Source organism: Vulpes lagopus, chromosome 2 (assembly GCF_018345385.1).
Source record: "Vulpes lagopus strain Blue_001 chromosome 2, ASM1834538v1, whole genome shotgun sequence".
Classification (NCBI taxonomy): domain Eukaryota; kingdom Metazoa; phylum Chordata; class Mammalia; order Carnivora; family Canidae; genus Vulpes; species Vulpes lagopus.
The window spans coordinates 83,965,796-84,109,974 of record NC_054825.1 but is presented as its reverse complement, the minus strand read 5'-3'; the positions used below and the strand labels follow the sequence as shown (position 1 = coordinate 84,109,974).

General features: G+C 40.9%; 2 protein-coding genes and 1 long non-coding RNA gene across 4 annotated transcripts; 2 read left to right on the top strand and 1 right to left on the bottom strand.

Annotated features, from left to right (window-relative positions):
- Positions 1-25,506: 25,506 nt before the first annotated feature.
- SLC2A12 (solute carrier family 2 member 12) lies at positions 25,507-79,762 on the top strand. The gene is made up of 5 exons (XM_041742614.1): positions 25,507-25,748; positions 43,621-44,952; positions 63,957-64,079; positions 67,894-68,026; positions 77,571-79,762. Exons 1-5 carry the CDS (start codon positions 25,646-25,648, stop codon positions 77,722-77,724), a joined length of 1,845 nt encoding a protein of 614 aa, XP_041598548.1. The 5' UTR covers positions 25,507-25,645; the 3' UTR covers positions 77,725-79,762.
- A 1,730-nt stretch (positions 79,763-81,492) lies between these two features.
- Positions 81,493-118,494, bottom strand: TBPL1 (TATA-box binding protein like 1). 2 transcript variants are annotated; one of them, XM_041742616.1, is made up of 7 exons: positions 118,186-118,494; positions 89,947-90,019; positions 87,511-87,593; positions 87,286-87,349; positions 84,644-84,747; positions 84,444-84,538; positions 81,493-82,034 (listed from the first exon to the last, which is right to left on the bottom strand). In XM_041742616.1, exons 1-7 carry the CDS (start codon positions 118,305-118,307, stop codon positions 81,955-81,957), a joined length of 621 nt encoding a protein of 206 aa, XP_041598550.1. In that variant the 5' UTR covers positions 118,308-118,494; the 3' UTR covers positions 81,493-81,954. The 2 variants fall into 2 exon arrangements, with proteins under 2 accessions (XP_041598550.1, XP_041598551.1); XM_041742617.1 differs by having other exon boundaries at positions 89,947-90,125; positions 118,186-118,303.
- A 58-nt stretch (positions 118,495-118,552) lies between these two features.
- On the top strand, positions 118,553-141,126 carry LOC121484022. The gene is made up of 3 exons (XR_005985913.1): positions 118,553-118,998; positions 139,202-139,335; positions 139,750-141,126. It is a non-coding gene; the product is annotated as an uncharacterized LOC121484022 (long non-coding RNA).
- The last annotated feature ends 3,053 nt before the right edge of the window (positions 141,127-144,179 follow it).

The window sequence follows — 144,179 nt, the reverse complement described above, 5'->3', positions numbered from 1 at the left end:
TATGTTCAAAGATGCTCTTAAGAAGCCAGCATCTCACGGGATCCCTGGGTGGCACAGCGGTTTGGTGCCTGCCTTTGGCCCAGGGCGCCATCCTGGAGACCCGGGATCAAATCCCACATTAGGCTCCCTGCATGGAGCCTGCTTCTCCCTCTGCCTGTGTCTCTGCCTCTCTCTCTCTCTCTCTCTGTGACTATCATTAATTAATTAATTAATTAATTAATTAATTAATAAAAAAGAAGCCAGCATCTCTCCTTTTAAATATCTTAACTACATACATCTGGCTCTGCTTTGTGGTGACAAGATGGTGGCAAAAACAGGTCACCCAGTTTCTTCATCCTTGTCCAGGGAGAAAGCCTGTCCATACTTTATTTGTAGTTCTATTTTGATGCTGGCCTTCCATCCGTTTTGAATGACATATTGACTCATGCATATCTTTCTGCAAGCAGCTGCCTTGACCACCAGAAGGTCCACTTTGAAGGGGGAACATTCAGAATTGACTATTTTGAAACCAGCCAGAGCTCCATCCTTCTAAAAAAGATTTCTTTCTGTCAACATACAATTACTGGGTCCTGGTGCTAAATCCTCAATGGTGCCTGAGAGGGAGGAAGAGTTAAACTTTGCTATCTTTCATCCCTCTTATCAGTGCTGGATTTTAAGCCAAACTGCCCAAAGTGCCTATTATTTATATAGCAAATGCAATTTTTAAAAGGTGACAAGAATAAATTTTTAGGTCAATTTCTTGCATCTTATTCTTAATTCACAGGAAAAGTGAAGAAGGATAATTATTTTTCCCCTCCTTCATCCTAAGAAACTAGATTCTCTTGTGGGCCCCATAGCTTCAGTGATACTTATATGGCAAACAGATGGTAGGAGGCACTTAGAGTTCTCCTTTCTCTGCCCCACCAACCCTTTTGTTCTGGGAAAATGGTCCATGGAGGGAGGTAGCTACTGTGGGTAGAGAGCCAGGGCTGGCCAGAGGAGGATGCAGAAGTGTTGCTTCCAGAGCCTGAGGAGGAACAAGTAGTTGGGGTTTGCAATGGGTGGGCACTTATGCCCCAAGGAGACATTAGACATCCCTTATGATGTAGCTCATAACTGATAGAGGAGCTGAAATACTGATGTCAAGGGAAGTGCACTTATTCCCTTTCTTAATGTTTCCTCCCTGTGGAGAGACCTCCATGGAAGTCAAGCACCTGGTCTCTCTCCCACAATACCTCCCAGTCTTCCCAGGGGAGGAGAAACAACTGTTTTGGTGAATGAGATGGGAGAAAGATGAGCCTGCACATCCCAACTTTTCTCAATTTTTTTTTCTGCTCTGCCTTGCTGTCTGGCTTCCAGACTCTGCCTCTGATGGAAGAGGACTACAACTGCCCAGAGCAGCCTTGGCTATGTGAGTGAGCCTGTCTAGCTGGGTGGGTGAACTAGCCAAGCTCTGGAGTTTAGTATAAGCAAACCATTTGGCCACCCTCTCTGATGGAGCTTTATCCATATCTGAAGTGGTATTTGATCTCCTTTTGCACAATTCCTGCATCTCTCAGTTGGTCCTGAACTCAAGTGGGGAGAAAAGGGGGTCCTATGTATTGCTCCCTTCAGATACCAACAGCTAAGAATTAGGGCCTTGGACGCTGAAGTTATAGAGTCTCCTGCTGACTTTAAATAGCCTTCAAGCATTCATTCACCTACTGATCAAACTTTCCTTGATATGCTGGTCTCAATTCTAATGGAGGGAAATATGGCAGCTGGGTGTCTCAGCCATGGCAATGATGTTGTGAAGACCTTTTCTAGTTTGAGGGTCCCATGTGAGTCTTCAGATCCTTAAAGCCATCCCCAAAACATAACTGGCGTATTTAATTTAGAATAAATAATACAGCCTTTCTCATATATAGGTACTGTAGACCACGTTCATAACCACTACTAATAATTTAAATTCATTTTTGAAAGGGTAGTTATTGAGACATTCAGAGGGTAGGATGGGAAGGGAAAAGATAGGGCCTTCCCTCAAGCTGTATGGCAGCTAAATGGACAATGTAAAAGTTGACTGTCTTGGGACGCTTGGGTGGCTCAGTGGTTGAGCATCTGCCTATGTCTCAGGTAATGATCCCAGGATCCCGGGATCGAGTCCCACATCAGGCTCCCTGCGAGGAGTCTGCTTCTCCCTCTGCCTGTGTCTTTGCCTCTCTATCTCTCTGTCTCCATGAATAAATAAATAAAATCTTTAAAAAAATAGTTGATCATCCTTTTGCACAAAGCTGCTCTATTGCTTGGGGGGAAAACTCCTAAACTTCAAGTAAATTCGTTTCAAAGAGAGAAATTTAAAAATTAAAAAATAATAATAAGTAAATAAAAGGCTAAATGTAGTTTTCTGTTCTCTCCATGCAAAGAAAAAATTGTTCAAATTATTGTACAGAGAAATCCAAATATGTCAATCCAATGGTTTTGCAATTTAATGTAATCTGTAAATAGCTGGATGGCCAAAATATATCTCTGAGGAGTGAATATTATTTAATGTGACAGAATAATAACGGAAAAATTATCCTTATGACCTTCAAAAAAAACATTGTAATCCTTGTACCTTGTTCATTTCAGAATCCCGAGGGAAAAAGATTCGAAGACTGAAATGCTAACAATTATTATTATTCTCACTTTTAATTCTTGTTTTTGATGCGGGCTAAATGCCACAAGCTTTTAAAATTTTTCCATTTTCTTCTCGTTCACCATGTTTGCCAAATCCAAAAGTGGCAAGTGAGAAATAGCTCTAGCTTTTTTAAGATTTTTTTTTTAATAAGTGGAAGAAAAAAGATACATCACTGTGCCAATTCCCACAATACTCTAATCACGGAAAGCTGGGTTTAATTTGCATAATAGCTGTCACAAAACTTGTTCCCTGGCAAGGAGCTCTGGCTTTCAGCAAAGTCATGAAGTGGGCAAAACCTCTTTAGGCCCATCCAGTTCAACCTTTCTATGGTCTGGGATTCCGTTGTGGCCTCCCGATTTCTCTGCTAAGAAATTCTACATTTAGGATTCGTGGCATATGAGCAGAATGAGATTATGAAGAGGCTTCCATACAATTATGCGTCTATGTCTGCAGTATGACGTCACATTGTGCCATAATTTGTTTACACGTCTGACTCTCACTAGAGTAAGAACTGTGCAGGCTCGTTCTTATTCACATCTGTATCCTACGTGCCTAGCTCAGGTCATGGCGGACAGCAGGTGATCCACTTAGTTTTAATGAATTAATAATGAATGAATGTTTTCACACTTAGACATTTTGATGACATATGAGCTGTTTCTATTCATCTAAACTGCTCCCTCTGATTCCAGTCTCATTTTTCCTCAAAAGGTACATTTGAAAGTTGGATCTAAGTGAGAAGAATGGAAATGTAATTTCTGTGGGGTGCAAGCAGAAAAAACTATTTTATTCTTTCTCCTCATTTCTCTTACCAACCTGCCCTATAAAGGGATTTCTTCTCTGCCTGTTGGATAAAATCTGAGGCAGGCCTCAAGAATCTGATAATAACTTTCAGAAAATAATAAAGATCTTCCAGTGACTATTACTTCTAATAGTAACAGCTTTATTTCAATCATCAATATATCTAGTTCCATGTGCTATAAAAATTCCAAACTTTATCGAGTAAATGCTTCCTCCTTAGCCAGCCCAGGTTGTCTTTGGGCTGGAAACCTGCAGTGAGAAAGAGGGACATGGTCAATTTCCTTTTCATTTCCTTGAGCTTCTTTCTCCTTTCCACCAACCAATTTGGGACTCTAACTTAGGATGATGAGTTATGGATGTTCCATTTTCCAAGTTGGCCTTTTCATCTTAGTGTTTCTGTGGGGTCTTCAGAGGCCCCTATGAGACCACACATTGCACAGTCCCCTGACATGGGTGATGCAATCTCTAACTGATGTGTTGTGACAACCCCTACCCTTACCACCAGAGCCTGTGTATCCCCTTGACCTGATACTGATGGAATTACCTCACTCGGTAGTTCTGTGTAGGGCTCCTTCCAGATGCATCCAGGATCAGACCCTACTATCCACTTGGTCCACAGTACACCCAAGCATCCTTAAGTGTACCACCTGCCCAACATAGCCCACTTTCTTTTCTCATCTCCATAAGTGGCTTCAGCTTAGCCTTTTAGCTTTGTTTCATAAGAATGGCTCAAATTGATTCCTAAATTCAGAAACACCCATCAAGCTTTCCAAGTGTGTCTCTGAAACCATTGTCACCAGCTTCAGTAAAAAAGAGGCTGCCCTCTCCCTTCCCCCCCCTTTTTTTGAATGTATCAAAATAAATATTAACATTGGAAGCTTTATGTACACCTTTAAAAGCAATTGTGCAGATATGAGGAATTACAAAAATCATTCATTTGGGGAATATAAATAATAGTGAAAGGGAATATAAGGGAAGGGAGAAGAAATGTGTGGGAAATATCAGAAAGGGAGACAGAACATAAAGACTCCTAACTCTGGGAAACGAACTAGGGGTGGTGGAAGGGGAGGAGGGCGGGGGGTGGGGGTGAATGGGTGACGGGCACTGGAGGGGCACTTGACGGGATGAGCACTGGGTGTTATTCTGTATGTTGGTAAATTGAACACCAATAAAAAATAAATGTATTTAAAAAATCAACCTAAAATCATTTCTCCCAAAGTATAAATGAATATTCAAGATCAGTGGTGCCACTACCATCAGAATAAAAAGATGTGTCTGAATGAATACAAGTAATTAGTTTAAATGTCACCCAGATATCCTTTACAGCTACAACTCTAAAAAATACTTATTGCTCAAAAAAATCCAGAACGCTGTGTTTTCATATCAGTAGCGGTATACAAATATATTTCCATCTTTTTTGTCCAGCCAGCAAATGAGAATCTGTACCTGACCATTTAACAAAGGACCAATGCTGGTCAGAGATAGGTGGGAGGAGAGCAGTACAATGACCCAGAAGTAGGGTTGGGAAGGGAAAAAGTCTTATTTTGCCAGCATTTTTTCAAAGAAACTCCCTCCTCAATCTCCACCTCTAATACTCTTTGGTGGATGTTAGGATGGGAGGCTCACGGAAACAGCTTTTGTTCACCAGCTTTGCAAGCCCTGCATAGGAGGTACAATACCTCACTTGGGAACGTGGGAGCATTTGCCACCTATTACCCTCTACTCAACCCTTTGAAGCTGTAGCGAAATTGAGGGCAAAAGTGTCCTATTTTAACATCTTATACAAACACGAAAGGCAGGGTTCATAGTAGCTTGTTATTTCATACCCAGATTCCTTAAAATAAAGGGCTGGGTTTTTGGTTCAAAAGTTTCGGTGAATATATGTATTATACATAAGAAACAGAGGGAAAAACAACCACAACAGGCAATGAGTGGAGTAGTGTTTTTTACTGATTTCTGGAAAATGGAAAGAAGACTGCAGTAGAGATAGCAGCTGCTCCCATTTGCAAGCTCCGGGGGGGGCGGGGGGGGTCCTACACTTAGCATTGGCAGTCTCCAAGTAGGAGTGGGAGGCCTTCATTTATTGGAAGGCCTTCTCTGGAATGGTTATGTTAGTGGCTGTCTTCCCATCTATCATCCCTCACCCCACACTTAAGTAATTGGCTGCTGTCTTTAGCCCAAGGGGGGAAAATGCCACAGAGATGTGGTAGGTAAAGAAAGGGAGTGATCTATTACACAGTTTAAGGATCCAAGAGTAGACAAAGCAAACCAAAATAAAGCCTTAGCCTTTTTGTTGACAAAATCAGCCCATGTGTTCCATGTAGGGCTTCCACCCAGAAGTAAACCCTGCCATTCAGTGCATGTGTATGCGGGCAAGACACAGACACACACGCACATACACACACCTCCCCCTGACAATATGCTGGTTTGGGGGACATTCTCATTGGGAGAACAGACTTATGCAGTAGCTCTGGAAACCATGCCAATCTCTTCCATTAATCAGTCTAGCCCTTCATGCAAAAATAGGAAAGGACAGCCAAGGATCATCAGACCATTGCCACAGAGATCTAGGCAAACACCAAAGGCTATTCATGGTGGAAGTTCAGAGGATTCTGGTGTCTGGCACCCGCTTGGGAGGCATGCTTGATCTGGGAGCAGCTGAACATATAGTGGGGCTTGTGGCAGGAAGACCCTGATTCCTCTTGCTTTGTATAAAGTGAGTATGACAATCATCTTGTATGAGAAAAATAAACATTCTGGCTTGGGGTATAAAGTTTGAGCTTGGGTGTCAATTATTTAAGAACAACCTGGAAAATGCCGGTTATTCACATCTAGAGATTTTGAGGGTGCCCATTACTGTGAAAAGTTCAATTTGGGTACCAGTCCTCCTTGTGAAGGCCCTTGATTATATAGGAAATTTCAGACTCTGCCCCTGAGAGGCATGAGCCATCGGTTACTAGCTTGTTGCCAAGTAACCAAGAACAATTTCCCAAAATTAGTCATCAAGAGAAGGACCAAGAGGAATAAACAGAATGACTAATACTGGAGAAATCAAAGTTTACCCAGGAAACCCAAAAGAAAAAAAATAAAGAAGATATTGTACCCACCACATTCCCACAATATAATCTGCCCACCTACCTGCCTTCAGAGTAGAAGGGTAGAATTGTCAGAGCAAACTCACTTGAATAACCGCTCACCCAGCATCAAACTTCACTGATAATTTGAAGACTACGGGCAAGAACTAGGTACACACGTGGCATTTCTTTCAGGAGGAGGAGCCCAAATCTGTCAGACTCAGCTTTTTAAAATATGTCTCTTTCTCCTTCATTAGAATGCATTTTGTTTTCAGATCAACAATTGTTTTCCGAACAATGTTTGTGGTACAGAATACAGTCTGCTCCCCAGCCTGCCATGCTGCTGCATAACTCTGTTAAGTCCCAGGCTTCTTTACAATAAGCCATTTTGACCTGATTCTTGTTTCTTTCTTGGATTCATTATAAGTTCTGCTGAATTATAGCTTCAATGTTCTTTTCTCAGAAGGGTAAATGGCAGAAAATATGCCGAGATACCAATGCCTTTATTCTGCCTTGATGTTGAAGTAATAGTGTGCATTGTTATATCATTCTAGGCTGTCTTAATTGACCACCTTGACATCTGGCAGCTCTCTTTCTGTATGTGTGTGTGCATGTGTGTGTGTGTGTGTGTGTGTGTGTCTCCATCTAATAGTAAAATTCATTAACATATTTATAGGAGGTCTGGTCAAGATCAACTATCCACCTGCCATGTTCCCTCAGTAGGAGGAGGTCACATTCTCGGTAACATTTCCCTTCCCAATTCTCATCCTGCCTTTTACTGTACTGTACTGTACTGCCTTTTACTGTACTGTCTACACTAGGACCAAACTTCCCACTCGTGCATCAGATCCTGCTGTCCTTTATCTATTAAAAACTATTGCCTTGCTACTGTTCCCTTTCTCTCCTGTATCCCTTTATATTTTTTCTCTGTTCTTCTAGATCACTGCCATGAGCATGTAAGCATGCAATAACTTCTCACATGTTAAATAATCTCTCTCAATCTCGCATCCTTGTCCAACTCCTGCCTCATTTTCTCAGTTTATCTTAATAGAAAAACTCCTCTCAGGACTTCTGGGTGGCTTAGTCAGTTGGCTGGTTGACCTGATTTTAGCTTAGGTGATGATCTCAGGGTCCTTGTATTGAGCCCCTAGTGGAGTAGGGCTTTGAGCTCAGCAGGGAGTCTGCTTTAGAATTCTCTCTTCCTCTGCCCCTACCTCCATTTGTTTGCTCTCTCTCTCTCTTTTCCTCTCTAAAATAAATAAATAAATCTTAAAAAAAAAAAAAAAGAAAAACAATTTCAATTGTTTGTCTCCAGTATATCAATTATTTATCAATCAAATTGGGAAAAAACTTAAAAGCAAAAAAAAAAACAAAACTACTCTATAGAGTGGTCTAGATCCTACTCTAGTTCTTTCCTTCCCATTCTCTTTTGAACCCATTGCAAATGGCTCCTACCTTTATCATTCCACCAAAATTGTTCTTGCCAAGCTCACAATGATGACATGTTGCTAAGTTCAATAGGGAAGTTATCATTTTTCTTGACTCATTAGCAAATAAAACATAGTTTTAACATTGTTGATCACTCCCTCCTTTGAATCATATCCTTTACTAGACAGCCAAGACATCATGCTATTCCTACTTCATGGGAAGTATTTGCAGGAAGAACAGGCAAATAAAAAAGAAAAAAATGAAATCTTCCAGAGTATAAATTAAGAGATGAAAAGTATTAAAAATAAAAACTGCAGGGGGAAGAAAAGGCAGATGAAGGGTGATGCACATGGGATGCAGTGGACTAATGGTAGGTGGCTCTTCCATGATCCCCACCTCCTGGTATTTACACTCTGGTATAGTCCTCTCCCCTTGAGTGTGGGTGGATCTCTAAGTTTCTCTTAGTGACTTGACTATGGCAAAGGTGATGTATGTCACTTTTGTGGCTACACTACCTTATACAAGATCTTTTCTTACTCAAAGACTGGTGCTAGGGATTCTCTCTCCCCAGCTAACTTTGAAGAAGAGAATAGCCAGCCATGTTGGGATGCCTATGTGGCAAGTATCTGAGGGCGGCCTTGGGGAGTGGAGGGGAGTGTTGAGGCAAAAACCCCAATAAGCTGGGGCCCTCAGTCCTATAGCTATAAGGAAATGAATTGTGCCAGGCTTGGAAGCAGATTCTCCCCCAGTCAAGCCTGCAGATGAGACTACAACCCAGTTTACAACTTGATTGCAGTCTTTTGAGACCCCCTGCAAAGGACTCAGCTGGACTGTGCCTTAACTCCTGACCCATGGAAACCATGAGATAGTAAATGTGTTTTGTTTTAAGCTGCTGAGCTTGTGGCACTTTGCTATAGAGTAATAGATAACCAATACATGAGAAATGAACCCAAAGTGTGGTTAAGGGGAGTTCTAGAAATAAAAAATAGAGAAAATAAAGGTAAGGAAATAACAAGTCATGCAATCCAAGAATTTCTAAAATATAAAAAAATTAACAGGGCAGCCCCCATGGCCCAGCAGTTTAGTGCCCAGGGCGTGATCCTGGAGACCTGGGATGGAGTCCCATGTCCGGCTCCCGGCATGGAGCCTGCTTCTACCTCCTCCTGTGTCTCTGCCTCTCTTTCTCTCTAAGTCTATCATAGATAAATAAATCTTAAAAAAAAAAAAGTTAGATGATCTTAGTGAAAATATGTATTTGCTTCTTTTAGGAAAATATGAGAGCAATTAGAAACAAAAAGTAAAACAAACATCCATAAGAAAATCAAAGTTCAAATATGAAGCAATAAAAAGTGTATGTCACTTTTGTGGCATACATAACTTTAAGTAATTGGTAGCGTATAAGAAAACAAATTATTTGATTTTAACATCTGGACATATTTTTTCTATTACAGCTTTTACTGACACGAGTATATTTCTGTATGTATCTCACCACATTACTTCAATTAGTTTGATAGTGAATAATGCATTTATAAGTAGCCTATTGTAAATGTGGAATGACGAATACCAGTTTTTAAAAACAATCTATAGGCAAAGTCTGAATAAATTAATTAGAGCTGAAGACACTGCAAACATAAATGCTATAAATATTAAGAATGTAAGAATTACTTTTAGAAGTTGGAAGCTACTATGGTGAGAATTGGACACATGTGGAAAAGTCCAATTGAAGAATTAAAACGACCTTAATGAACTGGTAACACAGTTTGAGATTGACAAGGTTGTCTGAGAATCCACTCTGCGCTCTGTCCATCAGCCCCTGTGTGTGAGAGGGCCAGCTGGGGCCTAATTTCCACAAGGACTGGGGCGGAGAGGAGGAGCCTCCTGGTGAACCTGGAATCCGCCCTGAGCTCCGGACAGCCCTGCTCCAAAGCGCTCAAGAGCGCGTGGATATGTTGGGACCGAGAAGGGTTGCTTCAGTGCGTGCAATCGCAAAAGCCCCATGTCCTTCCCGGTTCTGGAGGAGAGCTCTGGAGAAACATCCCTCCCTTGTAGTTGCTTGGGTCTTTTCAACCCTGAGCACTCACTCCTCTTGATCTCCCTCTTAAACAACCTAATTCCCCTCCAGCGGCCGAGGACCAGGCAGAACAAAAGCCCGGAGGGGGATGTCTTCTGGGCGCCTGGCAACCGCTACTTCCTGCAGCGCCGCACAAAGGCTCTGGTCTGGTTTGGGACACAAAGGCCTGGCGATCCTCTGGGATGGGGGAATAAACACGACCTACCAGCAAGCCCAAAACACAAACTGAACTTTTCAAAGAATGATCTCATAACATTCTTCTCTACCTCCCATCTCCTCACATAACCTTGGAGTCTCGGAAAAGAAAACATTTCCCTATTCTGTGGTCCCTCCAAGAGGACCAGATCTAGGCTCCCCAGGATATTGGCTCCCCAACTTGAAGCAGTTTATCAGTTGGTGAGGGATCTTCCTCCTGTTCTCTGGACTACTAGGCAGGGGCATCTGGGTCCCCAGCAAGAGGATCAAAAGGCAATTCCCCAATTCATTATGTGCCCGATGCACATAATTTTCTTAGGCTCTGAAGCCCCTAGTAAACCTCAAGTTTGGGGAGCAACATTTGGCTTAAAGATAGCTGGAGAGGAAGAGAGTCAATTTTTGATAAAACCAGATCAAATATCCTTAACGGGGTTGTGCCCTCTTCTTCCTCACTATTCTTTCCCCCATTTTTAGGACCTCTGTAGTGTGGAGTAAAAAGGAAAACTGAAGAAGCCAGCTAAGCCTAATTTCTTGTTGTTTGTAGTGTCTCCACTCCTTGCTGCCTACCTGATTCTCTACAATTGCTATCAACACACCCCGATTTCCTCTATTTAGCTGTACATTCATTCCTGGGTACAGTCCACCATAAGAAAAGCAAATACAAGCCCATTGTGCTTCCCTAAACCCTCAATGGCTTGCTTTGGATCTTCCTACCATGGGACCAAGCAGGGCTCCTTGTCTCCGCTGGAGCCACTGGGGGCCTACTGCATGTTTCTGTGGCTCTGCTTGGGTTCTGGGCCACTCCATCAAGGACCAAGTCAGAGCCATTTGTTGGGGTACCAGATCAGAGGATACTCTATAGGGTGCCTCAGCACTGGGCTCCCTGACCAAGTTCCCCAAAGTCTGTCAGGGAAGTCAGGGCTTTTCGTTGCTGTGCTAATTTTCCATCTACCACAGGAGGCAAGATATGGGCCACTGAAGCCTTGCTCTTGCCTTCAGGTGAGTAGCAATAGTTTCCTCACTCCTTACCTCCACCCTTTCCTTCACCCATTTCAGTGGGTAAGAGAGCACTTGGGGCCAAGATGGGGTATACAATGTCTAGTAAGGGTGAGACTGAGCAAGGTAAGACACTCTGTTTCGCACATACCCTGTTTTAAATGAGCAAATTCTGAGCTACAGGTGTCTAACTCTCCTGGGCCACCTTCTGCACCAGAAACTCTAATCTCAGTACAAATATAGACCCCGGCCTTTTTGACAGCCTTCAGATGGGTGTTCAGGAAACTGACCTGCAGTCTCCTCTGGTTTTCAGTGAATTCTAAATCCTCTTCTAAAGTTCGTAGACATTTTAATGCAGTGTCTAAAAGAAAGGTTGCTGAGAAGAGTTCTTGTTGTGCCTCTTCCCCAATTAACATATTGAAACCCTAACCCCCAGGACCTCAGAATGTGACATTCATTTTTTTTTTTAAGATTATATTTATTTACTGGGGAATCCCTGGGTGGCTCAGTGGTTTGGCACCTGCCTTTGGCCGAGGGTGTGATCCTGGAGTCCTGGGATCGAGTCCTGTGTTGGGCTCCCTGCGTGGACCCTGTTTCTCTCTCTGCTTGTGTCTCTGCCTCTCTCTCTCTCTCTCTCTCTCTCTCTCATGAGTAAATAAATATAATCTTTTTTTCTTTTTAAGTTATTTATTTATTTATTTATTTATTTATTTATTCACGAGAGACAGAGGAGAGAGAGAGAGAGAGAGAGAGAGAGAGAGGCAGAGACACAGGCAGAAGGAGAAGCAGGCTCCCTGGGGGGAGCCTGATACAGGACTTAATCCCAGGATCCTGAGATCACAACCTGAGCCAAAGGCAGATGCTCAGCCACTGAGCCACGCAGGCATCCCAGAATGTGACTTTATTGGGAACAGAGTCCTCATGGATGTAATTAGTTAAGAAGAGGTCATATTGGAGTAGAGTGGGTTCCTAATCCATTACGGCTGATGTGCTCTTTTTATAAGGAGACAGACACACACACGGGCAACACCAGATGAGGATTTGAATTATTGAAGCCACAGCCAAGGAATTTTCAGAAGTAGGCAGAAAGGTCTAAACAGAGCCTTCTTTGGTACCTCAAAGAGAACGTGGCCATACTGATGCCTTCTTCTTAGCCTTTTAGCCTCTTGAACTGTGAGAAAATAAATTTTTATTATTTAAGCCCCTCAGTTTATGGCACTTTATTATGGCAATCCTAGCAAACTAATACAGCTGGGGTATTCATGGGTGATATCCTTTCTGGCCTTGGACACCTGTCACTTTACTTAATATCCTCACTTCTGTCAGACTGGTAGCTACAGCCACTTCCTTCTGATTGTTTCCATCAAATCCACCCAAATCCTAACAGCTTAGCCTGTAACTCAGGTGGCATGGCCAGGTTGGGATACACTGGGGTGTTCTTAGAATTCATACAATATTCAAAAGTTGGTGGGGGAAAATATGCTCTTGGATGAATCTTTAGATGTGTATTTTTATATCTCCAGATATATATGAATCCCACATATCTGGTGTCATCACCCACTTATAAGGGCTCAAACTCAGAAATAAGCACCCAAAAAATGGCTTCAGCTACTCAAGAGATCTCACAAAGTAGCTGAGACTGGTTACCACCGTTTGCCATATCTGTAAACAGTGTAGACACAAAGAACAACAGCTTAAGGGCTCGGGGCTGGCTTGCTGTTAACTTTGCTGTTGTACACCTGCCTGCCTCCAGATTCAGAAGACAACTCTGCCCCTGCTGGACCTTTAGCAGGGCTTTCCTGGATCCATCCTTGCCTTTAATTCCTGAATCCTTAATCTGTAAAGCCCCAGAGAAAGATATTTCCCTTCCCACCCACCCAATCTCACCCCAGACCTCAAAGTTTTCACTTTTGGATTCTAGATCTGCCCCTTCTAGAATGATTGTGGAAATTTCCACTTTTGCTGCCTGGAATTGCATCCCCCGTTCAGAGGGGTTGGCCTTCCTCTTTGGGCCTGGCAAGATAAGAGTATCCAGACACAGCCGACCAACGTTGCCACAGTTCTCCAGGCCAGAGTAATTTAGCCTGGTACCACAGCACCCGCCAGACACTCACATATCAATTCACACTGAGCTTGGTCAAATCTAGTCCAGTTGGGGATTTTTTAAGATTTTACTTTTCACAGCAAAATTGGGCAGAGATATGAAGATTTCCTATATTCCCCTTGGCCCTACAATCACCATCCCCCACCATAATAACTGATAAACCTACAGTGACCCATCATTACCACCCAAAGTCCATAATTTACATTAGCCTTCATTCTTGGTGTCATATATTCTATATATTTTGACAAATGTATAAAGACATGTATCTAACATTACATTATCACACAGAGCAGTTTCACTGCCTTAAAATTCCTCTTTGCTCTACCTGTTCATATCTCCCTCCCCCTAGCCCCTGGCAACCACTGATCTCCACCATATTGCCTTTTCCAGAGTGTCCTATAGTTGGAATCATACAGAATGAAGCCATTTTATGTGGCTTCTTTCACTTAGTGACAAGTATTTAGAGTTATTCCATGTCTTGTCATTACTTGACAGCTCTAGTTGCTGTTTAACAATTTCTTTATTATGAGATGGATGTTGGGCCTTCCTCCTCCTCATGCAAACTTCAGGTCTCAAGTCTCAACTTGTGGCAAATCTCTTTTTCTTTCCATCTTTCATCAATCTATTTTAGAACAAGAATTTAGAAATGAGAAGACTGTCACAGAAAAATGCACACCAATGTGGTTATTTGAATTCAAAAATGAGTTTAAGTGTTTTATAGTGAAAAATAAATATTATTTGACTGTTTTGTTTGACACTGAGGCCTATCATGATAGGTGACAGGTGTTATCCACCGATTGAATCCACATGGTTCCCTGCGTTTAATGAATATATTCCAAGAGTATATATATATTATGCAGTGTCCTGGAAAATACAGACTTTACAACTGTTTAAATTCATATAGGGACGCCTGCGTAGCTCAGTGGTTGAGCATCTGCCTTTGGCTTAGGGCGTGATCTGAGGATCCTGAGATTGAGTCCCACATCGGGCTCCCTGCAGGGAGCCTGCTTCTGCCACTGCCTGTGTCTCTGCCTCTCTCTCTCTTTCTCTCTCTCTCTCTCTGTCTCTTATTAATAAATAAATAAATAAATTCATAGTAAAATATTTCGATGTCAGCTTAGAAATGTATGAAGAGGTACAGAATTTCTCAAGAATTTTTCAAATTCTTTTATGATGTACTTGAACAAAGATGTTTGAGGGTCACCAGCTAGAAGCAACTGCATGAAGGAGCAATGGTAGCTTCATATTTCTCACATCAGTTACTCTTCAGGACATCATTGCATGACAACTGAATACAGTCACTACCCAGAATAACCCAGGAAACATTTCATCTGGTTCCTACCCTATGTCAGCTAAAGCAGGGAAGTATGTAATGCATATCAGGATGATGATTCAAGTGAAATGTCTCTCAGAATGCTCATCAAAAACTTCATTCATCTAATTGGCTAGCCACTTCAAATTTGGCCATTTTTAGATTTTTTTAAAGATTTTATTTATTTGGGAAAGAGAGCATGCGAGTGCACTAGCTTGGGGAGGGGCCAAGGAAGAGGCAGAAAATCACAAGCAGACCCCCTGCCAAGCAGACCCAGAGCCCTTAGATCATGACCTGAACCCAAACCAGGAGTTGGATGCTCAACCAACCACGCCGACCCAGTGTGCCTTTTTAGATTTCTAATTGCCTTCCGTGGTATTTAAATGTTTTGAAATGTAGAGAAGGAAATTGAAAAGAAACACCTGAGAGAATAAGGACAGGGAAAGTTATATTTACTAGGGCTTGATGTGAATCTTTGTCCTGTTCCTCACCTGCCTCTTGACCTTGGATAAGACTCCCTTTTGCCAGTCCTTTGCTAGGCGTGAGACAAAAGGAGAGTTGCCTCATTCATGTTTCTAGCCCCATCGCTTTGTACTGGCTTATCACTGCTGTATTAATAAGCACACAATAAATATTTGTATGGATGGATGAATGAGCTTTTGAATGACTGCCCATATTCCAGTCACTCCAGGGCCCAAAGACACCTGGGCAGGCATAGATGCAGCACGAACAAACTGCTACAAAAACCACACACAGCAGATGACACCAACAGTCCCACAATTAGTGAGGAGCTCGGGCACCTGGGTGGCTCAGTGGTTGAGATCTGCCTTCGGCTCAGATCGTGGTCCTGGGGTCCCGGGATCGAGTCCCGCGTCGGGCTCCCTGCAGGAGCCTGCTTCTCTCTCTGCCTGTGTCTCTGCCTCTCTCTCTCTCTCTGTCTCTTATTAATAAATAAATAAATTCATAGTAAAATATTTCGATGTCAGCTTAGAAATGTATGAAGAGGTACAGAATTTCTCAAGAATTTTTCAAATTCTTTTATGATGTACTTGAACAAAGATGTTTGAGGGTCACCAGCTAGAAGCAACTGCATGAAGGAGCAATGGTAGCTTCATATTTCTCACATCAGTTACTCTTCAGGACATCATTGCATGACAACTGAATACAGTCACTACCCAGAATAACCCAGGAAACATTTCATCTGGTTCCTACCCTATGTCAGCTAAAGCAGGGAAGTATGTAATGCATATCAGGATGATGATTCAAGTGAAATGTCTCTCAGAATGCTCATCAAAACTTCATTCATCTAATTGGCTAGCCACTTCAAATTTGGCCATTTTTAGATTTTTTTAAAGATTTTATTTATTTGGGAAAGAGAGCATGCGAGTGCACTAGCTTGGGGAGGGGCCAAGGAAGAGGCAGAAAATCACAAGCAGACCCCCTGCCAAGCAGACCCAGAGCCCTTAGATCATGACCTGAACCCAAACCAGGAGTTGGATGCTCAACCAACCACGCCGACCCAGTGTGCCTTTTTAGATTTCTAATTGCCTTCCGTGGTATTTAAATGTTTTGAAATGTAGAGAAGGAAATTGAAAAGAAACACCTGAGAGAATAAGGACAGGGAAAGTTATATTTACTAGGGCTTGATGTGAATCTTTGTCCTGTTCCTCACCTGCCTCTTGACCTTGGATAAGACTCCCTTTTGCCAGTCCTTTGCTAGGCGTGAGACAAAAGGAGAGTTGCCTCATTCATGTTTCTAGCCCCATCGCTTTGTACTGGCTTATCACTGCTGTATTAATAAGCACACAATAAATATTTGTATGGATGGATGAATGAGCTTTTGAATGACTGCCCATATTCCAGTCACTCCAGGGCCCAAAGACACCTGGGCAGGCATAGATGCAGCACGAACAAACTGCTACAAAAACCACACACAGCAGATGACACCAACAGTCCCACAATTAGTGAGGAGCTCTCTCTTTCTCTCTCTGTGTCTCTATGAATAAATAAATAAATTCATAGTAAAATATTTCGATGTCAGCTTAGAAATGTATGAAGAGGTACAGAATTTCTCAAGAATTTTTCAAATTCTTTTATGATGTACTTGAACAAAGATGTTTGAGGGTCACCAGCTAGAAGCAACTGCATGAAGGAGCAATGGTAGCTTCATATTTCTCACATCAGTTACTCTTCAGGACATCATTGCATGACAACTGAATACAGTCACTACCCAGAATAACCCAGGAAACATTTCATCTGGTTCCTACCCTATGTCAGCTAAAGCAGGGAAGTATGTAATGCATATCAGGATGATGATTCAAGTGAAATGTCTCTCAGAATGCTCATCAAAACTTCATTCATCTAATTGGCTAGCCACTTCAAATTTGGCCATTTTTAGATTTTTTTAAAGATTTTATTTATTTGGGAAAGAGAGCATGCGAGTGCACTAGCTTGGGGAGGGGCCAAGGAAGAGGCAGAAAATCACAAGCAGACCCCCTGCCAAGCAGACCCAGAGCCCTTAGATCATGACCTGAACCCAAACCAGGAGTTGGATGCTCAACCAACCACGCCGACCCAGTGTGCCTTTTTAGATTTCTAATTGCCTTCCGTGGTATTTAAATGTTTTGAAATGTAGAGAAGGAAATTGAAAAGAAACACCTGAGAGAATAAGGACAGGGAAAGTTATATTTACTAGGGCTTGATGTGAATCTTTGTCCTGTTCCTCACCTGCCTCTTGACCTTGGATAAGACTCCCTGAGGCAGCACTCCAGCACTGATAATATCCTGAAGAATGCAGTGAGGGGGAAGGTTAGGATCTGACCCATGGATTTAAGCAACACATTCTTGAACTCTGGCTATGTTAGCTTCTGCGTGCTTAGAGTCTGATTTCTCAGGCCTACTTATGATTTTATAAGCTTCATTTCCCTGTGTTAAGTTCGTTCCTGCTTAAAATTCCTACACTGAGGGCAGCCCCGGTGGCGCAGCGATTAGTGCCGCCTGCAGCTGAGGATGTGATCCTGGAGACCCTGGATTGAGTCCCATGTCAGGCTCTCTGCATGGAGCCTGCTTCTCCCTCTGCCTGTGTCTCTGCCTCTCTCTCTCTCTCTCTCTCTCTCTGTGTCTCTATGAATAAATAAATAAAAATCTTTTAAGAAAAAGTTCCTACACTTAACTCTGACTAATATGACCAGTCCCTAACTTAATTCAGAGAAAGAAGATGAGAAAGAGAGGATCCTGGCCCATCCTGTTGGCAACCTGGGCAAGACCAATCTGTTCCTGGCTTAGTTATTTGTGCTGAGGTAGGACTGGAACAACCACAGAGGGGGGTGCAACAAGACCATCCAAGAGGGGATCAAGTCAAGGAGGCATGACTGGCTGGCCCACTGTAGAGTCTGAGATAGGTGGAGATTACAGAGTTCAAGTCCAGCATGGGGAGGAGATGGGTCTGGAGATGTCAGCTTGAGCCAGACTGTGCAGGGTATCTCAAGTCTCATTTAAGAAACTTAGACCAAGGGCACTTAGCGGTTGAGTGTCTGCTTTTGGCTCGGGTCATGATTCCTGAGTCTTGGGATAGAGTCCTGCAACGGGCTCCCCACAGGGAGCCTGTTTCTCCCTCTGTCTGTGTCTCTGCTTCTCTCACTGCTTCTCTCACTGTGTCTGTCACGAATAAATAAATAAAATATTAAAAAAAAAAAAAAAGAAACTTAGACCAATGCTAAAAACACTGAAGCTGTTGAAAGGTATAAAATAACTAGACCCCACATAAGGGTCTAGAAGTTATAAAAGAAATCTTGGAGCTATATAGAAATGGTCTCCGGGAACCCGCTGGAGATTCTGGCCCCCAACCCGCACGGCACAGGCAGTCAAGTGGCCTGGATTCAGCAGAGGAAGGGAGAAGGGAAGGGATCTGAGAGATGGCTATTAAGTGTGTTCATCTGGAAGGAATTCTATTCCCAAATATATTCATGAGGTCAGGTGCAAGTTTTGTGGGGCCTGAAGTTTTTAAAAATTGGGGGGCTCTTATGTTAAAAAAATAAGAATACAAAATGAAGTACGAAAGTGGATATTTATTTAGCTAAGTTATGAATACTAAAAAGCTGCCAAGCGTTACAGACATCACACAATCCAAGAACTGCCTGATACATCTCACAATGCTTTTCCCCCATCTCCTCTTCATCCACATTTTTTTGGTGACATTATTTTCTACAGGGAGAATGGAAAGAATCTAGTCTGTCCTCCAGAGTGGCGGCCCTCCACGGCCCACACACACTCATGGTGCCTGGAGCTATAGAACAGGTTCACATTGAGAGACAACCTCAGGTTCTGTCCCTTTCATCATTGTGCCACGTGAGTGACAATGTGGAATATGTGCAACATGAATTGTCATAATGGGTAGCAGGAGAATTCCTAGAAGTCCTTCTTTGACAAGGAGAGCTAGCAAGAGCGTAACTCTACACCAAAGTGGGTGTGAGCCATCTAAATGAAACCTAAACCAAGTATCTTTCCAGAGTAACTGCCCCTAAGCTGGATCCCAAATATTCCAGGGCCACTATGTCACCTGACACAAAGAAAATGTAACAAAGAGGAGGGAGGCCAGTGTCATGGTGCAAAGAGTCAGTCGTCTCAATTCATTGAAATTAAATATTTTACTTTTGCAAATTTTACAAGAATGTGAAAAATAATCAGGGACACCTTGATTGCTCAGCAGTGGAGCGTCTGCCTTTGACCCAGGTCATGATCCTGGAGTCCTGGGATCTAGACCGACATTGGGCTCCCTGCAGGAAGCCTGTTTCTCTCTCTGCCTGTGTCTCTGCCTCTCTCTCTCTCTCTCTCTCTCTCTCTCTCTGTCTCTCATGAATAAATAAACAAAATCTTAAAAAAAAACAAAAAATGTCTGATCATATGAATGCATTGCTGGAAGGGCCAATGGGAGTGAGAGGCGCTGAAGCCTAAATTTTGTTAGCTTTGTTGTCAGTCTGCCTCTGCACACATGAAGATGGACTCCACTAAGGGAATTCAGGAACCAATTCCACCTTGAGACTCTGTAGTCAAAAATAAGTACCAAAGTCCTGCTCAGAGCTGATTCGGCTGACCCTAGGCACATACCTCCAGCCTAGTATCTAATAACCCTAAAAACTGGCCCTGGCAGTCACAGCTATCATCACCATTGTTGCCTGAATGGGGCCTGAGACACTTATTACTTATTACTTCTTGCCACCAGCTCCTGAAGGAAAATCCAAAGTGTGTGATGGGCTCGGCAGAGCCTGGCCTTCTGTGTAAAGGACCCTACGTGAAAAGGGGCCTTCCTAGCTTCTATGTGCAAGGCAGTTGATTTTCTCTTCAATGCCCTCCTCGTTGACCAGCAAATGAGGAGAACTGTGAGGTAGGCAGACCAGAACTTTCAACCCGATAAAGGCTGCGGTTGTCACACAGGATTGAGCAACTTTTTCTGACATCGTGATATGAATGGAAGGATAACCTAAAGGAAAGGCTTAGTCATTGAATAAAGTTTGTGGATGCCTCCATCCAAAGACCGTGTAAGAGTACTGAGGAAGATTTAAAAATTAGAAATAATTTATATGGAAAAATAGTTGATTGAATGAAGAAGGGTGCTTATTTATATAGCTAAGCAGGACCAAAGCAGATGTAGGCTCGACTAATCAATAAGACAGTGTAATTTATTTTTATTTTTTTTTAAATATTTTATTTATTTTTTCATGAGAGACAGAGAGAGAGAGAGAGAAAGAGAGAGAGAGAGAGAGAGAGGCAAAGACACAGGCAGAGGGAGAAGCAGGCTCCATGTAGGGAGCCTGACATGGGACTGGATCCCAGGACTCCAGGATCATGCCCTAGGCCAAAGGCAGGTGCTAAACTGCTGAGCCACCCAGGGATCCCAAGACAGTGTAATTTAAAGGAAGATTATAAAGTGGATAGCCCTCATAATTGCTCAGATGCATCTTTGTGCAAATTAGAAAAAGCTGCCCCTGTCTCATGACATTTTAGTATCATTTTCTGAAAAATTTATTTTACGATTAAACAAACCAACCTGTGCTATCTGTGAATGGAAATGGTCCACCTATAGCTGTGCAATGTATAAATTGCATAATGGTATATGGTAGGTAGCTCTAAATTTGACGTTTTTCTTCAGACTTATACTCATAGCTATACAATCTAACAATGTTAAGACAACATTTTTTTTCTGAAAATGCTTTTTACACACGATTTTCACATTATTAGGATGGGTCTAAATTTCTTAATGTGGCCTAAGATGACCTTTCCAATATTATTAGTTATTTCCAATTTTTCCAAGTTCCCTTCTAGTCTCTACCAATATGTACCTGTTTTTAAAAAGTTTCATAATGGTAATCAGCATTCAATTTTCTACTCTGATTTTCCCACTTACAATAATAGCATAACATTTTTTATTGCTATATTCTTTCTTTTAATGATGTATTCTATAATTTTATATCAAGCAAATATACTATAATAAATTCAATCACACTCCTTTTGTAATTTGAGGAACTTTAATCTGTATGCTATGGTTGGTAATACTGAACACATAGGAAATAAAGTTATATTGAAAACCTTTAGATAAAGAAGTTAATTAGATAGTATAAACAGGTAAAATAACTATCCTTCGAAAAAAATCATACCAAGATGAATATTCTATTGGACTATGGTTAATGAGCTAAATTTGTATCTGGATATTTTTTGTCTAAAGATCATATTACCTCATTTGTGTTTACATGGTTGAAAATGAGCCATTTTAGGATTAAGAACTCAGGAGGTACATTCCACATAAACATAGTGCAGTGAGATACACTGCAGAGAAGCAACGTGGTGTAGTGGAAAATATGTGGGTTTTGGCATCAAATGGATTTGGACCACTGTGCTTTGAAATCTTATGTTCCACAAAAATGGCTCATACCAGAATGCTCATAACAGCTTTATTTATAACACTCCAAGCTGGAAACAGCCAGGTGTACATCAATAGGAAAATGGATAAATAAACTGTGGTATAGTTTAAACCCATGGAATACTATTTGGCAATAACGGAATGAACTTCTAACACACACAAAAAACATGAGTGAAGCTCAAAATTATGCCCAGGGGAAAGAAGGCTTACACAACACTAGATAGTTTGTGATTCCATGACCTGAAGACCTAGAACAAGTGAAGTTAACCCATGTGAAAAACAAAAAACAAAAAACCAAAAAAACAGAACATTGGTTGCTTCTAGAGGTTGAGGTGGGAATTTACTCAGAAGAGATATAAAAGAACTTTCTGGAATGACAGACATGTTCTGTAACTTAACGGGAGTTTGGATTGTACATGGGTATGTGCTTTTCTGAGATCATGTCATGACAACCTTAGGATTTGTGCACTTCATTGTATGTAAAATGTCACAAAGAAAAGAACCTAAGCAAATAATGAACTCTAGTTAATGATACACATACCTAAGTATTTCAACTTACTTTGAAATTCATAAGAATTGAGATGGATTGGTGGGTGGCTAGAAAGATTGAGGTACAGACAGGTAAAGAGCAAGCCTGCTGTAACATGTTGGTTACAGAATCTCGGTTTTCCTGTGTTATTGAAAATGTTCATGATAAAACATTGGAAAGCATTTTTTTTTTAAAAAATATTTTATTTATTTATTCATGGAGACACACACAGAGAGAGGCAGAGACACAGGCAGAGAGAGACACAAGCAGGCTCCATGCAGGGAACCTGACATGGGACTTGATCCCAAGTCTCCAGGACCATACCCCAGGCTGCAGGTGGCGCTAAACCGCTGTGCCACGGGGGCTGCCCTGGAAAGCCTTTTTTTGATCTTGGGCATTGCTCATGAACTTCTCAAATTCAATTTCTGCAAAATGGGAGTAGTATTTATTTCACAAAGTTGCGAAGTTAAAAAAAAAATGGCCACAAAGATAGGCCTGTTAAATAGTAGACATTCACGTACCTGGCGATGCAACTCGCCTTCTCTCTGGTCCCCTCTGACCCGTCTTGCCAGTTTATAATATGTAAAAGATATGTCTTAGGATGCCGCAGCACTGCCTACAACCAGGTGGTCGAAAATAGCACAATTATTGGTGTCATGGGCAATGAATGGTCTACTGCCTGGGGATGATATCTTTCTTGAGTGGACAAACAGCTTTCATGGGTAGCAGTGGCTTAGACTCCACAGAGGAGGGACAGCCTGTGGTGATACTTGTTCCAAAGAGATTATTGGAAGGGAGAGAGGAAGGACAGAGTGGATTTTGACCAGTTAAAAAACAAAATAGTTCTTTAGCTCACTAAAAGCTCCATTTGTGAGCACCCACTTATTTCAGAAATGTTTATGAAGGGCCTACAGCATGCCTGGTATTGTGCCAGGAGCTGGGGGTGTAGAGATGGACGAGGCCAAGCACAGACGTAGGTGCCTCTCCTCTTGGAGGTTACGTTCTAGCAGGGCTAAAGTTGGTTGGATGTACAGAAATCATCTGTTAGCTTACAAGTATTTATTGACTATTCACTCGGTGCCAGCACTTAGAATACCATGATGAACCAAACATGCTCACACTCTCCTAGAGCTTACCACCCAACAGAAAAGTCAAATTTGATCAATCCTCAGCAATTCACACAGTATAAATTATACATGTGCAAAAATACTATCAAGAAGTACAGGTTACTTTAGGAAATTTAGGCAGAAGACTGTTTCCCTGTCGCTTGGGTGAAAAGAATTTCCCCACTAAACTTTTCTCAGAGTTAAGAGAGTAAGGTGAGCACAGAAAGACCAAGCCAGCCGAGGCTCACAGCAGGTCAACCATGGACTGAAGAACAGAATCAGTTATACCAGGGGGCAGTATAGTCAGTCACACTGTTTGCTCGTTCCTTTCGACTTCTTGTTAGCTTATGCCTTAGGAGTTCCAGTGTAATTTGGCCACAGAAAGCCAGGTGAGAGTCGCTTCTAGCCACTCGGAGGACTTCTAGAATTAAGTTTTTCTTATGTTTGATCAAAGATGACAGCAAACGCCCTGGCACTTCCGTGGTGCCAAGCAAGCTGCTGGAGGAGACACAGGGCCTGGGATCATTCCTCAAAGCCATTATACAATTTACCTACTGCGAGAACATGACCCCACCCCCCAGCGAGGTCACTGGCTCTGGGCAGAAAAGGTGGAAGCAAAGAGAACACGGAGAGCTGATGAGAGGTCTGCATGTCACAGATTAAAAACTTCTCTCCTACAATCATAACATGTGCTGGGAACAAATAAACACTGAAGCATCACTGCACTTGAGTGGGGACAAGCTGATCTAGGGGATTCCGAAACACTCACCCCTGAATCAGGATGGGGCTGGGCTGTGTTTGAAAACCTTCCCTTTCCTAGCACGATGGGCAGACATACAGCAGGTGGACAGTAAGTGCTAATTGAATTACCACAGGTTTCTTTCCATTCACTACCTGATTTCCTGGATGGATAAGAAAAATATAGAAATATCTAGTGATGAGCAAAGACAATGGACACATGGTAAGTTCATTTAGAGTCGTCAAGAAGTCAAAAGTAAGTCCTGGGTGGTTCAGCTTCTGCCTATGGCATAGATCTGCCTCTCTGTCCAGGGAGGTGACCAGGACAAAAGGGAATATTTCCTGACAGCTTCTTAAAATCAAGAAGGGTTGAAAGTGAAGGAAGCCAAGATAATCTGAGAGGGACAAGGATGAAAAACTAGGATTTCAAAGAGCTATGGCATGAGACTGCCTGGCTCCACAGTCTCGGCTCTTCCACTAACTAACGTGCTATGAAACTTTGGGCAACCTAGCCTCCATTGTCTCTTCTGTAATATGGGTACCTGTTCACAAGCGTTGCTTTTTCTCAAAAGAATTGTCTTTTAAAAAAAAAATCATCAGAGTTAATGCCCTTAGCACAATTTCTAGCATGTAATAAATGCTCCATAAATTTTAGTTTTCACTCCTAATGATTTATTTTAAATGATCCCAATTTCCTCTCTAAGATTTTTCATTAAGCATGATCTGCTAAATATGTAACTGGAGATAAAATTATCACAATTCTGAAAGACCTTTAGTATAAATATATTCAAAAATCACGGGGGCGGGTGGGAATCCTTTTTCTCACCCCCTGATTTTTGTCCCTGATATCTATGGCCACTACCTCCACACAATGGGTCATTAGTCTGGTCTCTCTGAGTTGGAAGCACCCTCCTCCCCCAAGCAGAGGGTCACACGACTTGACTGAGGAGTCAGGGTTGGATCCTCTCTCAAAGACAACTGTGTGTGAATAAACTGGATTACTTTGCTGTGGTTCCAGCGTGCACAGGTCCAGGGGATGTGCGCGGTCTGGGTCCCTGCGGCGGGGCCTGGGGCCTGGGGCCTGGGGCCTGATTTGCCTGCCAGGCCTTGCAGAGAGAGAGTAACAGACCTACAAGCACCCAGAGCAAAACGGGGCTGACACAGTGGAGATGTTTTCTGCTCTGTTTAAATGGTGAGTGTCCCGCCTCCGGGAATAACGATCTGGCTGAGAACCGACACACGCTTTTCCTCCTGGTCTGCCTCTGCAGAAACTGTTCCGGGCGCTGCCAGATCAACGACAGCATCTGGGGGCGTTCGGGCCGTCCCTGCCCTCGTTCCTTCCGACCTGCAGGCTTCTCTTCCCTGCCTGTCTCCGAAGGAGCCGGGGCCCAAGAGCCGCCCCCCGCCCCCGCCCCCGCCCCCGCTGCGGCCACAGCCCGGTCCGAGCTCCCAGCCCCTTGCAGGCCCGCTGACCCCTCGCTCGCAGCCCGGCCCTGGAGGCCAAAACGGCCGTCGGAGCCCGGCCCGCCCCCCGCGCGTGATAGGCTGCCTGGGAGGGCTGCAGCCGTGTCACCGCGAGGGCGCAGCCTTCGGAAACAGCAGCGGAGCTGGCCACGAATCTCCCCGGCTTTGCCCAAAGCCGCGCTCCGCGGTAGCAGGCGGGCATGGGGCACCGGGCCGCCGCCGTCAGCGCGGGCCGCCGGGGGGGCGGGGAGCCGGGGCCGCGGTGACCTCGGCGCGACCATGGTGCCCGCGGGAGCCCCCGAGGGCCCGGGGCTGCGGAGCCCGCGGGACACGGCGGCGGAGGCGCAGCGCAGCGGCAGCTCGCGGCCTGCGCGGGCCCGAGGTAAAGCGGCGGCTCCGCTCGTGCGCGTGTGTGTGCGTGTGTGTGTGTGTGTGCGTGTGCGTGTGCACCTGCCAGGTGTGCACAGAGCGGGGCGAGGTGTAACGGGGAGATGCAGAAGCCGGGCCGGGCCGGGCCACCGAGGGGTGGGCAGAGCCTGTGACTCTTTCACCTGGGGCAGAGCCACTGGCAAGGGAGCCCCTGGTGCGCGCGCGCGCGCACACACACACACACACACACACACACACACACACACGCTTTTTCATTTATCGGCTCAAGTGTCCAGGGGGTCACAAGTGGACGTTTAGAACCACCAGGTAGGTTTTCAATCGGTGTTTCAAGGAGGCTTCAGAAAAGTAGTTAGGCAAGCAAGGAACACTTTTCTAAAGTTCCCAGCCGATGCCTGTCATGAATTTGCAATGAGCTTCCAGCCTAAAACCTCTGCTTGATTTGCTCCCGCTCTCTTTCCAACTGGCCTTTCAGACTCAGGTTCCTTTCATACTTCTTCCTTCCGGAGGTGAAATTTGACAAAGTTTTAATTCATTCCAGTGGTCGTTTGCTATGCCAAGTGCTGGCCTTCGCTCCCACACTCACAGCTCCCACAAACACGGCGCAAGCTCCTGGCTAACCTCTCCTACTCTGTTAGTCAGTTCCCAAAGGAATAGAAAGAATCATAATAGGAAATTAAATCAACACAGATAATTCTGTGTAAGGCTTTGCCCAGCTCTGCTCCCCTTCACCATACAGTAAGTAGATTCCCAACCATCAGTTGGAATTTCATGAATAATCCAGAACACTAAGTGACACAAAAGGCATGTACCTTCCACCTTGTCATGGCTTTATAAAGGCATGTTTGCATCCTGGGTTTGTCTGATCCGGGGCTTGAGTCCCTGACACCACCCCACCCTCCCCCCCCCCCCCCCCCCCGCCCCCCCGCGAAGGCCTGGAGAGGCTCCTCAGCAAAGAGCCTCGGTCAGCCTTCCCAGCCCTGATCCCTGCTCAGCTTTGCTCCAGCTTTCCCACTTGTGGTCAAGAATGAATGCCTGGGGTCACCCTTCAGGGTGGCCAAGTCCTGTCCTAAGCAGAGCTCCTCTTCTCCACTTCTGCTTTTTGTCTCCGAGCAGCCCAGGAAGGCTTGTATTTGAGGGTCCAGGGAGAGAGCCGCAGTGTTCCCTTCAACTTCCTGAAAGATTGAGCTGCAGAGCTTGTGGAGGTGCCCAAATCAACAAAAGGGTTCACTAAATAGTTGGTGATAATGTCACAAAGAAGAAAAGAAACTCTGTCCTGAGCGGGCCTCTACAGCAACAATGAAAAATGAACTGTTTAATTTCGATAGGGCTTTGGAAGCACTGTGTACTCCTAATAGGTTAAACTGCGCAAGTGCACAATTATCCTGAGTAGGGTCACGAGTATTTGTGTTTGGAAAGATTGCGGATATGCACAAAATGCAATTAAAGTGCAACTGTTTATGTTCTAAAGAAGTGAACAATGAATAAATACTGTAAGTTATTTTTAAATTTTTAAAATTTAATTCTAATGAAACTTCATTGCGGAGAAAAGGAAGCTGGAGTGTTTTCCCCAAATCTTAAATGAACAAAACTTTGATTTGTGCTATAGTTTATATTTAGCTGAATACAAAACATTTTAGTACTACTTGTGCAAATTTTCCTAAGTTGTCTGAGATGGACCCAAAGGTAATGTTACATATATCTGTATTGACCAAATGAATGCATAGTGCAAGCTCACTCTGTGGTTTGGGATTACACTTTAGTCTGTTTTATGAAGTTGTTGAGGCTTAATGAAATAACGCTTGTCAAATACTTCTTTTCACTTCTTTGTATTTTAAACTTTCATAGTTTCATCCAGGAAATTCAGAGTATTTAAATATGTTCAATAATTATCATACTTGCCCTGCATTTGAAGATACAGGTTTTTCTATATTCCTAGATGGGAAAATTAAAGCACAAAGAGGAAAGAGTCCTACAACTCAGGGCAAGATAATTAAATCATTTGGGATACCAAAAAAAAAAAAAACCAAATCAAAACAAGAATTTCTAAACTCCGTGATAGCACCCGTTAATGCTTTGATGTGCAATGAAAAGTGTTGGCAGATCTCATGCGGCCATCCCTGCTTAAACTGGAGAGAATGCTTTGTTCCAATGGCTAGAAGCTAAACACTTAAATTCCTTTTCAAAAAGTTATAATTCAAAGTGCATATATTTTCAGTAAATTTTTCAGTGCTTACAGACATAAACGACCTCCTAGGCAGGACTGAGCTCAATCCTGATGCCTAGAGCTGACCGCAACATAGGTGATGTTAGGAAAGTGCGGGGCTAGAACATCTCACACAAGGGAGAGAAGATGTGTGGTTGGCGCAGGTCTACTCAGTGCTGGCACAAACTCACCTCGGTGTCTCTGGCCTGGGAGGCCTGATGCCTGCTCTTCCATCTCAGGAAGTGGGTCTCTCAGGCTCTTCCAATTTCAGGTTTCAAAAGTCTGAGATTTAAGTGATGCTCACTTGTGTTAATCAGATGAATAGCCAAAGGCAGTTGTTCTCAAACTTATTTAAATCTGTGAAACTCCTTTTTACAAATGAAAAGCTGAAGAGGTGATCTATATGTAAGAGAGGTAATCTTAGCACATCTCTGGAGGACAGAGGGGAGGCAGAGCAAGGAAAATCCTGTGGCAGGTGGCTCCCTGCTCCCTTGTTTTTTAAAAATATATTTATTTATTTACTCATGAGAGACACCCTGCTCCCTTTCCATCCATGTATCCCTGAAGGCTGAGCAGGGTCCTGGGTGGGGCCACGTTAGCAAACCACAGGTCCATCACTTCTCCGCTCATGCAGGCCATGTCTTTGAGGTCAGGGCATTCTTACTATGCTCTTACTGAGTCTTGGATGCTCAGGGTTAGCCTAAAGCAGGCCCGCTTGGATTTAGCCCGGCTTAGCTTTCTCAGCCTTCTTTGGGCAGCTTGAGAGGAAGTCTACTTGTAAGAGAGCTGAGAAGACTTTTCGAAGCAAGCTTATCCCCAGGGAAGAGTAAGTCTGGCCAAACAGCTCCACCTCCTAACAGAGCTTGGTTGTGAGACAAAGGGTTCTAACAACAACGAACCAGTCATTTGGGGAACACCCGGGGCCTTAGCGATTACCTTTTTTTCCAGGCTTTCCCATCAGTGAAAGAGTGATAAATCCTGTGACAAAAAATTATTGTGTTTTAAGAACAGGCGTTATTTAATAAGTTGGTAGCTGATAACAAATTAATGTATGCAGCTTGATATTGCCATGGGAATGACAGGATTTATAGGTATGCTAATCTATGAGACACTGTAGTCTCTTATCTGGAAATAAGACCAGATTAAAAGATAACCATCTCCCTTTTCACTGTAGTCAGCTTAGCTCTGACTGTGTGTTTAATGTCACTTGGAAATTACATCAAAAGTCTAAATTTGAGGCTTTTTGTGACTGTGAGGCTCCAGCCAATGACTTCTCCAAGATCTAGAAAGAGAGAAGCCTCTAAGCAAACATGGCCATGGCGGGACCTGTTTCACCACAAACTCTGGGTGGTGTTTGGCTCACATAGCCAGGGCTCTTGTCTCCCATTGAGATCACTGTGACCTAGAGAGGGCAGGGAGATTGCCCCTTGCCACCACAGCAGCAGACATGCATTGGTGGGACCCTGCAGGTGGCAGGGCCTGGCAGACACGGATGAAGCCATTAATTAAGCAATGTGACTGACCTGCAGGGCTGAAATTAGTCAGCAGGCACCAGTGTGCCTGAGCCGGTTTTACAGCTCATGTCTCTTTGAATAGGCCAAATGCCCCTTTCCCAGTTGGTAAATATTTTTAGCATCACCCTTCTGTCTGGTAAGATTGCTAGTTGGAGCAGAGGCCTCTGAGATTCCAGGAACACACCTTGTGGTAGTCTTGAATTTACGTTGTTTGTGAATTTTCAAGGGAGTACTTTTTAGTGGGCTGGATCTTATATTAGCTGGTAAAAACAACAATAAAAAAAACAACCACAGAAATACCCTCAAAATACAATGAATTCACCCTGGAGCTACCTAAGGAAACTACAATTTGCATGTGTAAATCAAAGGTGATTCAGCCAATTTTAGAATGCTGGTTTTAATTGCTGTGGATATGTGGCATTATATTTTTCATTCAAGAATAGTTCTTTTTATTTTTAAGATATTATTTATTTATTCATGAGAGAACACACAGAGAGAGGCAGAGACCCAGGCAGAGGGAGAAGCAGGGTCTCTGCAGGAAGCCAGATGCTGAACTCCATCCCAGGACTCCAGGACCACAACCTGAGCCAAAGGCAGATGCTCAACCAATGAGCCACCCACGTGCCCCAAGAACAGTTAGTTCTTAAATACGGTTTTGGAGGTAGCTTTTTCTCAATTGTAGGAACAGAAGGCATACTTAGCCTAAGGGTGGAAAAACTTCTGAGAGCTCCTAATGGCCCTCCATTAGTGTGCAATTAGCTTGTGCTTCTAGCATTGAAATAGCTATTTACTCAGATTGTATGAGCAAATGTTGGTTGTATAGGATTCTTAAATTGGAGGGCTCCCTGGTTCAATTTTTTCTCATGGACTGTCTTCCCCAAGAAGATGAGTTATTGAAGAAAATAGGGGATGAAAGCCTTGCAAAATGATACCAAGTTATGGTGGTGAGTGAGGGGGAAAGTTGAAATGGGCTTCTTCCCATGAGACTGTTGGACCAAATACCAGATAAGGATAATTTCTCATCCATCTTCCCTCAGAAAGTACCCAATCTCTGTTAAAGGCAAAAGACTTGAAATCGCCCCAGATATTTCCCAGCTGAAACTTTGAGTCAAATATATAACCTTTATAATAAATCATAAATTCATAAGCGTTCTTTTAAATTCAATTTTGGTTTGTTTTGGCTCATTGGCATCATTTTACTTCCCATGTCACAGCAGTCTTTTATGCATCTGCCAAAAAGTTATGCCTCGATAATACACCAATTTTTCTATACAATTTAGGTAGACATAATAGTGAGACTAAAATAAATTATCATATTATTTTAATTTTAGTAGCTTTCATTCTTTTTGGACAATTACTCACTTTATACTGTTGTGCCAAAATATCAGGGAGAAAAACACAGTTCCTTTGTTTGACTTATAGGAGTATTTTTTTTTTCCCTTGGGTAAATCAAGTATAATTCATCTTTAAACTGTTAAATGGTGCTTCCCATGGAAGTAATTGTTTCTCGGCAACACAAATGACTCAGTCAGCCTGGCATAGTTAGGCTCTGGGGGTTGTTGGTCACATCCATATTATTTTCTCCAAAATGCGGTGCTCCTGCACTCACCTGCTTCCACACTTTGTGGAAGCTGGAGTTGGTAGCAATGTGCAAAGTTAACTTAGAAGCCAGCCCAAAATGGCATCTCAGCCTCAAATGTGCAGGACTTTTATGAATAGAGAGAAAAGTTGTGATTAAGATCAATTTGTAAGGTAAGAGAGCATTCCCAAGCTAATGAAATGTTTCAATTTCCACTGGGAGACAAAACTGTTGAAACCCCAAGGCAAAAATCACAGGAACAATTTTTTGTGATGTAAGCCCAATTATGTGTAGGTACCGCCCAAAACAAAGGAATTCAAGAATTTATGAAAAGGCATCATTGTTATGCTGGAAACAAGGTATCATTTTACTTCCTGCGCTATCAGTAAGGGAGACTGTTGCAGTTTTACTTCCTTGTTATGGCAATTTTATCTCACTGATTCAGACTAAACAAATCTCTGTTGAATGATTATTGTAGTGCTTCTATTACTATTATCCTTCTTATCTTTATAACAAAACTTCACAAATATTATCCCCAGTTCACAGATAAGCAAACTGAGGCTAAGAGAATTGCAGCACACATTTACTAAGGGCTTATTAGTAAGCGCAACACACTGCGCAACACACTGTTCTATCTCATGAATTCTCATAACGACTTTATGAAGTAGGTAATGTTATTATCTATATCTTAGGAATGAAAATATAGAGGAACAGAAAGGTTAAGGGACATGTCACAAGCTAGCTGGCACCTAACCAGGCACTCTGATTCCTGACTGTACCTTCACCATTAAGCCCACGCACCTCCAAGAGAGAAGCAAAGGGGCTTGCTGCAGGAAGCATGGATAGGTATTATGTGGCAGAGTCTCAGTATCCTAAGATCCACTCCAGGGGTTTGCCCACTTGACCTATAATACCATCCAGTCCTGATGTCTCTACTTCCTGCTCTGTTCTGTGATCTGATGTGGGATTTGGGGTCCCTGTTTCACTCATTTCAGAACTTTATCGCATTTTATTTTAGCTAGTTCCCTAATTTTCCATGCAACATGTCTTTGGCTTTAAGATTATAGGTTCCAAAATAAAATATATAGTCTAGTTCCTATCAGAGTTCTGAACTGACTGCAAGTACTGTGGGCTTGGAAAACCCCGTGCAGTGCATTAGAGGTAGGGACTATGCCTGACCTCTGTATTTCCATCAGGGATCACATGCAGGAGGGACAGGTAACCACCATCTTAAGCCATCAAATCCAGATGTAACGGTGACCACCTTGCTGATTGCAGTTTATCCAGATGAACCTGTCACCGTCTGTGCCCAACACATAGTATTGTTACATAGCACATGCTTAATTGTTAAATGGGGAGATGAATTAAGTGTTCAGCTGAACTAAAGAGCATTTAATTAATTAATTAATTTTAAATATTTTATTTATTTATTTGACACAGAGAGAGAGAGAGAGAGCAAAGGAGCACAAGCAGGGGGAGTGTGGCAGAGGGAGAGGGAACCCAATGTGGGGCTCCATCCCAAGACCCGGAGATCATGACCTGAGCCACAGGCGGATGCTTAACCTACTGAGCCACCCAGGCACCTCACTAAAGAACATTGTATTTATTTATTTTATTTAATATTGTATTTATTTGACAGAGAAAGAGTACAAGAACAAATAGGCAGAGGGAGAAGCAGGCTGCCCACTGAGCAGGGAGCCTGATGTGGGGCTTGATCCCAAGACCCTGGGTTCATCACCTGAGCTGAAGGCAGATGCTTAACCAACTGAGCCACCCAGGTGCCCCCTAAAAAGAACCTTTTAATTCAACAATACTTACTGAGTTGGATATTTCAGAGTGAAGAAAGACATGTAAGACATTATCCATGTCTATAGATTTTACCAACTCATGAGAAAGGTAAGAATCTAAGTAATTACAAGGTCATCTTAGGAAATGTTGAGTCTACTAAGAATCAGGCATGATACTAGATCCTGGGTCCAGCGGTGAATAAGAGACATCCATGCAAGGCAGATGATCATTGCCAACTGGTGGAGAAAGAAGGGATTGGGGAACCCAAGATGGAGGAGGTGGCCAGATAAATGACACCACGCTATGCTAGTGCCCAGGGGACAGCTCAGCCAGTTTTTAATGTGTTCTGGAAGAGAGTAGAGTGAAGCTGAGTCAAGAAGGTATAACTGAGGTCAGTGCATTTCCAGAGAGCGCTATAAGCAGAGTAAATGGCTTATATACGAGTTTTGAGAAGAGAGAATAGCACATCCAGGGATCTACAGATATTTCTGTATGACAAGAGCACAGAGTTCATCCAGGGGCCAGAGGATGACAAAGGAATCTGGAGACGTAAGCAGGGACCATATCAAGAAACCTTTGTGTGCTAAGTACCATGAGAGGAAGAATTCTTAGGAAGAGGCCGTATCAGATTAGGGAAACCAAGCAAGTTTCTGAAAGTGATCATAGTGGGAATAGAAGTAGGGAGTCCTAGAACCCTCACCTGCACCTTGAAATCCTCCAGCTTCCTTGGATCCGGCACCATTCCTTTAATATGTAAATAAACGTAGCTCCAGCCACCACAGGGTCTCCTTGCTTGCCAATCCCCTCTGCCCATCCTCAAACACACACTGTATGCCTTAGGAGGCTTGTGGTTCTTCTGATCACTTTTTCTACCAGCTTCCTGTCTCCACCAGATTCTTAACTTTCACCTCGTGCAACTAGTCTTTTCTCTCATCCTTGCTCCGATTTACGCATAGGTCATGGCCCTTCTTCCTTCACATTCTCAAATTCCATTCATACAAGCTCTCTGGATCATTACTATGATTTGAAGAGAGCTATAGTTCTATTAAATATTTGATGGGCCCATTCTTAAAATTCCCCTGTCAAATCCACCAAAGGAAATTATTGTAAACCAACTTTTCTAAAACCCACAGGCCTGTGGCCCATTTCTTTATGTGGCTCCCCCCCCCCCCCCATTTTCCCACTCCCATCCCAACTCCTCCCCTACAACTTGATAACCTGTCTGGACCTTTGCTTCCATTTCTCCCATTTCTGGGCATTCTTAGCCATTTTTAAAAAGATTTTATTTATTTATTCTTGAGAGACACACACAGAGAGAAGCAGAGACATAGGCAGAGGGAGAAGCAGGCTCGATTTGAGACTCCATCCTGGGACCCCGTGATCACGACCTGAGCCTAAGATGCTCAACCACTGAGCCACCCAGGCTCCCCCAGCCATTCTTTCTTGAACTCTTTCTCTTCCTCTCTGTCTGTCTCTCTCCCTCCCACACACAGACATCAACATTTGTCCTTTATTAGTATATAAAACACATCTTGGCTTTTTTCTTCTCTCTCTTTCCCATAGTCCACTTGTTTATTATCAGCATGGCCCATGCGGCTCTCCCTTAATACCCAGGGGACCGTCCAGGTATTAGGCTTGATAAATAAAGTGCCTTTCCTAAGAGCTTTACACCCACAGGCTTTATAGTATTATTTGTTTCTTCCCATTTTATTTCCCTCATTTAAAAAATTTAAATGCACCAAGGATGATTCGCAGTCATTTTCAAGTATGTAGATTCCTTTAACAACTCCTTCAACAACTTTAAATCCTCACATCATAATCTTCACAGGTTTGTATTTGTTGATTGGAAAATACAGGCTGATGGAAAGCTACTGTGTAATCACTGGCACTTTGAATTTTTAAAAAATGTTTTTATCCCGACTGTATACATTTGAAATATTAAGGTGCAGTTATGTATGTTACTATTTTTTCTCAACATTCACTGGTCATTGATGGGACGAGGATCCTTTTTAAAGATTTTGTTAATCCTCAAATGTCCACAGCTCCCCACAGCTCACACAAACTGAGAGCCCCATCCAGGAAGCTTCAGAGGTCTCTAGGTGAGGTAGCTGCTGGTTTGCTCTCTAGATTCATCCTGTTCCTTAACTGTCAGTTGAAAATATCTGTAAAACACATGGAAGGAGATGCAAAATTACAAATACATGAGAGCCAGATATATTCATCAATGAATTAGGATTTAACCCTAAATAAAATGCAAACATGGGCCTCATGCATAAAAGGTAGTAAAATGTCCAGCTCTCCACAAACTCTCACTGGGCATCTGTAATTGAGACCATTTTCAGGAGCCAGCTAAAGGGCAGACACCTGCATGGACCCCTGGAGCCGCTCTGGCAAGGAGTCAAAGTTTTGTTCCACAGTCCGGTCTTCCCAGCCATCCTGTTACTAAGACTTCTCTTTCTCTCTTGGGGACTACAGTTTCGATGTCAGCAACTCCGGGCAGATAGGAAAGATAGCAGCTCGCTGTGTTCCAGAACATGACATCAGTGTTAAGAAAGGACAAAGCTCGGATGAGCCACTGGAATGGTGCCTTCCAGAAGCTGTAGTTTGGCATGTACTGGTTTTGACAGGCAAAGAACTTTACTGGCCTCTTGAGATCATGCAGGAATGATATCTCTTATTCCTGCTCAGGGGACCGAAAAATGGAAGCAAAAATTCCTTCCTCAGTCCAACAGAGTCACATCAGAAAATTAACTTCCAGACATCAGAAATTTGGCCAGCAGCTGCGATGTAGTTTGGTGAGGTCCAGAGCCCACTGCCAAGAGAATTCTTGAGAAGTCTTCAGTGCAAGAAGGTGGTTGTATTATGCGCAGGGACAGGACCCATGGGCAGGAAAAGCTGCTGCCTCAGGGTTGTGATGGGTGGTGATTATATTCTTGGAAGTTGGGGGATGCAAGGGAAAGGGAGGTTTTAAGGGGCAGCTGGGTGGCTCAGCAGCTGAGCTTGTGCCTTCGGCTCAGGGCCTGATCCCGGGTCCTGGGATAGAGTCCCATATTGGGCCCCCTGCAGGGAGCCTGCTTCTCCCTCTGCCTGTGTCTCTGGCTCTCTCTCTGTATCTCTCATGAATAAATAAATAAAATCTTTAAAAGAGGGTAGGGGCTTTGAAAAGAACTTTTGTGTGCTGAAGAGGATACTGGAGGCCTTGCCTTTGTCAAGTTGTTTTGCCCTCTAGTAAAGCATCAACATGAAGATAGTTGGGAGCTCTCTTCTGGGTTAGTTGGGGTATTGATAAGAAAGCTTTTTTTCCTTGTAAATCAAGAAGACATTTTGTGAACTGAAGGAGACTCCTGTCTTGCAGGATTGTGATTTCTCTTAGTTAACCATTTGTTTTTTCCACCTTTCCCTTAGTTTTCAGGCCACCAGGAGTGCCTGAGGAATGTCACACTGGTCCCACCTGGGGGCTTGCTGGGTGTTGGCTTGTGCCTTGCCCTCAGCTTGCCTTCTGCTCCCTCATCAGCTGTACATACCTATGGGTCCTCCCGGCCTCAGAGCAGTTCCCAGCTGCCACCAGGTGGCTACAATGTGGTGTGTCAGACACTGAAAACCCGCCAGCTGCTCCAACTCCCTTCTCCTTTTCTGCCTTTCCTATCTGGGGAAACTAAAATATTCAGGTACTCATGTCTCAGCCTCTTTTGCCAAGCTTGACCATGGAACCCTCTGGTTCTGGCTAGTAAGACTTTAGGGTGAGTCTTCAGCTAGAGCTGAAGGTTACACTGGCAAAAACAGATTAGAGGAGAAAAGCATCCACATTTATTTAAGTTCTACATGACTTGGGAGCCTTCGCCAGGAAATTAAGACCGTAAGAAATGGTTAAGGCTGAGTGTTTTTATGCTCAGCTGGATGCAGAGTGGACAGCTGTGGAGCAAAGTGACAGGTCAAGCTGTTTGAGGCAAGTGTAGCAAACTAGGGGAGACTTGGCAAGGCCTGTTTGTTTGGATCCTTCGAGGCCTCTCTTCGTTTTCAGAGATGAGCTTGCTCCCTTCCTGTGGGTGTGTGTGGGGGGGTACCTCTCATGTGAGGGTTTGTTAATCTACTTCAGGGGAGATGGACAGTGGGGAGGTGAGAGGAACCTTCTGCTTCTCCCATTTTCTCAGACTCCTTCAGCTTAAAATACTCAAGAAGCCAAGGTACCACATTTTAAGGGTTGCATATCCTGAAATCCATCATCTTCTGCAGAGCTTCTGGAAAGTTCTCTCCCCCAGAAAAGGAAAAAGGCCTTTTGCCCCAAGCCTTCTTCCATTGTCACCTGCCTTTGAATTTGGTTGTGAGAGAATCGTGCCTGGAGCTGTGGCAGCCACCTTGCACATATGGTGACAAACCAGGGACAAAAGCCAACCCTCTGAAGAGGTAGGAACAAAGGATGGGTAGAGTGTGAATCCTTGGAGACACCAAACTCAGCTTGGTCTTCTCGCTAATTAAACAGTAAACAGTAAATGCCACAAAGTTTTAAACCCTTGTTTTTTAGGTTTTGGTTTCTTATAGTCAAAAATATCGTAACTGATCTGGGGGCTGGGTAAAAGGAAGGCAGCTAATCTGGCCATTGGCAAATACATTTTAAAAACAAAGACAAAGGATGCATTTTAAGATTTCTTTTTTAAGGGAGCATATATAAATTTTGGAAAGCATCCGATTTCTGTTGTCTGTAGTTTTTGTAAAAGTGGACTCTGACAAAAAGAGCTTAGGACAACATCTGACCATGATTTAAATCGAGGTGAAGACGGGCCTGAGGACAGGTGCAGACAGACCTGTCTCTAAAGCCACAGGGGCAGAATTATTATTATTATTATTATTATTATTATTATTATTATTATCTGAAATCTGTGACATGGAGGATAAATAGGAAGAGCTATTCTAGGTGCACAGAAAAAGGGCAGGGAAGATAGACATAGGAAATGAGATGAACGAATATATATAAGGAACACAAAAATAGTTATTACTAAACAAGTAGGTGGAAAACTCAAAATACTAGATGTCTTTTCTCAGTAGAAGAATTCAGGTAGTAGCAGCAAAATTTGGAAGAAACAAACATCCAGACCTATCCTGGGGACAGTCTCACACTGAAGGAAGGAAGGAAGGAAGGAAGGAAGGAAGGAAGGAAGGAAAGAAGGAAGGAAGGAAAAGAAGGAAAAGTCTTACCTGTAATCAGCAGAAGTAGAGAGTTAACAAAGCAAGATCCAGGGAAGGGCTAATAAGCCCGTGGAGTAACATGCACTCTGTGCACCTCCCTCGCCACGGAATTCGGAGAAAATTGGTTTCTGGAAAGTGTGTCTGGACAAGTGCTACTGAATCAAGCCTGAGATATGCGAAATGGAAAAGAAAGCAAAGTTCTTGTCTTTTTGTTTTAGAAGGGTCAAGGTGTAGAGGGGGCCGTATTTTCTGTTGGGCTGAGTTTCACTGTACGCTAAAGAGGATAAGGGGGCCCGGAGGGGGGTTAGATGATGGCTGGTGCCCAGTATTGACCACCCCAGGGGGCCCTACACGTGGTCTGGGGCCAAGAGGCAGCACCGGCCGGTGGCCCGGCACACCTGACTCTCCCCTAACTCTCCCGGGCCGGACTTCTCCGGCTGCGCCAGTGCCTGTCATCCACGCCACATCCACTAGTCTGTACTGAGCTCTCGGTCAAGCCCCGTGTGGGTCCCCTGATGGTGATGCTCGGGCTCTCAAGGCGCTCCCGCTCTAAGGTAGGTGACGGGCATAACTAAATATAACCCACGGTACTGTGAGGCCATGGAAGAAAAGGCAAGGGAGAGAAGAGAGATTGAAGCTCACCAAAGAGCAGCCATCTGGGAAGGTTTTGCAGGGGAGGGGAGACTCTTCAAACTGTAACTTCAGGGATGACGCAGATTTCCCTAGGCCCTAAAGTGAGGGGAGAGTCAGGCGGTGAGGAGAAGCGCAAGTCTGGGGAAGTGCCTGGCATTTTCCAGAAACAGCAAATGGTCGGGGTGAGCTGCAGAACAGGTGCCTGGAGACTGCTGTGGAGCCTGAGAACTCGAGGCCCGCAGTGGGGCTGCTAAACCCCATCTGAACGACCATGACCAAGTCTGTGCATGGGGCCGATGGGTCATAAAGTATAAATAAACGAGTGATGACGAAACGACTTGCGGTGTCTATGGTGGTGCCGTATGAACAGGCTGATAATAGAGCTGCGCGGGCTGCGGCGATGCTAATACTGCGCCGTGCAAACGCCAAGCACCTGTGTGAGCCCAGAGGTGCAGGCGCAGCTTCATGCTCGCGCGCCCTTCGCGCCGGCGGCCGCTGGGAGGAGAGGACGGTCCGGCTCCTGGGGAAGCGGCGGCTCATTCCCTCCCTCAGTCCCCCGACAAACACGTGTTGAGTGTTTACCTCATGCCAAAGGCCAGAGACGAGAATATAGACCTGAGGAAGGCAGAGCTTTTGCCACGTGGGTGAATAACTGAGCGCGGCCCAAGATGCCAGGTGCCCTAGCAACACCGTGGGGGCAGGAGGAGCACAGAGGGGTTGAGGGTGAGGCTGCAGAATAAGGCAGAGCAGGGCGGCCTTCCTGGGGGAGGCGGCACTTGAGAGGACGCCTGGAGGATGGGGGGTACGAGAGATACTCAGGGAGGACGACTGGGGCCGCCGGGCTGTGGTGGGCGCCTGGGGGAGCGGCACCGCCTGGAAGGTCATGGAAACCCGGGGACGGGGGAGCCAGGGAAGCTGCGAGCTCTGTGCAGGCCCCGGCCGTTGTGCCCTCTGGTGGGCCTCGGGCGTTCCGCGAGCCGGTCGGGGTGATTGTGCCCTCCATCAGCACTTCGACTTTCCTACCTTGTTGTAGGATCGTCTCGCACCCAGAGAGCCCTGTTGTCTTCTAGCAAAGGAGCAAGGCACAGAGGGAGGCCCCAGCCAAGGCCCGGGCCAAGGCCCCGCGGGTCCTGGCTGCAAGTCTCCAGATAGTTGCCCTGTCTGCTGTCCGCCAACGGCTGCGAATTCTCTGGGGCCCTTTTGGGGGAAAAGAATGTAAAGGAAGGGACCCCGTGAAGCAAGACCGGGGGCAAAACCGATGGAAATGCTAAATTGCTCCAAGAAAGTGAAGTGCAGTGTCTGACCCAAGGGCTGGGTGTTCTCTTGAAAAGACATTGGTTGTCGTGCCTCATCCTACTGTCTCCTCTAGCCCCTGCTGCCTCTCCCGGGGCCAACTCCCTACATAGGTGACAGATAGATGATGTGATATATAACATTTTTTAGAACCTGCAGTTTTGTAAAAATAATTTTTAGTAATTCATATGGATATACTTTTGTTTTATCTCTGAAGAATTATAGCTGCCTGGTCTCCAGAGGGACAGTGACAAACTGGGATGGTTTCCAGACCCTCTGTACACATCCCTATTTGTCAGTGTCCAGTGAACCCTGACTGAGAGAACAAGGCATATGAAGCTAAGTCCAGAAATGGACAAAGAAACTGGATCCCTCTTCTGTCAGGAGCAGGCCCCCCACGGTGTAAGAAGCAGGCTTTGTGACTTGCCTTGCCCCTTGGCCCACTCCTCCCAAACTCCCCACCTCAGACTCTGCCTGAAGGAGGAGGATAGCGTGTCAAAGGAAGGGACTCCTATATCTCAAGGGGTCTTTCTTTTGATAGGGAAACTCTAACCTAACTAACAAAGGAGGAAAACTAGGAAGGAACAGAAGACAAGGTGGCAAGGACAGTCTTCTGCTCCTCAAATAGTTCTGGCATCTGCTCTGCCATGTCCTTGACTCAGTATCCCCGTGCTGCCTGTGTCACTTATTGCTTTAATCTGAATATCAGAGACCGGTTGCCAAAGCACATGGAGCAAATCAATATGTCAAACGTAGATAAAATAAACAAGTAGAGATACGAAGCAAAACAGTATCCTTATCCAGACGTGAGAATTTGACCTGATTCTCCTTGTGGTAAAGAAATATGTTGCTGAGGATTTAAAGATCCCAATAGGGAAAAATATGTGGAAATGCAGGACATGAATGAACCTATAAGAGGGTGCTTTAAAAGTCATTTTCCAAGTAAAAATTAAGACAGTATGTAGTAAGTGATATCACCAGAATGTTAAGTTTCTTGGGGGTGAACTATATAACTACATTGGTTTCTTTTATTGCTGTAGATGTGGATCCCAGTTCCTAGGAAATACCTGCCATGCACTGGTGCTAAATATTTGTTTTCTGATTAGCTGGTTAAATTCTTGATTTAATTTCAATTTAATGGTTTGTGTTTGCTATGCTCATGAATTAATTTTATGTTGTTGTGGATTCTTGCACTTTTATTTGCCCCTCCATCTAAATATTCAATCCTTTTTAGATTTATTCTTTGAAGTCACCTATTCTCAGGATTCTTTGGATATTTCTGATGGAAGAGATTCAGACCAACTTTATTCAACATGCTTCTTTTCCTAGAGCTGAACAACATTTTTTTAAAAGATTTTATTTATATATTCATGAGAAACATACACAGAGAGAGAGACAGAGAGAGAGAGACAGAGAGAGGCAGAGACACAGGCAGAGGGAGAAGCAGGCTCCATGCAGGGAGCCTGATGTGGGACTTGATCCCTGGACTCCAGGATCAGGCCCTGAGTCGAAGGCAGGCGCTAAACCACTGAGCCACCCAGGGATCCCCTGAACAACATTTTTAAACCACACTACCTCCCCTGCAATGGCAGGGTTAAATGGCCCTCACTCCACCTCTGAAATATGTGTGCCCACACACATTTCTAGTCCTTTCTATACACATGTCATTTCTATTCTTCGTCTCCCTTGTTGTTGTCTCCTCTTCTAAATGTTGGTATTCCAAGGTTCAAGTCCTATTCCTGCTTCTCCAGCTCCTCTGTTTATCTCTTAAAGTGATCTCATTCATTTCCATGATTTTAAATACCAAATACATGCAGCCTATTCTCCAGCCTTGACTTACCTTTTAAGCTCCAAATCTGTATATTGGTCTGAATTGACATTTTTAACTGAACGTCTTATAGATAAAACAACTAAAATATTTCAGTAAACCTAAAACAAAGCTTCTGATTTCCATTCCTCCTTTTCCCCCAGCCATAACCAGTTCTCTTCTCAATCTTCCTTTGGTCAGTATATTGCCCTGAACAATATATAGGCCAATATACAAGGTTATTGAACATAATAAAATCACCCAACCAATGGCTCAAACCATGGAGCCATCTTGGGTTCTGACCCACCTCTTCACCTCCTAACTCCAGTTCATTGGCAAGTGCAGTCATTTTTACTTCCAAATTACCCTGAATCTGCCTACTTGTCCCCACGTCTCCTCTGAACATCCAAGTCTAAGCTACCATCATCTCTTGTTAACTCTAAGGCAACACACTCTTCTCTGTTACCAGTCTTGCTCCTGGAAGAACTAGTCTGTACCCAGCAGCAAGAAACTTGGTATCAGTGCCTCCATGCCATTCAGTGTGCAATGACCCCATTATACTTGGAAAACTATAAAACATTGCCACTGTGACTTCCACAGCTCTGTTTGAAATGTCCCCTCTGTCCCTATCCAAATTTAGTGGATCCTATTTACCTCCCCAAGCTGATATGCACCACATTTGATGAACTGGCTGCCCAACAATTCCAAAAACAGGCTTTCCTGTGTCACACTTTGTAAATTATTGTTTCCTGTGCCTGCAATGCACAGGTTCCCTTGGTTAGTTTTTGTTCTTTTTGTTTCTGTTTTGACAAGTTACAAATACAAAGACAACACCGACCTACCTACTTATGAAAATTAATGACTGTTAATACTTTGCTATTTTTCTTCAGTTTTTAACATTAAAATAATAAAACAATACAAAGTCCCTTTTGTTCTTCCTCCCACCCAGTGCCATTCCCTTGCCTTCTTACTCAGAGCAAATCATGGATGTTGTTGGCTCCCTCCCCAGCATCCATTTCTTTTCTTTCTTCTTTTTGGTGTGACCTTAAATTTGCAAAGGCAAACACACACACACACACCCAGTCCAGTACCCTCATGTTTCAATAAGAGCTGGCTTTGGCCAGATGTGGCCCAGGAGACACAAGGGCAGGTTTCCTGGTGACAGGGCTTTATTTTCCCCCAGGTTACACACGGGGAAGCCTCTAACTTTTTTTTTTTTTTTTTTTTTTTTTTTTTTTTTTTATGATAGGCACACAGTGAGAGAGAGAGAGGCAGAGACACAGGCAGAGGGAGAAGCAGGCTCCATGCACCGGGAGCCCGATGTGGGATTCGATCCAGGGTCTCCAGGATCGAGCCCTGGGCCAAAGGCAGGCGCGAAACCGCTGCGCCACCCAGGGATCCCGCCTCTAACATTTCTTAAGGCTCCTACGCTGTCTTCTCTGCCTCAAAGCTCTGCCTTTAGAGAATGGCCTGCAGTGGGACCTGAGGAACTGGGCTGTCTGAATTTTGGATCTGATGCCAGAGCAGGAACTAAATGGTGTTCTTGTTTGTCATTCTTCAACATCTGTCCTCTGCTCCTCTTGCATAGCTGTAGCTAGTACCTAAAAACAATGTCAGCATCACAGAAAGAAGGGAATGACTTCCTTAATGTCTCCACCCTTTCCTCCCCAAAATGAAAGAAAAAGGATATTTCCTTTTATAGCTAATCATTTTTGTTAATATGTTATTTTGCTATATTTACGTTTGTGTTTATACTCAGTGCTCTGAAAAACTTACTTATACAAGGTTAAATCTCCATTCAGACATAAAGTGTTTAAAATAACAGCACAGAAATGAACTGTCTGTCTTTCTCTCTGCCTGTAGGTTGCGGCATGTTTACTCTCCTGTCGTCCATCACTGCAGCTGTCAGTGGCCTCCTGGTGGGTTATGAACTTGGGCTCATCTCCGGGGCCCTTCTTCAGTTAAGAACTTTATTAGCCCTAACCTGCCACGAGCAGGAAATGGTTGTGAGCTCCCTCCTCATTGGGGCCTTGCTGGCCTCCCTCACTGGAGGGGTCCTGATTGACAGGTATGGAAGAAGGGCTGCCATCATCTTGTCATCCTGCCTCCTTGGACTTGGGAGCCTCATCCTGATACTCAGTTTATCTTATGAGGTCCTCATTGTAGGCCGAATTGCTATAGGGGTGTCCATTTCGCTCTCTTCAATTGCCACATGTGTTTACATCGCAGAGATTGCTCCACAACACAGAAGAGGTCTTCTTGTGTCCCTGAATGAGCTGATGATTGTCATCGGCATACTTTTCGCCTACATCTCAAACTATGCATTTGCGAATGTTTCCCATGGCTGGAAATACATGTTTGGCCTTGTTATTCCCTTCGGAGTTTTGCAAGCAATCGCAATGTATTTTCTTCCTCCAAGTCCCCGGTTTCTAGTGATGAAAGGACATGAGGAGGCTGCTAGCAAGGTTCTCAGAAAGTTGAGAGCCATCCCAGATACAACAGAGGAACTCACTGGGATAAAATCTTCCCTGAAAGATGAATATCAGTATAGTTTTTGGGATCTGTTTCGATCAAAGGACAACATGAGGACTCGGATAATGATAGGTCTAACCTTGGTGTTTTTTGTGCAAGTCACCGGTCAGCCAAACATATTATTCTATGCATCAACTGTTTTGAAATCTGTTGGTTTCCAAAGCAACGAGGCAGCCAGCCTCGCCTCCACGGGGGTTGGAGTTGTCAAGGTCATCAGCACCATCCCTGCCACTCTTCTTGTAGACCATGTTGGGAGCAAAACCTTCCTCTGTATCGGCACCTCTGTGATGGCGGCTTCATTGGTGACCATGGGCATCGTGAATCTCAACATCCCCATGAACTTCACCAATATCTGCAGAAGCCAGAGCCCTATCAACCAGTCATTGGATAAGTCTGTATTTTATGGGCCAGGAAACCTGTCAGCCAATGATGACACTCTTAGAGAACTCTTTAAGGGGATCACGGCCCACAGCCAAAACCCCTTAATGCCCACAAGAAATGACATGGATAAGAGAGGGGTGACAATCTTACCAAATGCTAGACTGAGTCCAGCTGAATACCTGATAGTCACAGACCCTGCAGATGTCCCAGCTTTCCTGAAATGGCTTTCCTTAGCCAGCTTGCTTGTTTATGTTGCTGCTTTTTCAATTGGTCTAGGACCAAGTAAGTATTTAATTTTTTTATTCCTTCCCTCTTTGCCCTTATGAATGTTAACATATTGCTTTTTACCATCAGCACATCTTGTAACTGTGGTACCTTTTACGTAACACTACTAGAAGTAAAATGGGAATGATACTGGCCACCTGATGGTTCTACTAATGTGGAAAGTATGCTTGGCTCATACCTCCTTTGTGAAATGTACAGGGCTGGTATTCAACAGAAGGATTAGTTTTCCATTATCTGTCACATGAGGATAATTTAACAGCAATTGATTGGGGATAAGCCAGATCTTGAAAGATATGTATTGCCCAAGAGGACATACTGTCTTATGAAAGCAGTTTACTGGAATATTTTCTGCCACACCATTCTTGAGTTCTTCATAAACGGAAGGAAAAAAGCATTTAGATTTCCTTAAAGACACACCAGTGAATGCATTCAGTAATAATGAAGAACAGCAAATGATGAGTTGGAAAGGAGGGTGGATTATTCGTTTAAGTACCTGTGTTTTATCACCAGAGTAACATCCCTGAGCACTTTACTCATTAAGTAGGAGAATGGTAGTCAAGTTACTCCCATTCAAAACAATAGAAACAATTTATAGGGAGATAGCTACATGGTTATTTTATTTTATATAGCTAGTCTACTCCAATGAGGAAGCTTAAACACTTCTCTTGAGCAAACTCTCTAGAGTTTTTTATAGCAGGTTGGTTCTTGCAGTTACTTGTCTTCAGCCTCGCACCCAAAGTCTAAACTAAACCTCTATTTAGGGAAGTGAAGTGTAGTCTCTCTACCAGCCTTAACTCCTGCACCTCTCTCCCTCTCTCTCTTTCCTTCTCTGTCATTGTCTCTCTCAGACCTCTCTCCCTTTCTCCTTCCTCTCTCCCACACACACAAAAATGGTTGCTGTTGTTGTTTACAAGAATCAAGGACCTAACAGTTTTGCCCAAATAAAAGGAAATAGTGAAGCATAGGAACATGAGAGGACATAGGTTACTCTGAAGGAGAAGGAATCTCATGGACAAATTTAGATTTCCGGTGCCAGGAACTGATACTGTTTCAAGAAAGAAAGTCACTTTAGGGCTTGCTCTAGTGATCTACTGTCAAGTCATTAACTCTTCATTCAGGTGATAGGTATCAAGAGGCTAATTGTTTTCAATAACAAGGAACTATGCTAGATCTTGGGGAAATAGCAATGAACAATACAGACACTGTCCCTGTCTTCAAGGAGATTATGCTCGAATTAACTGAGCTATATTCTCTGTGTCTGCTTCTTTCTGGTCAGCAACCAGCAGGCTTGGCCTGCTTAATCTCTGTTAATGAATAACTAGATTTGCACATAGCCGGTGTGGCCTCTACTGCAGCTCTGCTTCCTCACCAGCGCAGTCCACTTTCACTTCTAAGTGAGATCAGTCTCTGAATTTTGATTCTTTCAAATTCTGGAGTGAGAGAAGGAATCTCATTGACTGCTCTTTGCTCTGTGGAGTCATAAGTGGCTATTCAGGGACACCCTGGCCACATGGTCCAAACTATGGATGGATTAGAACTGGCCCTTCCTCTGGCACTAAGAGTAGACAGATTTGCTTATAATGGACTGTGCATGGATAAGTACAGTAAATACTACAATACCATCAGCCTCTGATCTCTCTGACTTGCTTCTGAACCCTGGCCCTCCTTGTTAAGACTTAACAATGATAAATATTATTAATGAACAGTTTCCTAGAAACAGGTTTCTACTATTATTTCAAGATTCAGTCAGCTTGGGTGTGTACCTGTGAGACGTTTGTCTTAGTCAGTTGGGGTTGCTATAACAAATCACCAAAGATTGGATGGTTTAGACAACAAACATTTATTTCTCCCAGTATAGAGGCTGCCAAGTCCAAAATCAAGGTGCTGGCACATTTGGTTGTTGCTCCGCTCCTGGTTTGTAGACGGCCACCATTTTCTTGGCGTGTCCTCACATGGCAGAGGGATGGACAGAGAGAGAACTAGCTAGCTTTCTCATGTTGCTTCTCACAGGGCACTAGTTCCATCACTAGCTCTCCCCGATGACCTAATTGTCTCCTGAAGGCCCTACCTCCAAATATCACATTAGGAATTAAGACTTCAGCATATGAATTGTAGGAGTGACACAAACATGCAGTCCCGGCAACACTAATAAGGTTCCTCTGATACATAAAGCTAATGAAACTGGAGAAAGCCTCTTATACTTTTATGTTTAGAAACTCTTTAAAGTCTACCAGAAGGGCAAGATACAAATGTTATTTTGTACCAAGGAACAACTTAACTTTCTTTGTGAACTTTCCTATATTAATAAGTAGAGTAAGTTTTGCTCATAGGATAAACTTCGGATGGTCTTGTCTCACTGATTTCCTTTGCCAGCACCTTTTCCCCCTTTATATTCATCATAAAACTAAAAATATTGTTCACATCATTTTTTTTTGACCCAATCTTTTCTTGTTGTTATTGTTTTTAACGGTTTTATTTATTTATTTATGAGGGACACACAGAGAGAGGCAGAGACACAAGCAGAGAGAGAAGCGGGCTCCATGCAAGGAGCCCAATGTGGGACTTGATCCCAGGATTCCAGGGTCATGCCCTGGGCTGAAGGCAGACGCTCAACTGCTGAGCCAGCCAGGCGTCCCTGACCCAATCCTTTGAAATATAAAGAATCAGCTAAGAATTTAAGGAAAACTTAGCAAAAAGAATAGGATGCTCTCTTTGTTTTAAGTCAGAGAAACTTTCAGGTTAACAGAGATTATAACATGGCACATGTTATATCAAAGACATTGCTCTTAAACTTCCAGAACCTACCGATTCTTGGTCAAAGTTATCCCAAGCTCATGTTACCTTTCTCTCTTTAGTTTCTGGGTAACTTTGAAAGTTGTAGCAAATACTGTCACTAGGATATTATTTGATACATTATTGTATTAGAACAAGAGTTCTTTTCAGGAAATTCAGTTTGATTTTGGAAAAAATTATTGGGGGCTTTTTGTTATTTACCTTTTAGAATTCATTAAATTGTATTCCATACTAATTCTTTTAAAACATATTTAGGCTTTGAATTCGACTAATATTTATTGACATTTATTGTGTCAACTACTGTACTAGGAAGGCTTTACATACTTTGGAGTATTTCATTTTACCTTCACAACAAGCCTATGAAGAAAGAGTATTCACCAAATTTTATAAACGGTGGCACTGGATCTCAGAGAGGCTGAGTGACTTGCTCAAATAGTTGAAAATGCCTTTTGTCTTCTGAAATTCACTGGTAATCTCTAGTCCAGGACAAGAATAGACAGTCTTGTGTTGGTCTTGGTAATAAATGTTAATTACTTTTAGTTCAGTCCACCATGAAGACACATTAGAAGTAAGAATGAAAAAAAAAAAAGTAAGAATGAATGAAAGTAGTGTATCACCGTCTATCACATAAGGCTATTAAATGGGCCACTCTGCATTTTATGCAAGATACTGATAACCTCTCTTTTTCTGAAGTTCTGCTTGGTAAAAGAGCACGTACGTTTCTAAGGCTGAGCTACAGAATAAGAGAGACGGAGAATAATGATCAGCTTTGATGTGCCCATACTTGAATAACTGAACTCAATTAAGATAACGTTTAATGTGTATTTGGTTAGAATTCAAGCTCAGCCATAACAAAGACCAAAATAACAGTGGCTGAAATAAGGTGGGAGTTTGTTTCTCTCTTACTGAGCAGCTGGATAGTTCTGGGTGCTGTGGAGGCTTCCAGGTACCAGAAACCAATAGATGGTGTCCCCAGACCTCCTCATAGCCAGTGCCTTAATACTGGTGTTCAGTCTATCAAGATGACTATTTAAAAATATTAAGATGCATTTTAAAATTTCCTCACCCTTTTCTGATAGCTAATGGTCCCTTGAGAATAAGTGAAAGGCACAGAGTACAGTCAAGGGCCTGGAAAATAAGGCACTGCGAGCAGTTCTGTCAGAGAGGAACCACTGTGAGTGATAGGAGACAAGGGGTTTCTTACAAGGCTTCCATTGCACACAGTTGTGGAAGACACTGAGAAAGCAAAGGCCTGGAAGGAGACAGTGAGAGGAAAAGGAGAAGGTCACTCTTCAGGGCCGCAAGGAGAAGCTGGTGAAGAAGCCTGTGGAAGCCTGTTGCCTCTGCATCTGACTGTGTCCTGCAGTCTCTGCAGATCAGCAGGGCCTGGGGAAGAAAAGCTGGACTTAAAGCCAGAGCGAACTGGAATCTGTGAGAAGAAACTGGAGCCTGCATCTGTCTCTCACTGCATCCACTCTGATGACACTGGCCACCTTCAGAAAAACAGGTGTCCTGCTCTGTAGAGCTCTGACAGTGTAACTGGTCTAGTAGTAGGAGAGGCTGGAGGAGGGGACCAGCGCACTGGCTGCTACCCTGGACTAGCAAGAAGAGACAGCAGGTCACAGCGACATGGACAAGCTGCAGTGATGTCTAGGACCCAGCATAGGGCTGATGGATGTGTCACTCTGGCATTCCAAGTCTGGTGCAAATTTATATTTCGGCCTACCCTCATACAACACTATACAGAGGAGGGAACGCTGGGAAATGTAGTTCCAGTTCAGCTAAATGGACACAGAACTGCCAAAGTAATAAACTCGGGACTAAGAAAGAATAGATGTGAATGTGGAATAAAATATTCCAGAACGTCAACCCTAAATTCTATCTTCAAATGCTGTGACAGATATTTATTTCTTTTAATTAAAGCATTAATTGTTACAATGTATGCCTAGCTTCCATTTCATCTATTTCTGAAATGAGATGAGGTCATTAAATTCATGTCTTTTGGCTCTTGTTTCTTTAGCTATAAAAAAAAAAAAACCCACTTTGCTAATGCATTGTAAAAGCTTCCACATTTATTTTCTCAGGGGCATTCATGATCTCTCCTGAACTGATGACTCTCACTTATCTCTAGTTCTCTTATGTCATACGGCTTCTAGTTCCTTTTCTCCTGATGAGTACTGGATTTCTGCACTTTAAATCTTCAGTATCAGTCCAATGCTGAATTGTTTTCTCTCTTATGCCAGGAGAATATCCCTTTCTTTTCCATGCTGTCATTCGGTCTGATGCTCTGGGGCCTTTTCTCAATCTGGTCAGTGACCAAGTGCTCTTGGATTTCCCCTCACGGATGGCTCCCGTGTTTATCTTCTCCTTCCCGTTTCTGCCACCTAGTCTACCCCTTGTGAGCTCATGCCTAGGTTCCTGGAAGTCCCTTCCTGTAGTTCTCATACCTTGCGGATCCTCGCCACGACCATCCGCCTTGCATAGGAGGGCCCCTTAAATATCAAGTTCCTCGTGTCAGCACGGCTCACCAATCTTCCCTGGCTTCCTCCTTTCTCCCAAGTCAGAGAAGTCAAATACCTTTCAAGATGAAATGAAGATTAGAAATTATCTAGTTCAACGTATAACATATTTCTTTTATAGAAAATAAAGATGTCCAAGATGATTGAGATCACACAGATTTTGGACTAGAACCCCAGGCACCGGGAGCCTCATCCCATCCTCTTTCTGCTACTAACTGACCCATCTCTGAGGGAAGGACGGTGTGATTTTCAGGGCTTCCCCATCATCTTCCCCAGCTTCGTCTGGTGCCGGCACAATTCTGGGGGTACCGTTTACCTGGTGGTCAGTGGCGTGCTGCCTGAGGCCAAGGCTCATACAGAAGTAACCTAGATCCTCCTGGCCTGCAAAAGGAGGGGGCCCCTCGCCGCCGCGCAACGGGCAGTGCGTTACCTGTCGCGCTGCCTTATGGCCCCTGCTCCACACCCTGGTCAAGAGACACAGCCCCCTTGGGGTCCTTTCCTTTCAGCTGTTTGTCATCTATGAATGTGCGTAGTAACCCTTGTTCAGTCTCACAGGGTATGGTGAGCATCAGGTGAGCTGATGCCTTCGGGAGCATTCGGGATGCTTTGAGTGTGTTGTAAGTGGAAGTCAGTATGATGACACAACTTAGTGCTTAATGATGAAGTGTATTGCTTCTGTAGGTTTTTTATTATTTTTTTATTTTATTTTTTAATTTTTATTTATTTATGATAGTCACAGAGAGAGAGAGAGAGAGAGAGGAAGAGAGGCAGAGACACAGGCAGAGGGAGAAGCAGGCTCCATGCACCGGGAGCCCGACGTGGGATTCGATCCTGGGTCTCCAGGATCGCGCCCTGGGCCAAAGGCAGGCGCTAAACTGCTGCACCACCCAGGGATCCCCTGTAGGTTTTTTTTTTAAAGATTTTATTTATTTATTCATGAGAGACACACAGAGAGAGGCAGAGACGGGGAGAGGGGAAGCAGGTTCCCTGTGGGGAGACCCATGCGGACTCGATCCCAGCACCCAGGGATCATGATCTGAGCTGAAGGCAGACGCTCAACCACTAAACCACCCAGGTGTCCCTGTTTTGGTTTATTAACCAAATATAGTTATTGAAATAAGCTCTTTGAGGGAAGAAATGACATCTCCATTTTTTGCCTCTTTCTCTTAAAGGAAGCACTGCATGAAAACCATGAAGGATTACATTTGTGTTTCTAAGAGGGAGGTTAGAGGAGAAGGAGTTTAAAAATGAGATACAAATATAAGAAAGGTCTCAAAGTGTGTTATTTTTTATTTTATTTTATTTTTTAAAAGATTTTATTTACTCATTCATGAGAGTGTGTAACACAGAGAGAAAGAGAGGCAGAGACACAGGCAGAGGGAGAAGCAGGGTCCCTGCAGGGAGCCCAATGTGGGACTCAATCCCAGGTCTCCCATCGATTCTCGATCCCCAGGACACCCTGGGCTGAAGGCGGCACTGAACCGCCGAGACACCCAGGCTGCCCTCAAAGTGTGTTTTTTACATGTGTCCAATTGTCTGGGGCAGGCAAAGTGCCACGTAAGCTGGAAATGCTAGGCTGCCACGACACTGCTGTCCCTGCCAGTGACCATTGTGAGGCTTTTTGCAGAACAATCCATCACTTTGGCATATTTTCAAAAATCTTCTGGTTTTGCCTATAAGATAAGAAGTACAGAAGTTAGGAGTGCTCAGAAATAGGTAGCAGGAGGCATTTAGGGCTTTTCTTTGTTAAGTCATGAAGAGTTATTGGGAACTTCAGACTCAGTATCTAAAAGTAGCTCTGGATTTGTCTTGGACACCTAGGCGTTTTCCTGCTGTATGGAGAACAGAGTTCCTTTTGCTAATGAGATGGAGAATCTCATGGGGTGTGGGAAAAAGAAATGACCCTTCATCTTATGGTTTCTTCAACTTATAGTTGTGGTTCCAAGGCCTGAGCTGGGTTATGTGTAAGTATGGGTTCATTTTTTTAGAAAAGGGAAAGCATGGACTTTGAAGTAGGTCGCCGCCTAGAGTCGAATCTCAACTCTGCCACTTGCCAGCTGTGCAACCCTAGGGAAGTTAGTTAACCTCTCTGTGCCTCATAGTTTATCATTTATAAATGTAGATACAATTAAGAGTTATCTCACAGCATTGTGAGGATTAAGTCAGCTCGTAATAAAGTCCTTAAAAAACGGGCCCTAAAAAGTGCCATATAAGTCCACATTGAGTAAAATACATAAGCCTGAAGAGCTGGATATTCATGCATGGGATCAGGAGGCAGTCTAAGAACCTCAGATCTTCCCCGCTAAAGAGAACAACCAATTATTTCACACCCGTAGTTTGGGGGTGTTGATTCTCCTAGAATGTTTAGGAGAGATTTGGTAATTGTCCTTGTTTTACTTGCCAAAAGTCAGTTGTTTATGCCTGTGTTTATGTTGTAGTTATTCTTTTGTAAAGAAAACATATCCTAGGAATGCCAATTCAATCACCAAAATCGTGTTCTAGAGTATTGGTATAAACTGCACAAACCAGTGGGAGTTTAGAGAACGTTTTTAACAGGAACAAGGTTTGGTTTGGTTTTTTTTTTTGTATTTTTTTACTGGAGTTCGATTTGCCAACATATAACACCCAGTGCTCATCCCGTCAAGTGCCCCCTCAGTGCCCATCACCCAGTCACCCCAACTCCCCGCCCACCTCCCCTGCCACCACCCCATGTTCATTTCCCAGAGTTAGGGGTCTCTCATGTTCTGTCTCCCTCTCTGATAGTTCCCACTCATTTTCCCTCCTTTCTTAATCAAGGTTTTCATACCAGATTTTGAATGCATTATAAAGTGTATCAATCTGATATGATTATTGCCCAGGTATTACATCTAAAGAGTTTATTGCTTGTAACAGACACAAGTCCTTTGCATAAACAGTGGTATAAAGGGAAAAGTACTTGCTTTTCTAAAGTAAAATTGAAAGTGAGACTAAAACCATTTTTATTGGGCAGCCTTGGTGGCGCAGCGGTTTAGCGCCGCCTGCAGCCCAGGGTGTAAACCCTGGAGACCTGGGATCGAGTCCCACATTGGGCTCCCTGCATGGAACCTGCTTCTCCCTCTGCCTGTGTCTCTCATGAATAAATAAATAAAATCTTAAAAAAAACATTTTTATTAAACATTCTTAAATATGAGTTGGCTTAGAACAACATTCCTTAATTGTATTAGATCACAACATAGTTTCTTCAGCCAAAAGAAAAAAAAAATTCTATTTTTAGGTTAAAGCACATGCCCTATATCATTTTACTTTCTGTTCTTCTGTTTTCCTAATTGTAAAATAACAGGGTTGCCCTAGAATCTAAGTTCAGGAGGGGTCATGAATTTGGTTGGTACCAAGTAATCTCATGTATTTTATTTTATGCATTTAAAATGTTATTCAAAAGAACCCATAGTCTTCACCAGCTTGCTGAAGGATTCGTGGCCTAAAGAGGTTAGGAGCCTCTGCCCTCCATTTTTCAGTAACTAATACAAAAACTCTTCCATCAAATGAAATCAAGATTTAGACTCCATTGCTTTTATTAGAGACCTTATTAAACATTCGACTTTCTATACCTCATTTTTCACTTCAAAAATATGTTCAAAAACTGTTTCTGGGGTGATCCTGATCATCACTTAGCTCTTTTTAATAGCTCCGTATTTGTCCATCACCATCATGGTTCAAACTTCAGGGTAGAACCAAGGATTCCTGACATTGTGAGGACTTAGAGCCACATGAAGATTTCTCTTCTACTCATGCTTCAAAAATAAAGCACTGATGAGCCCAAACCCAAGGCATGAAATTATTCTCTCATGAGTTCATTTGAGGTGATATTTGTATAGGAACCCAGCCCTTTTTAAATTAGCCACTATAACATAGAAAAATGTGTGTAGGTATTCTTTCCACAATCATTGGAGCTTTTCAAGATCCAAACATTCCTGCGTTCATAAATTAAGGAACCTCCTCTCCCATCTGATGACTAGTATCTCTTCATGAAAGCAGATGGAAGGAATTTATCCAACGTCACATGTCAAGTTCGGTAATGAGTCTGTAACGGTTATCCTTTAACTACCTCTGTATTCACTCATTCAAGCAGAACCTCACACTGTAGACTGAGTGACAGGTGCCACCAAATCAACTCCTCTAAAGCTCTTTTACCAAATAGGCAGGAGTTCCAGCAAGAAAGCAATTTGGGGTGACCAAGAGGAGAGGGGAGAGGGAGGAAGCAATGGGGATTTGTTAATTCACTCACTTAATGCTCACCCATGATATAATGGGCCCAGTGCTAGGTGTGGTTAGCTGGGGACAGGTGAGTGAGGTCCACAGCTGCCCTCATGGAGCCAGTGGTGAGGATAGGCAATGAGCAAGAACATGAATACATGTATAATACAGTGTCAGGAGGAGAGAAGTATTCAACTCTAGGTGGAGATTAGAATGGTAAAGAAACAGCAGGAAGGATAAATGAAGGAGCAGGTATGGAGGAGGTCACATGGTCACAGAAGGCCTTCCTGGGGTGGTGATGTTGGGCCAAGGCTTATATGAAGAAAGCAGTGTGAAGATCTGGGAGCAGAGAGTTTTAAGCAGGGTTGATGGCAGATCCAGTGGCCTTGAGGCGATGTGAGCTTGAAGGTTTAGTGGAATAGTAAGAAATCCTGTAGAGGCTGGAACACCAAGTGTTTAAATTCAGACAGGCTTTGGCACCCAGCTATCTGACTTCCACTCTCAGCTCCAGGGTGTAGAACTTTGGGCAAGTCAATTTCTCTCTTGAGGTTTCTTTTAGTTTCCTTATCTAGAAAATGAGGCAAATATGGTCTACTTCATAGTGGTGGGGTCAAATGAGGCAACCTGTATAAAATGTTCCTAGTTCAGTGCCTGGTGTGCAGTATGGACTCAGTACAGTTAGTTCTTAGTGTTAACAAATAACAGGTTCTGGTCTAGACATGACATGAATAGTTCTGATAATGCCAGCACTGACCTCAACAGGCATTTTGCTTAAGTCATGTCAGGACACACAGGACATGTTCCACGGCCCTATGTTGAGTTGTAATGCCACGGTCCTCCTCACCTCCCTCCCATACACCATTCCAGTTGGGTCAAGACTAAAAAGGATAGATCTATGTTTTAAAATATGGTTTAATTCTGGATTACCTACAGTGAAGAGATCTTCCTAGGGAACCAGGCAGGTTTTTCCACTGGGGTGTGAAAGGTGTGATATAGGCTGAGCAATACCCAAATGTCTACTCTTCTAAGTCGGTGTAACTAATTTAGACTTTATGTCCTATGTGAATACAAACTATGTCTTTTTCACAGTTGTTTCCTCTAGCCTAACCTAAGGTCTGGCCCACAATAGGGGCTCAATAAATATTTGTTGAGTAAGTTAAAAAACATCTCTAGAATACTCTCAGCTTCTGTGAGAGAAGGGGCAGCTCTCTCTCTCTCTAGTCTGGGGTTGATATATCCTGATCTTCTCTGGTATGTATCTGGGTCAGTACATAGGGAATCAGAAATGAATGATGGTATATGGAATTCCATGCACATCTGACCAAAAATTGTATCTGAATACAATTTGTATCTGTCCAATTGAGGACACAAGGCCATTTTCAATATTTGATGATCTAAGAAAGTTCATGTTTTAAATGTCCTAAAATTAAGGCCATTTAAAAAAGTTTATAATGCTAAACAAAATATTCATTTCCAGATTTCTAGCCTTTCCCTTGAAAATAAATATTGAGATTAACAATATCATGGGATAATTTTTCCTACTTTGGTTTAGTAATTAGATGTATTTAAACTTGACTCTTCATAAAAAGGACTTGAGACTATTCCTTCACAATTTTCCAAAAGAAATATGTGAAAATCTGATCCTGGCATTTGCGGTTTGTTTTTGCTTATTTAATTAACATTAGAGTTTACAGAAATATTTCAATGGATTATCTCAGACTTAACAGTCCCATTAAATCCCTCAAGATGTAAAGGGCAGTCCATAATTAGTAATAGTAATAAAAGATCTTTGTGGAAAAATCATACCATAGCTGTAAGTAATCAAACTCTGAAGAACTGCAAGCTGGCTAATATTTTATTCCACTTGCAAGTTAACAAGTTAGCCTTTCTCAGTTTTATGGATTTTGGAAAACAACATAAGACTTCTTGATCAGACAGGACAATTTATCACTCCCAGCAACAGCAATAGCTAGAGTATCAGCATTGCATCATTCCCTCAAGCCCCAGTACCCACAGGGCAACATGAAGAGAACCAAATGACACGAGCACATATAATTGGCCATTTTTGAGAAGAGGATCGCCAAGCCTAGGGAACCCAAATCTTTTATAATAGACAGTAAGCCAGCCTGGTTTCCTCTGTGGAAGAAGATATCTTTAATTTTTTGGGTAGTAAACAAGCCTTTCCTCCAGAGGAGACACTATCTCTGTCTTCTAAGGCTGTTTGTCATACAAAGAAAGCTCAAAACAAAAGCAGTCGGTGCTTTTGCTCATATGACACACAGAACTGCAAGAGCCCCATGAAGAATTGTCTCTCAGGTCAAGAATCCTAAAAAGGTCACTTTTCTGTTTTAAATAAGAAACTCGAAATTTTTTAAGGTTCAAAAACTGTAGAGTCTAACTTTTTGTTTGGTTTAGTTTTATGGAGTTTAGCCAGCTTTTTGGAGCATGGGTATCAGTAGGAAGCATAAGACTCATCTGCCATAACATTTAAATTTAGATTTTTATATCCAAATAACTCTAGCTCTTCAAAAAGAAATTGTTCATGTGATGTTTGCACAGCTAAAGATTTTGACATTCCAGGGATGTGAAACAGCAGGTTCTAATTTAGAAGTTTACTTAGCTGCTTTACTCCAGGAGATGCTGGGTTTAGAACAGAGAAGCTTACAAACCAGAAGTATATCCAATGTTTCAATAAAGATTCTGATAGTCTTCAGATTTCCTCCTAGATACTAGGTCTTTAATATTCAGAATCATCACAGTTAAAGGCATTTTTACTGGTCATCTTTTTTTTTTTCTCTGTCATTCTTCTTATGGGATAATCACAAAGCTTTAGAGAAAAGGCATGTTTATTAGACTTTAAACATGAGAATTTTAGTATCAACTGTAGCCATTAGTCAATCATATTCACACACTGGTTTGTGTTAAGTACAAGTTAGGTGTTAGGTATGTAAGCTTAAGATTTTTCACATTTTTTTCCTTTAGATCTCAGGTTTTAGTTATCACCGATATTCCCATCCATCCTGTTCTTTTTTTCCAATTAATGAAATTAAAGGCCATTTTAATTGATTAAAATGATGAGCTATTTGGCCCTCTGATGTTAATCATTAATATAATGCAAAATAAATAAAAATTAGTGTCTGAATAGTTTTATGCTAAGTTTGAAGCCAAGCAAGGGAGGAAAAACTTACAGACATATGTGCCCTTACCTAATTAAATCCTAAAGTCCTCTTTGGAGTCAGATGATGCAACCGACCAGAACCTGACAGAACCAGTCTAAAAACTGCATTTTTGTAGGATGAGCACAACTCAACACACAGTGAAATGACACCATCAATTCCATTACTGTGGGCAATCGTTCACATAAAACAATAGAGTTGAACTTTCCTCACAGTCCTGTGCCCTTGAGAATTGTGAATTATCAGAATAGTAAAGACATTAAAGAAACAGACTAAGGTTTTAACACTATCTTAATAAACACAAGCATTCCTTTGTTACTTTATTGTTTTCCAGAACACAATGTTAAGAATTTTTCCAGGGAACATTAATAACATGAAAGACTATAATACCTTTCTGATTAAAGTCCAAAGCATGAATCATCAAAAAAGCACAAAATAACATATTACATCTGAAGCATGACATTCCAGTTCCAGTGTAAATTTAAAAAGGTTATTTTCTTAAAACTCCTTTTCTTTTTCATTTTGAATCCTAGTTCAGTGGTCTGAAATTGGGATATTCGTACTCCTCGGGGTAGACTTTGCAGAGTACTGCTTCAGTCATGCATCAAGGAAAATCAATTTCTTGATTTTTTAGGAAAAATCTGTTGCCTAAAATTTCTTCTTTCTCATCTTCCTAGGAATAATTGTGCTTCCACTTTAAGTGGAAGAAAGTAAACCTGTTAACCCTCAGAAAACTTATTATGATGATACATGTCCCAAATTATAAAAAACCTCAGGAGCACTAATCCAAAAGATAATTGGAAATATTGGTGTAAGTGTGGTATGGAAAAATTACTCTAATGACTGGATAGTAATCCTTTCATAGGCCTACAATTGCCAACAATTTGCTTTCAACAAAATTAAAGGATGACCTACTAAGTGATCAGCTGATGTATCATTACAAATAACTTTTTTTTGTTAATTCAAAAAACTGAGTGATATTTCTATTATAAAATTTCCTCAGTTCCCCATACTTTTTCATTATTCTTGAGAACAATAAATTTCATCTAAAGAGTAGAAATGTATCATGTTATTCTAGAAATGACATTCATCCACACATACATAATTTAAAAAAAACTCCCTGTCCATTAAGAGAGATTTTTCAACAAATTTCACTTTTCATTTCTAATAGTTAATTCTAAAGATTTATAATATAGTTCTATAATTTTGATCCATTTTGTATTATTTATTGTATTAATAAGTGAAAAAAAAACACCTAAAAGCTCTTAGGGGAAATTTTAAAAAAAAGAACTAAAATTTCAGTTCAGTTTATGGTAATTTTTTTCAGAGCACTATGATGAAGTGATCAAGACTTTCAAGTTTAAAATGCATTGCAAAAGGATAAAATACTGAGTTCAAGGTGAAAAACAATATAAAACTTACCTTAAATATCTTATTCCTATATTTTTTAAATAGATGATGACGAATAACAGGTATGGTATTTCAATTCTACTGGAAATATTTAAAGAGTGAGAAGTGCTCTCTTCTATATGTTTGAATTTATAATACAATAGAAGTTGTATTCTTTGCTGGCACCTGGGTGGCTCAGTTGGTTAAGCGTCTGCCTTTAGCTCAGGTCATGATCTCAGGGTCCTGGGATTGAGCCCAAGTCTGGTACTCTGCTCAGCAGGGAGTCTGCTTCTTCTCACTCTCCTTCTGTGCTCTCCCTCTCTTTCTCAAATAAATAAATAAATAAATAGAATCTTTAAAGGAAAAAAAAAAGAAATTGCATTCTTTGCTATCATTTAAATTTACAGTGAAAAGAAAGTTTGATGTTGACTTATAAATGAAAGAAGGTACTCAGTTTTAAAAATTATTTTAAAGGGACACTGGGTGGTTCAGTGGTTGAAGGTCTGTCTTTGGCCCAGGACATGATCCCGGAGTCCTGGGATTGAGTCCAACATCAGGCTCCCTGCATGGAGCCTGCTTCTCCATCTGCCTATGTCTCTACTTCCCTCTGTCTCTCATGAATAAATAAAATTTTAAAAAAACTTTTTAAAAAATAAAATAAAAATTATTTTAAAGGCTACACAAGAAAGTTTAAAGTCTACTGCCAGTAGATTTTTTTGTGAGCAGGTATCTGCTCACAAAAGAATGTCATCATTAATTCTGGCATTTTTTTTTAAAACTGAGAGTTATTCCATTGACTTCAATTTTCCTTGAAATATGTCTAAAAAAAATCATTTCAGTTGGTGTTGACTAGAAATCATTAAGATAGAAAGATTGGGGAACATTAAGGTTTTGATTGCTTTTCTTGGTTTATTTAAGTACTAGAAGATAATATTCTTGAGTAAAATATTTGCTTTAGAAGAGGCCAGGCATGAGCAAAACTCAGAAAGATGAAGAGAAAGGGGAATATGAGAAATAAAAATAAAAACAAATGAAAGCTATTGCATCATCACTGATGTTGGAGACAGTGGCCCACAGTGGGGTGTCTTCTTTTAAAGAGCAGACCGTTCCCACTTAGGGAACTTTTGAGGCCAGGATTTAAACCTCTGGTTGGAAGGAAATAGGAGTGTTTTCCTCTCATATTCACATTCAAGGGATCTCTTGGCAGACAGAGAGCTAGGTGTGCTGTGTGCTTTTTGCATACGCAACAAAAGCCATGGGATTTGGCTTCACCTTTGCAAAGTATGGAACACGGACTCTTTGGCAAATCAAATCATTGAAAATTCTGCCTTCCGAGTTGCCAAGAATTTTCTGGCAGGAGTTTAAGATCTCCGTGAATCTTTCAAACCTGGAACTAATATGCCAGGAAGTTTAGGAAGCACTCAACAGGGCAAGGCGAGGGCTGAAGTGACAGCCTCAGTGGCTCATATGGAGGGGGCAGGGGGGGTAAGTGTGGCAGGTTATCTGTGGGAAGCCTAAGGCATCTCCATGGATTGCCCCAACTAATGCAAGTCCATGTCCTCCACGGCACACAGAGACACCGCAACATATTTGTCCTTCATGGTCTTTTCATGATGCTTTGTGCAGCCATAAACCCTGTCTGCAGATTTCATCTGGATTAGGCAAGTCCTGATGGGCAGCCCTGTTACTTAATATCATGTGAGATACAAGTGTCAATACTTGTGGGCAAAGTGTGTCCCAGCAAGTCTAAACTTTCCTGTATCCTTGCAGCACAGAGGCCTTAAAGATGTACAGACTTTGACATTAAAGGAGGCGGGATTGCTGAGGTAGTTGTGGAACGCAGGGGCAAAGGGTGGAAGAATGGAGGTCAAGGAGGATTGTTTCAGGGCCTGCCTAACAGTAGTGGTGGCACTCACTTGAGAGGAGTTCACTAGGTCTCTAATACTCTATGAATTCCTCATGAGCAAACAGCACAAATATCCCCCCCCCCCATGGGTCTATCCTCAGGGCAGGGGAGAACAAGGACACCCGGAGCAAGCCACCTCTTCTTCACTGTGGCATGTGGCATTAAATGACTTCCTCTGGTAGAGAAATGAGGCCATCCCACTAGAAAAAACATCAGTGATTTTCAGAAAACTTCTACTTGTCACTCTGAATATCAACATATTAAATCCCCCTGTGATAGTTTACATCTCTGTGCTCTTTACTTATGAACTGAAACAGAGTTACTCCATTTTTTTTTTCTACTTTGAACATTCCTAGCTCCTTTCTAGGGAACGGATTTTGGCCTGTCAGATTTTGGCATCATCTTACTCCTAAGTTGGCCGTGGAGAGAGACTCTTATTCTTTCAGTAAGTTTTATCTTGCTGCAAGGATCCTTTTCAGAACTTCATTTCACTTTCTCGATTTGAAAATCTGTGAGTTTAGGGTGCTGATATCATTGTTAAAATAATATTCTCCTCGTTTTTGACTTGACAGATTCTTATTGGGAGGTTGGATCATCCTTGTCAAAACCCTTGTCAACTGCTACATTAGATAAACCAAAGAATCGATTCTTGAATTCTTTCTATCAGATCAAGAAAGAAGTAGAAGCTTTCTGCAATGATACATTATTTTTTGGAAATATCAGGTGCAAGGCTTTCCTAACAAAGTCTCATTAGAGATGGAGGGCAGTTTCTCAATGTTCAGTCCATTGCTCACTGATTAGTTCAATGAACCTGGCTCAGGTGCATGCCTAGGACAGGCTTTCAGCGTAGACTGTGGGTCCTTCTAGGCCAGCCTTTGACAGTTCAGACTGAGTGCTCGTAACTAATGCTTTGTGAAACAGTCTCATTTTCTTGTTGGTGAGACCCACCATTTTCTGTAACGGCAGGATCAGTTCATTCTCATCTGACGCCAACATGAGTGTGATGGCCGCAGTGATGATTTACCAAAATCCCACCAAACAATTCCAAGAGGGGTCATGGTGCAAGGTGAGGAAGAGAAGAAGAGGGTTTCAGAGGTGATGAAGTAGGGATGGAGGTAGATCAAGAAAACCTCTGTGAGCTCATTTAGAAAAGAAAGAGTGACCCTTCCTCCACCTTCTTCCTCCTCATGGCTGCTAGAGCAAAAGGTGATGAGAAATCCTCCACAGCACTGTGACAAATACAGGCAGAAAGGGGAATCGGAGTCTGTGGCATAGATTATTTAACTTCAAAAACATTGGATTTACATAATTTTATCTTGTATTTGTCCAGGGGCAGGTCATTACAAAGGCTTCGCCAGAATTAATGCGACTGTCATTCTACCCAAAGCCAGATCCCCAGTCTCACAAAATTCAAGACAAGGTCACCTGAGCACTGCAGTGCTCTCATTAAGAGCCAAGTGATCTTACCAAGGAAATAATCTGCAAGAACCCAATACGGTTTTGGAAGGGGTAGGAAGTAGAGGGGACGGATACAGAATTTTAACTTTGAATTCCCTATTAATCAGAGCAATAATAAACATGTTCCTTTTGTTCCAATTATCTTCTATGCCCTAATGGTAACCCTATACGGATTCACTTGGAAGAGATCATCAAGGAAAAAAAACAAAACAAAACAAAACTGTTTCTCCAGCCCTCTTCTAGAATTCAATTTATTTTTTCTTACTTTAAAGTAAGAACATTTACTATGAGCAGATGTTTTCTGTCCGGAGCCCAATCTCCTCTTGGGAGGTGAGTTGTTAAATTAGAGACACAGCTGACGGCTTGATTCCCACATAGGCAGCCCTGGTGGTGGGCAGCATGGGGACCCCTCCCCGACTTCTTGCGTCCTCCCCGCTGCCTGCCCTAGGGTAGGCCCCCAGCTGGTCTGTATGTAACTGCTGGCTTTCCATCGCATGCTGACTTTGCCAGCAGTGAGCCAGGCCTGGGGCAGCCCCCACGTCCTTCTTTCTTCAGAATCAAATGCTCATGCTCCACATTTACTTATTCACTAATAAATATTTATTGAGCTACCACCAAGAGAGCACCGTGATTAAAAAGCATGAGTTTCTCGGACTGACTGCCAGGGCTCAGTGCCACCCCTACTGCTTCCGAGCTCTGTGACCTTGGCAAATTATTAATGCTTTGAGCCTGAGTTTTATCTCCTCTAAAGAGGGATAGTAACAGTTCCTGTCTTATGAGATTTGGGGAGGATCATTTGAGGTAAGATTCGTAAAGTACTCTGCCCTTTGCAAGAACTCGTAGCTATTTGATTGAGACAAGCCAGGTTTGATAGGCTGTGGGCAGAAGAGTGAGTTCTAGTCCCATCAGGCAGGCCCTGTAATGCTCCCTGTCACTCTCAGATAATAAAAAGTGCTCTGATTGGTTTTTGGGCCAACAAGAGTCTCCTTTCAGAAATTCAAACATGAAGTCACGTATCATAATCAAATTTGGAAGCTCTGTGTATGTCAGAGCCTCTGCCCGCTTGGCTGGCCTCTGGTCCGGAAGACCTTCCCCTGCCGTCCTGGCTCCATTTCCCACCTACTCGTTAGCTGTGATGCTGGACTTCTCTGAGTGAGGGGCCCCTCGAGCAGGTGGAGTCCTGGTGGGGCGCAGGCTTTGGGCTTGGCAGGTGCCTCTGGGTTGCTCCCCAGCAGGTGGCCCAGCCGCCGCCCCTCCCGCTGGCATTTTTCAGGCCTGGGTCACATACCAGTGCTTTTTTTTTGTCTCTGCCCCTACTTCCAGGATTATTGTCAGGCTCTGTCAGTGTTTCTCCTGAATCCTTTCTCCCTGGGCTGGAGACAGAGGAGGAAGCACATGAGGAAGGACACAGCCCGGCTCTCCAACCACAACCCGGCGGGGCTAGGGCAGGGGTCAGAGGGCTGGCCCTTGAGTTCAATGGATTTTTGATCATTTTGCTGCCCGCCCCCCATCTTCCCTTTCTTCTAGTGCCCTGGCTGCTACTGAGCGAGATTTTTCCTGGTGGAATTAGAGGACGAGCCATGGCTTTAACTTCTAGCATGAATTGGGGCATCAATCTCCTCATCTCTCTGACATTTCTGACTGTGACCGGTAAGGACTCGATGTTTTCCTCTAACACCATTGTGCTCCTAGGACACATGTTAGGGAAGCACACTCACCTAAAAGACGTCTTACTCTGGACGTGTTCAAAACATTCAGAAGTAAAAAGAATGTACCTGATGTGCTGACCACCCAATTTAAAGTTATCATTCTTGTGCTTGCTTCAGCAGCACATATAATAAAGTTATCATTCTTTTTTTTTTTTTTTCAAAACTGGTTTTAAATACTCTTCAGGGTGGCAGGAAAGGGGACTGGGGTGAGAGCTTGTTACATGTGAATTTGGGGTTGGGGTGCCCCACCCCCTGTCCTGGGACAAGGGAGCAGAGTAGAGGCCCTCTCTGGAGGGTCCCAGGGCCAACTGGGAGCCAGCCCTCCCTAATGTTATCATTCTTAATTCATTTATAATCCCATCTGTTCTGTCCCCCAATTATTTTGAATCACATTTCAAACATGATGACATTTTGTCTATAAAATTTCCATGTGGACCTCTAAAAGATAAGACATTTAAAAACTATACCTGTGATATCATTATCAAGCCAAAATATATTAGTAGTAATCCCCTGGTATCAAATATCCAGTCTGTGTTCCCGTTCCCATTCTTCCAATTGTCTGATAATTATTTTTGTAGATTTTGCTTGAATCACCATCCCAAGACATAACTTACAGTTGATTGGCATGTCTCTTATAATTTTTAGGTTTCATCTCCATTTCTCCCTCTTCCTCCACAGTTATATATGTGTGTATATATATATACATAAAATATATATTACATATAAATACAAATATATATTAAAGATTTTATTTATTTATTCATGAAAGACAGAGAGAGAGAGGTGGAGACACAGGCAGAGGGAGAAGCAGGCTCCATGCAGGGAGCCTGACGTTGGACTCCATCCCAGGTTGCCAGGATCAGGCCCTGGGCTGAAGGTGGCGCTAAACCGCTGAGCCCCCCGGGATTCGCCACAGCTTTGTATTTTTTTTTTTTTCAGCTTTGTATTTTTAACGAAGAAACTGGATTATCTGTTTCAGAGTTCGGTCCTTTGTGTGTCCAGTGAATTGCTGTTTAGACCTAGAGGCTTGAGCAGATTTAGATTTTCTCATTTGTTTGTAAACTCCTTTACAGATGATGGTGAGTCCTGCCACAGAGGCACATCATCTGTCTGTCTCCCACTTGGTAATGGAGGCTTTTTCTGAAGAACATCACCCAGATCTGTTATTTTCATTCCATTGTTCCTTCTAAATTTTGATCAAAGCTACTTCTCTAAGGAGATGTTTCTTCTCCTTAGTGATTTGCCTGCCCTCATGTGTGAATCATAAAAAAGGCAAGAGAAAAGCTTAAAACATTTTTATTTTCCAGTTTTCCAAATAATGAGATAGTTCCCCAGTATCCTCCAAAATTGACCAATAGCTGTTTCCTTTCTTTCCTTTTTCCTTCATATATGTATATGATATAAATAATACATATATTAATTTGGAAAAGTAGATATATACTCAAAAAGGCATATATCTATATATAGCACTTCTGAATCTTGTCAACCACTTTTTTTTTTTTTTTTAGTATATCTACTTTTGGAAATTAACTTTTGGAGTTATTAAGCGTGGCTTTACATAAAATTTTCAAATGTTTATGTCCCATTTTTAGAAATAGCCCAAGATTAAAGGAAATGAAAAAACTGCTCATCAGCACCAACCACACCTATTCTACTCAGATCATATGCAAGTCCTGTGCCTTTCACCTTTACAGAGACACATAGACACACACACACACACACACACACACACACACACGTTTTTCCACATGGAGAAAGAGAAATATAAAAGAAAAAAATGAAGTGATCCCAGCATAATGTATGAACTTGATGAATCACTATGTTGTACACCTGAAACCAATGTAACATTGTGTGTCAACTGTGCTTATTTTTTTTTTTAATTAAAAAATAGAACAAAGAATGGAAATGAGCAGGGTTGGAAAAAGAGGACACAAATCTCTGGGAAGGATAGCTAATGTAGAGGATGAACTAATGCACATCCAAAGGTTCTCCTGCATTTAAAACAAATGTTGGGAAAGCATATTCACTTAAAAATCCTGGAATGAACCTGTAGATGACATTGCATTGGACTAAGCTTGAAATTCTTTTTTTTTTTTTTAAAGATTTTATTTATTTATTCCTGACACACACACACACACACACAGAGAGAGAGAGAGAGAGAGAGAGAGAGAGAGAGAGAGGCAGAGACAACAGGCAGAGGGAGAAGCAGGCTCCATGCAGGGAGCCTGACTTGGGACTTGATCCTGGGTCTCCAGGATCACTCCCTGGGCGTCCTGGGCGGAAGACAGTGCTAAACTGCTGAGCCACCTGGGCTGCCCTAAGCTTGAAATTCGATACAGGTTTCTCCCACTATTTGAAACTAGAGCATCCCTAGGAAATCTTTCATAAGCCAAGATGGCTTGAAGCAGAGAAGTAGCTACCAGTTCCTAAGAGCAAAAATCCTCTTTGGATTTCTACTAACGTAGATCTTTCAGAAAAGCAAAGTGGCATAATGCAAACTTGTCCAAGAGCGGGGAAACCTGTAGTTACTTTCAAAAATCAGTTTTCCAAGTAAAAGAGGTAAGTAAGGGTCCTGCTTGGCAGCAAGCCCTTGGACACCAGCCCTTTTAGTGTGACTTCAGCAATGTCCATAAAAGCAGAGTGTTCTGGGGAAACCAATTCACTGGGCAGTGGCCGTGATACAGTTGGATCGAGCTCAGCTCTGAGTAAAGTGTTTTAAGAGGATTGCTTAAATGTTGTAAGAGGGTTGCCATGTGTCCATCATGGGAGGGCACCTGGAAGCTATGCAACCTGTGGTCTGTGCAGAACGGTTGCAAAAGTTCAACTCGGGCTGCAAGAGTTCAGGGTGTTTGGGGCAAGGAGATGCCCAGGAGAGCGGTAGGGGTGCAGGCAGGGATGTGCGCAGCTGTTGTGCTGGTATGAAGGGATGGAGAATGGACCCAGGGAGTGAGGCACTACCTCGGAGTGGAGGCTCCTGAAAGGGACACTTAGACTTCAGGACGGGTGAGGAAGGCCTCTGTGAGGGGTAAGGGCAGCCCACCACGCACTGAGAGTCTCTGAAAGGGGTGAGCTCCCCGTTACTGAAAGTACTCACACAGGACAAGTTCCATGAAATGACCTTTCGTTGTCGGGTTTTTTGTTTTTTGTTTTTATCCTCCACTCTCTATCTTCTGGGTTTCTGTCCCACAGAGGAAAGGAGGACCGTTGCTGCAAGCACATTATTAGGCACTCACCTGGGCAAAAGGCTGCCAGCCCCAAGAGAAGCACCGCGGCAGGGGCTGGAGTGAACACCGCGCTGTCGCCTGCGGTCCTCCCGCTTCTGTCAGTGGGGTCAGGCCCCAGGGCAGGCGCCAGCGCCAGGGCCCCGACTGCGGGAGCAGCCCCGGCTGCAGGTGTCGGGCGGAGAGGACAAGCCGCCGCCTTAAAGTGATTTATTTGAACCAGGGCGAGGAAGAGTGAGCTTGTTTCAAGAAAAGCGCGTCTGTGTCTCTGCCTCTTTCTCTCTGGATCTCTCATGAATAAATAAATGACATATTAAAAAGGAAGAAAAGAAAGAAAGAAAGAAAGAAAGAAAGAAAGAAAGAAAGAAAGAAAGAAAGAAAGAAGAAAGAAAGAAGAAAGAAAGAAAGAAAGAAAGAAAGAAAGAAAGAAAGAAAATCACAGGTTTTTATACATGCCCTAAGAAGCAGCTGTCCACAAATGGGGTCAAAGCAATGCAAAGCACATTTTTAATCGGTCTCTTTTGTCCTTTGTAGATCTCATTGGCTTGCCGTGGGTGTGCTTTATATATACAATCATGAGCTTAGCATCCCTGGTTTTTGTTGTTGTGTTTATACCTGAGACAAAGGGATGCTCTTTGGAACAAATATCAGTGGAGCTGGCAAAAGCGTAAGTATCATGTGCGTGCTTTCTGAACGACGCTCTGGTAAAAAAATGCAGCTTTTACATACAACTGAATAATGATCCGACATCTGAAATTTTTTCAAGATATTACCTTTGTTTAGAAACTATCTCAAAACACAAATCCAGTTTTTATGCCCCGTGTTGAATCTGGGTGACTAAGCTAAGGAATTAGAAAAACCGGTGCTTTCTAACAGGTGAACCTCTCAAAGCTCTTTTCAGTAATGTTCAAAGAACCCCTCTCGTCTCTCTAGGTTCCCCATGCAGGAGGGGTTTTTTGTTTGTTTGTTTGTTTGTTTGTTTGGGGTTGCAGGTAAGTCTTGGAATGTCTTGCACACCTTGTGCCAGAGCCATGAGCTTCTACCTCTATCACACGTGTAGGTTGTCTGTAAACCCTAAACACCAGCTAAGGCTGTGATTATCAGGAATACCCTTGGGTTTAAGTCACTGCAATTATTCCAAATATGGCATAATCAAAATGAGCTAAGGAAAAGTTTCTCCTATGGGTAGCATCTGGAAACTGGTTCAATACATTTTACACAGAGAGATTGTTTAAACAGCTTAACTTAGATGTGGGCTCTAGAAAACTCTTTCCTCTTGGTAGCAGAACTCAGAGAGCTCTAACTGCTGAACTGCGGGGAAGGAGGCGGTACACAGAGGCCGAGAATGAAGGGAAACTTGTTCTTCTTCCTAGGATTAAATCATTATGCTTGAACATGTAGGGGTGGTCGCTCTAACATTTTAATACAGTGGGAGAGTACTACTTATTCATAGTTTGTGAATTTCTTCTAAAAATACCTTCAGAAAAAAAAAATAAAAATACCTTCAATTCACTAGAGAGAAATGTATGATTGCTACAGGAACTGTGGGCACAGCGATTCTTCAGCGTTTATCTGAGGGAAGAATAAACCTGAGAGGTGATTCGATGGTAGCTATGCATGTGCATATTTATTTATAGTGGGATTTGGAAAACTTTCACTTTGTATATTTTACACACTTTTGGGTGGTTTGCAGTTTTAAAATATTTCACGTTAACAAGCAGCAAGACTTTTCTCTTAATTCAAGCTGTAAGTTAAATATCAAATTGTAGGGTAATTTTTAATTATAGATAAATCCCTGTTTCTTAAAAATACAATGAAAATGAAAATTATTTATTTACGAGGAAATATAATTGTCAGGAAGGCTGGCCATCTCCTTGGCCTGATCCGCACATTGCTTGGCTCTATGCAAGCTGAAGCCAACTGACGAGATTTCTTGGAGAGCACAGAATCTGAACGAGACTATTAATTACAGATACAGGATTCAAATAACCACAGCCTCAGGCCTTGGTGACTCTATGCATTCATCTGGAAGCTTGATTCAGCTTCAAGGCCTTTTACGGGACACAGATGCCAGGACACGGAAGACCTCCAAATCCAGTGGTCATTCTTCCTCTCTCATTCTGCCCTGTCACCTGTTTCACACTGGTTGTCTGTTTAGGTGTGACGCACCATCCCCAAACGTCATGGCTTAAAATACACTACTGCCCCCATTCCCCAGGATTCTTTGGTGACCGCGCTTGTTACCTCTGGGTGGGCTCATGCGCCTACGTGGGTGGGAGAGACAGTTGGACTGGGCAGTATGAGAGCCTCACCTGCGTGGATGAGACGGGTGCTGCTCAGTGGGGAGCTTCTCTTGTCCATGTGCTGCCTTGGCCTCCAGCAGGCTCATGTGGCTTCCTCATGTGGCAGACTCAGGGCAGCCTTCCAAGGCATGGAAGCAGGAGCTATTAGGCTCTGTAAAGTGTATGTTCTAGAAGTCACACCGCAGTACCCCCATTACTTTCTCACATCCTACAAGTACATTCTACAGCCCAGAATCAAGGGGTATACAAACTGACTTAATCTCTTGATGAGATGAAGGACACAGAATTTTTTTTTTTTAAATCACATTTAATCCATCACACCTACTCTATCTTGAAATCCTCTTTTAGCTCCTATGAAACAATTTTCTTCCCTAGAATCCCTCCTACTTCACTGGCACTTATCTCTTTATCTCTGCTTCTATTCCTACATAGAGTTATCATTGAAGATTTAACCTGACATCCTTATGCCTTAAAAGATGATGCAAATCCTCATCTTTGAAGCCCTTGAAGCATAAGCTTAGTCCTGGAAAACATTCCTTTCTCCTGGATTTTTAACATTTTCCAGTCCCATTTTCTTCTATACTGCTTAGCTAAAACCCTAGTGGTTTCACCTCCTTAACTAAATTATAAAGTTTTGGTTTCCAGGAATGGCCTCTATTATCCTTCGTATGGAACCTCTATACCATGCCTAGCATAATACTGATTCCCAGCCGGTGATTTAAAAGTATCCACTGTTTCATTTGATAACTTGTGAGCAAGGCCAATGCTGAACTCATTGTGTGTGGGGATTAGATTGCGGGTAACGGTATAAAGCACAAGTTTTGATCCATGGGTCAAAGGATGTAATTTAATTTATGGTCTAATACATCCTATGCAACGGGAGGAGGAACAGGTATGTGGTCCATAGGAGAGACATACTGGCTGTACCACTCTACTCCCTTCCTCCACTTCAGATATTATTTATTCAACTCTTGTCTGACTACCTCCTGGGCACTGGACACTGTACTAGGAAAGAACTGAGGATATAGGAGACCAAGAAAGCATAGCTTCTTTACTTTGAGAGATAGGTAAGAAAACAGACCATTGCAAATATTTACCATTGTTGGCAAACACAAAGGAAAATCTCATGTATTGGAAGATTTCATTTCTAAGATCTTCCTGAAAGAGGTAATACCATAGCAGAATCCTGAAGGAGTTATCTGGGCAGAGAGGAGTATGTGGGAGTCAGAGAAGACGCACACGTAGAGGACAGTATACTTACTCACTGGTGTGATATGAAGAGGGCAGATTCCAGGTTGGGGATTGAGAGATGAGTCCAGAGCAAAGGGCAGAGAGGGAAGGGTCTCATCCATCTTGGTAAACAGTTTGGATTTTATGCTGAGGGCAGCGGGGCATGTTTAAAACAATAGCGCAGGGGAGCAAAGTTACCCGATTTTCAAAGGAAGACTTCAGCAAAATATAGAGAGGGGAAGGGGGTGCTGCTGAATGAGGGAGACCCATGGGAGTGTATTGAAGAAATCATATAGAAGACGATGGGGCTAGGGGGATCCCTGGGTGGCTCAGTGGTTTAACGCCTGCCTTCGGCTCAGGGCGTGATCCTGGAGGCCCGGTGTCAAGTCCCGCATCAGGCTTCCTGCATGGAGCCTGCTTCTCCCTCTGCCTGTGTCTCTGCCTCTCTCTGTGTGTCTCTCAGGAATAAATAAATAAAATCCTTAAGAAAAAACAAAGGAGACTATGGGGGCTGGATGGCATGCAGGGATGGGGTGAAGCTACATGGAGCTGGACTGGAAAAGATGATTGAGGGGCAAAGGAGACAATTGGGATCTTTCTCGGGTCCACCTTGTGCATTGTATGCACTTTTAAACTATCTGTTTATTAGTTGGGGGAGTGAAATGCCTTTAAAAATAAAGGTTTGTTAAAATTCTTGTGAACAACACTAACTACAACGTGGAGGCAGGGAGAAAGCAATTATGAATGAGCTGAACAAAACTAAGGACCTACTCTGTCATTGCTCTTGAATTCTTTTTTAAAAAGCCTAACTTGAAAGTGGAATGGATAGTCTGGATGAGTTAAGGTTAAGAATCTTTTAGATCTGTTTTTCATGTGGGGCTGTCGGAATGTATCAGGTTGCAAACCAAATAAAAACTGGAGGATAAAACTTAAGAAAAGCCCATCTTTATATCTAGTAGACACCTAGAATAAGGCATTCCCTAGCAACCTATGATTTGGCTATCTAAAATGCAGCAAAATTTATTCAGAATCGGGGTGGGGAAGGCATCTGTCTAAATTAGTAAAACTCTGAGTTATGAAATGTTTTTGAGAGAATCACATTTCGTTTACTGTTGAGTCATGCACTCGTTGAAGTCATAAATCCAAACCTCAAGTTATAAACTGCAAAGTAAGGGAAGCACAAAAGCCAAAATACTGGCAACCCTAGACAGACCACATGAGTGCTGGGTTTTGAAGAACAGGAGTAGAGAGGAGGTCCAATACAGAGAAAAGATCTGTAAGGGGGCAACATAATCCTGCAGGTGTAACTCCCAGCAGCAGTGAAGGCACCTGCCAGGCGTGTTGTGAGGGCAGAGAGGAAACCTTGGCTCCTATTCCTCTAGTGCTGCAGGGCCTAGGGTTGTCTCAGCTTGAAGCAGCCAGTTGGCAAAGGCTTTTAAAATGAAAATGTGAGCAGCCTGAACGGTGTCAACTGGCCAAAGTATGTGTAGCATGTGTATGTTAAAACAAGGTTCCCCGGAGGGAAATGTCAGAGACAAAAATACACAAGAAGCTGAACGACATAGCAGTACGAGAAGTTGTCCGGGCAGCCCGGGCGGTGCCGGCGCGCAGCGGGGTGAGCTCGCTGGCCGTGTTCAGGGAAGTCTTCCCAAACGTAGAAGTTAATGAGGAGAGTGAATCCAGTTTTGTCACCAGGGAAAGAGAGTCCTGGCGAGTATATCCTAACAACTGTCTGGGGAGGGAGAAAGGGAACGATTTCTAGTGTGAAAAATCAACTTCGAAGTCGGTACTATATGCTGCTCAACATTTTCCTTTCTTTCTCACGTTTGGCGACAGGTTCTTGTACTTCCATTTCTGCAAGGCTGGGAAAACAAATATCCTTCCAAGGTTGTTAAGTTTCTTATAAAATAAACAGTGACTCAGCTGAGAGGTCAGAAAAGATTTCAGCAATAATGTAATTTGAAAGGAGTTTATTTCGAGCGTCTGCCCTGCCAGCTACAAACTCACAATGGGATGTTTGCCATATTTGCTATTTCAGCTGTGACTTGTATGCTTCTCCGTTTAAGTGGAAACAGAGAGAAAATGAACAAGTTACTGTTTTGAAAATATTTTAGTTCTGAGACTTAGTTTAGCTTTCACTTCTATGGCTTATTGTATGTGGGCATTCATTCCTTCTTTCACCCAAACTCACTTGTTCCATGGATATTTCCTGAACATCTACTATGTGCCAGGCACTCACTGTTCAAGGTCTGACATTACTCAGAGAGCAAAAATGCCTCGAGAATTAAAACACCCGATGATAAGACAGGGAGTGATTTGGGGGCTACTTTTGTGTGGGTGATCTAAGAATGTGATTCTGAGAGGTAACGCTTAAGATAAAATCCGGATGATAACAAGGAGCCAGCAAAGATAGGGAAAGGAGAATTGGGATGGAGAGAACAGCTAGTGCAAAGGCTAGTCCGAAACACACTTGACCTGTTGTTGTTCCAGGAACAGCAAGGAATCTGTGAGATTTAGTTAGGAAGTCAGTGGAGACTAGCGTGCAGAGCCCTGCAGGCCTAGAAAGTTTGGATTTCATTCTTTCTTTTTTAAGATTTTATTTATCTATTTGAGAGAGAGAGAGAGAGAGAGAGAGAGAGAGAGAGAGAGACCAAGAGACAGCAGGAAAAGGGGGAGGGCAGAGGGAAGAGCGGCAGACACTTGCCACACTAAGCCACCCAGGTGCCCCCTGGATTTCATTCTAAGTGCAATGGGAAGCAACTAAAATATCTTAGCAGGGAGTGGTGCGAGCTGATCCACATTTTGAGGTGTGCAGAGTGAGCCTCTGCAGCCACACAGTGAACGTGGCTGAGAAAGCACATAAGCACAACGTTGGGTTTTTCTCATTTTAAATCAGGATTGTTGGAGGTGCCTGCTAATGCCTGTCTCCCAGACAACTGCTCCATACCACTTTCTCTCTCTGGAAACCTACCCCCTTCCTTTGCCCTGCTCACTCCCACTGCTGGCCTTGTATCTGGCTTCGTGGAGGGAATGGACACATTTCCATAACCTTACACACCAACCCACACACTAGTGTTTGTATCTAAATACACCATCATCCCTCTGGATTCTCTCTCTTAGCTCCGTCATTCCTATGTTACGCTCTCATCAATTCTCCAACAGTTTTCTCTGCTCACCCCTGTGTCACGCACATTTTACCTAACTGGATCTCAACTTCTCCCCAGCATGGAAACCTTGTATGATTTTTCCCCCAACTAAAAAAAAAATATGGTCTTAATTCCATTTTCCTCTTTAACTTCTGCTGTTTCTCTGCTACCATTTATAGCAAAGTTCTAGAATGAATATACATGGGCATCAGTTCCTCTTTTCCCGTTCTCTCATGAACCTGCTCCAGTGAGACTTTAATGGCCACCACTCTAGTGAAATTGATCTTTCTAACATCCCACTTACTGCTATATTGCCAAACCCAGGGGTCAATGCTCATTCTTCATCTTAATGGCTAGCATGGCGACCATCTCCAGATCTGGACCGAGGTGAGCATGCCCTTCTTCCTGAAATAATTCCTTCCCTGCCTTTGGGGACCTGCCTCCTGGTTGTCTGCTATCAGCCGCTCTGTCAACATCTGCTGGTTCCATCTTGGAAAGCCACTATTTTAAAGATTTCATGCCCTAAGACTTAGTTCTCAGACCACTTCTCTATCAGCCTTACTGGCTTATTGAGCTCCAATAAAGTTATTCAACGAATGAATGAATGACTTCAGTATAAGAGTAAGGCAATGAAGTCGTTAAGATGACACTTGAATTTGTAGCTTGAGAAATTGCATGGCTGGTTAAGATAAGGCAGCCAGAAAGAGACCTAGGTTTCAGGGATGGAGAGATGTTTTAGATCCATTCATTTTGAGATGTCCATTAGGCATCAGGTAGATGTACCATGAGTCAGCCACTGGATATATAACAAGTCTGAGATGCTGGAGACCCTCAGGGATAGGGTCAGACTGTGGAGGCCATGACTTTGTAGGCAGTGTTTAGGTTGTGGAGTAGATGACATCTAGTCAGAGAGTAGAGAGAAGGGAATGAGGTCCAGGACCAAGCCCTAGGTTAATCCAACATCTGGCGATCAAGCAGAGGAGGTGACAGTGAGTTTGGAGCAAGGCCAGGAGACCATGGTATCACTGAGGCCAAAAGAAGTGTTCTAGGAAGGCGGGACCAGGTGGTGCCGAATGCTCTGGAGAGGTCAGGTACCAAGAGGGAGGTGAGCGCAGGTCTGTCAGGCACAGTCTCCGTGGAGTGAGAGGACAGAAAGATTGAGGCTTGAGGAGGGACAGGAAGTTCCTGAAGTGAGGAAGTCGGCTACCATCCACTTTGGAGTTCTGCCAGGAAGAGGAGCAAACAGGATGGTCACATCCTACATCGGCACTTCTGCTCGCCCTGGGAGCCCTCCGCTTCCCAGCTCACCCTCTCGAGTAGCTGCACTTTGGCCAGTCTTCGGCCTGGCCGAGGCCTAGAATCCGCGGAGTAGCCGTGTCCTCACTTGCTCTGCTCAGGCCCTTTACCCTGCCTTCCTGCCTCTTCATTCAGGCACAACCTAACGCCGATTAAACTGTTTCTTTGCTTATTTCTCCCCTGCATCCGAGGGGCTGAATGTGGCCGAGGAAAACACCCAACTGTGCCCACAGCCTGGCTTTCGGCTTTCGAACCTAAGCCCCCCGGAGCAGGTCTTCGGGAATGTCCCGCAGGCAAGCGGTTGCCCGGAGCTGACCTCCCTCCTCTCCGGCAGCTCCTTCTCAGCCCACCCTGCTCGAGCCCGCACCCCTCCCTCCCTTTCAGTTCCCTAACAGCAGAAGTGGAGGTAAAGCGCCCTCCTGCATGTCCCCAGCCCGTCTTACGGCAAAGGCCAGCTCTCCGTCACCGATCCTCCCCTTCCACGAGGTCATCACGCCGTCGGGGGCGCCTCCAGACCCCAGGGCCCTCCAGGTGCCGAACTCTTCCCTGCCGGCTGCTCATTCTCCACGGCCAGTCCGCTGTCCTCACCTCCTATTCTTCCTTAAACTCCAATCGGACTTTCTCATTTTCTTTCTGCTGAGGCTACTTATGACCTCCACGTTATACACCCCAGTCCCTGTTACTTGACTTCCCCGGAGCACCCGCCCAGTTCCTCACACTCCCTACTTTCAAACATTTGTTTCCACTTGTCTTCTGGAATATCACACTTCTCTGCTTTTCCTCCTACCTCATTAGTCACTCTGGTATCTTTTGCTTCCTCCTCCTCCTCTACACTAAGTACAGTAGTGCCCAGGACTCAGTCCTTAGAACTGTGCCGATATTGCCTACATTCACTTCTTAGATCTGTCCCTAAGGCATTATAAGCCAAAGTGATGATTCCCAAATGTGTACCTCTAGGTGTTGACCTTTTACCTGACTTTCCACTTTCCAGATCTGCCTATTTTACATCATTGGTAAGCATCTGTCGCTTAAAAGGACCTACGCAGAACCCTGGATTCCCCGTCCTGTTCCTCCACAGGCCTTCTGCTTGGGGGTTGTGCGAGGGGCTCCTCGGGCCAGACACCTAGGACTCATCCATGATAAAGCCCACCTCTACCCAAGTCTCGTTACATCTGTTAACAAAACATACCATGAATCTGACATTTTCAACCAGTACCATGCTCAGTCCCTACCATCTTTTACCTGAACTAGATTAACCTCTAAATTGGTCTTCCAGCCCCTGCCCTCTAGGGTCTATCCTCGATACAGCAGTTGATCTTTTAAAAAATGCCACTCTTCAGCCCCAAGTCCTGTGGTTCAAATTACATTTCGAATAAAATGCATATACTTCTACGGCCGCCAGCTACCACTCTCATCTCACTGGTCATTTATGTACGAGCCATGCTCGCTCTGTAAACACGGGGCTTCCTCCTTGTTTCCGGCCAAATGTTCCCTGAGTGATGCCAGCGGTATGATACAGTCATCTCCCACCCGACTATTTTCATTATTTTTTCCTCTGTTTACTTTTCTCACTTTTACGACTTGAAATTATATGCTTATGCACTTGTGTCCTTTATGAAGAGGTAAGCTCCTGGAAAGCAGGAGTCCACAGCCACTCTCTCAGTACCTACCGTAGTACCAGGCACACTGTGGCCACTTGAGTAACTGCTTAAATTACAGGAAAATTTTTTTGAAGGAGGAGGTTCAGAGATGACCTTACTTTGTTTTTAAATAAAAATAAAATACTAGGGCATACGTTTATGCTGATGGGAATAATGCTGTAGAAAAGAATTTGATGCAGTAGAAAGTTGATAATGGCGAAGGCAGACAACGTATGCATAAATACTGGCATATTGCTAGTTTGAGAAGAGGGAAAAATAAAATGGGCTCTGGGATATTATCTCCATTAGTTCTATGTCATCCTGTCCTTGGACTCTGCAGATAGGAATGCCTTGATGGTATTCTGCGAAGTCACCCTCCTCACCTTACGCTTTGCATGAGATTGACCAAAGTTCGGTGGTATAGTGAATTTCAGGACACATCAAGGCTTTGCAATAGAAATGTCTTTTTGGCTCAGCTAAAATATTAAGGCCTCAAAGCAATAATAAAAAAAAAAAAATAGCCTGTACCTTTTTTTTCCCCCCTAAGTACTATAAACTAAGAATGACATTTTCATTAGTGCCTCTTTCTCTTTCAGGAACTATGTGAAAAACAACATTTGTTTTATGAGTCATCATCAAGAGGAATTAGTGCCAAAACAGCTTCAGAAAAGAAAACCCCAAGAGCAGCTCTTGGAGTGTCAAAAGCTATGTGGTAGGGGGCAACCGAGGCAGCTTTCTCCAGAGACCTAGTGGCCTCAAATGTTGACAAAGTACAAGAACAATTAGAAGGGTGTCTTTGTACCGATACACATTGCCTACTCCCATGTTTTTCTCCTTAGTGTCACGAAGCTAGTTTTAAAAAGACACCCTGAAACTATAAAGACAAACTTTAACCTCCACCTCTCAAAAGGTAAACGAGGTATAAGATCCCAAGTGGTCTCTTTCTTACTCTGCGTAGGATACCAGGTGAAAAAAATACTGGCTAGTTCAACACTTTCCACCTTTTTCACAGAGCAGCCTTTGAAAAACTATGAACTAGTAACGCGATCAACTTTTGCCTTAAGGTTTGTATGTACAGAGGCCAGTTGCAGCTTTATTTTTCAGACACATACATGGCTTGAACACAAGCTTAGTTTTTTGCCCACTAAGACAGTACTTGTATTGGGCCTCTGTAAAAAAGAAATAGGACACAACATGGATAATTGCACCTGTGTTCTAGATTAGGATAGGATTCTGGCTAGGAATTCAGTGATAATTCCTAATTATAGTTCAACACGTACAAATATTATGCAGCTTATTTTATGAATTATGAACTACAGTGTAATGCAAAATACTGTTTTATGAATTATATATATATATAAAATGTTAAAAAAGAAACAATTCCGCAATAGTTGAGAAAAATAAACATTTTCCCATCCATTTAAAAAAATATGAACAGAAAGGACAATTTCCAAATCCTGGGACCATTTTTATTTAGTAGTGCCTGTTAGTAAAACATGAGAAAAGGACTCAGGCCATTAGGTTATTGATCCAAATCTCTATAATCAATTAGGTTTGAGTTACTAGGTCAAACTTCTAAAACTCTTTATAAGGCTTTCTTGATGGCTTAATGGCGATCCATTGGTTTCCTGCAATTGTTTGCACTCCTCAGGAATATCACTACCTCAGGTTACAGCATACTGGCTGTAACTGATGCTGACTTCCAGATGACTGCAGATGTAGTGAGTGACACTCAGACATCAGGACAGTTCCCTCACTATTGTTCTTCTCTATGATGAAACGGAGGTCACCAAGGGTACCAGAAACTTGGGTTTTTCCCCACACAACAATGAATTGCTCTCTTCTGCATTTCTCCAGTTGAATATTAGGACTTGGTGAGGCATTTTACCGCTTTGGATATGACAGAAAATCTACAATAAAGAATCTCAATCTACTTAAGTAGTAACCCCTTAAATTACTATTATAAGCTATGGGAGGCACACAAAAACTTACATGAACAACCTAACTTGAAAAAGAATAAAACATTATGATTGGCCTGAAGAAGAATCCTAAGAGCCAAAACTCTGTTTAGGTTGGAACCTTCCTATTGGCCCCTAATGAACTGTTCCAGTTTGATAAAAGGGTGGATGATCTAGTAATTCCCCTACAACAAAGTGGAAAGCCTATAAATCTATGTCAGGAATAGGGACAGTGTAATCGCAGAGACTCAGGAGAATGACGGAAAGTGCTGATTCTGAAATGTATTATATAATGAAAACTGGCAGGGAAAGCTACCAGGTAGGAAGATGTGAGATCGTATTTGTACCACAGCACATTTCCTATGCAAGTGAGGACAAGTTTTTCGTTTTTTATTTTGGAAGGAGAAGGAAAAGTCTGTTCTGTAGAGGATCAATTTAAGAAATTTATGATGAATCCTCAGTGGAATTATATGCCAAGGTTATTCTTTAAAAATCAAGATAGGTAATTGATACGATTTTTTTTGTCAAGCATCACAGATTGTGAGATATTTAACAAAACTGTTACAGGTTTCCTTCGAAGTTCAAACACCGTATATACACATTACCAATTTCTTGTTTTAGCCATTCATCCTAAATGGGTAGGAAACTGTTCATAACCTTTAGGAGGTTTATCACTAGTGATTTCAACTTCAGTATCTTAAACACTCTAATATTTTTCTTTTATTATCCTGAGTCTGTAACTAAATTAATTCTGTCTTCAAATTTTTACCCAGTACGCCTCTAATCAGAGCTCTTTGATTTTCAAAAATAAAAAAAAGGGGGAATACTTACAATTTGTGTGTATATATTCACAGTTTTTATTTATAAAAAAATTTACAGCACTTGTGAAGAGCCAGCAGAAGACATCAGACACGCTCATTCTTACCAGCTTTGTTAAGTTTAGAGGGTTATCCATGACACTTTGCCAGGTGATGCTCACGTGGCAGCCCTGAAACCTGAACTGGTTAGATTGTCTTTCTTCTCTTCTGAGAAAGCATTTTGATGAGCTACTGATCTACCTACTTTTCAAGTCACTTGAATACTGAAAATATTACAACATCTGGATCTGCACGTTGGCCATATAATGATGTTTTCTGACCCTTTCCTGTATTTTTTTTTTTTTTGTAAATGTTACAAAACAGGTCACTTAATACTGTTAGTTAAAGCTAAGTGGAAAAACCTCAATTTTTAAAAATAGTCTGCCCAGAACCTGTGACTTCTTTACTGAACTGTCTCCTCCTCTGTATTTTATGAGGTTTATCCTATCCTACTGGATCTTAAGATGAAACAAATAAACATAATGTAGAAAAAAAGAGTGAGTGAGAGAGAAAGAGAAGTTTGAAAACCACAATTAAATCTTTCACAAGGAAGAAAATATAAAAGTTAGCCTTTGCCCCCCTGACTTAAGTGTGAGAGGCACAATAGGGAAAGGCATTGAGAGAAAAGATAAAAATAAGTATAAAATAATGTATGTTGGTCAGTGCAGTATGTAGCTAGGTTTGGAAGACTTTATAATATGGTAAGGAAAATGAACTAGAATATGGAGGACAAGATGTCGCAATTTTTCATGAAACTTTCAAAACATTTTGGAAATCCAAGTTTTAGTGGAAGATGGTGTTGGAATCTTGTCTCTATGAAGTTACTACTAAGAAGCTAATTGGACTCTCCACTTAGCTCTATTTCTAAGTGAAATTATTGTTGCTTATGCAAAACTCCTAATCCCAAGTGGTAGCACAAGTGTAGCCTGATCGGGTATGACTGCCCCCAGGCTTGGGGGTGAGCCAGAGGGCCAAAGTTTCACAAATGCATATTTATTGTAACTTTCAGAGGAGCAATCCCAGATACTGAATAGTCACTCTTCAGCTCCATTAAATAAGACATAGCAAGGGGAAAGACACATCTTGCAAAATGGCTTTCAAGTTCAAGTTGAACTATATTATAATTATACCGTTGGCACAGAGGCAGCTTGTGGGCACTTCTTGTTAAAATAGCACAATGTATCAACTTCTGACAAAACTCTTAGGATAGCCTTCAGCACCAACCTAAGATGACTACTGTCCTACAACTAAAGTTGAGTCTTACCAGAATAACAAAAGCACATATGAGGTACAACCCATCATAGCTTCTTTCTCATATCCATCTTGTAGTAGGTACAAGGTCTTGCCTTTTAAAACTACACTTCTGTAACTTTTAAAAGATAGTTAACATTTTCTATCATATTAAATTAGCAACAGAAAACATTATGCTTAACCTATAAAGTTCTACTCTGGTTTGCTCCCTAGAATTTATATACATTTTTATTTCTAATCTGCAAGAAAAAAATTCCTATTCGATATTTGGTAACAGAGCAGTAAAAGATACTATACACATGTGGCATATATTTACAAAATACACTTCAAAAAGAAGCCAACACACTTTAGCAAAAGTCTAAGCTTGCATAGATTAAAAAGAAAAAAAAAAGAATTACGAATACAATTTTTGTTAAAATAGAAAATGGGGAATAAAAGTTGCAGAATGGATATGAAGAGAGATCTTTTGCAAACTTTTATTTGTGCACATTCAATTGAAAAAGATAACTTTTACAGGTTCTTTGGTGCCCATATTCAGCATACAAAAATGTAAAAGACTATTCACAAATAAAACACATTAGCTCAAACTGGGAAAAAATAATGACACTAACGAAACAGTTTAAGGTAGTGCACACTGTGACAGCTCTACTTACGGGGACATGAGAATTACTGCGAAAATAAATAGAATGTCCTTTTGTAAAAGCAGCAATGTCATGTCTTGTAAACTTCCTTTTTATATTACAGCAAGGTCTGAAATAAAACCCAAAGGGCCTGGAGCTCACACTGCAGCCATGAATGAATATAAGAGTCTATATCCTCAATTACTGTTGGTCCAGTTTTCTTTTTGTTTTGAGTCCAATGTGCGGCAGGTTTTAAAAGGTGCTCAGTTAGGTTCTAACCAGTTGAGTGATGGATTATAAAATTTCTTTCCTGCTTTCAAACACAAATGGGTAGATCTGTTCCACAGCGGTAGCAACAGCCTTTACGTTGGGCCCTGTAACAAACACGATGGAGGAAGGGGTGAGGAGAGCACCAGGAATGTGGGCTTCCCAGAACTGAACACATAGTTCAAACCATTGGATTAACTGCTTTAATTTTTTTTTTTTTTTTTTTTTTTTTTACGATTTTATTTATTGAGGATCCCCAGGTGGCTCAGCGGTTTAACACCTGCCTTCAGTCCAGAGTGTGATCCTGGAGTCCCGGGATCAAGTCCCACATCAGGCTCCCTGCATGGAGCCTGCTTCTCCCTCTGCCTGTGTCTCTGCCTCTCTCTCTCTCTCTGTCTCTCATGAATAAATAAATAAATCAAAAAAAGAAAAAAAGATTTTATTTATTTATTCATGAGAGAGGCAGAGACATAGGTGGAAGAGAAGCAGGCTCCACACAGGGAGCCTGATATGGGACTCAATCCCAGATCCCGGGATCATGCCCTGAACTGAAGGCAGATGCTCAACCGCTGAGCTACCCAGGCGTCCTGGATTAACTGCTTTAAAAAAGGTCTACGCTTCACATAATTATAAGGTCATAATATAAGCCAAGAGAAAAATTTTTTTCTGAGCCATTAAAGGAAATTGGAAACACAAAATGATGTTATTCACCCCGTTTTAGGGCATGAGTGTGAAGACCGTGCCTATAAAAATCACGTCTAATACCACTGTTGGATGCCAATTAGAGGAAGAGATGATGAACGGCACTAGACATTCCGGTCACTATTCTTTTAGGCACTGTCGAATGGCTTTTGGTCAGGCTACTGCCTATGCTCACAGGAGTACTGGGGAACTCAGTAAAGTTAAACAAAGCTGCTTCCAAAGTACTAGAAAGCCAGAGAGCTGTTATTAACTACATGGTCTAAAACTCCCTTGGATCTACTAGTACTCGCTACCTACCACATGTTTATTATTAATCTGCCCATTTATCTTCATAGCTTACTCAATAAATAGGGAAACACACAGGTGGGAAAGAGGTGACAGTATGTATAAATTAATCCATATAATGCTAGGAATAACTGTTTAAAAATGTAATCTATTTAAAAAGCTAAAAAGAAACATAAAAACACAATGAAAATATTTTCATAAAACTTATATTGAGTAAAAAAATGGTTTCACTCAAGTACACATTAATTCTTTTCATAGATCCTGAAAACACATATATTGTACCTGCTGTGAACTCTCTGAAGGTCCTGACCCCATGTTATCTGGGTCTGCTCCTTCCTGATTTCCCTTCTCCTCCCTCCCATAGGATAGTGCTCTGCCTATGGGAACCACTCATTATCTGTTCACTGAATTGTTAATGTTTCACAGGATGTTCCATATGTAAATATATAATGTATACTAATTATTCCAGCAGATTGCCTTCAGTTTATTATGTTGTTTAATTATCTATTCACTCAGTAAATACAGATTTTACCTATGCATCGTAAACTCTATACTTAGTAGGGACTTACTGATCCTCAGACTTTGGGATTTCTCAGAAGTTTGGGCTCCAAAATGTAGAAAGAGATGGCTGAAAGAAGGGAACAGATGGATTTGTTCTCCATCCCTCCATTTTAATATTGAGGCATGACACTGGCAGGAGGCTTTAAAAGTCTCCAAGGAAGATGTGAAAATCCATAGGGTGAGTCGAAACTAAGCTTATTTGTTGAGAGTCTTAAGGTGTCAATAATGTGTATTTTCCTCTAAGGACTGAAGGAATAAAAAGAAAAATCCAGGAACACCACGAAATTTTCCTGAACTCAACTTAGCCAAAAATTGGGCCGGACTCCCAAGGGATGTTTCTGTACAATTTATAAACACAATATCTTTAAAACCATCCTGTGTGCTAATGCTATCTATGCCTAGTTTTATGAAACCATCCCTTCCAAATACTTAGGACTCAAAAGATACAGAAAAGATACATGTAAGACATGACAAATAGGTACCAATGATATTTGAATATTTTACTTATGTAAAACCTCTTTACGATGTTTGTAAAATGGGTTTCTCTTGAATATTTTAAATGCAAGACATCATAAATTTTTAAAAAATCATGCTATGAAAATATATATTAGAATATTCTTAATAGCTCCAAACGGGAAACTATCCAAATGCTTACAGACAATATATTCATATACTGTGTATTATACAGCAATAAGAATGATCTATAACTACTATATTATGGGATAATATGGATGAATCTCACTATAATAATAATCAATGAAAGAAGAGAGATCCCAAGGAGCATATATAAGGTTTTGAAGTAGTAGATAAAAGTAGGGGAAGCTAAACTACAGTGTTAAAAGTCAGGGGACTGGTTTGAGGAGTAGAAGTGACTAAAGTGGACAAATGAGACATTATTTCTGTTTTGATACAGGCACCTCATTCAAACCATAACTGGTGATAAGCTTGGTTTCAATACCATAAAATACCTGTTACTGTGATACTCCCTGTTGAAAAAATCTGTAATGTAGCTCTTAGAGATTTTATCCGATAGCACACAGCAGGATGAAGTTCAGGTTCATAACTACCAAAAGAAAAAAGAAAAAAAAAATCACAATTAATATAAATATTTACAGGCTGACAGGTAATTTTAAATTTGGTAAGTTGTCTTGATTATTCAGAGACCTACCTGGCATGAGGTCTATTGTTCTTTGTGAATTCTGGCAAACGAATTTCAAACGGCATGTTACACACTGCCAAAACGTTAACGACCTTAAAATCTGTAAATATTACCTTTAGGAGAGAAGTACGACTCAATAAGTTATTTTAAAACAAAAAAATTACTCATTAGAAAAAAAACTGCTCATCAGAACAATTGTAAATAATTATTTTAATCCTTAAGAATAAGAGCAAGAAAGAACAAGTACATCTTAAACATCAATATTGTACTTTATCAGTGATTTCTTAATACCATACAGTTGACTCTTGAACAAAACAAGGATTAGTATCCCTGGCCAGTCAGATGTCCACACATAACTTCTGACTCCCCAAAAACTCAACTACTACTAACCTACTGTTGACTGGAAGTCTTACCTATAAAACAGCCAATTAATACATATTTTGTATCTTATCTACTGTATTCTTACAACAAAGCTAGAGAAAATCATAAGGAAGAGAAAATACAATTATAATACTATACTGTGGTTATTTAAAAAAATCTGCCTGTGCCTGGATCTGCACAGTTCAAACCTGTGTTGTTAAAGAGTCAACTCTAAAGGGAAATCAAAGGTCAAAAACCTCAAAAAATTAAACAAAACCTAGGATATTTGCAGGATTAAGACACCTAGAGTCTTTTGAATCTTATGTTTAATTTTCTTAATACTTTAAATGAGATATTTAATCTACTAGGATAGGATAAAGAAGAGGGATGAAAAAAATTAAAGCAGAGTTCTTCTCAAGAGTCAAAATGGAAAAGCTGTCACTTAAAAGTCAATAAATAATGAGCATACATTGAGCTCCAAGGTCAGACATTTTCTTATATGCAATAGAATAAAATGATATTTCTGTGAGTTTAGTGAGATGTTTGTTTTCTTTTGGGGGGACAGAGTGAGAAGATTGTGTTTGTAACTGGGATTTTTTTCCACATTTCTAATGTTATGCTAAGACAAGAAGCTCCAAGGCTGAGAAGGAACTTACTTCAGTCACTCCTACCAATAACTTGAATGGTTGTATCTTAGGTTTTGAAATGTCCCCAAACTACAGTTCTCCAGCAGAGTACTTGCATAAGGCAGTTGATGAATGTCACAAAACTGTCTCAAGTGGCAGCACCATCAGTCAAGACTCTCAGTACCGCCTCTTTCCTCATGCACCAACCAGCACTTCCAGGCCTTTCTAGCATGTTCCACCTCAATGAAGACTGAAGAGGTCAGAAAGAAACTCAACTTTCCACCACTACTCATTCAAATTTCACACAGCTTGGGCCCACCTCTTTGGGGCTCACAGCTCATCTTTACCTTTCTTTCATTTACTCATCATTTGTAAGTGACAAACAAGTCCATAATATGTACTAACTTTTACTTAAATTTATGCCTCCATAAAATTATACTTGATAAACTTAACCTGCCAGACTTGATACTCTGCCAAAGAGTATCATTTTACATGTGAGAGCCCACCACCCAGTGTCTACTTTTTGTGGACCAAACCACAGATTTGACACAGGAAACCAATCTTATAAATGTCCCTTTTCATATGATGTGCATTTTGTTTTGGATTTATGTCATTTTATTTTTTTAAAGATTTTATTTATTCCTGAGAGACATAAACGGAGAGGCAGAGACACAGGCAGAGGGAGAAGCAGGCTCCCCAAGGGCAGGATCATGCCCTGAGCCAAAGGCAGATGCTCAACCACTGATCCACTCAGGCGTCCCGGATTTATGTCATTTTAAATACATTATGATTGATTTTACAGAATACAGCCTTTCCTGAGTTCTTATACACAGGTGTGTAGCTGGTATTAGTTATTCATGTCAATTCTTTTCAACTTACAACATCATGTACAGTTATTTCTAAAGCACAGATATATATAAATTCTGCATATTTTTAAATAATTACAATTCCCTGTTATAATGGTAATGTTCTCACTAACCATAATATGTAGGAACACTGATTACTCTTAGCCGTACAATGCATACATCTACGCAAATTCCATTCTTTTTTTTTTTTTTAAGATTTTATTTACTTATTCATGAGAGACAGAGAGAGAGAGACAGAGACACAGGCAGAGGGAGAAGCAGGCTCCATGTAGGAAGCCTGATGTGGGACTGGATTCCAGGACCCTGGGATCACGCCCTAAGCCAAAGGCAGACACTCAACTGCTGAGCCACCCAGGTGTCCCTGCAAGTTCCATTTTAATATCTTTTCTCTTCTTTATAATTTATGTGATAGCTATCTATAAATAAAAACAAATGTGCTTTAACTTTTTAAACACAGGGCCCTACACCCTACTCATCATCCCAACATACCACTCTTGAGATAATCAAAAATGAGATTTTTTTGGTGAGAAGTGAACAACCTAAAGAGTTGAAGAGGCAGTTCACTTGTAAGGCAACAAGTCTCTCAATGAGCAAGGGGTTAGTGAAAAAGCCAGGATCATTTACAAGTACCCACATGGGTGAGAGCTTACTATGAAATTTTTGTACTGAAGGACAGTAAGAAAAAGGCCAATCATGAGAAGAGTATCTGTGTGATTCTTTAGTCTATTGCATTAAAAAATTTAACTTTACAAATTAAATCCTTTAATATTTACAGTTTGGATGTTTTTTAAAATGTTACCTGAAAACCTAATTTCTGCAGGCTGCGAGCTAAACGTCTGGCACCAAATTTAGCTTCTTCTTCACTATGGTTTTAAGGAAAGAAAAAGATTATCAGTCACACAAGAAATAAATTTTATACTGACAAACATGACAAACTGTACATATAATTTTAAGTCTAGAAAAATGTCCTTTCCATGAAGGAAAAATTAAAAAATTAAAATAAAAAAATCCAAGTAAAATTTACCTTGTTGCTCCAGTGCAAATAATTTTTCCTGAGGACCAAATTGTAGCTGTAATTCTAGGTTTTCTAAGCTTCATTAATACTTTCTGCAATAAAAAACAAAAACAAAAACAAAAAAACCATGGTTACATACTAAGTGTTAATTTTCACTTATGGCTCTACTCTACGTGGCCATTTTATTTTAAAAAATATTTAATTTATTTATTCATGAGAGACACAGAAAGGGAGGCAGAGACACAGGCAGAGGGAGAAGCAGGCTCCATGCAGGGAGCCCAACGTGGGACTCAATCCCAGGACTCCAGGATCACACCCTGAGCCGAAGGCAGACACTCAACCACTGGAGCCACCCAGGTGTTCCTGTATGTGACCATTTTAATAAAAGTTTTACTACTCAAAGCTTACCCAAGACTGAAATAATTGTTCTCCAAATCAACCATTCTGAAATCAAGTATCATACTTGAACACAAAGAATGTATTAATTCAAAAGAACATTAATTAAAGATATAAGGTCTGTACAAATCTCTTACTATATATTTGAAATCAATGTACTTCAAGTATGGAAACTTCAGCTCTCATTCCTCTCGGGACACATAACTGGAATTTGCAATTTGCATGGATCCTTAAGCATGCTGAACCTATTCACGCCTTGGGAATTTTGCAGTAATTGTTATTAACTTCATCTGGAATATTCTTCCTCAATATTCTCACTTTCATTCAAGTCTCTCATCAGATGTCAGCTAGACTTCCCTGACACTCCACCAAAGCACCCATCACTTCATTGCTCATCATCTCCTATACTGCTTTATTCTGCTTCATGGTACTCAGCACTATATTGTATCTTACAGTTGAGATGCCTACTACATACTTAAGTTCAATATACAAATCTTGAACACAGGAGAAATGTTGGATTCCTTAGATATGAAATGCATTTAAGGCTGTGGGTTTGAATGAAATTATCTACAGAGTGAACATAAATGAGTCAAGGACTAAGGTCCAAGAGAATAATGTGAAATTAAATTTGCATTGCGTTTTTTCATTTTTGAAAATATTATATAGCCATTATGTGTAAGAGAGAAATATTTACTGAATACTGTAACATATACATGAATTGGAAATTTCTCCTTGTTACTTTCTGAGTTTCACCCTTTCTTTGTAACATATCATATTATCAAACTAAAAATCTATTAGGTCTGGAGGATAAAATTTACCAAAGAGTCAAATTAAACTTGAACTAAATGATATTATAAAATTTCATACACAAGTAGCTGAGAAACACTGAGTTTGTTCTGCATTTAATTCTTTCACCACCACCTTATTGATCAACACAGCTTTTTCAATCAACCCCTCTACAAAAAATGTCTTTCCTGTCACATGGCATGCTCAAGTTCCAACATAGTATTGGGCATTTTACTCTCTAAACTTCTTAGCAGACATATTTAATCCTTTGTTTAGGTGATGACAGCATCACTGATGAACTTGATAATCCTTAATTGTGAGTCACTGCAATTTTTAGTTGAATTGAATTAACCTTAACTTAGTTTCTAGTATAAGAGCTAATGATAATTCACTGAGGTATACTGGCACATAATTTTTAGAGCTTACAGCCTTCATATACATCCATAATTTTCATAATAAATGTATCAGATATATATCTCAACATCATTTGGTTTATAAAAGCCGATAAACACACATTGTCATTTGTAATGTTAATCTCAGTAAGCTTAAAAGCAAGCTATGCATGCTTTCATTTTAAATATTACAGGTCTAACAAAAACTGAAATTTAAAGTATCTAGCTAGGTTATGATATGAACCATATTATTTTCAGCTATTTGTTACTAAAGAATACCTACTATTTTGGCTAAATATAATACAAAAATTACAACATATAAGGGCATCATTCATATCATATATCATTCATGTAACTGAAAAAAATATATATATTTAAGATTTATTTGAGAGAAAGTGAGAGGGGAAAGAGAGGATGGAGAGGGAGACAGAGAAACTTAAGCAGACTCTGAGCTGAGAGGAGAGCCTGATGTGCGGCTCGATCACATACATGACTCTGAGATTACAACCTGAGCTAAAACCAAGAGTCTGACACTTACCCGACTGTGCCACCTAGGTACCCCTAAAAAATTATATTTGTGTAAGTATGCACTACATATAAATGTCCCCTTCTTCATTTAAAAGAAATTGAGAGAACAATAAAATTCTAGTAGCCTGTGAGTCCTTTGCTAAGACTAGGAGATCGGGAACATCCAGAAGTGGACACTTAGGGGAGGAGGGGCCACTCTCCAGGGCTCAATGTTATATTCAGTACAGCTGGCACATGGGAAGGTGCTTATAAACTAGCAGTATAGTGAATGTATTTTAGAACATGATTCACAGGACAATAAAATTAGTCTATGTGGCACACATACCAAAATTTAGATACTTACTCCAACATCACGTTTATAAATTACATTTGCTCCTTCCAAAGCAATCTTCCTTAAGTTCAAATGGCATCTTGTTCTAAAAACACAGACTACATTTGTAATTAGAATGTCCAATGCAACATCACTGTCTGCATCCATTGGGGTAGTTTAAAAACTTAGCTTCCCACCACGAAGATCACATCCTGAGAAATAAAACAAAATAAAGTAATTAAATATTCTGTTAATTTGTTTTTCACAAAGTCTTGAAAATTAAAATATAAGAAATGAATTATATTATGTATTTTTCAAAGGTCACTCCAACCAAATCATGTCCCTTCTGTTTCCCATTTAAAAAGTTACTTTTAAAAAGATAACAAACACATCATATAAAATCTTTCAAAAGCTGGTCCTAATTTTTATTCCTTATAATAAGTAACTTTTACACCCCAGGAATTTACCAGACTTATCTCGTGCTACTTGCCTTTGCAACCACTATGTTTCAGGCATATCACAGTTATGGCAATTCTCGAAATACACCAAGTTCAAGGGCTGGACTTTGTGGTCCTGATGTCCAGCCATTCATGGTATTATAGTCCACCTCATACAATGTTGCCAGGGCTAAAGGAAAGATAACCTATTTTTCCTCTACTTTGGATAGCTGGCTAACTTATTTAAAGGAGCAGAAATATTAATTATATTATTAGAATAATTGTTAACAGGTTTTTCTCATTTACTAGCCATTCATTCATTATTCACTTATCGAGTGAGTCACTGAGGACACCAGAGAAAAAAATGAATTCAGACAAAATCTTTTGTCTTCAAGGAGCTCTGGCCAAGAGCCCAACATCATTTTTGTCAAGATCACAGTCTTCCAAAATATACCTTTCAAAACTGTGATACGAGCATTTCTAAAAACAAACAAAAATGAGTCCTAGTTTTTAGTAAGTATATGACCCATATCCAGCTAAAAAAATTATCTTTGACTAGGTTTCCATTTTTATAGATTTTATTTATTTATTGAAAGAGAGTAAGAAAAAGAGTGTAAGTGGGGGGGAGGGCAGAGAGAGAGGGAAAGAATCTCAAGCAGACTCCATGCCCAGCACAAAATTGATGTGAGGCTTGACCTCACAACCTTGAGATCATGACTCAAGCCAAAACCAAGAGGCCAAAGCTCAACAGACTGAGCTACCTACCCAGGTGTCCCTAGGTTTTAACTTCTTAAAAACAAGTAACAGTAATTCAGCTTATTTAACCCACAGAAAAAACCGGAAAACAGTAATAATACCATTGTAATGACTTTTAAGATTCCTTGAAGCAGCAACATGAAAAACTAATATTCTTTTTATAAGAGTTTTTTTTTTTAACATTTTTTTTTAATCTTTATTTATTTATGATAGTCACAGAGAGAGAGAGAGAGGCAGAGACACAGGCAGAGGGAGAAGCAGGCTCCATGCACCGGGAGCCCGATGTGGGATTCGATCCCGGGTCTCCAGGATCGCGCCCTGGGCCAAAGGCAGGCGCCAAACCGCTGCGCCACCCAGGGATCCCGAAAAACTAATATTCTTTATAAGGATTCAAATTATTATACGATTAAAATAATGAAGATGATGAGACACCTGGGTGGCTCAGTGATTTAGTGTCTGCCTTTGGCCCAGGGCCTGATCCTGGGGTCCCAGGATTGAGTCCCGCATCAGGGTGCCCACAGGGAGCCTGCTTTTCCCTCTGCCTGTGTCTCTGCCTCTCTCTGTCTGTCATGAATAAAAATAAAATTTAAAAAAGAATTTAAAAAAAAAAGAAGATGCCAAGAGTTTCAATAAAGAAAATTCAAGCTTGTTTTCTTGTCTTTTAGTATCTGATAGAACACAAGTCAGACCAAGCCTTCTAGCACCTCTCTAGGATGAAGGAGCATTCAGCTCTGTGTACCCCTTGTATCTCAGGTTCATCAAGTTTTCTCACATTTATATTCCCTTCAATCTGCTTATTTTGTTGTTGTGTACGTCTGAGCAACCTCAAATAATTTTTATGTACAAGGAGTGGGGCAGGGATAACAATGGATAAAAATATGGGTACACAGGTTAATAAAGAGGACTGAGGCAGTTATCAATACTGATCTTAAAAGTGGGATCAGTATCTGACTCACCACTTATCAGTTATTAAAACCTGACAAGTTATGCACTATGTCTGGGCCTCAGTCTTCTCATCTGTGGCATGGAATATAGTACCTTACCAGAAAGTATTGTGGGGGTTATATAGAACGTATCAAAAGTACTTAGCGTATATATCTGGTAATAATAACACAAAAATGACAGTTAATATAGATCAAACAAGTTTAAATCAAAAGGCAGAATAGCGATATCTTAGTATCACTTTCCATGATTATATTATTACCCAGATACTCCACTACTCTATTACTCTAGTAATAATAGATACTAGGGTAGAGTATCTGGGTAATAATCTAGATATTTAACCTAGACCTCACCAGGTTTCCTATGTTCCTATAGAAACTGTGAAATAATGTAAAGAGGCTTTTAGTTGCTTACCTCAACATCCATTCCACCCTTCCTTCACAATGAACAGAACCCAAGAGAATCTAGCTGGGTACACTGTGGGAGGACTAAAATATGACACATACTTTTAAGGCTCCCTGGAATAGGTACAGCCAAGAGGCCACATGGTCCCGTCATGGTTAATGTAAAATGAATGGTTTTATGTCTTTTGGGAAGAAAAGACTGCTTAGAGTGACCAAGCTAAGCCAGCAAAGACCCCTTTGGCCTTTCCACCCTTTTTCACTTTTAATGTCTGGAGTTGGATGTAAAAGTTGGAGCTCAAGTAGCCATTTGGGATCATTAGACTATGTGATAAGGATAGTGGAACAGGAAAACAGAAGCCTGAATTCCCAGTAGAGTGAAACTCCTTATTATCCCTGCACTTCCTAATGCCAGACTTGATGAATGTGAGAGAAAGATCAATTTCCATCTCAAGGCCCTCACATGTTGGATTTTTGTTATATGTCACTAAATCTAATCTTAATGGCTACACATTCCATGGGATAGGCTACAGAAAGCACTACCTAAAGAGAAACTATGTCAAATTTACTGTTTCACATAGATTTTTCTTTTCATCAAACAGGTTAAAACAAATTAAGGGGAGAATACAAGGGCAATATATAGGGTAAAAATAAGTCAAGAGAGTAGGTGTAAAGCAAATCTTGGTGAATGCAAAGCCTTGAAATTAATCCAAACAGAGCTTAAGCAACTCTAAAAACATAGTTCATCTTAAGTTACTCAATGTTCATGTTTTACATGAATATAATCTGGCAAGCAGCTTCAGAAAATACTATTGCTCTCATAGGTTTTAGATCAAGGATATAATATGAAGTCAGTATTTAAAAAAGAAAGAGGCATCCTACATGAAAGATTACACATTTTTGAAAGATTATAAACAAACAAAAAAACCCTACTTGCAATTAATTTGTCTATCCTGTAAGAGAGCAGTGCTGGATATTAACAAAGATTCACCCCACAGTTAACATCATATTGAACAGTGAACAGTTGAAAGTTTTTCCTCTGAGATCAGGAAAAGGATGCCCACTCTCACCACTTATATTCAACATGGTATTGGAAATCCTAGCCAGAACAATTAGGCAAGAAAAAGAAAATGCATCCAAATTGGAAAGGAAAAAAGCCACATTGTCACTTTTTGTGGACATGATTTTATATATAGAAAACACTAAAGACTCCACCAAAACAGCTTTAACTGATAAATGAATTCAGTAAAGTTGCAAGGTACAAAATCAATATATAAAATCTGTTCTGTTTCTATACATTAACAACTATCAGAAAGAGAAACTTTAAAAACTCACTTTACAATTGCATCAGAAAGAATACCCAGGAATAAATTTAAACAAGAAGGTGAAAGACCTATACACTGAAAACTGTAAGACATTGATGAGAGAAACTGAAAACAAATACATGGATACAGCATACTAGTAGATTAAAAGAATTAATATTGCTAAAACGTCCATACCACCCCACAGCAATCTACAGATTCAATGCAATCTCTATAAAAATTCCAAGGATATTTTTCACAGATATAGAACAAAACATTCTAAAATTTGTATGGAACCATAAAAGCAATCTTGAGAAAGAACAAAGCTGGACTTGGTTTCAAACTATATTACAAAGCTAGAATAATCAAAACAGTATGGTATTGGCATAAAAACCGGCACAGAGATTAATAAAACAGAATATAACTCAGAAATAAAACCCATGCTTATACAGTCAATTGATTTATGAAAAAGGAGGCAAAAATATACATTGGGGAAAAGACAGTCTCTTCAGCAAATGGAGCTAGGAAAACTGGATAGCTACATTCAAAAGAATGAACCTATACTATCTTATACTATGCACAAAAATTAACTCAAAATGGGTTAGAGATGTAAAACCTAAAACTAGAAAAAAAGCAGGTGATAAGTTCCTTGATACCAATCTTTGCAGTGAATTCTTGGATCTAACTATTTTTTTAAAGATACTTATTTATTTGAGAGAGGGAGAGAGAGACAGCACTCATGGGGGTGGGGGTGGGGGCAGGGAGCAGAAGGCGAAGAAGCAGCAGGATCTGCACTGAACAAGGAGCCATACCCAGACTAGGGCTCCATCGTAGGACCCTGAGATCATGACCTGAGCCGAAGTCAGACACTTAACCAACTGAGCCACCCAGGCTCCCCTGAGTTTTGGGTCTAATTTTAAAAGCAAAGGTAACAAAAGCAAAAACAAACAAATGAGAGATACATCAACCTAAAAAGCTTTTGCACAGCAAACAAAATGAAAAGGCAACCTACTGAATGGGAGAAAACAGTTGCAAATCATATATACCCAGTAAGAGGTAAATATCCAAAAAATATAAAGAACTCCTATAATTCAATAGCAAAAATCACAATCTAATTAAAAAATGGGTAGAGGAAGGACACCTGGGTGGCTCAGCGGGTGAGCATCTGCCTTTGGCTCAGGTTGTGATCCCGGAGTTCCGGGATCGAGTCCCACATCGAGCTTCCTGCAGGGAGCCTGCTTCTCCCTCTGCCTGTGTCTCTGCTTCTCTGTGTTTCTCATGAATAAATAAATAAATAAATCTTAAAAAAAAAAAATGGGTAGAGGAACTGAAGAGACATTTTTCCAAAAAAGACATACAGATGGTCAACAAGCACATGAAAAGATACTCAATGTCACTAATCATCAGGGAAACACAAATCAAAACCACAATGGGATATCACTGCACATGTGTTAGAATGGTTGGCAACAAAAAGACAAAAAATAACAAGTGCTGGTGAGGATGTGGAGAAAAGGGAACCTTTGTGCACTGCTGGTGGTAAAGTGGGATAGGTGCTATGGAAAACAGTATGGAGTTTCCTCAAAAAATTAAACACAGAAATAACATATGATCCAGCCATTCTGCTTTTGGATATTCATCTGAAGAAAAGGAAAACGTTAAATCAAAAAGATACATGCACCCCCATGTTAATCACAGTATTCTTTACAATAGCCAAAATGTGGATACAATTTAAGTGATCACACATCAATGAGTGAATGGATTAAAAAAATGTGGTATATGTATACATAAAGGAATACTTCTCGGCTAAAAAGAACGAAATCTTGCCATTTGCAACAACATGGATAGATCTTAAAGGTATTATGTTGTGTGAAATTACTCAAAAATTTCACTTATATGTGGAATCTAAAAAACAAAACAAACACCAACAACAAAAGCAGAGACTAAAACAGAGAAGAAGCTGGTAGTTGTCAGAGGGGAAGATGGGTGTGGGGATGGGTGACATACAAGGAAATTAAGAGGTATAAATTTCCAGTTATAAAATAAATAATTCACTGGGATTAGAAGTACAGCACAGGGAATATTAGTCAAAAATACTGCAGTAACTTTGTATGGTGAGAGATGGTAATTACATTTATCATAAGCACATTGTAATGCATATACATGGGGAATCACTATACTGTACACTTCAAACTAATATAATATTGTATATGTTAATTATACTTCAACTAAAGAAAAGGTTAAAAGCAAGAAAGAAATACAACTACTGGAAAATAAGAAGCATGGAAATACAAATGACTTAAGCATTTGAACCAAGAAATCAATTAAATAACAGCCATAATACATAAGGAAGAAAATAATAAAAGTAGAAACAAAACCTTAAAAAGAAAACACAGTAGAAATGCAAAGAAAAATACAACTCAAATTTTTGAAATGTAAAACATTCCAATAGTTTTTTCATACAGGAAAATTAAATAATTTTCAATTTTTTGTACACTGTAGTAAAACAATATATATATTAGACTTATTACAAGAAAAATAAAGTTAATTCTATTTTGATTTCAATATAATTATCAATAACTTTCTCACTGCCCAAGGCCTAACATTAAGGCATGGTTTAATCAGGCGTTTTGTCCTGTACCTCAAGGAAATGCCTAGTATGAGTTGTCAAATATTTTCTTCTAACAAAAAGCAAAGATCAAAACTGCACCTGTCCTAACTTCAGGAAATGTCCTATTTTTAGCTTTTTATTAAATGCAATTATAATTGTGGTCAAAAGTACAAACTTGCAATTATAAAAAAAAAAATAAGTCCTATGGATGTAATGTACAGTCTAGTCTGGTGACTAGTTAATACTACTGTATCCTATATTTGAAAGCTGATAAAAGAGATCTTAAAAGGTCTCATCACAAGAAAAAAAAATTGTAACTATGTGTGGTGATGGATGTTAACCACACTGTGGTGATTATTTTGCAACTCATACATATATTGAATCAAGTTGTATAACCTGAAACATAATGTTACATATCAACTGAATCTCAAAAATTTTTAAATAGTCCTAGAAAAAAGTGCATCATAGAAGCTGAAGCAGCTTCTTCCTCACTCAATGATTTTTGGGACAAGAACACGTGTGTTTTAGGATCTTTGACTTTCTAATGGTATTCAAAAACATTACTTTCAACAATCAGCACAAACTGCAACCTTAAAAGAATTACTCGGAAAACACCGCCACCTCCTGGCTTTTAAGACAAAGTACATCGAAGACTACAGGTTTGGTTCCAGACCACCACAGTAAAGCAAGTAACTCAATAAAGCAAGTCAAATGAATTGTGTGGTTTCTCAGTACATATAGAAGTTGCATGACACCATATTGTAGTCTATTAAGTGTGCAATAGCATTATGTCTAAAAAAAATCAATTTATATACCTTATTTAAAAAGTATTTTATTGCTAAAAAATGCTAACCATCGTTTGAGCTTTGAGCAAGTCCATCTTTTTATTGGGGGAGGGTCTTGCCTGGATGTTGATGATTGCTGACTCACTAGGTGGTGGTTGCTGAAGGTTGGAGGCTGTGGCAATTTCTTAAAATACGACAACAATAAAATTTGCTGGATAGATTGGATGTTCCTTTTATGAACAATTTCTCTATAGCATGTGATGCTCTCTGATAGCATTGAGCTACCATTAGAACTTTCAAAAATGGGAGTCAATCCTCTCAATCCACTAAGTCTACTGCTTTATCAACTAAGTGTATGTAACATTCTAAATCCTTTGTTGTCGCTTCAACAATCTTCACCAAAGTAGATTTCATCTCAAAAAATGCTTTTGCTTATCCCTTAAGAAGCAACTCCTCACGCAAATTTTATCATGACATTGCAGAATTCAGTCACACCCTCAGGCTGCACTTCTAGTTCTCTTGTTTCTTCTATTGCACCTGCATTCACTTACGCCACTGAAGTCTTGGTCCCTTAAAGTCATCCATGAGGGCTGAAGTCCAACTCCTTCTAAACTCCTGTTAATGTGGATATTTTGAGCTCTTCCCCCCCCCCCCCCAAATTACAAATGTTCTTAATGGGACGCCTGGATGGCTCAGGGATTGAGCATCTACCTTCGGCCCAGGGCGTGATCCAGGAGTCCCTGGATCGAGTCCCATGTCGGACTCCGTCCCTGCATGGAGCCTGCTTCTCCCTCTGCCAGTGTGCCTCTCTCTCTCTCTCTCTCTCTCTCTCTGTGTCTCTCATGAATAAATAAATAAAATCTTAAAAAAAAAATGTTCTTAATGGTATCTAGAATGGTGAATCTTTTCTGGAAGGTTTTCAATGTATTTTTTCCAGATCCATCAAAGGAATCACTTTCTGTGGCAGCTCTAGCTTTATGGAAATGTATTTCTTAAATAATAACACTTGAAAGTCAAAATGACTCCTTGATCCATGGGCTGCAAAAAGACTGTTGTGTGAACAGGCATGAAAAGAACATTAATCTCGCTGCACATCCCCATCAGAGCTCTTGGGTGACCAGGTGCCTTGTCAGTGAGCAGTAGTATTTTTTTTTTTGTTTGTTTTTTTTTGTTTTTTTTTGAGCAGTAGTATTTTGAAAAGAATCTTTTTTTTTTTTTCTGGTTCTTCAAAAGTGGGCTTAAAATACTAAGTCAAGTTGTGAACAGATGTGCTGTCATCTAAGCTTTGTTGTTCCATTTATGGAACACAGGCAGAGTAGACAGAGTAATTCTTAAAGGCTGTAGGGCTTTCTGAATGGTAAATAAGCACTGGCTTCAACTGCAAGTCACCAGCTACATTCTCTCCTAACTGAAGAGCCTAACCTCTGAAGCCAAGCGTTGACTTCTCCTCTCTAGCTATGAAAGCCTTAGATAGCATTTTCTTCAAACTAAAGCTGTTTTGTCTATATCTAAAATCTGCTGTTTAGCGTAGCCAGCTTCATGAATGATCTTAGCCGGACCTTCTGGAGAACTCACTGCAGCTTCTATAGTAGCACCTGCTGCTTCATCGTACTCTTTTGTTATAGAAATGGCTTCTTCCCTTAAACCTCATGACTAACTTCTGCTAGCTTCAAACTTTCTTCTGCGGCTTCCTCTCCTCTCTCAACCTTCACAGATTTGGCGAGAGTTAGGGCCTTGCTCTGAATTAGGCTTTGGCTTAAGGGAATCTGGTGGCTGGTTTGATCTTCTATCCAGACCACTAGAATTTTCTCCATATCAGCAATACAGCACATTATTGTGTTCACCAGAGTAGTACTCTTAATTTCCTTCAAGAACTCTTCCTTTGCATCCACTACTTGGCTTAACGACACAAGAGACCTAACTAGCTTTTGGCCTATCTCATCTTTTGACATGCCTTTCTCACTAAGCATAATCATATCTGGCTTTTGATTTAAAGTGAGAGCTGTGTAATTCTTCCCTTCACTTGAGCACTTACAGGTCTCTGTAGGGTTATGAACTGGCCAAATTTCAATACTGTTGTGTCTCAGGGAAAAGGGGGGTGCAAGGAGAGAGACAGGGGAATGACCAGTTGGTGCAGCAGATACGCACGTTATTTCTTGATTAGGTCTGCCATCTTACAAGGGTACATTTCATGGTGCCCCCAAAACACTTAGAGAGTAACATCAAAGATCACTATAACAAAAGAGGGTAATAAACAAGTCTGGAAAACTGAGAGACTTATCAAAGTACGGGAAAGATGGTGCCAATAGATTTGCTTGGTGCAGAGTTGTCACAAACCTTCCATTTGCCAAAAACACAGTATCTGTGAAGTGCAATAAAACTAGTTATGCCTGTACTACATTTTATATTTTCCATGCCAGAAAAGATATTTAAACTGAAAAGGGTACAATAAACAGGGTCATAAAGACAAGGCAAAAATACCCCTAAAATCCTGTAAAAAGCCAAAAGAACAAAACTAAATAAACCTGAGAAAAAAGTAGAATCTAGCTACTTTAAGTGTATTCAAGTTGAATCTGAGGATACTGAGGGAAGGGCCTCTAATGCTCTAACCACCAAATTACCACCCATGATTTGAGAAATGGCAGAAGGAGGGGGAGACTGAATACAGACCAATCTATAAATAACACGAACCCTCATGGTCTCCTGGAAATTGTTCTTTTCTACAAGCAAGACATGCTATCTAAGTAATCTTATATTATTTAAAAAGCTCTCAAAACAGCACGTTAGGAAGTAGACGTTCTGTGTCCAGATTTCAACAGATTACATAGTCCCTCCACGCACGTCTGTGACCAAGCTAACGTTTTGCCTTTTATTTTTATTTTTATTTTTTTACGTTTTGCCTTTTAAAAAGACGTGTTTTTTTTTGTTTGTTTTTTTGTTTTTTTTTCTGTTCTTTCACATCTATTTAATAGTATAGAAGAAAACTTACTTCTTAATTTTCTCTTCTGGAAATTGGTGGCATCACTGTACCTCCTAAGGTACTTTTAAAGATTAAATAGGTTATTTATGTCTAGTACATAGCATTTAGCATGTGTTCATTAAATGGCAGCTATTACTGTTTGATGGATTCACTGGTAATTGCATTTTATAATCAAATAGTATTATTTAATGAACTGACACAAAATCTGAGAAGTCCACATTAACAGACAGAAAAAAAGGAGATCACAACAGGTTAGGCAAGGGTCAGCAAACTATGGTCAATGGGCCAGTGGCTATTTTGTAAAAAAAGAAAAAAAAAGTTGTTGTTGTTTTTTAAAAGAACTCATTTATTTATTCATGAGAAATACAGAGAGAGAGAGAGGCAGAGACACAGGCAGAGAGATAAGCAGGCTCCCCACAGGGAACCTGATGTGGGACTCGATCCCGATCCCGGGACTCTAGGACCATGCCCTGGGCCGAAGGCAGGTGCTAAATCACTGAGCCATCCAGGGATCCCGTAAAAAAAAGTTTTAATGGAACATGCCATTCTCAAGTATTTACCTAATGACTATGTGACACAGCTGAGCAGTTGTGACAAAGACCACATGACCCTCAAGTCTAAAAGAGTTACTGTCTGGTCCTTTAAAAAAAAAGTTTGTCAATTCCTGGGCTACCCCAGAGAGACAAAATCAATATAAGAAAATGTAACATTGACAAATTTTAAAGCCCACGTTTTGTTTATTAAGATAAACATGGTTTAATAAAAAAAAAAAAAGATAAACATGGTTTGTGACTGAATCCTGGTTTGAACAAACGAGCTGCAAGCAGTATTTTGAAGGAAATCAGTACCTATCTGAGTGACAGATAATACTGGGGAATTACTGTTCATTTTGTTACATGCAATGATAGAGTGGTTATGGAGACAATATGCAATTGGGACGACCTACACTGAAATACAGAATAGCAGATATAATTGTATTGTAAAACCAAAAAATGTTATGTTACTGTTTCATCTCTTAACAACTATTAAAACTAGGTGATAGGTATACAGATACTTGTTATATATTCTTTCTATAATTATCTGAAAATTTCCATTAACACCTTTTAAAAAAAAAGATTTATTCACTCATGATAGACAGAGAGAGAGAGACAGAGACAGAGGCAGAGACACAGGCAGAGGGAGAAGCAGGCTCCATGCTGGGAGCCCGACGCGGGACTCGATCCTGGGACTCCAGGATCATGCCCTGGGCCAAAGGCAGGCACTAAACCCCTGAGCCACCCAGGGATCCCCATCCGTAACACCTATAAAGAATGTTTAAGAAAAAGACTTTACTTCACACTAGATCATACATGAAACTGTAATTACTTAAAAAAAAAAAAAAACAAACAAAACCTAGGCTAGATAGGAGTGACCTATCTAAAAAAAACAAACAAAACCTAGGCTAGAAAGGAGTGACCAGAGCAAAGAAGTAGTAGCCTTCTTTGTAACTGAAACATCTAGAATATCCTAACATAATTTAAAGAGGGCAATGATAACCAAATATCCAGAGGAAAGTCGAATGGCATGAGATACAAAAATAGTGTGAGGAAAGTCTCAGGACATTTAACACAGGAAAGAAAAGAGAGCAGTTGTTCTCAAATATCTGAATAAAAAGGATACTGCAAACCAGTTAAAGTCACATGGAGCAGATCTCACGAAACCACACCAATAAACAAGTACCTGTAAAGCCGCTGCTCCACGGAAGAAAAGTATCAAAAGAAGAGGAGGCGGGGTTAGAGAATAAACCAACGGCAATTAGCAATGTTATGGAATGAGTCTTTCATTCTAGTGGAAGATGAGACTAGATGGTTCCAAAGATCCCATCTAATTCTAAAATACCAGATTCTAACATCTTAGATGAAGACATGCTATAGATAAGCTTAGGAATGATATGCTAAATTTTGATTTCAATTCTAGAGCTAGGGACGCCTGGGTGGCTCAGTGATTTAGCGTTTGCCTTTGGCTCAGGGGGTGATCCCGGAGTCCCAGGATCAAGTTCCACATCGGGCTCCTTCCATGGAGCCTGCTTCTCCTCCCTCTCCTTGTGTTGTGTCTCTGCCTCTCTCTGTGTGTCTCTCATGAATAAATAAAATCTTTAAGTAATATCCCAATTCTCAACTTCCCATTTTCCCTTCAACATGCATTTTTGTTCAAAGGGGCAGGCAATAAAGACACCAGCACGAAGGGGCAAAGGTACAGGCACACAACTCAAACCACAAACCTTTAACTCGTGTGGCAGCGTGACCTTCCTTCATGAAGACATTTTAGTGCATGGCACAAGAGCTCTTCCTTAGCTCTTTAGGGGCCCATCCCTAGGGTTGGCATTTTTGTGTTCTAGCCACAGGAAGAAAATTTTACTAACAGGCCTGGCCTCAAAAACGCTTTTATTTTCCAAAGGAAAGGATCATATATTATGCCACCCCTATTATATAAAACATTTAACAAATACTTAATTATCAAGCAAAAGTATTTGATATACAAAACTGTTATCACATTAGGTTAAACAGAATGTTAAAGTACCTTCATTACTTTTGCCTCTGCCTACTATCTACGACTCAGGCTAAATACCAGTTCTGAAGAGTGGTACGCAGATAGCATTCATGTAAATAACTTGCATCAAAACGAACTGTTGTAATTTTTTAAATCTGTATTAAGAAAACAATAAAAATACTGTTTTTCATGGAAATTAATAACAACTGGGGCTTTGTCAGCAAATACCTATTTAAAAAAATAGAAAGGAAAAAAAAAATAAAATAAAAAATAAAAAAATAGAAAGGAGAATTTTTATGCTTCAGTCAGTAAAAATATTTGTATTGGTGCCTAAAAGATGGTGGAGGAAAATTTAAATGATGCTGAATTTCTGAAGGAGTGCTTAACAAAAGATATGTCAATGGTGTATACTCTCGTGAAAAAGTTCCAGTTAAAAAAATAAAGTATTTTGTGACTTAAGAATACATAATCTGGGGTGCCTGGGTGGCTCAGTCAGTTAGGCATCCAACCTGTGGTTTTAGCTAAGGCTATAGGGTCGTGAGATTGAGCCCCAAGCTGGGCTCCGCACTCTATGTGGATTCTCTCCCCCTCTCCTTCTGCCCCTCTTGCTCATGCTTGCAGTCTCTAAAACAAATACATCTTTAAAAAATACATAATTCAGTATCTATTTCATATTTAATGTTTAAATAGCAGCCTACTTAAGAATTTCACTATTTCATTATGTACTAAAACCTACCTATAAAGTAAGAGAACTTGGAACCTAATGGAAGCTATGTGACGGTAGGCTAGCTCTGAACTATTCCCACACTTATTTGTAAAATGCGCACATTGTTTACTTGTCACATGATTGTTTTGAGAAATGAATGAGCACCTCACAAATCACAATATCTCGATTAAAGTAATGCCATATTAGTCAGTGCTAACATTAACTAATGTATTATTGTGGATAACAAGAGAAAAAGTATATTTTACTGAATACAAATGAAATCTAGGGAATCAGACTCAAGAGATTAGAAATTGGGAGTATTAATTCCTTACTAAGTAAAAGAAAAATTTATTTTGGATAGATTTCTTTTTTTTTCTTTTTAAGACTTATTTAAGAGAGGGAGAAAGTGCACATGAGCAGGAGGCAGGGTAGAGGGACAGAATCCAAGCAGACTCTTCGCTGAGCGTGGAGCTGTACACAGGGCTTGAGGTCAGGATCCATGAGTTCATGACCTGAGCCAAAATCACGAGTCTGACACTTAAATGACTAAGCTACCCAGGAATGAATTGTATAGATTTCTTAGTATTTTAAACAAATGGTCTTAATGCATGATTTTTAAGCAGAGAGCATGTCATTTTTTGATTGCATAAAAAATACTCAAAGAAAAAGTCATCCATAGTCCTATCACAGTGATAAACTAAGTTTTTTTTCCTATGCTCATGTAGGCACATGTTTCTAGGCTGCTGAATCTTTCCATTTATCTGCATCTTAAACAAGTTTGCGATCATGTGTATATGCTGGCATGTCTAGTCAACAAAGCATTTTGTAAAAGTCTTTGACAATTTGAGTTATAAGAAAAAGTAATATTGAATTAACTGGTGAGGGTGAACTTCCTTAAATACTAATGAGGGTGAACTTGTAAAATATTACTCCTCATATTTACTCTATGTTAATTTTCTCAGATCCTTTGTTCATTTGCCTTCTGAGATTTCTTACTGATTTATACAAGCTTTTATATGTTAAAGAATATTAACCTTTGCCTGCTTATACTATTCCTTCTGCTAAAATTATTCACCTGGCTCATTCCTATTTGTTCTATAGCTCAGCATCCCCTTCATTTAATCAATTCCGTAACAATGAACTGGAAATCTAAGCATTAGGCCTTCTACGAGGGTACAGGAATATAGCAATGAACAAGACCTGGTAGAGGGAACAGCAGGTATTCTCAGCTCTGAGGTGAGTTAAGAGTACGAACTATTCATACATGAAGAAGGGCCAGCATAGCTTGAGTGGAAAGAGTGGCACAAGACCAGGCTGGAAATGCAGGAAAGAGTCAAATTATGTCTTCCAGGCTGTATTAAGGATCTTCACATTCATCCCAAGAGTAATGGGGAAGTAAAAGTGAAGCAAGAAATGACATGAAGTATTTACTTTTAAAAAATATATCACTGGCACTTCTGTAATGGGAGAATGGACTGGATGTTAAGAATGGGCAGGAAAGTCGGTCAGAGTCTAGTAGAGCAGCCTGTGAGAGAGGACAGCAGTGGAGACCAGGGTGGATGAAGATGAAAAGAAGTAGACAGAAGAGTGATATTTGTGGCTGATATGAGGAAGACGAAATGGGAGATGAAGGATGACTCTAGGTTTGTGGCCTTAGATACTATTTACTGTGAGAGAAACACCGGAGGGAAAGTAGGTTGCAGAGGAGATGGGACATGAAGGAGGGGTAAGGATTCTCTGGAGAAATGTTGAAGGAGCTTGTGAGACACCGAAAGGGAGGTCCAGAGCAAAAAATCAGATAAGAGTCTGTCACTCAGTATAGGCTGGTATAGATTAGAAGTGAAAATCTGAAAACCCTACTATAAAAGGTAATTAAAACCATCATGGGTAAAATAAGAAATCAAAGGAACTAAGAAATCTGATCCCTAAGACTGAGCCAAGGTATCCCTACTCTGAGTCCCATTACCAGGTTGCTATGCAAACCACTATCACAGGATTTTTTCACACTACAGTGAAATTTTGTGTTTGTCTCCCTGCTAGACAATAGATTCCACAGACTCATATCAAATCTTACTTATTTTTATACCCCAGCCTTAGCATAGTTCCCAAGACACTAAACATATTCAATAAAATGTCTGCAAGAGCTTAACTGTTAGCTTGAGATCAAAAAGCAGTACACACACACACTAAAGTTTAAGAGCTTAGACTCTGTAGATCACCTGGGTTAAATCCAGACTGGTAAATACCATTTACCAGTCGTGTGACCCTGGGTAAGTTATTTAATGCCTCTGTGCCTTAATGTCCTGATCTATAAAATAAGGCAAGTAATAGTACCTATTACAGAGTGTTGCAAAAGTTGACATTTTATGCAAAACACTTGCACATGGCAAGCATACACATTTAGCTATTCCCATCGCTACAATTACAGTCTCCTTGCTTCATCTCCCATGAATAGAGAAATGTTCAAAAATGGAAAGGATTTCCAATTATTTGTTGTGGTCCTCAAGCTGGGGAACACAAAAACAGATCATGTTCCTTCAAGTGTAAAAGCAAGGAGTAAAAATAAAGAATATAATTTTGTTTATCTAGTAAGTAAAATTAGTATTTAAAAAATAAATTTAACAGTGACTTTTAAAAAATCCCCAATAGGGGATCCCTGGGTGGCTCAGGGTTTGGCGCCTGCCTGCCTTTGGCCCAGGGCGCGATCCTGGAGTCCCCGGATCAAGTCCCGTGTCGGGCTCCGGCATGGAGCCTGCTTCTCCCTCTCCGTGTGTCTCTGCCTCTCTCTCTCTCTATGTCTATCATGAATAAATAAATAAAATCTTTAAAATAAATAAATTTAAAAAAATCCCCAATAATAAAACCATTTCAAACCAAGTATTGATTGTGTGAGGGTTTTTTTTGGGGGGGAGGGGCAGAGACTGGGGAGAACAGGAAGAGAGAGGGAAAAACAATTTGACCAAGGCTATTACATATTACAAAATGTGTATTTTGCTAACTTACTTAGCTAGGTATGGGCAAACACAGGCAGACAGAAAAGTGACAATCAGAAATTAAATTGCAACAGAACTGTTTATCATGTTCATTTCACTTAAAGTATAAATTTATTATGTTCATTTCATTGCACTTCTAAGGAATCAGTTTTCTCCAGCAGGTCTTGTGTCTATATTTTTCCATATTATGGGTTATCATTTCAAAAACTGTTATCACTTTATAAAGAATTTTGTTATTTGTCCTAACTTACCCATAAGTAGCCACAATTTCTGAGACTAATTAATCCATTAGTTGATAATAAGCTAATAAAAGCCATGTACTTTTAAAAAGATTATTATTTTCTACGTATACATGTTAATTCCCTAGGTGGCTAAGACAAATCAAATAACCCCTCTTTCAGCTTCTGGTTGGTGTCAGAGTTGGCATGCATAAAGTTCAAACTTCTCTGTATTCTGATTTTTTTTCAGGGATGTGAATGCAAGACTCAAACTTGAACACTGACAGCTCATCAAGAATTTAATCGAGAGAAAGCACGGCAAGATGAAAACACAACATGTGAAATTTTCTATTTTGACAGTTTCCTTTCAGCTGCTTTTACAGGTTTACACTTCATATAAAATGTGTGCTCGAGTGCAGACAACCCGTTTTAAGGTCTATGCCATGCATGACTGCCATTTTAAGAAAACAAAGGCAGAATTATGAAATAAGCTAGCTAGTTGGAAAATAGTATACAGAGTTCAAATTCTTCTAGGTAAAAAAATAATTTTTACTATTTAGTAAAAAAGTAATATCCTTAAATAAAAGCAAACAGGATTACAGAATGAATACTCTCTCCACATGTAAGCACCATTAAGAATTTATTTTACTCCGAACTGTCAGGTTTTTAATTGACTAAAGGCTATGTCACTCAAAAACAGTAAGTATGGAGAACGTGCCTAAAGAGTAGAAGAAACCATAACATTTCTTAAACTGGAAATTAAGGCCTGTGAGAAAGTCTAAAAATACTTTAAATAGCACAATAGTAAGCTGAGTAATTAGATAATATACAAGTAAAAGAAAGGATTCTTACACGGAACATAAAACAAGAGTGATAAAGAAGTTTTCTAACTGGAACACTAGTTCTTAACTATTAAGAAAAAGGTAAACCAAATAAACTACAAAAAGCCTCACCCCCAGAGATATTGATTAACTAACCTTTGTAGGGTCCTAATTTTTAAAAACATCTCTAAGCTGTTTCTAATGGGCAGCCAGTTGAGAGCCACTGGGCCGAAACGTCACAAAAGGTCATCAAAATAATGGAATTTCCCTTTTAGCAGGTCCTTAAAATGGGCTCTATTCTCATATCAGGCCTGTTTATCATTAGAGAACATCAAGACTTCTGCATTCTGTTTACCATGCATTGTTTCCTTAAGTTGATTCATGCATGAAGCCTTCACAACCTGCCTTGTTTTCTGCATGGTATGAGGTGTTTATGAATGAGTGGCTTACGGCTGAATCTGATGTCACAGTTGAAACTCCCTCCTACTGGACCTCTTCAGAAGATAAAGCCCCGGGCACTCCTGATTCTCAAAACTTTTCCTCATGCACCCCCTATTTTTTGGCTTCTGAGGCACATTTCCTATGTTCTCCTCCCATCTCAAATACTTCCATCTGCTCCTTAACTTGGAAGTTCTTAACTGAAATCCATGACAGTTCCTGAAAAGCTCAGTAATAGGTTCCAGAGGTGAGGAACCCCTTGAAATTGTATACACACAGATTTGGATGCATATCTGAGGCCATTTTCTTTCTTTTCTTTTCTTTTCTTTTCTTTCCTTCTTTCTTTCTTTCTTTCTTTCTTTCTTTTCCTTTTTTCTTTTCTTTTCTTTTTTCTTTCTTTCTTTATTTTTTTTTAGATTTTTCAATGAGTTTAAGATCCCTAAAGGTTATAAACCACTGCCAAAAATCCTTTTTTAAGCTTCCCAGGTTTTAATGTGCTATCTATGAGTTTATGGCACCTACATCAATACTTCATTCTTAACTAGCTGTTTGGCATATTCATTAAATTAAGCCAACATATCCAAAATTTATCAATCCCCTCTGAAATACTTGTGGTCTCTTAATTCTTCATTTCAGTTAATGGAACCACCCTCCAACACTCAGACACCTGAGTCAAAGATTTCAGAATCATTCTTTCGGCTCTTCTTTTTCTCTTATACCCAGTTAACTTTTCATGTAGCTTCCTTTCTGCATCCAGAGCACTGGTATTTTATTTCAGGCTTTCACATGTTCTTATGGCTATGGCCTTCTAATGGAACTTTGCTTGTAGTCTCCACAGTCTAGTCCATCTACCAAATAAGCTCCCAGAATTATCTTCCTACTTGTGCCACACCCTGCTTAAAGAAAAGTCTCTTGGCTCTCTTGCACAGACAAAATAGAATCTAGCTTGCTTGGCCTGGAATGCAGTGAGTTCCAAGTCTCCAATTTACCTTTTGTAACCTAATCTTTCACTTCCACAACTTAACAATCTCAACTTTTTACCATTTCTCCTACAACAGCAGACCATTTTCTAATTTTGTATTGACCCAGGATGCCCTTTCCTCCCTGCTTCAACTAACAGACTCTTATCCATAATTGGGTTCACTGAATATCCTATCCTACTGTGGCTAGGCCCTGGAATACAGCTCAGAACAAAACAGTCAGGTAAGGAAGCCTCCTGGCAACTGTAAAATCTGACAACAAACGGACACGCAATTAAAACAATTAGAGAACGTGGTCTATATTATAAAGGAAATAAGATGACCAGAGAAACTCTAGGGGGAATGATGCAGGCAGGCCTCTTAACTTCCTCGGAGATGACAAATTATTAATATGAGATCTTGCAGGATAAGGAGCCAGTCAGGAAAAATGAGAAAGGGATTCTCAGCAGAAGGCACTGCAAAGGTACTGTCTCCATCAGAACGGTGTGCTAGACCATAGGCACTGCACTTCTTGAAGAGAACTGTTGGTTACAAATGTGTCTTTAGAATTTGGCTTAGCTGGCACTTGGTCATCAACTCAATAAATAGTTGCTAACTTAAATGAACAAGAGCAACTAAAAGAGAACTGTGAGGCTAAGGAATAAATAGGAAGGGTAGACATTTTTCACTGTAACAAATAAAAATCTTAGTAGCACCAAGCCACTCAAGTTCTCTGGCAGTATCCCATTATATCCTTATTTAATTTGCTGGTACATTTTGCTTAGTATTCATACACCTAACAAGTTATGAATGGTTTCAGTTCAGACCCCCAAATCCTGAAGGGCAATTGTGTAAAAGCAACTGCTTTTACAAGTACGGAAACATGGGGATCCCTGGGTGGCTCAGCGGTTTGGCGCCTGCCTTTGGTCCAGGGCGTGATCCTGGAGTCACGGGATCAAGTTCCACAACGGGCTCCATGCGTGGAGCCTGCTTCTCCCTCCACCTGTGTCTCTGCCTCTCTCTCTCTATGTCTATCATGAATAAATAAATAGAATCTTAAAAAAAAAAACAAAAAACAAATACAGAAACATGATTTTGATGTAAGGAAAGAATTATTTTAATTAAAACAGACACACAAATCCTCAGCACTTTTGATGTATATATTCCCTTCTCTTTCTCCTAAGAGTTACGTTCTCCATTTTAACCCCAAGGGTCCTAATTCATCCACATCCTAAGTTCATTCCATGAGAGTTGGTCATACACTAGCTAATAGGTCAGTTACTTTCAGCATATCAATCATCCAATTGGATGGGTATAAATGATAAAGCCACCATGCCTCTCTTTATGAAGTGAGAATGAGAATATAAGAAGACAAATTAAGAATGTAGCTTCAGACATTTGAAACTCTTCCAATTTAACAGGCCCCAAACAGAAAGCCTAGGAAGAGTAATGTAAAAGGCACACATTCTTAATGGACACACAAATAAAACAATTATCCAAGTAGTAGTGTACTATGTAGGCACTAAAACAGATTTTCAAGATCACTGGCCAGCCAAAGGTTTCCTTTGCTATACTAAATATTTATATTAGCAACATGCTGCTAAGAGGATGATAAAAGTAATATCACATGGCTTTTTTTTTTATCAGTTATAAACTGTTGAGCTGTGTCACATACCTTACTCTAGGTCCCCCATTACCACCAAAAAAAAGGAGTAGAGAATTGGGTTAAGAAATCTAGTGCACCTTTGAGATTAGCATACCAAGTTCATGCTGAGGAAAGTCTAATGAATTGGTGACTATGCCTTCAAAATGGTTGTGCTTCCCACATCTACCCTACTCTGCCACCAGCAGAAATCCTGGGATTTAGTCAACTCATGAGCAACTAAAGGATGCTCATTACAACTTCACTAGGTTACACATGCATACAAATAATTGGAGATAGCCAAGAAGCTCACTGTAGCCATAAGCTAGTAAGAAAAAAAAGGCTTTGTTGCTCAACAAAAGTAACCTGATAAATGAAAAAGAATGGGGTGGTTCTTGTTCCATAAAAGCTTCAGGTTTACCATGAATCTTAGCTGAGGTTCAAATGATAATGGGCTCTGTGAATGCTGACCAGGTCAAAAACCAAATTCCCATCTTCATATTTGTACGTTTGGATTACACATTAGCTTTACTGTCTTTATATTTCAAGGACAACGACATCTATCCCTGAGAAAGTGTGGTGGGAAGAACACTAAGGAAACATTAACAATGTGTTAGTCAAACCTGTATTTCAAAAGGGGCTCTTTTTCTGGACAATACTGACACTCTGGAGACCTGTTTTTGTAAAAATTTCCTATCCCAGTCCTTAAAATATCTAAAATTAAAGGATATGTGTATATGTGTATGTATCTATGTATCTATATTTCTATGGATACAGATATCAGGGAAATTGCCATGACCTTTTCTTTGCTTATCTCAATATTTTCCAGATCCAGGATCCATGATGGCTATGGGAATAAAGCTAACAATACTCTATCAATACTAAATCAATCTGGCCAATACAGTGATTATTCAACTAAATCAGCAATATTAACTAGACTTTATTCTCTTTAAATAGGAAAACAAAAGCCACATCTCCAAATACTAGCATATTGGCCAATCTTCTTACGGGGAGATGGTATAAAACAAACTAAAACAAACACGGCACAGTATGGTTATAAAACTCTACTTCTATACATTTAGAGCAAAATGTATTTTAATAGCATGTTTTAGGGCAGCCTGGGTGGCTCAGCAGTTTAGTGCCGCCTTCAGCCCAGGGTGTGGTCCTGGAGACCCGGGATCGAGTCCCACGTCAAGCTCCCTGCAGGGAGCCTGCTTCTCTCTCTGTCTGTGTCTGTGCCTGTGTGTGTGTGTGTGTGTGTGTGTGTCTCATGAATAAATAAATAAAATCTTAAAAAAAATTTAAAAATAGCATATTTTATATAAACTTCGGTAATATACATTCTATAAAAATACTATTTCAACTAAAAGCCATGAGCTGGATATTAGCCAAAATGGGAAAGAACAGCTTGCCATTCAATGTATAAAGGAAAAAGCAGAAACATTTATTTTCTGTCAGCAGTTTCAAATGTCCATATAACTAAACTAAAACATTTGGATTTAACTTTAAAAAGTTAAGCATTGCAATAACAGCCTAAACAAAGCCACAATTATCAAGTTATTCCCCTGATTAAGCAAGCCTCAGTATATGGTGTTAGCCTTACCATAAACAAATAATTTTCCAGTCTTATGCAGTCACTCTTGAGCCAACCGAATTACTGGAACAGAGCAGCAGTTTCAGCTACTTCTAAAATTACAAGAAAGCTACTATGTAGAACATTTATAGTGACACAGAAAACTCGAATTAAATGGCTGGACAAAGACACCAACAAGTTTCAAGTTTACCACCATTTCAAGTTATACAAGCAAAAATAGTATCCTTTAAAGAAAGACTAATTCTGCTAAATGAAAACCATCAGGGTCTATTCCTTTTATTTAGGGGCACCATATAGCAAAACAAGCGGTCAAGTCCACAGGGTAATAGCATTTCAATAGCTGCAATGTGGTGCCAGACTAGGCTTTGTTGGCCTTCCTATTCCGAGAGATATCTCTTTATACTTAGTCCATCTGCCATAAGTGATAACCAGATGCCTGTGTGATAATTCAAAATTAAAACAAAAATGCTTCCCTCCCCCCAAAACTAACAGCAGAGATGTGTCCAACAGTCAGTGATCACAAATCAAGAATTCCAATACTTTAACAGAAAGCTTCCAGAGGGAAGAAACAAAGCATACAGCTGGTTCACCTTTTTTTTTTTTTCAAAGATTTATTTATTTATTTGTGATAGACATAGAGAGAGAAAGGCAGAGACACAGGAGGAGGGAGAAGCAGGCTCCATGCCGGGAGCCCGACGCGGGACTCGAGCCCGGGACTCCAGGATCGCGCCCTGGGCCAAAGGCAGGCGCCAAACCGCTGAGCCACCCAGGGATCCCCCAGCTGGTTCACCTTTAACGTGCTGCCTAGTATCATCGCTGCTGGGAGAATCAGCTGATAGTTTTGTTTTTAAAGATTTTATTTATTTATTCATGAGACACACACAGAGAGAGGCAGAGACAGGGAGCCTGTGAGACTACTCACAATGCTGAGCACCATTCTGGTGCTTTACCCTTAACTCTCACACCAACTAGGCTAGTACTAATATTAACCCCATACTGCAGGTGAAGAAACTGAGGAATCAAGGCAGTGAAGTAACTTGCTCAAGGCCACATCACCAAGAAGCAGCAAAGCCACTATGTTCAACACAGAAAACCTGTATCCAGAGTCCAAGCTCTTTTTTTTTTTTTTAATGATAGTCACAGAGAGAGAGAGAGAGAGAGGCAGAGACATAGGCAGAGGGAGAAGCAGGCTCCATGCACCGGGAGCCTGATGTGGGATTCGATTCCGGGTCTCCAGGATCACACCCTGGGCCAAAGGCAGGAGCCAAACCGCTGCGCCACCCAGGGATCCCCAGAGTCCAAGCTCTTAAGAGCTGATTCAGCCTTAATCCCAAGAAAGCATAACTGATTTTAATCAACAATGTTCTGCCTCACGATGAAAACACCTGTAATCAATATATTATCAGCAAGAGGAAGTTAGCACCTGATTCTATGGAACTATTAATAAAAAAATTTTGACTTAAAATACTAAGAGTCAGCCATACATGTCCTAAGAAAACTCAACATACAAGCTGATTTGCAGTACTCTTGCTTGATGAATAAATTCTGCGTAGTCTAAGTTGCCAAACTTTTGTGCTGCATTTTTTTTTTTTGGTGAAATTGTAAACAGTTCCATTATAGATTCTTGCATGAAGGCTGATCTGAACTGTCCCAAAATTCATGTTAGTATATATTTTTTTAAACATTTAATGGGATCTCTAGCAGCCTATTTCCCATACAAAACAAGCCATTTAAACCAAACTTTGAATTTTATCACCAGTCACAATATAAAACCAGATGAATATAATTTCTGATACAACCCGATTCATTTTCATTAATGACACACTTCTAGAATCTTGGCTTTTCCACTACTACACAAACACACACACTCCACCTCTCTTCTTCATAAAAGGGTGTATCACAATATCACAATACAAAAGTCAAATTTGTATACGTGGCCTGGAAAGACCTTAAACATGCATATACTCTTTCTCCTTTTTGAAACTGCCCAAGGTGGTATTCATGGAACAAGAGAAAAGACTGCATCTACTCAAGGCAGTAAACCATTATTCTTGTTTGAACTGGTTTCAGAAAAAAAAAAAAGAAAGAAAGGCCCTAATCATGTTAGACAAATTTTTGTTCCTTATAACTTGCAGCCAGCATAAAAAAGTTGAAATTGTAGGCATCAAGAATTAATTATTAATTTGACTAGATATCTGAAAGATTCCCCTCATCTACCACATAATTACCTGAAGTGAAAAATAGTATATAAACTTTTATTAAAATGCTAATCTTCAAATATGCACATACACCTGCATGACATTAACATACAATAAGATGGCAACCCATAGTCCTGATCCTCAAGAAACTCCTAATTTAGCAGGCATGATGAAATCCGTACACCAACAGCACAAAAGATTTGTATGTATGTAACAAAATATTTAAAATTCAAATTTGTGTGTCATGTTTTGGTATTCATGTACGTCATTTCTTTGCTATCTACAAAAGTGCACAAAAAGCACCTGAGGAGAAACACCTTTCATCCAGCTGTACACACCTGATGTGGCATCAAGCATATAAAAGGTGAAACAAGCATCAGTATAAATCAGTATAAATTTCAGGAAATCCTTGTTTTTTAATTCAAATGTCACAAGACAGCTAAATTTTCAAAGCACTTCAGGTTTTCGGTTAGAGATGCTAGAAACAGTCTATAATAAATTCTTCTAAAATCAATTTAAAATTTATTTTTTAAAGCAATAATAATTTCATCACACGGTTGATGATACAAGAGGATAATCACCAGATTATTAAAGACCTTCATTTAAAAACAACGCTGTCATTCACTCAACTAGATTATACAATATTTATTTTAAATGATGTGCCACATCCATGATAAGAAATAACATGCTAAAAATATTCAGTTGTGTATTTCACATGTATTTGTTCTACTTTACAGCAAATTCTGCACATCCTATATATAGTAGTTGCCTTTCGTCTGTGGGGGATATGTTCCAAGATCTCTAGTGAATGCCTGAAACTCTACAAACCCTATATATACTACATTTTTTGCTATACATACATATTTATAATAAAGTTCAATATATACATTAGGCACAGTAAGAGATTAACAACAGTAATAAAATAGAACAATGATAATGTGAGATGATAAAATGTCTGTGTGTTGAAATAAAGTGAGATGAAAGATGTTGGCACTATGACCCAGCGTTAAACTACTAACATTCTGAGGATCATCTGCTTCCAGACCATGGTTGACCAGGGGTAACTGAAACCACAGGAGGCAAAACCACAGATAAACAGGAGACTATCATATATCCACAAAGATTTTGCTACAAAAATTTTCCACATAAAGAAAAATTTGCAGAAATCACTTGAATTGTTCCCTCAAATTTGGCAAAATGTAATTTCAGTCAAATATTAAGATGCAAAATAATTAGAAAAGATAAGAAAATTTTAGAATAAGAATTATGAAAACCTCTTTCTACAATACTCTCTTGCCTTTAAAAAAAGTGACTGTCTGGGATCCCTGGGTGGCGCAGCGGTTTAGCGCCTGCCTTTGGCCCAGGGCGCGATCCTGGAGACCTGGGATCGAATCCCACGTCGGGCTCCCGGTGCATGGAGCCTGCTTCTCCCTCTGCCTGTGTCTCTGCCTCTCTCTCTCTCTCTCTGTGACTATCATAAATAAAAAAAAAAAAAAAAAAAAAAAAGTGACTGTCTACACTATACTACCACTTAAACTTTGAAAACACCTTTAATCCTGAAAAGTAACAGTATTTTGTACATGCCTTACTTCAATACAGTCTTTTGAGTCTCAGCATGAGGCTCTTAACCTGTTGTATTGCACAAACAGAATGAAACATGTGACATGACTGCTCCAATTTTCCAAATAGAGGTGAGGGATACAGACAGAAAATAAAACAAAGTAACATTAATGAAAAGGATATATAGACCAACCACATCCGTTGAAAGTTGAAAACTCTGTTAAGAAACAAATAATACAAGCAGCACAAAAAATCATTTTGATTGAGACAGGATTTAATAAGGAGGGGAACTAAACCACCACCAAACCCTGGGAATACTGTAGTAGAGAGCAGGGAATGCCGAAATTGGGACTGTTACTAGAGGTGGAAGCTAGGGCTTGACCTCCAGTCAAGGGACATGGAAGGGACATGGAAGGGACAGAGCTAACCACAAACAGGTCTAGGGGAAGTGAGCATAATGGCAACCCCAGATTGAGGAAATTCACTGAGTCTCATTTGCACTATGAAAATCTTGGGACTCAGCATCCAACAGACTCAAGTGTGGTCACCTCTCAGGAAATCCTTCACAGAACAGCTTTTATGAAAAGATTAATTTTTTTATTATCATTTATTTATGATAGTCATACAGAGAGAGAGAGAGGGTCTCCAGGATCGCGCCCTGGGCCAAAGGCAGGCGCCAAACCGCTGCGCCACCCAGGGATCCCTTTTATGAAAAGATTAAACAGATCTTTTAACCAAGAGGAGACAATACTGTGTTTTTCCTCTTAGGAGTCCTAAAATGCAATTTTAAGTTTCCCAAAGTTTATACTTCCCACTAAAGGAAACTGCCCACCTCTCTGCACATCCGTGAACTTCCTTCAAGAAGAGACAGTGAACCTCAATTCCATGAAAATCCTGAGTTAAACACTATTCTGGCACTACTCAACCAATCAAGAGCACTTAGTAGCAAGCAGATCATTGCAGTTTCTGATTTTGAAGGCAGAGAGTATGAAAAGAGGGGGCTGGGGACAAGGATGACACATTTTGTTTAAGACAAGCCAAGCTTAGCAAAAAAAAAAGTGGGAGACAAATAGAGGCTGTGGTTGACATAATTGCTTCTGTGACTTATCAGTTTTATTTTCATCTTTAACCCTCCAATTTAAAGAAAGAGCTTTATTCTCACTGGACACAACAATGATACGTAGCCACAGGGAAACCTCATTTACTGACCTGGAAGGATTTGGGAAAGTACAAAACCATTAAACAGTTAGTGATGTAAAGCATAAAGAGGTAATATAAGCTGATAAATATTTAACTGGACTTATCAAACTGAATAATTCTTCAAACGAGATAGCGAGAAAAGCCCCTTTTCCTTTTGGATAAACTGCCATTTTCTCAAACTTTAAGAGATGGCAGATTATGCTCCAATTGCTAAATCTTTTCCTTATATTTCTTTTTCAATTCTCTCAAGGATTCTGTAATTGGTTCTTCACACACACACACACACACACACACACACACACAGTCACACCAAGCTTGTTTCTTTTTTCCTTGAGCCAATGTTAAGGCACTGTTCTTAGCCCTAAATACACAAGCCCACTCTGGTAAACTGCCAGTGTCGCTTTGGAACTGCAGGTGACAGATGCAGCCAGAGAGCTCACAGATGTGGACTGGCTGCAGCGTGAGTCTTGTTCCACTGAGCACACTGACAGAGCCCGCAGACGCACATCGCTGCAGAAGGAGTCTTAAAAAACCGTCATTCCCAGTTAAATGTACTTTTAGGGCTCTTACTGGCTGTCACTAAGCGCTTATTCCAATTCTCATCGTTGCTTACCCCTACCCACAATTCGTCTTATCTTTCTTCGTTCCGGACCCTTTTCTTCATCAAACCTAATTCGGTCAGTAATAATAACAATAATAAAGTGGGGCTGTTGGCGTGGCCAGCACCAGGAACCCGCGAAGGTGCGATTCGGGAGCCTTCCCGCCGCGGCAGAGGCCGCTGGAAGTTTGCTGGGAAGCAATGGACCCCGAGCATCTTTGCAGGATCCGTCCTTCCTCTGGGTGAGAGCTTCAGGAGCAAGCGACAGACCGGCGGGGGATCTCCCTTCTCGTCTTCCCCAGGGGTAGCTAGCACGAAAAATGAGATACCTCCTATGCTACACCCCGCTCGGTCGCGCTCGCAGGCAGGGACGCCCCGCCCCCACGCCGTTATCCCCGAGGAGCTCCCCAGGACCGCCCAGTCCTCCCGAGAAGCCGACCCTCCCTCCGGCCGCCGGCCAACCGCCCCCCACCCAGGTCCTGTCCTCGGGCCGTCAGCCCCGCACACCCCCGCACACCGCCGCCGCGGCCCGGCCCGGCTCGCACACACGGCCCCGGCGCCAGGCCGCCCGCGCTGCCCCAAGCCCGGGGTCGCCCACAGGGTTACCGTGGGAAGAGGGGGCGGCGGCAGAGAACGCGGCGGCAGCGCTGCTGCCGGTTACGTCGGACGCGAAGGATAAGCTGGAGGACAAGGATGATGATGAGGCGAGCGCGCTCCCCAGTCTCCATGGAACTCCCGCCCCGGCGCGTTGCTAGGAGCCCCCGAGGCCCGGGCTCCGTCTTTCGTGCTTTGTTGTTCCGGGTACTGGGCTGCCGCTTCTTCCCCGCGACAATAAATAGACCCGACGCAGGGGGGCATAGAGACAGCGCGCGCAGGCTAGAGCGCCGCCGGGCTGGAGGCCCCTGGGTTCCTCGCTAGCCGCTCAGTTCCGGCTCTCGCTGCTCCCGTCACTCCCCCCCGCCCTTTCCCCACTTTCCCTTCCTCCTTCTGGTCCCCGAGGGCGGGCCCCTCCCGCTCTCGGCTCGGCGACGTCCGGGAATTGGGGGCAGGGACGGCGCCTGGGCTACAGTTTTTTTTCTTTTTTTTTTTGCTTGAGGACCGTCTAAAAAGATTTCGAAAAAGCTGCGTGACCTTTATACGTTTTTAGCGGATACCTAACCATAAGTACGAAATTCCTGCCGACACTAGCCTATAAAAGGACTTTAATTCATCAAGACTTTAGAACTTTCTCGTTAGCTCGTCCTCGACAACTAAATTCGTTTTCTAGGACATTTCCCGTCTCAGTCCTATTTCGGCGTTTCAGTTCAGCGCGTTGATAGCACCGCGATAAAGCTCCCGTCCGGGGACTCCAATGCAAGTCCTAATGTATGTGCAGCGGCGGGAGGGCGGACGGACGGACCGACGGACGGACGGAAGACGGTAGGGCGGGGCTGCGGCGCACTTCCGGCGCTTCTCCCTCCGCTGCGGCTCGTTGCTCAGCTGGGCTTCGCGGTCAGAGCCGCCGGGGCCCGAGCGCTTGCGAGGCTTTGCGCGGCGTAGCCCGATCCCGGAGGATGCGCGGGGCGAGGCGGCTCAGGCTCGGGCCGGCGGGCGGCGCGGGGGACTGGCCCTTGCGCGGCTCTGCGCCCGAGTGTCCCCGGAGTGACCCGGGCGCCCCGGGAGGCGCACCCTGGGCGGGGGGGGCTGAGACGCTGCCGGCGGAGCGAGACTCGAGTAACCGCCGGGGGGGGCCTCGGCTCCGAGCTCAGCTGCCCAGAAGCCTCCGACCCTGGATGAGGCCGAGGGGCAGCTCCGGTTCAATTAAAGGTCTCCAAGGCGGGGTCATGGGTACCCCGGCCTCTGATGGGTGTGACTCCTGGAGGAAAGATGAGAAAGCCGCTTGTCCCTGTGGAGAGAAGACGGGGCGGGCGTCAGGGGATGTGGGAGTCTGTAGCCATTTGGCTCTTTCATTATTTATTGGAAAAAATATCTGAGCATTTAAAAGCCCTGTGGATGGATGGAATTTCCATTTTGTTTCGATTTCTGTACTAACTCATTTTCAAATCTATTAGATAATTGTTCGTGTGAGGCGTAAGGGAAGAAACTAAATAAGAGGCGTGATTGGGAAGTTTGGCTGTGGGTTAGCAGGGAGAGGACTTTTAGGAGGTGACATCGCAGCTGTTAGCCGGAAGGGATGGGAAGAGAAGGGATGTTCCTAGGGTGCGGCCGGCGGACGGCGATGCTGGAGCCTGACGGCGGCGGGACATCCTGGCCACTCCATGGAAAGACTGGACAGAGCTTAAGGCCTTAAGCCTTCAGTGCCCTATAGACATAGAAGGGGGTTTGGATTTTCTTCCAAGTGCTCGGGAAGTGACGGGTTTTAGGCTGTAGCATAACACGGTCTGATTTACCAACCGAGTGACGGGGAAGGGGCTATAATCCAGTGATTAGCGCCCCTACTGAAAAGTCCATTTAAAGCAATGGTGACCAATTTTAAGGTCTTTATGAGGCAATTTTCTTTTAGGGGACCAACAAGATACCTGGCATAAAGCATGTCAATTGCTTTGAAATCCCTCTTGTCATACATTAGTCAAAGACTTGTCTCACTGCCACCATTCCTCATTCTGGAAATGGATTCGGCTCTGCTGCAAGCGCCATTCTCCATGGGCCTCTTGAATGTCTATCCACTACCACATACACCGTTCCTCTGACCAAGGAATTCACTTCACAATGAAAGAAGTAAGACAGTGAGATAAAACCTGTGGGCTTCATTGGTCTTAGAACGTGCTCCATTATTTAGGTGCCAGCTAAGATTATAATATTTTCTATTATTCAGGTGCTAGGTAAGATTAGAATATGTCCTATATGTTCCAAACCAAGTCTCTCCATTGGCACAGAAATTTATACTTAACTGGGAAAATATATTTATCTGATAGATCAGTGCTACTTAAAATGTGGTGTATGGACCAAAGTCAGTCTGCAAACTGCAGTGAAATCAGCAATGAAATCGGTATAGAAATTGAGAGGAACATTTTGAAACTTCTAAGAATTTGGCATTAATATGGAAACTAAGCATGCAGTTTTATATTTATGAAAGCATTTGCCTTCATTGAGTTACTAACTAAAAACAAAAAGTGATCCCTCACAACAGATAGCTATGCCCACTAGGGTTTCTAGCTTAATGAGCTTGGTAAAAAAAAAAAAAAAAAAAAAAATCAAGCTATTGGAATATATTGGCTACTTCTTGCTCTGTTAGTGCCACAAGAGAGAGAAACTAGTTCAGTAGGGCCGTTCTGAAAGAGACAGGCAATGGTAGTGTGATACATAGCTGTTAAGAGGAGTCCTTTCTGCCAGTGATCTAGTTATCCTATGCTGATATTGATCAGATAATATGTACTTCTGCCAATTGAAACAACTAAGTTTTATGCACACACCCCCCCCCCCCCATAAGGTTAATACGCTAACCAGAAATGCAGAGACCCAGCAGGGCAATGGAGTCAGGGATGTCTCATTCCTCAGGACTCTTCTTAAATATCTTCTGCTGTGCCCCCTCATCAACTGAAAAAGGTAATTTCTACTATTATGCCAGTTGAATGGTCACAACTTAGGGGATAGTCTGAAGCTATAACCTGGCTTTACAATCCCAGCCTGTTTCTCACCCTATCATCAGATAGAGTCTGTGGCACAGACAGTGAATGAAGAAGATCCAGGGTGATTGACACAGAGTTGGTAGGCCAGTTTCCAAGAGATAGAAACAAGAAGGGCAAAGTCCCTATTCAAAGTTTACTGTCTCAGTGAGATTTCTGATCACAACCGAATGGATTTCCCCCAAATGACATTGACTGACAGCCAAGTAAATTTTAAGGGATTGCCAGAAAACCTTCATCCTTGGAAAAGGCATCTACTGGCGTGCTGTGTCAAAGACAACATCCTAGTCTTGGTGTCAGCAGAATGATGAATTCAGTTGCCAGGGCAGTCGTAGGAAATTCCTTCTCGCTACTTGCCTAAGGCAGGGTCTTTGAGGATAATAGATAAAGGGAATCTTGACACTTTCAGTGGTTGATCAAAGATCTCAATTCTCTGCTGGACAAGAGAAGCCCTTCTTACCCTTATTCTTGTCCAACAGGATATGATATATGCTCAACCATCGCACAGTGAGTCTCCTTTTTGCCCTTTCTCAGTTTTTGTTATCCTGTTCTCCATCCCCTCTAGTATATATTGGTACATTAAGGGAAAATGCATTAATTATCATTTAGCTAGATCTGGGCCTTATCAAGATTGACTATACTCAAAGATCCTGAATTTGGGCTGGATGTAACTTTGAGTTTTCTCCTCCCACTGCATAGGGTTTGAGTAAATTTTCAGTTGCATAAGGTATAGTTGCTTTAGATTAAGAGAATTAGAGATATTTAAAAAAAAAACTCTGTGTGTGTGTGTGTGTGTGTGTGTGTGTGTGTGTGTGTACACATACATGCACTGAACAATAGCCAAAGGATAACATGTAGGGAACATTTATTGTTTTGTCAGCCCAGAACATCTCTCTTCCTTTAGGAAGATTACTCTTACCACTTATTTGGGGAACTATGTTTACTTTTTACCTTCCTCCAATCTAATGCGGGTCCAAATGGGAGTTGCAATAGTGATAATGATTGATAGAGAGGTGGGGTCCTGAGTTAAGCTGGGGTAACTGTGTATAGTACCTGTACTGAAATTGCTCTCAGTTCCAAATTTACTTTATGTCTGCTCTGCAAAGATGGATCTTGATCCTTTGAATATTCTTGTTTGCTAGCTATCACAATGTTAAGTTTTGTCAGTCGAAAAGGCTAGAGAGACATTGAAGTAGGGAAGGATTTTTGCTTCCCAGTTCCAGTGTTCCCCCTGACAAGCTCCTGAAGCATGGAAGCCCTCTCTGGAATCTACCTCCTACAGCACAAGTGGTTCCCCTATGCCCACTCTGGAGTCCTAAGGACAGTCAGTGGTAAAGGAAAATCTTCCAAGTGGGCGTAATTAGAACAGTATATTTGCTTGTTCACCATGTCTAGAGTGAAGGGTGACCAGAATGGGCAATTGCTAATGGCTTTTCTAGATGCACAAGCACTTAGAAGAAATAAGATTGGAAGATTGGTGACAAGGAAGCACAAGGAAGTGATAGATGAATTTCTCTACATGGGCACAAACTGTGGAGATACTTGTGTCCCATTTTGATGCACACTAAAGGTATCCATTGCAGTGGAGACTAGAAATAATCAGGTGAACAAAATGGCACTACCTGTGGATGTCAGCCAGCCTCTTTACTCAGCCATGCAGGACTTGTTCAATGGACCCTTGAACAAAGTGGCCATGGGGGTAAGAATGTAGGCTATGCCTGTGCTCAACAACATGAATGTCTCCTTAACCAAGGCTCACCTTGCTGACATTACTGTTAAATTCTCAGGGTATTTAGAACGTGCTGTCTAATGGCAAATTGATTATAATGGACCTCTTTCATCACTGAGGGGGCAAAGCTTCATTTTTATTGGCATAATCACATATTCTGAAAATGGATTAGCCTTTACTCCTTATATTGTTTCTGCCAGCGTCACTATCTGTGAACTCACAAAATGGTTTATTTGCTGGCAATGCATTCCACACAATGTTGCATCCAATCAGGGAACACATTCACAGCAAAGGAAGTGCAGCAATGGGTCCGTGGTCTATGAAATTAACAGATCTTACCATATACACCATCACTTGGAAGCAGCTGGCTGCAGTGAAATGATTTATTGAAGACTCAGCCATAGCCTTCTTGGAAGGCAACACCCTCGAAGAATGAAAATCTGTCTTACAGGATATATTTTGAATCAGAGACCATTACATGGTACCCTCTCTTCCATAGCCAGAATAAATTTGAATCAAGGTATGGGAGTAGGAATGGCTCTTCTCACAATTTCACCTAATAAGCCACTCAGAATTTTTCCTCCCTTAATCTGGAAACTTTGACTTCTGCTGTTGTAGAGAATTTAGTCCCCAAGGGGAGAATGGTTCTTTCATGAGATGCATCAGTGGTTCTGCTACATCAGAGGATGAGACTCCCACTTGGCCATTTTGGGTTCCTTATGCCCCTGCAACAAAAAACAGAAACAGGAGGTAATTTACTGGCTGGAGTGATTTTCTTTTTACTTCTACCAAACATTTACTGCATAAGTAACATATAAATGTATAAAGACACCATTAAGACGTGTGTTTATGTAAATAAAGCATACAGAAAAGGCACACACAAATTAGAGCAATTTTGAACTCTCTCTTACACTTACTAAATTAGCAACAAGAAATAAAATCCCTACCCAAAGCTGTACACTTTTAGTGAAATGATATACTTTTTTTTTTTTAAATGTAGACTCCAATGCAGGGCCCAAACTCATAACCCTGAGATCAAGATCTGAGCCAAGATCAAGAGTTAGACGCTCACCAACTGAGCTACCCAGGTGCCCCTGAGCCCTGAAATGATACATTTAAATGGTGACACTGTTTGGAAAGCTGGTTTACTTACACATGGTGAAGGCAAGAAAGACAGTCTAGAATCCAGAAGGTTCTCTGGGGATCCTCTAAGTACCTAATATTATGTCTAATATTAAAGTTAATGAAAACTTATAGCAACCAAAAATGAACAGTAGGGTGTTTGAGGACTCAGATCCTATGGAATTGAAGGTTTGGGTCCCTCCACCAAGCAAAGAATCCCAACTGGCTGAGGTTCCAGAGGATGGTAGGGGAAATATAGAATGGGTAGAGGAAAATGAAAGCTGTAGATACGAATTATGACCTTGTGAACAATTATAGAAATGAGGACTGCAGTATCTTTGCATGTTTCTATTGGCTTATTATATCTATGTGCTTATTTGTATTTATTAGGCATTTTCTTCCTTTATCCCCTTCCTACTTTTACTTTACATTCAGGTTGTTGAAAGTTGTATTAGTTTCCTAGGTCTGCTGCAACAATTTACCACAAATCTGATGGCTTAAAACAACAGAAATTTGTTCTCTTCCAGTTCTGGAACCCAGAATTCCAAAATCCAGTTGTTGGCAGTGTTGATTCCTTTTGGAGGCTCTGAGGGAGAATGTGTGCCATGTCTTTCTCCTAGTTTCTGGTGGCAGCCTGGTAATTCTTGGCATTCACTGGCCTGTGAATGCATCACAATCTCTGCCTCCATCTTCATATTGTCTCTTCTGTGTGTGTGTCTGTGTCTCAAATTCCCCTCTTCTTTCTCTTAGGAAGACACCAGGCATTGGATTGAGGGACCGCTATAAACCCAGATGATCTCATCTCAAGTCCTTAATTTAATTATATCTGCAAAGACCTTATGTCCAAACAAGGGCACATTCACAGGTACTGGGTACTCATATCTTCTGAGGCCACACTGCAACTCACTACAGAAATTAACTCTACAATTAGTCTTTTTTTTTAAATTTTTATTTATTTATTTATTTATTTATTTATTTATTTATTTATTTATTTATTTATGATAGTCACAGAGAGAGAGAGAGAGAGAGAGAGAGAGAGAGGCAGAGACACAGGCAGAGGGGGAAGCAGGCTCCACGCAGGGAGCCCGATGTGGGACTTGATCCTCAGACTCCAGGATCATGCCCTGGGCCGAAGGCAGATGCTTAACCACTGAGCAACCCAGGCGTCCCTACAATTAGTCTTTAAGTAACAGAATATTCAGTAGAACGGTGACTGAATTTGAGGATTAATTAATATAGCCAGCAATAAATACAATGAGTCTGAAGACTCTGTGTCACATTATTTGATGAAAAGGGGAGAATTTCCCTTGTAAGAGGGTAACAGTGTCATATCACATAGAAATACAGCATTGTTTCATTATAGAGAGGTGCAGGTGGAAGCCTTGCAGTTAGGCAGTTTCTTGTAGTGCATGTGGCTTCTACACTGTAAGCAACTTCTCTAGTGTCTGCCTCCAACAACACATGAAGCTTCCACTCCTGAAGCTCACCCCCAAAACCTGTAGGAGAGTCCAGTGAGACCTCTCCGTGAGACCTGCTATCCTCAGCAGTTAGAGGGTGGATTTCTTGGGAATTCTGTCTGGGAAGTATCAAAGTAAATTTCAGTGAGCCATGGCCATGCCCTCTCCAGCAAGGTCTGAAGCTCTGTTGTATTGGGGCGGGTGGGGTGGGATGTGCACAAGGCTCTTCCTTGGCACTCCATCTCAGCCCCAGGAGTAATGCTGGCTCCTTAAGTGTGTGGTTTTTATTTATATTATTTCCAATTTTCTTTGTTTCATGCTAGCTAACCCCTTAATACTCCAATTTCCTGTTATAGTTAAAAATTCTTTTTATTATATTGTCTCTGCTCAAATTACCATGGAGTTTACTTCTCCTGATTGGACTCACTGCCCCACTTTCCTGGCTCCTGTGATTGGTGATGAAAAGGTAATATGACCAAGCCAGGCCAAAGAGTGTCCTACTCCAGGATTTATTGAGGTGCAGCTGGGAAAAAGAACAATTTCCTTTTCTAGTAGTAAAACTGGGAAGGTGTGGACTGAGGGCAACAGCCTGACATATCCTATTCTGTAAGGAGAATGCTCACTAGGACCATGTTCACTAGCAGTTAACAAAGCTGACAGGAAGAGAAGCAGAGACAAAAGATGGATAAAAGTTCTGTGTTATAAAGAAGTTGATCCTCCTTAAATGTATCTATAAATGTAAGTTATCCCTATCAATAGATAATGATAATTTTTAATAAAATTAGTCAAATTCTAAAATTCATCTGAAAAAGAAAATGCAAGAGCATAACATAGCTTTGCCAATATATACAACTGCCAGATCTGCCACACATTAAAAAGCAACAATAATTATACAGTATAGAATTGGAGCAGGATGGATAGAAAATGAGTAGGAAAAAACAGAAAGCAGAGATCCATGTATTTGAGGAACCTATAAATGATAAAAGTGTAATTCAACTCCATTAATGGAGTTCAGTTGTGGAATTGGGATGGTTGGCTATCCACTGAAAAACGTGGGGATCCCTGGTGGCTCAGTGGTTGAGCACCTGCCTTTGGCCCAGGGCATGATCCTGGAGACCTGGGATCAAGTCCTGCGTTGGGCTCCCTGCATGGAGCCTGCTTCTCCCTCTGCCTGTGTCTCTGCCTCTCTCCCTCTCTCTCTCTCTCTCTCTCTCTGTGTCTCATGAATAAATAAAATCTTTAAAAAAAAGAAAAAGTATATATACAGCCAGATCTTTATTTCATAACAAAAACACATTCCACATCGATTAAAGAGCTTCCCTGTCTTCAATTTTAGCCTCTTTTGGAGGAGTTCTTAGGACGTTTGTCAAATGTATGAGCTTCAAAGATCCTGCTCTATTAGGTTTTATCATCAAATCTCTATCCATATGGTTTATTTGCAAATGACTATGTAACTTTTTTTCCCTACACAAATAACACATAAATACATTTTCTTTTTTTAAAAATTTATTTATTTATGATAGTCACAGAGAGAGAGAGAGAGAGAGAGGCAGAGACACAGGCAGAGGGAGAAGCAGGCTCCATGCAGGGAGCCTGACGCAGGACTTGATCCCAGGTCTCTAGGATCGCGCCCTGGGCCAAAGGCAGGCGCCAAACCGCTGCGCCACCCAGGGATCCCCATAAATACATTTTCTTTGTAGAAATTCGCACAACACAAACACACAAAATGGAGTCTCCTTTGTTTCCCCTCCTGCCATGTCACTCCCTACCTCAGATTTAGTACTGTTGTGTGACACCTGCTTTATATGATTCAGAAACTCTCCACTGTTCTGGTATTCTGGGGGCACCTCAGTAATTTCTTTGTGTTGCATGAATTAATTCTTATGTTTATATTTTTCTGTTAATGGAATCGAATCTTGAAAAGCTAGAGATATAAGTATTTTTAGGCCACCTGCTTGAAACAAAAGTCCATTTAGTCATTTAATCAGTAATTCAATTTACAAGTAAGATAAATAACATTATTTTGAAATAAATAAAATAAAATGAATATGCATCTCTCCCTCTACTGGTGGGAAAGTTATCGACTTAATTTTTATTCTGGAAATTTTATCCTGTGCATTTAGCAACTCATTAATTTGGGGGAGCAGGGTGGAGGTTGATGCAGGAAAAGCATCCTCAGATTTGTATTGTTTGGAAGGTGTTACATATGATCAGTTCTAGGTCTTGCTGAGTTGTTAAATAAGATTACTAAAAGACTACTACTAGTATAAACAGAATAAAAAATAGAATGTATAAATTCTCATCTTGTAGAAAGCAAAAAATAAACAAATAAAACAAACAATTAAGCAAGTATAAAGAAAGTCAAGAGAGAAAAAAAACATAGAAAAAGTGGAACTAAAAGAAAGCTCAAAAATAGTGGAAATAAGTTATAAATTTCTACTAACCATAATACCTGTAAATAGATTAAACTCATATGTAAAAAATACCAGAAAAATATAATAGTAGATTAAAAATAATTCAACTATATTCTGTGTTTAAATATGTTGAATTCAGGGATGCCTGGGTGGCTTAGCGGTTGAGCATCTGCCTTTGGCTCAGGTCATGATCCCACAGCCTTGGGATGGATCCCACATCTGGCCTGTGCAGGGAGCCTGCTTCTCCCTCTTCCTGTGTCTCTGTCTCTGTCTCTCTCTGTCTCTCTGTCTCTCTCTCTCTCTCTCTCTCTCTCTCTCTCTCTCTCTCGTGAATAAATAAATAAATAAATAAAATCTTAAAAAAAAATATGTTGAGTTCAAAACAGAGGTTGTTCTGGTGGATTAAAAAAAAATAAACAAACAAAAAGAAAATACACCATCTCCAAAGATTTTTTTTTATATTTAAAGAGTAAAAATTATGAAAATTAAAAATGAAAAAGATTCCAGAGGGTGTGGGGATGGGGTAATTGGATGATGGGTATTAAGGAGGGTACATGATATGATGAGTACTGGGTGTTCTAGGCAAATGATGAATTATTGAACTCTGCATCTGAAACTATGGATGTACTTATTATTATTTGTTGGCTACTTGAATTTAAATTTTAAAAAATTCCAGAAAAATACTAATCACAAAAAACTAGTAGCCATATTAATATTAGCAAAATAAAAGCAAAAATTGGTAGATATAATTTTAAAATTTGACAAATCTATATCAGAGTTGATATGCCAATTGATCTTTCTGGATTATTAATAGGTAAGGCCTATTAATAGGTAGAGATTAATTAATATAATTAATAAGATTATTTGCTTTCAAGAAGAAAACATGAAGTCAAAAAAAAAAAAAAAAAAAAGAAGAAAACATGAAAAATCATGAGCTAAGTACCCAACTTAAGATGTTAGAGAAAGAAAAGCAAAGGAAACTCTAGAAAATAAGAAAAACACATGATAAAGATAGAAATTAATGAAATGGAAAATACACAGAAAATACAGGATTCTACTGATTTTTTAAGAGGTCAATAAAGTAGACAACTGTTGTATAACTCTGACCAAGAAAAACAAGAGATACAGCTTAAATAAAAACAAAAATGAAAAACTGAGTCTTAACCTCAGATAAAGACCAAAAAGATAAAAAGAGAACATTGTGAACAACCTTATACCAATAAGTTTGGACATTTTGAAGAAACAAGCAATTTCTTAAAAAATAATAACAGCAAAAATGACTCAGGAAAAAAGGAATGAACCTCTGGATTCTGGTAATTGACCAATTCTCTTAAAAAAAAAAAACCTGATAAAAATCTGGGAGAAGTATCTAGAGGCCTTCCTTTCTTAAAAGCAAATTCTGAAAATAGAGCTAAAAATCAGACCAAGGAAGAACGGAGAAAGGTAAATGCAAATGAGAAGGTGTTCTTGGTCAGTGAGCATTGGCTAGTCCTGAGAACTGGAACTTGTCTTTTGATGTCCTCAGAGTAAGGGGCACAGCAATAGCCCAGTGATTGCACCACGTGGGAAGTTGAATAGGAGGTCTTCTTGAAACCAAGTGAGACACAAAAGAGCTATATCCTAAGGGTAAGTACCTGAAGTGTTTCCATCACCTCAGTGAGCCAGGAAACTAGGCAACATTCTTGAACAAAACAGTTCAGAAATGATAATCTCCTCAATAAATGACAAATAGAGCATGATGCCAGCTTGAAGATGAGCAAAATTAAACTTAAAAAGCTCTTTGAAGCAAGGCTTTCAAAAAAAACAATAAAAACATTTTTTATAAGTAAGGTTATTATAAACGAAAAATCCAGGATAGTATTTACTTTATTAGGAGGAAGACAGGATAGCTGAAAATTCAAACTCTGAACATTTTAATGTCTTCGTGTTTATATTATGTCAAGCCTGGACTAGCAGAATATTCATTAAAGTAGAACTAAGACAAGGACATTTCTTATCAACATTATTTTCTCCTCTTTGTTCTAGTCAATAAAACGAGATAAGAAAAAAAAATTGTAATAAAGGCAGAGTAAAATGACTTTTATTTGCACATGATGGTGTTATCTGGAAACCCCAATTAAAATCAATTAAAAATCCACCCAAACTAATAAAACCTTAGTGAAGGGATCAGTTAACGGTAATATCTGCCATTTGCTGGTATCTACTATGTGCCAGAAACTCTGCTTGACACTGTACATTTATTTTCTCAATTAGCCCTCACAAACAACCCTCTGAGGTATGTTAGTATCTCTACAAAGATAAGGAAAGGAGTCAAGTTGAGCAACTTATCCAAGTGGAAGGACAATTTGAACTTGCATGGTCTAATTCCAAAGCTTGTACTCTAAAAACACTTTGCTATATTGTCTCCAAATAAATACTGAAAGTGAGATACTTTCTCTGTAACAGAAATAATCAGTGATCAGGACGTTTGTTCAAGGAAGAATTCTTGGATAGTTTTAATGGCAAGCATTATCAAAATAGGGTAGTAAATATCTTGCCTAAAAGTGCATGAACTTCAGATGGACCAAATATGTAATGAAATATGATCAAGACTTTCTTTCCTGAACAAGGCTGCAGATGAGTCTGAGATTCTTCCTCTGTCTTCCTCTTTTTGGACAGCATGCATATTGCTATCTTTCTGTTAACTTGTTTTTTCTTCAGAAGAGTTACAATAATATTATTGATCAAGTAATGATTGTCCTTCCGAAACTATGCCTTGATTGGCTTGGGGTGGTTTTTGTATTTCTCCTCTAAGAAGCTGTTAGAGTTACTTCTGTTAGCAATTGATTTTTTCTAACTTTCCTCTGAGATGATAGTTTTATATATAAGGATTAATTTTAGAATATTTTCTAGGGTGTGGAAATTAAATACTTACAACTGGTGTTTTCTAGCTCATTTATAACTTCCATCAGAATCTTCATTAATTCCTTTTGTCCTGCAGACTCTCAAACTTTCAGAGAGGCTTGCTGAGCTTGTTACTTTCTTCCCTTCTGTTTGGAAGATGCTGGGAAGATCCCTCACTACTTCCCCCATCTGGCACATGCTTTTTCAGCTTTTTCAGCTTGCCTGGGAAGACTCTGTCCCACCATCCCCCTCCCACAATCTTAGATTCCAGTTCAGTCTCAAGTCAGCTTTGGAATCATAAATGAGAGTTAGAAGGGTCTTTGGAGATCAATCTGGTTTTATAAATAAGAAACAAGGGTGGCCCTGGTGGCGCAGTGGTTTAGTGCTGCTTACAGCCCAGGGTGTGATCCTGGGGACCGGGGATTGAGTCCCACGTCGGGCTCCCTGAGTGGAGCCTGCTTCTCCCTCTGCCTGTGTCTCTGCCTCTCTCTCTCTCTCTCTCTCTCTCTCTCTGTGTCTCTCATGAATAAATAAATAAAATCTATTAAAAAAAAAAAGAAACAAAAGCCCACACTATTTTCCCTACTAGTTTTATCCAGAACCCTGGTTCTGCATCAGTTGGTTTCTCCCGAAAACCAATACCTCGTCAGTAACATGAGGATTCCTGTTGTGAATACAGAGCTGCAAACAAGAAACAAGGCTGCCACCCTGTGGTGTGAACTTGAACAGAGAGGAAGGATTTATACAGAGAATTTTGAGAATTGAGAAAATTATGCATGGTGAATTTTCATTAATTAGAACAGTAATGACCAACTTCTGTCATTGTTATGGTGATTCACTTATCGAGATTTATAAGACTGTGAAATTCTCTTTAGGCTATGTGGGGAAATCCTGGTACAGCCATCAGACTGGGAGCTGCCTGAAGTCCCAGGAAGATATAACTGACTCATTGATGCTCACAGACCGAGAGATCTATGGAAGTAATATACATATTTTTATCTTAAAAATAGGTCTAAATGTGCACAGTTTTATAAAACTGAATTAAGTAAGACAGTATGTTCTAGGTCATTAAATTCTTAAAATTCCCTTTGTCCCTACCTTTTTCCCCAATCAAGTACTTTTGGCATGATAGTCATCTTATATAAATGAGATAATTTAATTAAGTAGAATTTAATGAAATCTAAGTGAAGCAAACACTTAAATATTAAATATTTAAATGGATTTGCTTTCAGTAGTTATATAAGTGTTGTTCTAGTTTGAGTGTCACAGAAATGTGCACTGAAGAGATCTATTCTGGGCTAAACATAGAGTGGAAGCCTAAGGAGACTCATTAGTTGAGGTGCACAGAGGTCCCGTTGGTGGATGTGATGCTTTCAGCAAGCAGACACAGGGTAAGAAATGAGGCCATGAAGCACAAGTTTGCCAAAAATATTTACTGTATCAGCAACTATCCTCATCCAAGACACTTGCAAATTGTTTGTGTCAAGTACCCATGGTCTGCCCTGTGTCACCTGGAACTAATGAGAATGGACAAGACTCTGTCCATACTCCGGAGTATCAGTGACTCCGAGAAATGGGCTGCTCACCATAAGACAGCTTAACATTCTTAAATGAGCCTGATAATCTTCAGGTAGTAATTTCTTTTACTAATTTAATGTAGTTAAAAAATAACCCTGTTTTGTGTTTTTAAACATAAAAATCAGGAATGTTTGTAATAAATCCTATTTGGGTTCAAATCCTACTGCTCCTCCTTAGGTGATAACTTTGGTCAAGTTATATTTAACCTCTCCAGCCTTTAGTATCTCATTCTGAAAAGAGTCCCCAGTGGACTGTAATGAGGATCAGGCAGGAAAAGGCTTGCATGGCACTTAGCCTAGCACTCAGCGCTCCATAAACATTGGCTGCTAGAACCGCCCAGCAGTGGAGATGTGGGTACAACCAGACTCAAGTGTGCCCACAATGAAGCTATCAAATTTCATAGGGAAAACCATAACCTCTGTTGCATTTTTTAGGCATTCAAGGAAAAGATGTGTCAGACAAAAAGAAAACTGATTGCCAGCAGGGGTTCTCAAGGCATGGCACTGCATTTGCAACCTGGCACCTGGAATTTCTTGGCACATCAAAAAGTAATTAGTCTGTTGGTGAGAAATTAAGGCTGAGTTAGTGAAAGGAGTACTGATTTTCTAATCAGATGGTCCCAGGTTCATATTTTTAGATCCATACCTTACTAGCTAGCTATGTGTTCTTGGACTTCCCGTATGTGAAAATAGAATGAATAATACCATACACTTACCTGCTACTTATTGCTTAGTATAGTGGTTATTATAGCATCCTATATTAGGAGATCATATATGAAAGCATCTACTCTAGAGCAAGTTTCAATAATTTTTTTTTTTTTTTTGGCTCCCTTTGGGATTCTTTGGTGACGGTGATGGCAATAGCTAGAGAAATCCTGCGATTTAAGTACTTGAGAAATTGATTTACAAATCCATTTTTTCTGGTGCATAGAAAAATAATAGCAGGAAGAGAATGATTTGGGCAGCGTGCACTTTACCAGTGAATTGCCTTTCAGCCCCAAATCCACTGTCTCACAGCTGGATTTTACACGCATCTCTCCTTTGCAGCTGGCACAATGTTAAACTTTGTCAGTAGAGGGAGCTGGAGGGACATTGCAGGAAGAAGGGGCTCCTTTTTCAAATTCGCTTACTGTGCTCCTTCCAAGCAGAGTCTTTTGATGGACCAGCTCGGGCTCCTATGGCACTGGCACTGCTGCACTGGGCAGCAAGCAGTGTTTGGTGGCCAACACAATACAGAGCCTTCCTGTGGACACCTGTATCCAGGATCTCCTCTGGTGGCTTTACAATGACTTCTGAGGTGTGGCGCCTCTTGTGGAAGGCCTTCCCATGCAGGATTCCCAGAGGGCAGATTCCCAGTGAATCCTTACCATGGTTCCCAATTTGCCAGCCTCTGTTCTGGTCCCGCTGGAATTCCTTGCTCACCAGTCTGTGATCCAGTCAACTATGGACCAGGTCTGGCCCAGAACAATCCATGGATCTTCTCTGTCCAGTGGACTTCTCCAATAAGTCCGGAGTCCTAGCCTTGGGAAGAGGGTCTCTTTCCCAAGTTGACTGCCTCTGGGGGTATACTTTCTCAGCCCCAGGGTTCTTTCTTGCTAGTTAATCCTCTGCTGCAGTTAATTTTTTTATTTTTATTTTTGGTAGTTAACTTTTTAAATTAAACTTTTGTTGTTTAGGTTCCCATGTGGTTTCTGATTGGACACTGACTTTAAAAGTGGGTCTTTAATCCAATCTCTGTGGAAAGTCAATTAACTCTATTCCATCATAGGAGTGACTGTCTCATGACAAAACTTCCTCCTGCTTCTCATATTTTCTTGTAAAGTTCTGAATACAGAATGGAGATTTTTGTTTCCTCATGTCAATCACGTCCCAATTCATCCTTGACTCAGATGTGTACATTTCATTAAAAGGTCAAATCAATATTGATGGGAACCTGCAAATGTTAAATCTCTCCCAGTTATGAGTTGATTTAAGTAGGCGGATGTGTATGATTCTAGAACCCACGTTATACTGCAGCGAAACCTTCAGAATGAGGCAATTGAGAAAGGCTTCATGGAGCTGGCAGCATTTGAGCTGGACTTTGAAGAAAGTGTAGGATTTCACAAAACTGAAATACAGCCACAGTCAGGGGAATATTTCAAGCATAAGGTAGATGATACTTGTTTACCTGGAACAAACACACTGGCTAGGGAAGAAGTAGGAGTAGAATTAAGAAGAAGATCGAGTCCAATTGTGGAGGGCCTTGAATGCCAGGCACAGAAGCATGGAGAGATCTTCGTGTAGACTTGGATTCAGTGTAGAATACATTGAACTGGAGAGTGATGCTAAGACCTAATCAAGGACACTAATGAGAAAAATATTATAGTAACCAAAATATGAAGCCATCTGGACCCATAATAATGGAACAAGGGAGAGTAAGGGAAAACGAAAAGAAGACACGGAAGTAAACAAACTACATAAGGGAGGAATACATCAGGGACTGAATGGGTGGATATAAGAGATGAAATCTTGATGATTCTTGGTGTCTGGATTATGTGCAGCACAGAAGCAGGGGATCACGGGAAGACATTTGTGTCGATTTTCCAACCTCGCTGGACTATGCTGTGAAGAACGATGGAAGGTCTCTATAATAAATATAACTGGTCGGGATCCCTGGGTGGCGCAGCGGTTTGGCGCCTGCCTTTGGCCCAGGGCGCGATCCTGGAGACCCGGGATCGAATCCCACATCAGGCTCCCGGTGCATGGAGCCTGCTTCTCCCTCCGCCTGTGTCTCTGCCTCTCTCTCTCTCTGTGACTATCATAAATTAAAATATATATATATATATATATAACTGGTCTGCTGATGTAATTCAAACACTTTATTTACTTATTTATTCATCCATTCTCCTATTGCCTCTTTAAAAAGTGTTCAGTGGAGGAATTGCTTAATCCCCTGAACAAAAATTTGCCAAGTCCTCTCACTGTTGTGCTCATTCTTAGATAGTAGACAGTGCTAAGTGTCACTGAGTCTCAATCCTGTAAGTAGAATATCCAATACAAGATATTAATAGAAATTCTGGACTATATTATATGTTAAACCTCAACTCCCCAGCACAGACCAATTGAGGCTCCAAGAGGCAAAGGGGCATAGAGGTGGCCTCATCTCAGTTTCTCCTTCCTTTTTATTTCTTCCTTCACCTTCCACCCTCCCAGCTGCCCACCTCGAAAAGTGGAAACAGAAAGGAGTTGCTCCAGAGACTCATAAGGGAAAAGGAAAGTTCTTTTTTTATTTATTTATTTTTTATTTTTTATTTATTTATTTTTTTTTTTTTTGGAAAGTTCTCATAAGAACAGGTATCATTATAATCCGACTCAATGTGGTCTGGACCTGGCAGACATTTAGAGCCAAGCTTTCTCTTATGGACACTGTCCTTTGTCCCAAATAGATGCATCTCCACTTTTGGAGGCCACTTGAGGCTCTATGTGTGGATTTTTAACTTACTGCTTGTGTCCCTTTGCCCCTCCAGGTGGTCAATTGTAACCTATGCCTATTCTCTCTCTCCTGGGGGTGGGGGGCAAGTTCTGGATATATAGATCCTAGCACAGTATCCCACTCCTGGCTTTGCCAAAGACGCCAACCCTCCTGCACACCCCTCAAGGAGAAATAAAACACTGAGCTATCTGAGTAGCCCTAGGGAAACTTCCTCACCTCATGAAATAGTTGTTCTTCCTCTCCCTCTTGGGGTTGGAGTGGGATTGGGCTCACAGCTTAGTCCCATACCTCACACCATATCTTCTTCTAACTCTCCCCACTCTTTCCTGTCCCTTTCATATTCTGGATTTGGTTGGAGATTCAAGGGTCATCAAACCATTTTTTCTAGACAATTTTCTTTTAAAATTTTTCATAAGGGGACCATGTCATGAATCTTAGCATTGATTTTATTGTACTGTCTCAGTAGAAACTTTATTTTATTTTTTAAAAGATTTTATTTATTTATTCATGAGAGACACAGAGAGAGAGAGGGAGAGAGAGAGAGAGGCAGAGACACAGGCAGAGGGAGAAGCAGGCTCCATGCAGGGACTCGATCCTGGGACTCCAGGATGATGCCCTGGGCCAAGGCAGGTGCTAAACCACTGAGCCACCCAGGAATCCCCTCAGTAGAAAATTTAATTTGAATATTCTCTCACACAATACTAATCCCAATGGTATTTTTTTTCTAAATTTCTTTTATAAAGAATAAATTAAGGGGTGCCTGGGTGACTCAGGTTAGGCATCCAACTCTTAATTTTGGCTGAGTCATGGTGTCAGGCTCATGAGATCAAACCCCATGTTGGGCTCCATGCTCAGCAGGGAGTCTGCTTGAAATTCTCTCTCTCCCTCTCCCTCTGCTCCTCCCCCTGCTTTCTCTAAAATAAATAAATATTTTAAAAAGGAATAATTTGAGTCAATGCTATAATTTTTTGTATCAACATTTATATAAATACATTTACATTTTTTCATAAATTTGGTATATTAGTTTCCAATTGTTGCTGTAAGAAATTCCCATAAATTCAGTGGCTTAACACAACACTAACTTATTATCTTGTAATCTGGAAGGTCAGAAATTTGAAATTGGTTTCCTTGGGCTAAAATCAATGTGTCAGCTAGGCTGCATGTTTTCTGGCAGCTCTAGGGAAGATTCATTTCCTTGTCTCTGCCAGCTTCTAAAGCTGCCAGCATTTTGGCCCATGTTTGCTCTCTATCTTCAAAGCCAGCAACAGCAGTTGAGTCTTTCTCATGCTGCGTCACTCTGCCATGGATCCTTTTGCCTTTCTTTTCCATATTTAATTCCCCCATGATTGTGTTGGGTTCACGCAAATAATGCAGGATAATCCCCCTATCTTAAAGTCAGCTGCAGTTGCTCAGCAAGCTTAATTCTATCTGCAGACTTAATTCTCTTTTTTTTTCAGACTTAATTCTCTTTGCCATTTTATACCAGTCAGTTTCAACCAGAGAAGCAGGACCAGTAGGAGATATATATCAAGAGATTTATTCCATGGAATTGGTTTATGCAATTGTGGGGGGCTGGTTAGGCAAGTTAGGAGGGGTAGCTGAACATCTTGGGCATGGCCAAAATTGCTATCCACAGGTGGAATTTCTTTTTCTTCAAAGAAGCCTTAACTCTGCTTTTAAGACCTTTCAAATAGTTGAATAAGGCTCGTACAAATTATGCAAGACAATCACTCTTACTTAAAGTCAATTAATTGATTATGGACTTTTGGTTTAATAACTGGGCCTATAGTCTAGGAAAGCGGACATGTCAATTAGACCATTACAGTTCACTTTTTGTCAGTTTGGCAGCCATACGCACCTCTATAAATGATACTAATGCTCCAAATAAAGGCAATGACAAAGTCACACTTCCACTTGACATCGCATCACACATCCTGCATACATACAACTAAGACACACTAGCCCTTTCTCCAGAAGAGGATATAATGTGTTTGGGTGATACTCACTGTTTTCTTTGACATACTGTAACTTAAATGATGTGACACAAAGTTAACTTCATTTAAACATCTTCTTTTATATGATAAAGGGATAAGAGAGAGAAGAAAACAAAACTAAATGGTTAAAATGCATACAAACATATTCATGACAAAACAAGGAAGAAATCAATACAATACAGTCATCTGTCTATTATAGCCCTGATTTCTGCAGCTGGTTACGTGTCTTCATTGGCATTTATAGCTATCTTCTTCCCCTACTACATTCCCTGTTTCCTTTACCCTCAGCAAACACCGCATTGATTTTGGTTCTTTACCTGGTGGGGTGACCCAAACTTTCATTCCTCAAGGGTCTGGGCCATTAATAATCCTGACTGAACTGGATTGTTGCAATTTGCCAATTACTTTATTCCAGGGTGTGATGTTTAATTTAATGTGTCAATTTAACTGGGCCACAGGGTGCTCAGATCCTTGTTTAATCATTATTTCTGGGTGTGTCTGTGAGGGTGTTTCCAAATGAGATTAGCATTTGGATTGGTAGACTGAGTGAAGCAGACTATCTCCCCGATGTGGGTGGGCACCATCCAGTCCCTTGAGAGCATTGAGTTAGAAGAAAACAGCAGAAGAAAGACTTTCCTCTCTGTGCCTGACTGCTTGAACTGAGATATAGGTCTTTTCCTTTCCTCAAATTTAGACTTAAACCATTAGGTCCCCTGGTTCTCAGGTCTTTGGACTTGGACTGAAACTTACACCATTGGCTGTTCTGGTTTTTAAGACTTGGATGCAGGGATCCCTGGGTGGCGCAGCAGTTTAGCGCCTGCCTTTGGCCCAGGGCGCGATCCTGGAGACCCAGGATCGAATCCCACGTCGGGCTCCCGGTGCATGGAGCCTGCTTCTCCCTCTGCCTATGTCTCTGCCTCTCTCTCTCTCTCTGTGGTGTGACTATCATAAATAAATAAAAATAAAAAAAAATTAAGACTCGGATGCAGACTGAAACATCACTGACTTTCCTGGATCTGCAGCTTGCAGATGACAGATTGTGAGGTATCTTAGCCTCCATAATTATATAAGCCAATTCCTTACAACAAGTATCTAGTTAGATAGCTATTTTATTGATTCTATTTATCTGAGGAATCCTTACTAATACACAGGGCAATAGGTCAACCTTCATTTTTTAAGGATTCCATATTTGCAAATTCACCTATACTAAGATTTATTTATAATCCCAAAAACAATGTTTTCAGGTTTTTATGTTCATTCTTTAAATGCACAAAAAAAAAATTGAATTGTCACTGGGCTTATTTCTAGATGAGCTTACAAACAGGATGATGCTCTGCCTTCATTTCAGTTCCCATACAGAGACGACCAGAGAATGGAGTGAGCAGGGGGATAATTCAGTGTTGTGCAAGAAACTCTGACTCCAGGGCCAGTAGGGCAGGGTTTGAATCTCAAATCTGGCACCTGCTAGTGGAGGAGATTCAGGTAAGTTACTTAACATTTCTGAACCTCATTTTCAGTTTAAAAAAAATTAAATACTTTCTTTTGAGATGGTTGTAGCATTTTCACTTTTGTAAAATAAAGAAAAATAGAGTCTACCAAGATGGGTTGTTTTTGGACTTAAAATTGCAACCTATGTTAGAAAGGTGTGGATATATATGAAATATATTCATCTGTCTCCTAAAAGCAATGGTTCAATACCTGCTAACTCTATTTACAGTGGCTTTGTAGAACACAACTGCCACAAATAAGGAGAGCTGACTCTACTAACAGATGCCCCAGGATATGTCCTATATATTCTTCTTTACTTCCACTGTGTAGAGGTAATCCAATTTCTTTGTCAATCAGGTCAAATCACTCCAGCCAATACAGTAACCACTTTTTTTGCCTGTTTTTCAGAGTCATGGGGACCCAAAAGTGGCTGGATTGCAGTCTCACTTTCCAGTTCAGTGGAGTAACTTCTGTGTTTCCCGGTTAGAACTATTCCTTCCTTTGGTATGCAGTGTTCAAGACCTGCAGGGTGTAAGGTCATATAGACACATAACAAAAAATTTGTTAGAGAGCCACTAGGGAAAATAGTGTGTGGAGCAATCCCATTTCCACTCTTTGATTCTTGGACCTAAGAATCCTGACTGTGGGAAGCATAGCATCTATTAGATGCTGACTTAGAGCATGTGCAGCCTCTTGGAGGACATTGTCCCAGCTCAGCAAGATATTACTACTTAACTAGTGCTGTAACTGTCGTAAAGAGGCCATTCTACCATTCTGTGAAAGCTAGCTGATTCAAGATAGTGGGGTACATGGTGAGACCAATGATCTCCACAAATATGGCCCCATTGCTGCCTTTATTTGCTGTGAAGTGAGTTCCTTGATTGGAAGCAATGCTGTGTGGAATCCCAACAGTGGATAAAGGCTTTATTCTATAAGTGCACTCTTAGGCAGACTGAATCTGCTGTCCATAGGTGGGATTTCTTTATCAGGAAAACTCTGATTTTAAGGGCTTTCAACTGATTGACTCAGGCCCACCCAGATTATCCAGACAATCTCTCTTACTTCAAGTTAACTGATTATGGACTTCAATCACATCTACAAAAGACCTTCCCACTAACATTTAGATTAATGATTAAATAATCTAAAGTAATGTATCCACATCCAGCTTCTTAAGTATAACAATGTATTCTTTTTTCCTCAGTTCATCTAACTGTTAAAGCAACTTTATAACTTAAAGGACAACACAAAGTAGTATGCTCTATGTAAATTTCAGTTATGATAATCAACAACTATAGAGAATAGTCAAAAGCATATACAATCCATTCCAACTGTCAAATACCCTAAAACTTGACCCAGGTTGTACAGTGAAAGGAGAGAACTGGTTATGAGCCACTTCAAATTATCCCTAAATAACTAGGGACTTTAAGCTAGCCAAACTGGCATGTCAAAAAGAGCATCACACCATGTAACATAATGTGTTCACAGATTCTAGGGATTAGAAGGTGGTCATCTTTGGGAGGTTATTATTCTGCTTAATGAATATGGATAACACAAGACAGTATAAAAATGAAAAATAAGTGAGAAAAGAGAATATGACAAAGGGGTAACAGGAGTGAAAAAAACTAAGATAATAATAATCCTTTGGTGGAGTCAGTGCATCAAATTGGCCACATGGCCCTGATTATTTGCTATTATTTTTCTACTGATGATTTGTCTGTAATCTTTCAAGCATCCCTGTAAAGAGAGACACATTATCTCAGTCACGGTATTAAGAAGAGAAACAAACCAGTTGACAGGAGAAGTGAAACCATGCCTAATATTCTGGAACATTAGGAAATTGATGAGCATACTCTTATAGGTACCTAACAACACTCTTAAAATGAAAGCAGTCACAGATGGTAGAACTCTGTTTTATATATTTAGTATGTAACCAACACAGTTGAGTAAATGGAGCTTACCCACAGATAATTTGAAGTGGCCCACAACCAGCTCTCTCCTCTGTACAACCAGGGGCAAGTTTTAAGGTATTGACAGTTGGAATGGATTGTATATGCTTTTGACTATTCTCTACAGTTGATTATCATAACTGAAATTTACATAGAGCATACTACTTTGTGTTGTCTTTTAAGTTATAAAATTGCTTTAACAGTTAGATGAATGGGGCGAAAAGAATACATGGTTATACATAAGAAGCTGGATGTGGATACAGTATTTAAAAGAAACCACCTCACTTTGTCATACAAATAAGACAGTAGACAGTTCAAAAACAAGTCCAAGTATATGTGGGAAAGTTGGCATGTCAAATTAATTGGCAAAGAATGAAATATTTAATAAATTATTCTGGGACAAATGACTTCACTTGGAAAAATAAGTTAAAATACATGTTTATATAACATGCAGAAATAAATTCCAAGTTTACCCAAGATTTAAGAAAAGTTTAATAATAATCCTAGAATATGGACTACTTTCTTTAGAACCTGTTGAAGTTCTATATTTTACTTAATTTCTGTCTGGTTCTTCTACCAAATGTTGAATGAAGGGTGTTAAATTCTCTAACTATAATCATGGATTTGTTTCTTTCCCCTTTCAGTTCCATTAATTTCTGCTTCACATCTTCACATATTTTTTACCTGTGCTGATTGGTGCACACATATTTAAGATTGCTATATTTTCCTGGTGGACTGATCACTTTATAATTATATTAATGTCTTCTCTGTCTCTGGTAATTTCCTTTGCTCTGAAATCTCTTTTTTATGATACTGATATAGTCACTCCTCCATTTTTGGATTGTTTGCATGATATGTCTTTTTCCATCCTTTTACTTTCAATTTGCCTATATTGTTATACTTGAAGATATTTCACTTGAAGGGATTTTAATTTATATATTTAGATCAGTTATATTCCTAAATAAATAAAGATGCTGTCTTAGCATTTTTTGTAAAAGTAAAAATAATTAGAAAAAATTCACAACAGATAAATGGTTAAAAATACTGTATCATGCAAACAATAAAATTATATGCAGCCACGACTTTTTATAAAGTAAACTGCAATATAATGTATAGCGTGTTCTCATTTCTCATACAAAAATTGTTGAGTGGCTTTTTACTGTCACTTAGAATTGGCAACTAAGGGTATACACTATGGATAAAGGAACATCAAGTGTCCTATTCTATAGTGACACCCTTCAAGGAAACTCAAACATTTGTGGGCTAACACCTCTATTACAGCTTACAAACAATTGGGCAGATTAGCCCTCTTGCCTCCAATCATTATCCTAGCACATCACCCACCCCTTGCTTTCAACCTCATTTATCACCCTAGTGCTTCTTACAGTCCTATAAACAAAAGACCTGAGATAGTGGTAGAATAGGAAAGTCGTTGGAGCCAGATGCTGTTGGCTTACATGGGAACTCTGCTTATTTTCCATTGGCTCCCCATATCCCTTACACAAATCAGGTAAAGGGGGGAGAGTCAAGGTAATTGTTTAGAGACCTTAAGAGTACTTTCAAAACTATGAGACTGACATTTTATTCTCCAAAGATGTTCTTGGGATTTTAGCATAAGCAGCAGAGTCATCAATCTGCTTGTGTAATTATGTGAACAGGAGAAAGCAGAGCTAGAGACAGATGGCAGACAGATGAGAGCTGATCACAGGGCAAAGAGACACCAGTGGCAAGAACGCAGGAGCTGAAAGCATTGAGCAAGCTAGAGAGGAAGATATAGAGACAAATTCCGTGTCAGAAAACAATGCAGATGGGTGGCCTCATGGCACTCTCTCCTCCCAGTGCATTCCCATCCAGAAAAGAGACCGAAGAAGCACTTACTCTTGATCCTAGGTGAAAAGGCATATTTGAACCCTTGCTTCATAGAAGGCAACCAGGGCAAGCAAGAAGCAACTTATAAGAGACCCCACAGTGGGCAGTCAATAAAGAAGCATCCTCTTTCATACTGCTTTTCATCAGCCACTACCAGAGAAATTAGTATGTTCTTCGATAAGATAGACATATCACTGTGGTGGAGCTTGTAGGTGTGTTCCCAACCCTCATTGGTAGGATAGGAGCAAAGATTATGCCTCCAGCCCTAGCTCTGCAGCTCAGGTTGTTGCTGTGCATCCCACTCTACTCCTTCAGTACGGTGCTGGTAGATAAGCATGGTATGGACAAGGAGCACTATGTCTCCCTGGTGATTCCTGTGGCCCTCTTCAACCTGATTCATACTTTCCCCTTGAGAAAAGAGGAGATAGTCCTGCAAGCTGAAATGGGCCAGACCTGTAACACCTGATGTGATGGTTCCTCTCTTGGCAGCTCCTCTTCTCATTCTACAGATTGCTATGCACATGGAAAGGCCTTAAAAATATCCTTGATGTACAGATTTTTATTTGTAATTTTCAAAGTCAATTTTAATATGAGCTTTCTTTGCACTTAAAAATTACCATGATGCTTTTGTACTTTGAAGTGTACCTAAAAAAATGATGAATATGATATGTACTCTTTTTCTTTATTCCATCATGGCTGGTTAATTTTATAGAGAAACTAGAAACAACAACCATACACATGCTTTCACTGTGTTATTCTGTGTTACACATAACTTACTTCTACTTTGTTTTTTGCATAAAACTTATATTAATAAAATATTTTGGAGCAAATTAAAAAAAAAGAAATGAGTCACATTTCTTTGTCTTTACTCCAACCCAAGTCAATGACTTGATGGAAGAACCAAGTGGAGCCTTGGAGCATGGCTAGCAGAAGAAATGAAATTTACATTAGATATGAGATTTCAGTTTTACACTGAAAATTCAGTTTTACACTGAATTTGTCTTTTAAAAAAAAAAAAGTATT

Excerpts from the sequence above, each read along its gene's own strand:
- SLC2A12 (XM_041742614.1), top strand. The coding sequence starts at position 25,646 with ATGGTGCCCGCGGGAGCCCCCGAGGGCCCGGGGCTGCGGAGCCCGCGG. Across the intron at positions 25,749-43,620 it reads GCGGCCTGCGCGGGCCCGAG|GTTGCGGCATGTTTACTCTC; the intron begins GTAAAGCGGCGG and ends CTCTGCCTGTAG. Across the intron at positions 64,080-67,893 it reads GACATTTCTGACTGTGACCG|ATCTCATTGGCTTGCCGTGG; the intron begins GTAAGGACTCGA and ends TGTCCTTTGTAG.
- TBPL1 (XM_041742616.1), bottom strand. The coding sequence starts at position 118,307 with ATGGAGACTGGGGAGCGCGCTCGCCTCATCATCATCCTTGTCCTCCAG. Across the intron at positions 90,020-118,185 it reads CGCCGCCCCCTCTTCCCACG|AACAAGATGCCATTTGAACT; the intron begins GTAACCCTGTGG and ends CTGTGTTTTTAG. Across the intron at positions 82,035-84,443 it reads AGGGAGTATCACAGTAACAG|GGCCCAACGTAAAGGCTGTT; the intron begins GTATTTTATGGT and ends TGTTTGTTACAG.